Source organism: Artemia sp. Qi Xiang Cuo, chromosome 9 (assembly GCF_049724085.1).
Source record: "Artemia sp. Qi Xiang Cuo chromosome 9, ASM4972408v1, whole genome shotgun sequence".
In the NCBI taxonomy this organism is placed as follows: Eukaryota; Metazoa; Arthropoda; class Branchiopoda; order Anostraca; family Artemiidae; genus Artemia; species Artemia sp. Qi Xiang Cuo.
In genome coordinates, this window is record NC_142802.1 from 4,438,996 (window position 1) to 4,583,174 (window position 144,179).

The 144,179-nt window shown below is 35.6% G+C and overlaps 2 protein-coding genes across 2 annotated transcripts; both read left to right on the forward strand.

The window, feature by feature from the left end:
• The first annotated feature begins 5,376 nt into the window (after window positions 1-5,376).
• Window positions 5,377-52,251, forward strand: LOC148948250 (dosage compensation regulator mle-like). Its single transcript, XM_089094243.1, has 8 exons — window positions 5,377-5,565; window positions 21,380-21,591; window positions 23,240-23,410; window positions 29,788-29,998; window positions 35,935-37,137; window positions 39,031-39,349; window positions 49,356-49,642; window positions 50,694-52,251. The coding sequence occupies exons 1-8, from the start codon at window positions 5,418-5,420 to the stop codon at window positions 51,944-51,946; spliced, it is 3,804 nt and encodes a 1,267-aa protein (XP_088950369.1). The 5' UTR covers window positions 5,377-5,417; the 3' UTR covers window positions 51,947-52,251.
• Window positions 52,252-75,443: 23,192 nt separating this feature from the next.
• On the forward strand, window positions 75,444-120,791 carry LOC148948251 (dosage compensation regulator mle-like). Its single transcript, XM_089094244.1, has 8 exons — window positions 75,444-75,639; window positions 94,609-94,820; window positions 96,719-96,889; window positions 104,513-104,723; window positions 110,786-111,988; window positions 113,868-114,234; window positions 117,996-118,282; window positions 119,234-120,791. The coding sequence occupies exons 1-8, from the start codon at window positions 75,492-75,494 to the stop codon at window positions 120,484-120,486; spliced, it is 3,852 nt and encodes a 1,283-aa protein (XP_088950370.1). The 5' UTR covers window positions 75,444-75,491; the 3' UTR covers window positions 120,487-120,791.
• Window positions 120,792-144,179: the final 23,388 nt, after the last annotated feature.

Consider the following 144,179-nt stretch of genomic DNA (forward strand, 5'->3'; position numbering starts at 1 on the left):
TTGAGGAGGACACTCCCCCACAACCCTCAGGGCAAGGGTTTTAAGTTATGCCCTGGGGGCATAAAGGGTTTTTATAGAAGGCGTTAACGTAGAAGCTTCAAAACAGGCTCATTCGATTGGAAATTAAAGGGCTAGTGCCCTTTAATTAAAGGGCTAATGGTCGAAAGTGATTGGAGGGCAACTAGACCCTCTCCCACGGCCATCATTCCCCCTAACACATCGAATAAAACTTTTGAGATAGCCAATTTGTGCAGTTTAGTTGATTTCCAGATAGAAAATATGTTTTTGAGAAGGTCACTCCCCCACAACCCTCAGGGCAAGAGTTTTAAGTTATGCCCTGGCGGCATATAAGGTATTTATAGAAGGCGGTGTCGTAGAAACTTCAAAACAGGCACATTCAACTGGAAATTCGAAGGGCTAGTGCCCTTTTAAATAGTCGAAAGTGATTGGAGGGCAACTAGCCCCCCCACACGCCCATCATTCCCCCAAACACATCCAATCAAAATTTTGAGATAGCCATTTTGTTCAGAGTAGTTGATTTCCAGATAAAAAATATGTTTTTGAGGAGGACAATCCCCCACAACCCTCAGGGCAAGGGTTTTAAGTTATGCCCTGGGGACATATAAGGTTTTTATAGAAGACGGTGTTGTAGAAACTTCAAAAAAGGCTCATTCGATTGGAAATTCCGAAGGCTAGTGCCCTTTGTAATAGTCAAAAGTGATTTGAGGGCAACTAACCCCCCTCTCACGCCCACCTTTTCCCCAAATACATCCAATCAAAATTTTATGACAGCCATTCTATTAAACGTAGTTTTAATAAAACTAGTTCTGGAAATTAGGTCTTTGAGGATTACAACTCCTCCACAGCCCTCTGGGCAAGGGCCGAAATTTAAGAAGTCTCCAAATCCTTCATGTTATTTCTAATGGACGAGAGTGTTGTCTAAACTTTACTGTGGGCTTATCTGTTTGGAAACTCAAAATCCTGTTCACATTTTAATAGTCAAAAGGGGTTAAAGTGCTATTTGCCCTTCTCCCTTCTTCACGCCCTAAATGCATCAGATAAAAATTTTTAGATAGACATTTTGTTAAAATAGTTCAAAGTTCTGATAACAAAAAACTCCGGTGTCGACACAGCCCACCAAGGCCCAGGGGTAGGCGTTGTAAGTTATGCCCTGGGGCATAACTTATTAACGGGGGCTTATAACTTACGGGAAGGGTTTTTGTATGGGAACAACTCATAGGAAACCTATTATAATTATCCAAATTATAAGGTTAAAATACATACTCTGTGATAGATGCAAAATTGCTTTGTCACACAAATTCCTATTAAGGTCAATTCCAAACAGTCGTGATCCCTTTGTGTCAGCAATTGAAATGGTCTAAACCCCCTTATTGGAGCTATTTTTTCAATCCATTCATTGTTGTCAATCGCTGTCCACAAGTTATGCAAGCTGTCTATTGTTCATATATAAGGTTTTTATCAAAGAGGTAATCGTATAGACTTTGAAAAAAGCCTCATTCGATTTCAATAGAAAGTTCTAGATCTGTTTTTTAAAGTCAAGAATAATCGGACAGTAAGCACCCCCTCCACTGCTATATAAACTTGAGACTTTTTGCAAATCAAAAACAAACAAAAATTAATTAAAAAACTTTCCAAAAAACAAGTGTTTCAAAGAAAAGTTAAGGACATTTTAAACTTAAGCTGAGGAAATACAGATACCTGTTAAAATTCAAACTCAAAACGAGCAGAAATTACTATTAAAGAATACATGAACCCCAAAACGAACAGAAATTAAATAAACAATCATAGCAAAAAACATACAACAAGTAATATGAAAATCAAGCTTAAAACGAAAACAAATATTTTGCTATTAAAGTATAAATGAAACTTAAAACAAACAGAAATTAAATAAACAATCAATGCGAACAACCATACAATATATATTAATGTAAATGAATAAATAAATCTTAAAACGAGTGAAACTTAAATTGAATATGCAAATCAAGTTTGAATCGAATAAAAATAACTACAAACAAGAGTTTGGGTATCGTCTCACTGCAGAAGCCTAAGACCTACTGCGTCATTGGCGCTTTACTGAAAACGAATTATATTACAAATATTTTATTTTGTACTTAATATTGAAAATAAATATTAAAATTACAGTAAAATTTTGAACCGATGAGCTTTTTAGAAATTAATATCATTATGCATCAAATATTCAGTTTAATTTATTAGTTCTTTTCAAGATTGGTCAATACAAATATAGTTTCACTACAAGCAAAATTTGGATACTGCCCCCTTCTTTAACTGTAAAAACCTAAAGCCCTCTGAGTCATTAGTGCTTCACTGAAAACGAATTACTCCTTTATTTCAAATTTATTATTTTCCAGTTCTTACAGCATTGAAAATGAAAATAAAAATTACAGTGAAAAAAAATCTTGAACTGATGGATCTTTCAACAATTAATATCATTATATATCTAATATTCAATTTGGTTTTGTTTATACTTTCCAAGACTGTTGAAGACTCATATAGTTTTGCCATTTTTTTTAACTTTGCCATTTTTGTAACTAATCGTGTTAGTTTGTTATGAAAAAATTCTATGGCTTCTAGGCATTTCTATTTGAGTGGAAAACTGCACCACAAACTTTGTGGAACATGCATTTTCTTGCATGAAACACCAAAATATAATAAAATGTCAAGTTTCGGAGTGTTCCACCCCTCGCAAGCAAGTGCCATTGGTAATTTTTGAGTCCGCATGGTCAATTTCGGGGGTGGAGGGTAGGCTAATTCTCGTAGCAGCCCCATTCCGTCGTGGTATGTTTCACATTTTCAACACCTGGCGTCCGGATTATCATATAATCTACCAAGCATACAACTACCCCAAATCAGTATCAATAAATAAATGAAACCCAAAACGAACCAAAATTAAAATAAATATTATAGTCAAACCCAAAACGAGCGGAAATTAATGTGAGTAGGGTTTAAAACCCCTATGCTTTCTAAAAGCCAGAATATAATTTGTACTTTACTTAAAAAAAATTCAAATGAGTTTACTGAAAAAAAAATGTGCATTGTCAATTTAATATACATATTCTGATATTTATTCCCTAAGATATAAATTAATTTTTTATTTATTAAAGGTACACAAGTGGAAACATTTCAAAGAATTGTTTTCAGTAAAGCGCCAATGACGCAGTAGGTTTTAGGCTTCTGTAGTGAGATGATACCCAAACTCTTGTTTGTAGTTATATTTATTTGATTCAAACTGGATTTGCATATTCAATTTAAGTTTCACTCGTTTTAAGATTTATTTATTCATTTAAATTAGTATATATTGTATGGTTGTTCGCATTGATTGTTTATTTAATTTCTGTTCGTTTTAAGTTTCATTTATACTTTAATAGCAAAATATTTGTTTTCGATTTTCATATTACTTGTTGTATGTTTTTTGCTATGATTGTTTATTTAATTTCTGTTCGTTTTGGGGTTCATTTATTCTTTAATAGTAATTTCTGCTCGTTTTGAGTTTGAATTTTAACAGGTATTTGTATCTCCTGAGCTTAGCTTTAAAATGGCCTTTATTTTTCTTTAAAAAACTTATTTTTCGGAAAATTTTTTTAATTAATCATCAGTAATAAGCTTTTTCCAGTTGACTTTGGGAAGTTTTTCAGAGACTATTTTGTAGTTAACATACTTTTGTTGCTTAGAGGAATGTTGAATTGTAGGCAGACATAACTCTGAAATAATTACAACATGGTCACTGTCACCAACAGGTGTGGTTATAACATTCTTAATAAGAAGGTCAGGGTTACTGAGTAAACCAGATCAAGAATGTTGGAGACTTGACCTTCCCTGAAACGAGTTGGTTGTGAAATTGTTTGACAGAGGGAATTATCAGAGAGGGCAGACAAAAAAGGAGAATCTCTATTACAAAAACCAGATCCATCAATCCATTGGATTTCAGGAAGGTTAAAATCCACCATAAGGACAAGATCATAGCTGGCAAAATTGGGTATCATATGAGACAACATGGCAGCCAAATTTGATCCCGAATCCATAAGACATGGAGCACTGGGGCTTCTATAAACAACACCCACTACAATTGAAGTTCTTTGATTGTGTAGTTTAATCCAAACAGACTCAATTTCATCAGTATTCAGAGAATTGAATTGAATGAGACTAACATTTAGTCCATCTCTTATATAAAGGCACACTCCTTGGTGGCAGAGTGGGGAATTCAGATTAGAAAATAGTTGGTAATCATCAATTTTGATTTCATCAGGAGGTAAGACTGACAAGGTATTTTTTGGTGAAACTTCCGTAGTTGCAGCAACATCCACTCCTTTAGATTTCATACGAAAAGAGAGTTCAGAAAGCTTATTAGGGAGGCTATCAACATTGGAGCTAAGGAATCTCATCCCCTGAGAGGTGAGAATCAGCGAGGATGCAGGAACTAAAGGACTGGTAAGGCCATTGGATACAGCACTATGAAATGACAAGGAAGAAACATCAGTTAAACAAGTTGTTGTTGAAGAAACAAGAGAAGTGTCAGCATCAGAAAGGAAACTATTGTTATTGTGTTCACTACTAGACCATTGAGAGACAGAATTAGGTGATGCAGGTCAATAAACATTTAAACAATTATTAGAGTTAGAAGGAGGCGCGTACATTAGCGGGACATTGGAGCGGCATCGAGTGATATGTTTAGTCTATTAGTAAGTCAATAATAGGAACTGCAAAATATTTACCGAATGATGTACAACAAAACTGTTTTCAGCTTCATAACTTTACTCAATCCCAATTTATGATGTTTCAAAGACTTGCAAATACATTTCCTAGATTCATAAAAAAAAATGTTGATATGGCTTAAAATTCTACTCAAATAACAGAAATTGGATTTTCAGAACTAAAACCAGAGAAAAAGAAAGTGATAACTGAAAACTAAGGTAAAGGTCTTGGGTAAGGTAAAGTTTTATCAAAATTTCAACAGGTATAGATTTTTCAAGTAGGCAACTTTCTAAGACTTAGAAATTAGAACAGGGTTAATATAGAAGCTTGGTAATACCTTCCCTGAGCATGGTTTTTGTCCTGGATTCATTACGGAAAGTTTCATTTTCCTAACAGAACCCCTCTCCAAGACAGCGAAAAATAGCCAAACTAGAATCTTAACCGTAAAGAATATTTTTTTATTTAGTTCTGAAAAGCTGACATATCTTTCACTCCTTGTCTGAGCAACTCCCCCTTTGATAATCATTTCATCAAAACTGCATATCTCTTATGCTAAAGTCGCGATTAGTTGCGTTCTGTTGACAGTAAAAAGTAAAATATTGATGTGAACATACCATTTGAATCCATAGAAGAAAGGAAGCAGTTGCAGCATATTATCATAGATTGGATTAGCCTTATTGATCAAAATGGGAGATGCTAAAGATTTTCTTATTAAACTATGCCAGAAACAGAAATGGAACTTGCCAGAATTTGATTTTCGACCTACTGGACCCAAGCATCGTTTAAGGTTTCTGTGTGAGCTTAGGGTGTCTGACTTCCCTTATGTTGGTGCAGGTTAGTGGAATGAATTACATAGGCTAGCTCCATTTGTGTGGAATTTATCTTTGCTTTCAAATTAGATGTCATGAGTAAAGTAATATTATGAGTCCTGTGATGGTGCAGGGGGTTTGACATTAGCTTAATAGGCTAATACAGTGCTCAAGGATTAAATGTTAATATAGTCTAGCCTAACAACACACTGCATGGTCATTGCAGAGATCTTGTTTGTCAAGAAGTATTATTAATCTGGTTACTTAATTGGGCTTTGATTGCATGTTAACCTAACCAAAATACCAACTAAATATTTAATTAAAATATAGCTAGGCCTAGGTCTACAATGTAGTGTTCCACCAAGCCAAAGCTAATTGTCTAGTATAAAGATTGTGAAAACCAGTTAGCCTATTGGTCTTTTATAACACAGAAGTACCCATAATTAGTTTTAAGGGAGAGACAACAGGAGGGTTGAGGCAAAAATTGATTTAGGGTAAGACACCCAGTAGTCGGCCACCTGCCTATTCTTGGACATAATCTTTTATACTATTTTAATCACTATTTGCAATGAGCTGTTTGTATGTCCAAGTTTAGGCAGAATTGTCACTTGTTAGTAAATTCAAAAATAGGAGGTGCTGTACAAGTGAAACTATTTGAATTAGTAACCTACTTGTTCAGAAATTCTTCAGAAATTTTTTGATAAAAAAATTAAGTTTCTAGGTGGTATAATACAGTAATTAGAGTATTTTAAATGTCAAAAAGTTTTCAAAGTGATTAAAGTGTCCGACTACTGGGTGTCTTACCCTATAATCCTCTGGGCCATATCCAAGACTTTTGTTTAGGAGGGGGGCACAAAAGCTCTTAGAAACCCATCAAAATGTTTTTTAACTAAAGGGATGACCTAGACTGTTAATAAAACTGATGAAACTCTAGATGGTGTGGTATTATCTTTGTTAAGCCTAGGAAAATTAGAATCATTAAAAGCTAAAAGTGATGATAAAAAGAAATGTTCAACAGGTCCTTAGCTGCAGGGCAACTCAAAAACACCTATAGAGAGTACCTTGTTCTACTAATTTACTATAGGCTATTTTACCAATTTTACTTACCAAGTTTTTTTTTATAATTTTACAACACTACCCAAAGGTGATTGCTAAAAGTGGAAGAGAACAGATAGAATAGACTGTGTCAGTAGAAAGAGGCAAAATGCCAAAACAGTATACTTTGTATCTGCAATGGCTATCCACTCTTAGACTAGGCCTATTGGAAAAAACTAGTTTATAAGCTTATATAAAATGGTACTATCCAATCTCCTTATAATTCAAAATATTTTTGCCATCTAGTTGGAAATTTTTGCCCATCCCTACAGAAGAAATCTATATTTGCCAACTAGTTGACAAGAAACATTTCCCTGGCAAAACTTTTATGTTCCAATAAGTTGACTAATAAAGAAACATTGTCCCAGAAAACAATTCATTTTCCAACTTTTTGACTAATAACTTATCCCCAGCAATACTTATTTATGCCAACTGGAAACAAACACTGCCCCAGAAAGCAATTTATTTTCCAACTAGTTGACTAACAACTTCTCCCCAACAACACTTGAATTTGCCAACTAGCTGGAAACAAACATTGCCCCAGAAAACAATTCATTTTCCAAATACTTGACTAGCACCTTCTCCCCAACAAAACTTTATTTTTTCAATAGGCTTTCACCCTGGCCTATTTATTATAGGCTTGGCTACTGTGAGTGCACACATCTCTAAGAATAGAAGGGTAAATTGGTCAAATTTCCAAATATGGTAAAATTTCAGTTTAGCAGCACTTCTCAAAAAAACATGGTAGGCTAATAAAATAAAAATAACAATTTTCTTATTTCATGCTCTTTTTCACTATATTAGTTGTTATCCTGGCAACAAAGCAACCCTTCCTCCCTGATGATCCCATCAATATATACAAAACTAAAAGAAAATTGCAAAAAGTGGATGACACTTTACTAGATATTTTCCATAGAAATTGCCTACAGATTGTTCTGGATACCCAGATGACTGACCATATTTTAGACAGTAGGCTGTACAAAATATGTGGTTCAATCCTGCTTTCTAGGGCTATAATGAAAGAAAGGTTTAGATGGCTAGGGCAGTGCAGATGAAGGATGACAGATTGCCAAAGGTTTTCTTTTTTGGCCAACTGTCTAGGGCTAAAAGGAAAGCAAGTTGTCTTTGTTTGGGGGAGAGGATGTCATAAAGAAATATTTAAAGGAAATGGGAACTTCCTGGGGGGGGGGAGAAGTTACTAGTTCAAAAAATGAATTGTTTTCTAGGGCAATGTTTCTTTCTAGCTAGTTGGCAAAATTAAGTTTTGCTGGGGAGAAGTTATTAGTCGACTAGTTAGAAACTAAAGGAAAGTTTTGCTGGGGCAACATTTATTGTCAACTAGTTGGTAAATTTAAGTGTTGCTGGGTAGAAGTTGTTAGTCAACTAGTTGGAAAAATTAAGTTTTGCTAGGGTGAAGCTATAAGTCAACTAGTTAGCTAATTAATTGTTTTCTGGGGCAATGTTTGTTTCCAGCTAGTTGGCAAAATCAACTGTTATTGGGTAGAAGTTATTAGTCAACTAGTTGGAAAAATAAAGTCTTGATGGGGAGAAGTTACTAGTCAACTAGTTAGAAAATGAATTATTTTCTGGGGCAATGTTTGTTTCACATGAATTGAAAATCAAGTATTTTGCAGTAGGCATCAAGACAGAGCTAATTGTAGAAAAAGCCAAAACAGATAGTCTGAGTGATTGAGAGGGAAATCTGAGTTAAGCCCTTTTTAGGATTATATAAAAAATGATGTTAGAAAGAGATTGGATACCAACATTCTATATAAGCTTATAAAGTAATTTTTTCCAATTGTCAAAGGGTAGAATCCCCTTTTTCAATAGGCTTTCACCCTGGCCTATTTATTATAGGCTGGGATACTTGAAACTGTTAGTACACACATCTGTAAGAATCATGGGGACCCATAAGCTGATTTCCAGGGGAGGGCAAACATCATTTAATTGGCACTTTTAATGATATATAATAGAAATCTCTGAACAAAAATATAAGAATAAGGCAGCATCATTCAGCCAGGGGATAGGGCAGGTGCCCCCCTTATGGATGCCCATGCTAAGAATAGAAGGGTAAATTAGTCAAATTTCCAAATAATGGTGAAATTTCCGTTTAGCAGCACTTCTCAAAAAACATGGTGGGCTAATAAAATAAAAATAACAATGTTCTTATTTCATGCTCTTTTTCAATATATTAGTTGTTATTCTGACAACAAAGCAACCCTCCCTCCCTGATGATCCCATCAGTATATACAAACCTAAATGAAAATTCCAAAAAGTGGATGACAATTTGCTAGATGTTTTCCATAGAAATTGCCTACAGATTGTTCTGGGTACCCTGCTGACTGACCATATTTCAAACAGTAGGTTGTACAAAAAATATGGTTCAATCCTGCTTTCTAGGTCTATAATAAAAGAAAGGTTGAGCTGGCTAGGGCACATTCTGCAGATGAAGGATGACAAATTGCCAAAAATTTGCCTTTTTGGCCAACTGTCTAGGGCTAAAAGGAAAGCAGTTTGTCAGAAAGAATAATTTAAAGGAAATGGGAACTTCCTGCAAGGGGAGAAGTTACTAGTTAGAAAATAAATTCTTTTCTGGGGCAATGTTTGTTTACAGCTACTTGGCAAAATTAAGTTTAGATGGGTAGAAGTTACTAGTCAACTAGCTGGAAAAATCAAGTTTTTTTTCTGTGGAGAAGTTATTAGTCAACTAGTTGGAAAAGGAAAGTTTTGCTGGGGCAACATTTATTGTCAACTAGTTGGCAAATATAGATTTCTCCTATACAGATGGGCCAAATTTTCCAACTAGATGACTAAAATGTTTTTAATTATAGGGAGATTAGATAGTACCATTCTATATAAGCTTATAAAGTAATTTTTCCCAATAGTGAAAGGGTGGAGTCCCATCTGCAACTGGTTAATTACTCAATTCCAGAGAGCTCCACTGGTCAAAGATCCAGAGAGAATTAGGATAGACTGCTAGGATGCATTGACTTAAGCCTAATCAAGGGGATAGATAATCTCAGACAATTCCCTTTATTCTATGGAACAATTTTTAAAGGAAGTCAAACCCAGCAAAAAATACCCTGTTTTACTCTTGCTCAACAGTCATAAAAGTTTTATTTCAGTAGAATTAGCTTCCTTGTGCAAAGATAATGACATCCACCCTCTAACCTTTCTCTCTCATAGTCCCAACTGCTTGATGTTTCAGTGTATACACCATTGAACAGGGATTTGTTTAAGTATTTACCTTAATTTGCATTGAAGCAAAATAAGGCCCATGCTGGACCTGCTCTGTCACTGTGATATGCCATTTTGAATGTCACTGTCATTTTAATTTCTGCCATTTAGAATGTCACTGTGATATGGGCCTATTGCTGTTGCATTAGTTGGCAGCTAAGAGGGACAGACTGTCCCACTTGTATTTCCATGGCTTGTTGTTCCATTCTTTGTCAAATCTTGACTTGAAGGAGGAACTAGTGAGTGCAGTCATAGTTTCCTCTTGAAGGTTGTTCTAGTCATTGGAAATATGCTCAGTAAAAAGTTCTGGCATATTCTGGTCTTCACTCTTTGCTTTGGTAACTTCTGCAAGTGTCCTGTAGTGCTTTGTTGACCTGTATGTTTGGTGAGGAGGGTGTTGTTTGGCTCACTATTATATTTGTAGGGCAGCATCATATCATATCTTTGATGTTTGAAAACCAGTGTTGGTAGTTTTAGGTGCTCCAGTCTCTTATCATATGGCATATTTTGCAGACCCATGATGCATTTTGTGGCATGTCTTTGAACTCCTTCAGTTATTCTGGTGTCATGGTTGTAGGAGAGGGAGGTCAGCCATGTTCCAAAGTCCAAAAACATCCTAACAATACCCTTATAAGTCTCAGGAAGACAATATGGGAGCAGCTGATGCTAGTGCATTTCAGCAGGCCTAGACTTGAGTTAGCTTTTGACACCACTTGTTGCCAATGTCTGTAGAACTTCAGTTGCTCATCAAAAAGTATCCCCAAGTCTTGTTCATCATGACTGGTTTGTAGCTGAATATCAGACTGCAAATTCTGGTCACACGTAGTATTCTGGTGGTGAGGATTATTATTGCCAAAATGGAGGACACTGCATTTATTGATGTTGAACTCAAGCAGCCATTCACTGGTCCACTTCAGGATTCTCTGGAGATCTGATTGCAGGCTTTGTTGAATGGCTGATCCAAAAAGTTTGGAGTCATCAGTGTAAAGCATGATGTTATTTGTGGCTTCCTTTGTCATATCATTTATCTAAATGAGGAAGAGGGTGGGACCTAGGATGGTACCCTGAGGAACTCCACTGACAATGTCACATGGTTTGGAGAGTACTTTATCACCATTATTGGTGAAAAGTTGGACCTGCTGCTCTTGGTCTGTCAGGAAGTTTATCACACATTCTACTACATTAGTGTGGATGACAACTGCCAATAATTTGGCCCTAAGGCTTCTGTGGGGCACCTTGTTGAATGCTTTGGCAAGTTTAATGGGTACTCCCCTCTCCAAAAGGTCAGTGATGATATTGTAAGTTTCAATTAAGCTGGTCTCCACTGACTTTCCTGGAAGGAATCTGTGCTGGTCTGGTGATAGTATACTATTGGACAGAAGATGTGTTGGAATTTTGGTGTTCACAATGCATTCCAGGGTTTTTGCTACAGTTGAGGTTAAGCTGATTGGCTGATAATTCTTTGCATTTGTTTTATCACCTTTCTTGCATATTGGTGTCAATCAATCAATCATTTTATTAATACTAAATTCAAATATAAACGTCAGGGAAAATTATTTAGACCAATAACCTTGGCTTGTTATTGGCCTTACAACATAACAAAGTACTAAAAGAAACATAAATAATATTCTAAATCAAACAATTTATACTAAATAAAGATTAAAGAGAATAAACCCTACCATATAGAATAAAAAAAAAATATATAAGGGAAAAACACAAAAAGGAGAAACACTAGAAAAAGAGAAAACAGGGAAAATAAACAAAGGAGAGAGAAATGAGAAATTACTAAACTGGAAAGACACAACAAATAACTGCCTTTGCAGACAGAAATAACGGGACATCTGGTGGGATTGAATTCCATAACTGAATTGATTTATAAACAGCAGACCTCAGGGCTGCTGTAGATGAACGTTTGGGCAAAATAAGTCTACAAGAAGAACTATGTAAAAAATTAGAGTACCTACCTGAGCCTCTCCGTGAAAAAAATTTCTGCAGAGGCAGTGGAAGTGTACCTAGAAAAGCAGAATGCACTAAATAAAGATTGCTTTTTCCCACAATACAATCCAGTGGAGCTATTCGAGTATCATTATAAAGATATGAGGAAGGATAAAGCCAAGGGAGAAGAAAAGTAGCCTTCACTGCCCTATTTTGGGTTCTTTGAAGTGAGCAGAGAAGAGATTTATTAGTATTACCCCAGACAGAGCAGCAATAAGAAAGGTAAGGAAAAATAAAAGCATAATAAAGAGAAAGCATAACATCTGGGGGAAGAAATGAGCTAACCCGGTGCAACATTGAAGACTGGCAGAAGATGAGGGAACGGGTGTGAGTTATATGAGGTTTAAAAGAGAGAAAACAGTCAAGATACACACCAAGAAATTTCATCATAGCATCTTGCGGTATAACATCATTCCCATTAGTCAGGATGATTGGCTCCCTTACGTCTCTCATACGATAAGGAATCCTGAAGTGTACAATGGCACTTTTTTGGCTGTTGAGTCATACCATTTGACCAGCACCAATCTTTTACTTTATCAAGAAGACCTTGAGCTAGGGAAGTGGCAGATGGCAAGTCCACTGCAGCAATGAAAAAGTTTCTGTCATCAGCAAAAAGAATAGGGTGCACAAGGGGATGAAGACCATCAACAAGATCATTAATGAAAATTAAAAAAAAAAGTGGTCGAAGCACAGAGCCCTGTGGGACACTCTTCAATATAGGCAAAGTAGTGGAAGAATTACCATTAACTGAAACATACTGAGACCTTCCCTACAGATAAGACCTTAACCATTCTAGTAGGACTCCATGTACTCAAAATAAAGATAGTATAGACGAAAGAACAGAGTGGTCGACTATATCAAAGGCATTTGAAAAGTCAAGAAATAAACCCAAAACACAAAAACCCTTGTCCAAATTAACACGCTCAAACTCTGTTGCATCTGAAAGTGCATTCAAGGTAGAGAGAGTTGGACAGAAACCATACTGATGGTTAGTTATGAGAGAATTTTCTGCAGTTGTATTAGTACTAAATACAAATGAAGAGAGTCTATGATACACTACTTTCTCAACAACTTTAGAGATGACAGGAAGACGAGAAATAGGTCTATAGTTTGAAATTAGAGATGAATCACCTTTTTTATGTAAAGGTAAAACATAAACAACTTTAAATAAATGAGCGAAACACCAGAAGAAAGAAAGAGGCTAGTCATGTGTAAGATGGGCTTAGAAACAAACTGACCAATTTTTTTAAGAACATTATTACTCATACCAAAACCATCAACTGAACGGCTACATGGAAGCTTGGAAGTAATACTATAAATTTCAATATCACTGCATGGGGAAAGGAAAAATGACTTCTGCTATGGGAAAACTACTTACTCTACTCTTGGGTTGAATGGGAACTGAAGGAAGAGTGGTGAAATACGAATTGAAGGCGTTTGCTGAAGAATTTTTATCCACAATAGATCCATCAGCATTCCTGTAATGACAGGGGGGGGACTGTTTGAGTTTCTTGCAAGAAGTAGCTTCATTAACTACATTCCAAACCTTTTGCAAGTTCCCCTTACACTCATCAATTTGACGCAAAAAATAGAGCTTTTTGGCTGCACGTACTGAAGTCGTAAGTACATTTTTATAATGTTTATACTTCAAAAGATCATTCCGTGTTTTACTTTTACATGCAACATTGATCAGAGACACCTTCATATGTTTAGCACTGATTAGACCTTTATACATCCATGGGCGTTTGGGCATAGAAGTTCTTGGTTTCTTCCTCAGAGGAAAATGCTTATCCAACAGAGCTCCCATACAACACACAAATAAACTTGTTGCACAATCAACATCATTAGCTTCAAGAACACTAGACCAATCATTACTCTGAAGACTAATAATTAAATTAGAAATTTCTTTATTGGTAAAAGTTTTAAAAGAAGATTCCCCTTGCTCATTCACAGCAATCTCAGTTTTAGGCACAAAAAGTGATAGATAAATAGGCAAGTGATCAGACAGATCAGTGAAAACAAGACCAGAAGTAAACTTCAATTTTGGAGAATGAGAAATGAAAATATTATCTATCAAAGTGGCAGAATCTCTTGTAGGATCAACACGAGAAGGAAAAAAAATGAAGGAAGTAGCCCAGAAGAAGAAAGCACATCAAAGAGATGGTCACATTCATCACTAGATCCGACATTTAACATATTACAATTAAAATCTCCCAAAACACGAATACGTTTTTTAGAGAAATTCCCAACACCAGAAAGCTGATCAAGCAGATCACAGAACAGATGTTTTTGAAAAGGAGGGGGCTTATAAAACAAACAAACAGTATCACATGCAGACTGGCTTTTCAGATCAATGACAAGAGAATAAACAGTCCTACTATGAAACACTACTGAAGTAAACAAGGATTCAAGGTCATACCGTCTACTAAATATAATATCAGATTTTATAAATAAAGAAATGCCCCCTGAGCACTTTGTTACCATTCTAGGGACATGAATAGCAATATAATCATGCATATTATACGCTGTTGAATTTTCACTATCAAAAAACCATGTTTCTGTTAGACCAATTACATCAAAAGGGCAAGAATTATCAGACCACAAATATGATTTCAGACTATCCCACTTATCTTGTATCCCATGTACATTCAAACAAAATACATTAAAGCAACTATTTAAAGAGAGAGAAGGCATGATTTTATCACAAAAATCAATAGTAGTGTGATAATTGCAACTAGAATTAACCATAGATTCAAGAAGAGGGTCAAGTGTGTGGGCCTCTTGTTTGCCTACTTGGTTGCTCAAAGATAATTGATTTAAGAATAGAAGAATTCAAAAGAAAAGAAAAATCAGCCAGATTTACCACACATAACAAATGCACACAATATCTTCACAAATTAACAAGATATCAAACAAACAGGCTGAAATAGCAGAGGGTAAATTGAAAATAAAAAGGTGAGACTTATCGGCAACAATGAAAAGAAAGAAAAAAAAAAGAAAAAAAACCCTGCAAGACAAAGAACAATAACAAGCTACAAAGCTAAAAAAAAATAAAAAATAACAAACAATTACAAGGACAAAGGCAAAAACAAAATAATGAAAAAGGGAAAACAATAAAAAGCAACCAGAGGAAAGAGTTATCAACCGTTTATGGAATTTAATTATAAGAATAATTTAAAACAAAATAAATGCAAGCATAAGTAAAACAATTATATCATAAAGAGGTAAAAAAAAAACAACAACAAAATAACAGAGCTAAAAGGGGAAAAATGGTTTATTTCAGTCCTGGGAGGGGATTGGAGGGGCTGTAGTTGACTGATGGAGAACATCAAATTGAGATGCCTCTTTAACAGTGATCACTTTACCATCAGAAAGCTTGGTAAGTATTTCTCCTCCACTACACCATGTAGACCTCTTCCCACGCTTTGATTTAGCATAATTAAGTAGCTGAAGTCTAAGCTTTGTAAGTGACTTAGAAATAAAGACACAACTACCTTGCATACTTTCCTTTTCTCTAAGAATAAGCTGCTGTATTCTTAGACTACAAAATTGTACAACAAGTGGGCGAGATTTTATACCTGAGCCTTGTTACAGAAACTATGTCATTCTTAGTCAGAGGAATACCAGGAAACCTAGTACTGCAAAATGCAAGAAATTTGCTTTCAGAAGCTTTTGGATAAGGGTCTTCTTTGAAACCAAATAGGATCAGCTGATTTGAAATTTTCATTTGGTCAAACTGATCACTCAGACGATCCACATTGAATTGAAATGGTTTCAGAGATTTTTGCAGCTCTGATAAACCTGAGTCAAGCAAATGAAGAGATGATTCAAGCTTTGACATCCTCAAATCATATTGTTTTAGTTACTTTTCAACAAGCACATCAAAATCCATTTTAAGACTATTGTACTCCTCTTGTTTAATAGGTTACATGTTGTTAGCATCAAAAGCAGCAGGCATATAACTAGAGCCAAATTTTTTAACAGAGGCCTCAACCAAAGAATCAACCTAATTAGAAAGTGCCTCACTGACAACTTCTGCCATAGTAGATTTAAGCTTTTGGTCATTAAGTGAATCTGCAATTAGCTTCTGCTTGTTCTTAAGGGTGTTAATGTGTGAGGTGAGCATTGTAATCTGCTCATTAATAGATTCAGATCCACTGTACTGGATGGATCTGATCTCATCTCTCTGTGACTAGATGGTCTACAGCTCTTTTTTGAGTTGTCACCCATGATGTAGGCGAAAATTAACTTCAAACTAGGCTAATCAAGCTACAAGCTAACAGCAAAAGGCAAGGGATCTTCTGGCTGGCACAAAAAATTATAAAAAGGTTCTAATAACAGCAAAGCAGAGGTGTAGGCACCAGGCAGAAATATAAAAAGACTGTACCTGGGAGGTCCCCAATTGCACCCCTGGGGTTGGGGCTGCTAGGCTTGCCTGCCTTTTCCACTGGACTGGTAGGCAGGCTAAACCAGTTCTTCAGATAAATTCAAATTTAACGAGAAAATTTCAACTTGGATTTTGACTTATATTTTCCAGTCTGAAGGCACAGTCTTTGAGTCAAAGGACTTCTGAAATATTTGACAATTGGGTAGAGTTAAACCCTGGTCAGCAAATTTCAATGCATGAAATAGGTAAGTTTTGCAACCATCCCTCTCTGGAAAAACTGAATCCTCAAAACATCACAGTTTGTTATGAGAAAGCACAAATTTGGCCTTTAAATCAGAATGTTTTTGCCAAAGGGATTTTCTGCTAGCTGAAGGGACAAACTACCCTAAATCAACTGAACAGAATGTACCAGATCATTCTAATATGGATGATCCTCACTCTGGATCAGTTTGTGCTTCATCTTCTGTCTTGATGGATCAACAGTGGTCAATAAGAAACTTGCCTATGGCCCCAACTCCTGAAAGCATCAGATTATATCTGAAGGCAATTACAAGCAAATTGATGCAAAAAATGCAGGAAAGGCAAAAGTAGAATTTTGATGGGAACACCAGAAGAAATAACATTAGAAGCAGAGACTGAGCTAAGACTCATTAAGAAGATGTCAAAGGTTTCATTCAGTGCTGATGAAACTAGAGATACCATTTGAGATATAGATATGCAGCTAAAAAACAAGTCAGATGATGAGTCTACATGGTGAGAATATCAGTGACACAAAGAATTTGCCTTGTGGGAATGGTGTGCTTCTAAGGATTGTGGTGAGGAAGAAGCCAAACTACTTTGTACTGTGTTGATGAATTTGAAGAAATGAGATGAAGAGTAGCAAAAATAAACTACCTGCACAAGTCTGGAAGGAAGTTCATCTTCCCTGAATGTTGAGATTGTACAGAAACTGACTTTCAAGACATTATTATGAAGCCTCCTGCACAGGTTTCAATAGGAGGAACTGGGTGAATAGCCAAGGTCTTGTATTTGGCCCAATTTCCATAAAATAAATTAAATGTTATAGTGAACTTATGGTACTGTCTAAATTAAATATTAAAATTATCTTAATCATTATTTCAGGTATTAATTAATGAATGGCTGGAAATGTCCCATGTAGGTCTTAAGTCACTCCATGGTTGGGGCATCTTTGGGTTCTTAAGAGGTCATACGTTTTGGGTCTCACCAAGATACAACTCTATGGAAGTCATTAAAAAGTAATCATCAAGAAAAGTGAACAATTAAGCTATCTATATCTGCAAAAGCAAGTTTTCATCTTTAGAAAAATGCCTTGTAGGGGGTCAATGACCTCAATATGTGCAGTTTTGTCCCCCTCTCCTTATAGCTAGGATGAAAGTAAATATGTCACTAAATAAATGTCTATTTTACTCTTTTTCATAGGCCAATTTAATAATTGGTTCTAGGAGAAATTGGCTTTTTGAGCCCATAATTGGGTCCTGAAAGGTAAGACAGTCCATAGCCTAGTAACCATAGGTTTGAAAATATGTTTCTAAATAAATTGTCATTTGTAGCTGATTCAGGATTGTAATTATTATTTTCCTTAGTCTTTATGGTAAAATGTTATTTTGAAAACAAATTTTTGGGAGCAACCTGGCTCAATAGTAACCGAAACTCTAAAAAAAAAGAATTTTGATACCAATAGATACATTTAAAAAATCAGATTTTAATGCTGATTTCAAATATATAAGTTTCATTAAGTTTAGTCTTACCCATCAAAACTTACGCGCCTGAGAAAATTTGCCTTATTTTTGAAAAAAGGGGGAAACACCCATTGAAAGTCGGAACCTTAATGAAAATCATACCATCAGATTCAGAGTATCAGAAAACCCTATTGTAGAGGTTTCAAGCTTATACCCACAAAAATGTGGAATTTTGTATTTTTTGCCAGAAGAAAGATCATGTATGCATGTTTATTTTTTTTATTTTTTCAGGGGTGATGGTATTGACCCAGCAGTCCTAGAATATCATGGGAGGGCTCATTCAAATGGAAATTAAGTGACAAAAAAAAAAAGGGAGGGCATTTAGGCCTCCTCCCACGCTCATTTTTTCCCAAAGTTGCCTGATCAAAATTTTGGGATAGTCATTTTGTTCAGCATGGTTGAAAATGCAATAACTAGGTCTTTGAGGATGACTTAATCCCCCCACAATCTCCAGGGGTGACAGTATTGGTTATTGGGAAGTATAGACATTTCCTGGGGGAATTTTTCCTGGTAGTGAGGGGGGGGGGGTGGAGTGGGGGTTATGTGGGAGGATCTGTCCATGGAAAAAGTCTTCATGGGGGAAGGGACATTGCTATGAAGGGTGCTGGATTTCCCAGCATTATTTAAAAAAACAAATGGAAATTAAATTAAAAAAAACAAAAAAACAAATATTCAACTGAAAACTTTCAACATCAAAACTTAAAACAAACAGAAACTATTACATATATGATTGGGTATACCCCCTAGTCAATACCTTGCTCTTTATGCTAAAGTTTTTTTAGTAGTTGCACAAGAGTTTTTTATTCTAATTAACAGCCTTTGTGATTAAGGGGTCATTCTTAAAGAATTGGAAAAAATTCGAACTTTAGTGTAAATTGCAAGGTACTGACTAGGGGGGCAAATCCCCCTAATAGACGTAATAAAAAATAAAAAAATGTTTGTTTTTGTTTTTCAAATGAACATTTTTTTTGTTTTTCTCTTTTTTTCCATTGAGAAAGGCTCCCAGACGTGGGGCCGAAATATTCGGAGTGTTTTTCGATTAAGTGTTTATTTTGTTGTTAATGATTCACTGCTTTAATAAAATTTAAACCCGTTTTTCTTGCTTGATTTTTTGTAAATGGAAAATCAGTGTGGTCTAAGAAATTATTTATCCTTAGCAAGAAGGGTACAGAATACAACTGTTTAATTTGAAATTCAAAGTAAATATTAAACTTTCCCTGGTGTTTTTTTTTTTTTTTTTAGAGCAAATAATAAGTTATCTCACATGTCCAGCAGCAGCTGAATTTACCTTTAAAAGAGGTTCTGGATTGTAGTTATAAATCCTAACTAGCTACAATCCAAGAACTAGTGATGTTTCTAATATAGAGAATCGCTCTTCAAAATCTGATTTTTATTTTCTTTTTTTTCAGGTGCTTTGTTTGTGCTGGCATTGAAAGATAAAATGTGTTTTTGGTAAGTCCCTTTACTGTTTGTGCTACTTTGCCTGGCAGAAAAGGGACTTACAAAATTGTTTTGATGTTTTTAATAGCAAAGCTTTGCTAATTGAAACATCATGTAAACCTCAGAGATAAAACTGAAACAAAAGAAGATGACTGTTTTAGGTTATATTGCCAAATTAAAATAAATCTTTCTATTGCTTTTTGAAGAAATTCCATTTGCAGGAGCTTGTTTAAAAAAATGCAGGTATTGGACACTTCATTTCTCTAAATGAAGTTACTGATAGGCTATGGAGTACCCTCTCCCCCTCACTGCACTCCCTGTCTCCATATTAACCTGAAAAATCTCCCATGACAGCCTTTAAAATACATTTTAATACATCAGGTTTGTATTATGTTTTGAATCCCCCCCCCCCATCCTAGATAGTTTCAAAGCATCTTTAAAAAATTAAATGGAAAAAGCCATGTTTGACATGGAAAGAAAAGAAGAAAAGAAAATGTCCATAGAACTCTTGCAGTTTACTGTCTATTGCCATTTTAATGCAAGTAATAACCATTAAAATTGATTTAAGAACATAAAAGATGAAAAAAACAACAACAAATTAAAGAAAATGTTTGGATTTGAAGTGTAATTATTTATTGTATGATGTACAGGGCTAACATGTTTTGAGGTTGCTGGTGTTACATGGTTATTTTGGTTTTATTAAATAAAAACTGTTGGATTTTTTTTATCATAGAAGACTGTTTCTTCCCTTGAAAAAACTATGTGTCATAATTCCACAGTTCTTATTTAAATTGGTGAACAAAAATTCTCTGTATAAAACTAAAAACTTTATTCTTGGTGTTCTAGAAAAAAATTGTAAAAGAAGTGTTAGAATCACAATAGATTTGCATAAAAATATACAGCATTCCAAGGTCATACTCCCATGTGGTTTTGTGTTTTAGTTTCTAACATAAGCAAGTGGCATTATCACAGTCTCAGATTTTAATGTTGATCTTTACTATAGTTTAAAAATAATCGTCTGGTTGCCATTGAGGATAATTCTATTTGTCCTGTGCGTAGGTGATCTGAGCTGTTTTATCAATACCAGTATATGTCTTCAAGATTACAAGGTACTGCATTGGATGCTATATATTTGGTATTCTCAGATGGTTTATCTTATTAAGACTTAATTAAAAACAAAAAGAGTTCCACTTCGTTGACCAGGTTATAAATTATGTTCATTATGACTAAGAAATGGGAAAATAATTAATATAGTTTAACAATTTAATTTATGTAATCAAAATTTTATGTGCTAAAATAAACTCCTTACTTTGGATATAGTATTTTATTGTATTCCTTTTATTGGGCCTATGCTTTTACTTGTCATGTATTTATTTATTATGCAATACGTTTTGGCTTATTTATATATTATGTAATTTGAGAAAAGATGGGAAAAAAATAAAACTAACAATAGTGACTAGAACAATCAATTTAATTGGGATAGCTATATTAGTAGTTGTAGTTTTAATAATAACTTATTATAAAAAAAAAACTAGAAACAAGATCATTCGGTAGTATACCAAAACGTTGCTTGCAAGGGTGGGCTACTCACAAAAAAAAAAAAAAAAAAAAAAAAAAAAAAAAAAAATATATATATATATATATATTTTATAAGAAGTATGAGGGTGAAACCGTGTACTGGAAAATACTTGCATAAATATTTCATACAGAATAAAACTACACAATGTCAAGTTCAATAATAAACTATTTCAGCTAAAAAAAGAATATAAATGATAATAGAAGAACTTGCTTTCCACTTCAGACAAAACGTTCTTAGTAACAAGAAAGGATTTAAGTGGCTCCAGTACTAGAAAGTAATAATAATTAGTTTGTTTTTAATCCAGTAACAGTTTAAAGATTTACTAATGTAACTTGATACATTTTAGGAAATTCTACTAGTAAGAAAGATGCTCAGGCTAATGCCTGTCAAGATTTTATCAATTATTTGGTTCGTCAGGGAAAAGTAGATCCTAAAGACTTGCCTGAAGGAACAGCAGCTCCTGATGCTGTCCCAGCTCCTGGATCTCAGCCTTCAGGACAGCCAGTGACTGATCTTGGACTCAGTCGACCTATGTTTCGAGAGGGATTTGGACCACAGGTATTGTTATTTTTATTTCTTTCTGCTGTTTGTTAAATATTTTACAGATAATCAAAGGTGCTGGCTGTTAAAATCCGTACCTGATGATCAGAAGAATCTTTTGAGAAGAAGGGCCAAAGAAAGAAGAGCGATTTTTTATTTTAGTTTTCTTACAATTGTAATAAACATAAATTAGAAACATTTTGTACTTTAATAAAAATTGGTCCCTGTTAGATGGCTGTTCCCCCTCCCCCTTCAAAAAATTGAAAGTTTTCTATATTGTTGGTTAAAGTGAATCTTTTTTCCTTAAAGAAGCGAGATTTGTTAATTCGTCTTTATCTTGATATGATGGGTGAACTTTTGCTCTTTCTTATTGTAGGATTTTGATAACGTGTTATCGTTTGATAACATAATAACGTTTGATAACGTGTTTACAAAGGAAGTATTCAGTTAGGTAAAATCTCCTCTAAACTGACAAATATGATGATATATGTACTATTAAATTATAAAAGAAATCGCTGTTCAGGTTGAACTAGTTTTCCGGCAAGAACACAAATTTTGCACTAATGAAAACAATGTCTCATAGCAGTAACTAGTTAGCCCTCCTTCTTAAAAATATACAGCCTATTCCTTGTGAAAAGTGCAGTAGTTAAAGGATTTTTCTTTTCAAAAAGGGAGATATTTTTGGGATCTAAAACTTTGATATTGTAAAGAAAATCCTTGTGTATGTGGGTATGTTGTTCTTGATCTGACAATTTCAAAGGAAAACAAATCTTATGAAACGATCTTTATCTAAATTTAGTGAAGACACTAAAAAAGTCACAGTTTTTTGCCAAAATACAGCATTAAGTATAGGTTTGACTTTGAACCTCTCTTAAACTTTCCCACAAAATATATGCAATTTTGTTACATAGAGCCTTAGGAGTATATTGTCACCATTACTTTAGTTTACAGATAAACATTCAGTTATTTATGAACTCATGAAAATAATCATATATGGAAAATATATGCTTAATACATTGAGAAAAGTTCATTTTTGTTATTATTGCAATTTATCAGATGCATTTCCAGAGAACAATTTAAAATTGTTCAGAAAACAATTTTAAACTTCTCAGGGGAAAATATACTTTTAGTGTCTTCGTTCTTGGACTTCAAAATTTAGGAGACCTGGTCATCAAAATTGTATTTTATGTGGAATATTAGGTTTAAACAATGTCCAAATTAGGGGGGGGGGGCGGCTGTCCCCAAATGACAGATCTATGTGTGACGTCAAAACCAATAACAAATTCACACACGCCTTGACGGGATGGGGAGGGTAAAAACCTAAGTGGGAAAACGGCTTGGTTACAGTCTATCAGCTTTATTATTGTTTGATTTATGCTTCTCATGTAGATATAAGCATGAACTTTTAAATGAGCCAGTAGATATCTCTCCATGAATTTGCAGTTACCTGCTAGCCCCAACAGAAAAAAAAGAAAAAAAGGAGACGTAGCGCTGCTACTCATAGCAAAAACTGGGGTTCTCTGTTAATGCTGATGGCACCTCATATAGGCACCCTTTCTGGACGAAGATAATGTTTCTGAAGTGGTATAAGAACTTTATAAGTAAATATTACCAGCACTTAAGATGCACTCATATATTGTCAATGATGTTTTTCGTTTTTCTATAGCAAATGGGAGAGGCATATCAGCCCTATGGTAGACCTGTTCAGGATGTTTCTATCTATATTGAACAGAACAAGAAACAGATGGCAGAAGCTGAGGACTTAGACGTCAATGCTGCTATTCATGGTAATTGGACAATTGAAAATGCCAAGTCCAAACTGCATCAGTTTATGCAGGTAAAAGATCTAATAAATCGTTGTTTTTTTTCTTGTTTTTTTTTTCAATCCGCTGGTGTGTTCATAAGAGATGTTTCTCATTATTACCTTTTTATGTAAGATTAATTTAAAAAACTCCTCAAAATAAGTTTTTTAAAGTAAAATAAAGAGCTCCAGTCAGCTAAAAATGGGCAGAAATAAAGTCATATAACTTCCAAGCAAAAAGCTAGCTCAAATCACCACCAATAAATAAATAAAACTCAATTGAACAGAAATTACAATAAATAATGGTCAAACTCAAAACGAGCGGAAATGACATGAGTAGGGCTGACACCCCCTCCCCCACGCCTTATCAAGACCAGAACATAATTAGCACTTTACTAAAAAAAATAAATGATCATGGATTAACAGTTTAATATACATATACTGATATTTATTCCTTAAAGTTTTAATAATTTTTTATTTATTAAAGTAAAAAAGTGAAAACATTTTAAATATATTTGTTTTGAAACATGCATATCTTTCTTAATAACATACTATATGTAAACAGCAAACGAATTTTTTAACTTCAGACCTGGGAGTATATCAGTTCTGGGAGTATAGTTACGTCCCCAAAGTTATAATTACAGGATCTTTCAACAATACTGAAGAAAGTAGATGTCTCAAAATTTTGATTAGATGTTTGTTTTGGGAAATGATGGTTGTGGGAGGGGCGGGGGGCTGGTTGCCCTCAATTCACTCTTGACTCTTAAAAAGAGCAATATAACTTCCAATTTTAAATCAAATGAGCCCTATCCAAAGTTTAGACAACCACCCATTCCATAAAAACAATATATGCCCTCGGCGCATAACTTAAAACCCTTGCTCCCAAGTTCAGAGGAGCTATTTCAACCCTAGAGGCCTTTTTATACGGTATTTAGACTATTTTGAACAAAATGGCTATCTCAAAATTTCCATCGGATGCATTTGGGGAAAAGGAGATATTGGGTGACTCTTAAAAAGGAGTCTTAAAACTCTTAAAATGTTGACCTTTAAAACGGACACGAGGACTGCTGATTTCCAATTGAATGTGCCACATTCGAAGTTTATACGACCATCCTTTCCATAAAAACCTTAAATGTTGGCAATGGGCAACTAATATACTTATAGCCTTTGCTCTGGGAGCCGTAAGTGGGGGGTGGGGGGGGGGCGGGGGGGTGTCATCCTCAAAGACATAATTTCCGGACCTTTCAATTATGTTAAACAAAATCCTCAAAGACATAATTTCCGGACCTTTCAATTATGTTAAACAAAATGGCTATTTCGAAATTTTGATTGGATGTGTTGGGGAAACGGTGAGCGTGGAAGGGGGGCTATTTGTCCTCCAATCACTTTCGACTATTAAAAGGGCAGTAGAACTTCCAAAATCCAATCCAATGAGTCCCCTCCGAAGTTTATGCGACCACCCCTTCCATAAAAACCTTATAACCCCTGAGGTATAACTTACGACTCTCGTCCTGAGGGCTTCGGGGGGGGGGGTAAACCTTCAAAGACATAATTACTGTACCTTTCAACTACGCTGAACAAAATATTTATTTCAAAATTTTGATTCGATGTATTTGCAGAATTGAAGGGCGTGGGGGGGGGGGGGGCTGGTTGCCGTCTTATCACTTTCGTTTAATATAAAGAGTAATAGAGCTTGGAATGTCCAATCGAATGAGCACCTTTCAAAGTTTTTACGACAAACCCTTCTATACGTAGTGCCCTGGTCCAAAAAAAAAAATAACACATTGTGCCCACATCGCTATTTACCTAGGCAGCGGTATTGCACTGCCTATGATCTTTGGACTACTTTTTGAACAACTGGCCATCTCAAAATTTATATCAGATACATTTCAAGAAAATACGACGGGTGGGGCAGGGGTAGCTGCCCTCTGATCACTTTGACTCTTAAAACGAGCACTAGAACTTCTGATTACCAATTTAAAGAGCCCCCTCCGATGTTTATATGACGACTCTGGATTTGGACTACTTTTTGAACAACTGGCCATCTCAAAATTTCTATCAGCTGGATTTCAAGAAAATAGGACGGGTTGGGGAGGGGTAGCTGTCCTCCGATCACTTTGACTCTTAAAACGAGCACTAGAACTTCTGATTACCAATCCAATGAGCCCCCTCCGATGTTTATATGACGACCCTCTCTATAAGAGCCTTATACGCTCTCCAGCTATAACTTACAACCCTTGCTCTGAGAACTGTGGGGGGGGGGTCGTCATCCTCAAAGACATAATTTCCGGTCTTTTAAACTACACTGAACAAAATGGTTATCTCAAAATGTTGATTGAATGTGTTTTTGGAAATAATGGGCCTGGAAAATACATTGTGCCCACATTGCTCTTTACTTAGGTACGTAGAGAGTGATGTGAGCACGCTTGCATGGGGTAGCTGCCCTCCGATCACTTTGACTCTTAAAATGGACACTAGAACTTGTGATTAAAAATCCAATGAGCCCCTTCCGATGTTTTTACGACCACCCTTTCTATAATTGCCTGATATGCCCCAGAGCATACTTTACAACCCTTGCCCTGAGGGCTGTGTGTAGGGGGAGGTCGTCATCCTCAAAGACTGGATTTTCGGACCTTTAATCTACGCTAAACAAAATGTCTATCTCAATTACTTTTTTGTTTGGATATGTTTGGGGAAATGATGGGAGTGGGAAGGGGCTGTCCTTCAGTCACTTTGGCACATTAAAAAGGGAACTAGCCCTTTCAATTTCTAATCGACAGAGTTATTTTTGAAGTTTCTGTGACAACTCCTTCTATACGAATTTCCCTTGTCTAAAATTCACATCTGACCTATGATTCATATAGGTAAGACTTTAGCGGGGGGGTGGGGGGGGGGGGTCCAAATAGAAAATGTTAAGCTTTTTTGGCATAAAGTCACATTTATTTATTTTTAGGGGTCCCTGTGTTTAAGAATTTTTTGGGGAAACTTTTGAACAGCAATAAAAATGTTCTCAGAATTTCTGTCGATCAGTTCATGCTTTATATCTTTCAGAATCCTCCTTTGAAAAATGTTGGTTTTAAAACTCTTTCAGAGTTTTTGTGAAAATTTTTCCATTGACAAATAAACGTGGCTACCTAATTATTTTCTCTTTTTTTGTTCTGAAATATTTTTTTCCTTGTGGTTTCGATTTCATTTTTTTTGTAGAAAATAGTAAGGGTTTAACCATCGTGGTTTTGCGGTAAGATTTAAAGAACAGTAGGATTGATAGATGTAATATAGTATTTTGGATAGCTGTGCCTGAGGCCAAGGAGGATGAGTTTTATTTGTCATTGTGACAGCCGTCATTCAAACAGCAAACATTGTGAGAGCTAAAGCGGGATTTATAATCTGTCTGAAGTAGTTCTGCCAAACTTTTGTTTTTCTGAGCCATAGTTCTGCAAGTGGAAATGCTCCTTTGGTCTAAGAATTCTTAAGATGTGGGAAGAATCCCTGGCTCTGTTCCCAAAATATTTTCTTTGAATAGAAAAAATGAATTTTCAAAACAAGTTATTTCTATTGCTGCCATCGACTTTTGCCAGTCATTTCTATTTGCCATTTAGTTAAGTTTGCTACTTTGTTCTCTGTGTTTGGGGTCACAGAAAAATAATGTATAAAATCCAAATAGGTTTTTATCCTTTCTTACAATGTTAAAAAAGGGTTGGGTTGGGTATCCAGGTGACTGCATGGTAGGTTATAGAAGCCTGAACAACTGAGGATAGAAGATCACAAGCACCAAATTGATTGGTACCATAAAACTATTACAGTTGAACGCCTTTATTAATTACGTTTTATCTGTGTTCAGGACTAAGATGGATGAATGGCATCATATGTGCCTCCTGAACTTCGATATTGAACTTCAATATCTCATTGCCAAATAAATGGGAAACTTCCCTTTGCTCCCTTCTTAGTGATAATATTGGAAAACCGGTCTGCTTCAAGCAAATCGAATTGAGACAAAAAGAAAATACATTTCCATTTTAACGTTTATCAATGCTTCTTGAGCTGGTGAACGTGTGCTGCATGCTTTTTATTTCGTACAAAAAAGCTGTTCATGATGTTTAATATTGTGAGAATTTCGAGGAGCTGACGATTTTGTTTTCTGTGGTATGCACTGAAAAAATTTAGGATTTTTATTGTTGCCAGAAAAAGAAAAAAAAACTACCTAATTCGTTTTGAAACTTTGAGGTAAAAAGTGTGCCCCTGAACCTCTGTAACCGAATGCCCCTCCGTGACCCCGTCTTGCGCCTCCTACTTCAAAAAGGTAGCCATACTGTACTTATTTTTAACCAGTATCATGCAGATTTTCATTTCGTGAGATTGAAGAGACTAAAGTGAGCCAGTACGCTGTTAAACACCCCGCCTTCTGACCTGCCTGACCTTTTGTTTTATAGGTACAAAAAAGACATGTTGCACCTTGATTGAACCAAAATTGTACAGCAAATTTAATCTGTATGATTGCAGGATCAAAGTTTGTCTCTGGCTCCTTGCCTCTCTGACCTTCATTTTTTTTTGCCGAAAGGTAGGCGTATTGCATCTTATTTGAACCTGGGCTATACAGTGATTTTCAACTTGCATAATTCGAGAACCAAAATGGGTAATTCGTCCTGTTCAGAACCACCCCCCCCCCTCACCCCTCCTACCTTTAATTTCTATGTGGAAAAGCAATTGCGTCGTATCTCGTTTAAATCAAAAAACTGTAATGATCATTATCAATATGTGTGATTTCCGACATAAAATGTGCCTCTAGTCCCTTGGGTGTCCGTTCTCTTCTCACTGCCAGGGTTTTAGCAAAAAAGTAAGCATGTTTTTCCCTATTTGAAGTGGAATCATGCAAGAATTTTTATCTGTAAGATCGGAGGCACACGTTTAGTCCTTGGTACCTGAAAGACTGTGCCCCTTCATAAATCTCTCAGTAAAAAGGTAGGCAAAGTAAAAAGGTATGAAAGTTAAATCTATGTCGCTCCGATACAGTTAGGGTAGAAAAATTTGTCTTCATGCATGTGGTTACGCAACGATTATAGATAATAATGCTATTCAATCGTTTAGTTGTGGTTATTATTAAAGTGTTTTTGTGGTAATCATTTGTTTATAGATGTAAGCTGAGATTCCACTATGCAAGTATAGAAGGATGGCTTCTTATGGTACGCCGGCCAAATATCAAATTGTTTTACTATGAATAGTCCGGGATACAATTTATAGGTCTTGTATTTTGGGGCAAAGTAATAAAGCATTAGGTTGTATATATGATCAGGAGCGTACCGAGGTTCATTTCATTAGGGGGGAGGGGTCTTCGCAAATTTTACCGACTCGCTGCCTGATTTATGCCGAATTTTCTGCAGAAATCAAGAATTTCGCTAAATTTCAGCCGATTTTGAAAAATTTCGGGCGAAATTTTAGCCTTCGGCGAAAATTTGACCGCACGCCAAAAAGTTGGGGGGGGGCTCCCCCCTCGGGATGCCCCTGTACATGGTTATATGATGACAAAAACTAACAGACTTGCTTGTTAAAAAAAAAAAAAAAAAAAAAAAAAAAAAGCTGCATTATTGTCAGGAAATAGAAATAAGGTATATTTTATTAAAAAGGCGGTGAATGTTGCGACTGAATTAAAGGAAATTGATTTGATGACGGACTGCCTTACGATAGAAAAAAATGCCTTAAAGACATTCTATAATACCTGAGGATGTGAAAGCAGTATTTTTTTTGTATTTTTTTTTTTACCCCCATGATGCAGTATAATTTATAATGTTTAATAGTTGTGATAGTTGGTATTTGGTGCTGAATTATTGATCTACTGATTCGGGGATTATTGTTTGTTCATTTCAATATTTATTGTGGATCCTCCTTCGCCCTGTATCTGTCCATCCCTTTTGTGCATATTCCTTTTTTGATTCATAATTTCTAAAATCGCTGTAGTCTACTATGTGTTTCATACAAAATTAAGGATGTGATGATTTTGCAGAAGATTGTAGAAGTTATACGATTTCATGGAATAGTGGGTTCGGAGCCCCATCTCTGTGTTGGGTACATGCCTGAATACAGCAATTACAGCAATCTATTAGGTCTAAACATATAGAACTTCCTTATAAAAGGGTAGAGACCAGATTCTCTAAAATTCGGTTGAGAAGACTCTTGAAAACATGACCATGATATTGGAATTTAAATTTTTCGCGTAACTTCCGGTTAAAAACGAAATTTTGCTGGATTTGACCTCCATTCTCCCTTATCTATTTCTAATGTATATTTTATAATGTTCAAAAAGCTCTATCTCTGTGTCCATTGATAATAAATTTGCTCAAATTGGTCCATTCTGTCCGGTTCCTGGAATACTTAATCCTTGCGAAAGACTGTCCTAAAACAAAACTATTGTTTTCTAGGAAAACCGAATAACCGCGGAATATCGCTACAGTTCAGTTGGGCCTGATAACAGTCGAAGCTTTATTGCAGAAATGGGTTTTTATGTAACTAAGCTTAGTCGTCAAATAACGGCGAGAGAAGCAGGCTCCAACAAAATGGCGGCTTCAAAAAGCTGTGCTCTTTCCCTCGTTAGGCAACTTTTTCACTTCAACGTTATTCCAGCCTTTGCAGGTGAGCCATTTAAATCTATTCAAATTAATCACTTTGCAAGCTGCAAGCAGTCTTTGCTGGAAATGTATTACAGATATTACTTTAGGTTGGGTATAGACTTAGTGGTTAGCCTCTTAAATACATTCAAGACTACACTGGCTACACATGGCAATAAATAACCGAGGAAACCTGGGCAATATCATCCAGTGGATGGAAAAAAAGCTAAAAGGACAAAAAAAGATATTTCGGCTAGGACATCGGCCAAGCCGTCTTCAGTGCTAAAAAAAAAAGACTGAAGGGGGTCCTTCGGCAAAGACTTCCTTGGCCAGGTCCTTGCCGAAATATCTGCTATTGTCCTTTTTGCTTTTGTCTATGCACTAGCTGATATTGCCCTCGTTTATTCGGTTATCATAATGTGCAGAAAAGTTGTAATTAACGGATATTCCGGGTGCTTCCACTTTCAACCACGTTTTCCCATTTTTCACATTTTTATGTATAAATAAATGATTTTTTTAAGTGAATTTTCCATTGGCTTACTCTTTTCTTTCCGCCAATTGTTGCCATTATCTTGCTTGTTCGCTGTGAAATCAATCTGCAGAAAAGAGTTAGCCTATGGAAAATTTATTTTTCTACGAAAAAAAAGCGGGAATAGGTAATGAATGTGGAAGGGCCTGGAATATCTGTTGACTACAATTCTTCTACACATTATGAAGTAATAATTGTCTTATTAACATATTTCCTTCTGAAGAGGCCAACCTTTTAAATAATTCCTTTGGTTGTTACTTCCTTCCATTTATTTCTTGTTGTTCATGTATTTGGTCTTCAGTACAATCCAAAGGAAGTTCAATCCACCCTAAGGGAGGGGGGCTAAGTGTTGTTGGGCGGTGAAAATGAACGGTGCCCATTTTCATTTTATATTCTTTTTTTTTAGCACACATTATTGAAACCATATATGAACTGAAAAATAAAGTTGATAGATGGAGTGCTATTCTACTTTGGTAAAAAATCCTTAAAATTGAAGTTTGTGGCAACGAAAAAGGTATAAAGAAGGACCTTTCCGCAAAAACAAAAAATCTCAAAAGAAAAATAATATTTGGAACAATATATATACTAAAAGATTTTAGTTTTTATAGTCGTCAAGTTTAATAGTCACCATATAAGAAGTCGTCAAGTTTAAAGCTACCTGTCACAGTTTATTAGTAATTTATACAATTTATTAGTAAAAAAAATTGCATAATAAGAGGCATATTGACGCAGTAGGCTTTAGACTTTTGTAGGCGTTAAGGGTTTGTTCATTTTAAGTTTTACTTGAATATTCAGTTGTTGTTTTTTTTCTCGTTTTAGGATTTGTTTATTCATTTATTTAAGCAACTGTTACCTGTATGTTTCTTATGATTGTTTATTTAATTTCTGTTCGTTTTGGATTTCATTTTTTAATATTAGTTTCTGGTCATTTTGAGTTTAAATCATTATAGGAATATCTGAAAACGGTTGACCTAATAGGGGAATATGCTTCAAAAAATCAAAAGCTTTTTTTTTTGGCCGAGAAAGTGATGGTGACTACTTTTTGGGATAGCCATGGAGCTGTAGAGTCGACTATCTCCAAACTGGAAAAAACATTAAAGGACCGTATTATGCATTACTACTTGACAAGTTAAAAGGCCGAAATTGTGGAAAAATGGCCACATTTGAAGAAAAAGATGTACCCTGTTTCACCTAGGCAAAGCGCCGTCTCAGTTCACCTTCCTTTCTCACCAAATCATCAAACCTTCCTTACAAGCACCAAGTGACTTCTTTTTGTTGTCTAGTCTAAAAATATCCCATTGGAAGACAGATATTTTCGTCCAATGAGAAGGTTATAACCTTCGTAAGCAATTGTTTTAGAGATGCGCCGAATGCTATTTGGAAGGGTTAAACCTTCGTAAACAATTGTTTTGGAGAGAAGAACGGCGAGTGCTATTTGGAAGGGCTAAATCAAAGCCCTACATCATAGGCCCAAGTCTTTGTGAGCAATTGCTTTGGAGATAAGCCCGTCGATTGCTATTTGGAAGGGCTAAATCAAAGCCCTAAATCAAAGGGCTAAACCTTCGTAAGCAATTGTTTTAGAGAGAAGCACGCCGAGTGTTATTTTAAGGGCGCAAATCAACAGAATTGTGTAGACTTACAAGGAGACTTTGTGGTAAAAAAATGCTTTTTAGTTTTGACCAGAAACTTTTCAGACCACTCTTACATAAAGTAAAATAGCAATAATATTGCATTTCAAAGCTTTTACTATAAACCGTTTATCTTGTAGAACTACCGGCTACAGAAAATTGCATAGTTGTGGCACTAGCGATTATGTCAAAGTTTGGTATAGTTTTTTCTGAAGGAGGGTGCCTAAAACCTCAAAAAAGGTCATTTTTAGCCCCATATTTTCAGAATTTTCATGAGAGGTAGTTAAAATGAAGAAGGGGAGGGAATTTTAACCGCTAATATTCTTTAATTTGGAGGAATATATTTTGACTAAGCATCCAATATAGGTTTTGATCCTTTCTCTCGAAGCATAACTTTCTAAGAGTTAAGTTTAGTGTAAAAAGCGGACGGTTAAGGGAGTATTAGGCCCCTTGTATTTGTAAGAACCCTGAATAAGACACTAAAATGACATATTCCACATCGTGGTTGCAGCTGCAATGTAGTAAAGGATCGGATAACAGTCCTGGAATTTACAGCAGGCGAACTTTACTTCTTTAAAAATGTTTTTAAACGCAAATATCTTTTCTCCTTTTTTTAACACAGTTTCTCGGTAAATCCCTAGAGATTGATAAATCCTTTGGGTAGATTAAATAAAAAACAAGTTTTTTTTAACTGAAAGTAAGGAACGACGTTAAAACTTAAAACGAACAGAAATTATTCCGTATATGAAAGGGGCTGCCCCCTCCTCAGCGACCGCTCTTTACGCTAAAGTTTTTTATTGTTTAAAAAAAATTAAGTTGTGAGAAAGTCAAACTTTAGCGTAGAGAACGAGGCGTTGAGGAGGGGACAGCCCCTTTCATATATGGAATAATTTCTGTTCGTTTTAAGTTTTAACGTCGTTCCTTACTTTCAGTTAAAAAAACTTGTTTTTTTTATTTAATTTTTGAACGTCTTTGAATTAATGTAGATTTTAATATTCGCACACCTTAAATTAATTCAATACAACAAAACTTGCATATTAATTTTACTTTTATTTGGTTAAATGGCTTTCTCGAAACTTGTTTAATTTTATTTACGAACGTTTTGATTAGTAATAAATATACGTAACTTACGAATTAAATTACGTAGCGAACTTCTGTATTCATAGATTTTTAATACGTATATTAGGGGGTTCGCCCCGTAGTCAATACCTTGCTCTTTAAGCTAAAGTCTGACTTTTGTTCCAATTCTTTAAAAATGACCCCTTAATCCCAAATGCCGTTAATTAGAATAAATAGCTCTTATGAAAGTACTTAAAAATCTTTGTCTTAAAGAGCGAGGTATTGACTAGGGGTTGAACCCAATCAAATACCTAATATTTTCTGTTTGTTTAAAGTTTTGATGTTGCTCCTTACTTTCAGTTGAAAAACTTTTTTAAATTTAATTTCTGATCTTTTTCTTTAATAATGCTGGGAAATCCGGCGCCCCCTTCATCGCAATGTCCCTTCCCCCATGAAAACTTCCTTCATGGACAGATCCTCCCATATAACCCCCGGCCCCCCCCCCCACCTAACAGAAAAAATCCGCCTGAAAACGTCTGTATACTTCCCAATAACCATAACTGTATGTTAACATTCGGTAAATTTCATAACTTTCAGCCCTCCCCCCGGGGACTTCGGGGGATTAAGTCATCCTAAAAGACAGTTATCATATTTTCGACCATGCTGAACAAAATGGCTATCTCAAAATTTTGATCGGCTGACTTTGGGAAAAAAATGAGCGTGGGAGGGGGCCTAGTTGCCCTCCATTTTTTTGGTCGCTTGAAAAGGGCACTAGAACTTTTAATTTCCGTTCCAATGAGCCCTCCCACGATATTCTAGGACCACTGGGTCGATACGATCACCCCTGAAAAAAAAAAAAAAACACATCCGTGATCTTTCTTCTGGCAAAAAATGCAAAATTCCACATTTTTGTAGATAGGTGCTCGAAACTTCTACAGTAGGGTTCTCTTATATGCTGAATATGATGGTGTGGTTTTCATTAAAGTTCTATAACTTTTAGGGAGTCTTTCCCCCCTTTTTCGAAAATCAGCCTAATTTTCTCAGGCGCGTAACTTTTGATGGGTAGGACTAAACTTGATGTAACTCATATATTATAAATTAGCATGAAAATCTAATTCTTTTGATGTTTCTATTGGTATCAAAATATCGTTTTTTAGAGTTTCGGTTACTATAGAGCCGGATCGCTCCTTACTTACAGTTCATTACCACGAACTGTTTGAAAGAGCGAGGCGTTGAGGAGGGGACAGCCCCTTTCATATGCGGAATACTTTCTGTTCGTTTTAAGTTTTAATGTCGCTCGCTCCTTACTTTCAGTTAAAAAAAACTTGTTTTTTTTAGTTAATTTCTGAACGTTTTTGAATTAATGCAGCTTTGATTTTGGCTCACCGTACATGAATAATTAAAACGAAATTCGCATGTTAATTTTCCTTTTTTTGGCTAATTGGCTTTCTCGAAATTTTGTTCAGACGTAACTTACGTAACGAATTTCTATGTTCGTATGTTTTTAATATGTATATTAGGAAGTTCGCTCTCTACTCAATACCTCGCTCTTTACGATAAAGTTCGAATATTGTCTGAATGACAAATCCCTCATTCAAAAAGGCCGTTTAATTAGAATAGATAACTCTTTTTAAAGTACTAAGAAAAAACTTTAGCTTAAAGAGCGAGGTATTGACTAGGGGGACACCCCCTTATATACGTAATAATTTCTGTTCGTTTTAAGTTTTAATGTTGCTTCTTACTTTCAGTTGAAAAAAAACTTGTTTTTTAATTTAATTTATGATCGTTTTTTAAATAATGCTGGGAAATCTTCATAGAAATGTTCCTTCCCCCAAGGAAATATCCTCCATGGAAAGATCCTCCCCCGTAACGCCTACTCTGATCCCGACCCCCACTAGAAAAAACTTTTTCCTGAACGCGTCCGGATACTTGAAATTAAACAACACTACAGACGGGCAATGGACAAAGCTTTTAACTTGCAACTCTTTGTTCAAGAACTGTGGGGGAACCGGCTACTATCAGGGGCATAATTCTTAGATGATCGGTCATGTTGAAACAAATAGACATCTCAGAATTTTGACTGGGCGACTTCGGGAAAAAAATGAGCGCGGGAGGGGGCCTAGTTGCCCTCCCATATTTTTGGTCACTTAAAAAGGGAACTAGAACTTCTAATTTCCGTTCGAATGAGACCTCTCACGGTATTCTAGGACTACTGGACGTATAAGATCACCCCTGGAAAAAAAAAAACAATCAAATAAACACGCATCCGTGATCTTTCTTCTGGTAAAAAAATACAAAATTCCACATTTTTGCAGATAGGAGCTTGAAACCTTTACACTAGAGTTTTCTGTTACGCTGAATGTGACGGTGTGGTTTTCATTAAGGTTCTATGACTTTTAGGGGTTGTTTCCCCCTTTTTTCAAAAATATGGCAAATGTTCTCAGACGCGTAACTTTTGATGGGTAAGTCTAAACTTGATGAAACTTATATATTTGGAATCAGCATAAAAATTTGATTCTTCTGATGTATCTATTGGTATCAAAATTTTAGAGTTTCTTTAGAGTTTCGGTTACTATTGAGCCGGGTCGCTCCCTACTTACAGTTCGTTACGACGAACTGTTTGAAATTAGGCGTACAACATCTATCGTTTATGAGTACATGCCATGACATCAGTTTGGTGAAGTGGCTCCACTGAGAATTTTGAACTAATAAAACATATGTCTAACCTTTTTTTTTACATTTTAGGCAGTCTGAAAAAAGACCGTTCAGCAGAAAATGTTGTCACGTATCCTGTAAAGCTTAAGCCAACCGTTGAAGAGGCACTGGACAAGTGTATTAATGAATTGGACATCCAGTATAACCAGCCTGACGGCACAGATGTCACTACCAATCTATTACCAGAAGAAGTTGAAGAAATAAATGAAGACGTTCAAGAAACGAAAGGTGGGGTTGTACCTTGGGCTCCGCCCATGGTCAACTGGAATCCATGGACAGGCTGTAATATTGACGAAGGACCATTGGCCACTGCAACTTTAGAGCAAATTAGTGACGATCTATATAGCAAGCAAAGAGAATCTTTACAGAATGATAAGGGATTACAAGATGTGATAACTGAAAGAAATAAGTTGCCTGTATTTTCTTTCAAGTCTGAGATATTGAGTGCGATTCATGAAAGCTCAGTTATAGTCGTTCGCGGTGCAACTGGCTCTGGAAAAACGACGCAAATTTGTCAATATATACTTGATGATTATGTTGGCACCAATCAAGGTGCTTTCTGTAACATTGTAGTAACACAGCCACGACGCATTTCAGCAGTTTCCGTGGCAGATCGTGTAGCCTGTGAGAGGAATGAAGACCTTGGCGTTAGTGTTGGCTACTCTGTCCGTTTTGAATCCATATTGCCAAGGCCATATGGTGGTATTATGTTCTGCACTGTAGGTGTGCTGCTTAGAAAATTGGAGTCTGGCATTCGCGGTGTTTCACACGTTATTGTTGATGAAATTCATGAACGTGATCTAAACACTGATTTCATCATGGTTGTCCTACGTGACATGGTTCACACCTATCCAGATATGAGAATAATACTCATGTCTGCGACAATTGATACGTCAATTTTTTCCAAGTATTTTGGTGACTGTCCAGTGATTGAAATTCCTGGTCGTACTTTCCCTATTGATACTTTGTTCCTCGAAGATTGTGTTCAGCTCACCAAATTTGTACCTTTGGTTGACCCAAAGAAGAAGCGAAAGGACAAAGATGATGAGGAGGGAGCAGAGGTGGAATCAGACGCTAATTTAAATTTGAAAGTAAATCCATCTTATGGACCTGAAGTTACTATGGCCATGTCGAAAATACCTGAACGGGAAGTTCCATTTGATTTAGTTGAAAGTATTTTGGTGCACATCAAAGAAAGAGAAAGCGAAGGAGCTGTTCTCGTATTTTTGCCTGGTAATGTTCTTTCTAATTTACTTTTCCTTTTTTCTTCCTCACTTAAGAAACATCTTAACTTAGGATCATTTCGTCATTTTACTTAAGGACTTTTGATCAAAAAAGCACCGTTTGTTTCCCTCTTTTTATGTTTAGGTAAAGAGTATGCGTAACTTATAAATGTGGGAAATGGTGCCGAACAAAACTATCAACGCCATTTAGCGTATAGCGACAATTTTTTTAGTGTAATAATTAGTGTTATTAGTATTACATTGAGTGTAATTAGTATTAGTATTATTTAATAAGTAATTGGTATAATTAGGGTGGTAATAAGTGTCTGATCGCAGTTCTTAACAGAAAACTTGAAAAAATGCCAAGTGTCACCAGATGCTAGATGGCGTTGACATTTTTTTTTCTGTCGACTCAAGAAGTAGTTTTTATTTATAAGTTACCCATGCTCTTTGTGTCCGAGTTCTTACTATAATCAGATAAGGGGGGTTTCTAGCATCAACTTTGTTATTATTTTAATTATAGCTATTATTCCTTAATTTCGTACGCCAAGTCTTATTTCTGACGCTGTTCTAAAGGGGATGTAATGATAAACGATTTTTTTTATCAAACGCCTTACACGGTCATGGTGATCAGCAGGAGTTCTTGTCATAATAAAATATAAAGCACTAAACATATAAAATCACAGCCATAGCTATCGTCATACAAATTGATACGTTGATTGAAAATATCACAGAGTCAAACTAAAACCTACGACATTGAAATATCCAACTGTTAAAGAAAAAAAAAAACTTTAAAAAACAAAACAAATAAAAAGAATAATGAACTAAAGCAATTAAATATGTACAATTATTGACGAGTTAGTCCAGTATTAAAAGTCTTGACGAACGAGGAAACAGAACTGCATGCGTAACGCATATGTCGCGCTGGTACCGGCTGAATATTTGATACCGGTTGTGCTACTTATCACAGGAACCGTTGGCGCGAAGGGAGATGCTCATGATGGAGGATTTCACGAAGCCGCACATTTTTCAAAATACCGACACCAAATTTAAAACACAATATGTGACCTGTAATTGGGGTATTGACGGAGATATTTCGGCGATTGCTAATCTACTCTATAGGCACAGTTATTTTTCACAATAAATAACCAGGTTCACTCTTGTCTAGTGTTGGCATATTGAATGAAAATTTATCTGTTTTTTTTTATAGTAAATTGTTTTAATGGCTATCTTGCAAAATTGGACAGATAAGGATTGTTTCTGAAATTGGTCTACTAAAGCCAAAGGTGTAATTGAATACTGAACTTGTAGGCCACACTAATTTGTAATATTGAAACTTTTTCGTTTAGTATAACTGTTATTATGAACCATAAATTATAGCAGATACCTACTTATTTCTCTCTCTATCTCCCTCTCTTTCCCTCTATATCTCTCTCTCCCTTTCCTTCTCTCTATTTCTCCTCTCTCTTTCCTTCTCTCCATTTCTCCTCTTCCCTCTTTTCTTCTCTCTATTTCTCCTCCCTCTCTCTTTCCTTCTCCCTATTTCTCCTCTCTCTTTCCTTCTCTATTTCTCTTTCCTTCTCTCCATTTCTCCTCTCTCTCTCTCTTTCCTTATCTATTTCTCCTCTCTCTTTCCTTCTCTCTATTTCTCCTCTCCCTCTCTTTCCTTCTCTCTATTCCTCCTCTCTCTTTCCTTCCCTATTTATCCTCTCAATCTCTTTCCTTCTCTTTATGTCTCCTCTTTCTATTTCCTTCTCTCTGTCTCTCCTCTCTCTCTTTTCCTTTTCTCTCTCTGTCTCTTTCCTTCTCTCTCTCTCTTTGTCTCTATCCCTCCCTCTCTCTCTCGCTCTCTCTCTCTTTTTTGTCTAACTTCAACAGAGTTGAAATTCACTCCTTTTTGAAGGTTGGAATCTCATATCTATGCTTATGCGGCGCTTAATGGAAAACCCACGCTTTAACTCAAGAGACTTTCTCATCCTTCCGCTTCACTCTATGCTTCCAAGGGAAGACCAGAGAAGAGTGTTCCAACCTGCTCCACCTGGTTGCACAAAGGTCATTTTATCAACAAATATTGCTGAAACATCCGTTACCATCAATGACGTTGTCTATGTTATTGTTGTCTATGCCACAGTTTGGGCATCGAGAAGTAATTTGGAGCAGAGGAAAGGACGTGCAGGCCGTGTGCGACCAGGAAAATGCTATTTCCTATGTAGTCGGTCAAGGTATGTTCTTCTTCTATTTAACAGCAGGCGGGCTTTTCAGTATAACTATTTAGCCCTTTTCCTTTTGCTTCACTCTGTGGGCTACAGAGCTACTGGCTTGATTGCCTCATATTTATTAGATATATTCACATATCTTTCAGCAGATCTTTCGACTCTAGGAGTTCAAATATAAGATGATAGATGTCGATTTCTATGCTCTGTGTGCAGGTACAGTTGGCTAGGCTCTTGGCTGATAGTGGGATTTTGTGGTGTTTGATGTATTTTAACAGTTTATAAAGCAATGTATGTTGTTCATACGTCATCATATTAAATTAAATTAGGCAATTGTCAATTGTTTCATTATTCATATTACAATGCCTGCAAAGAGGTTACAGGTGAATTGAACCACTTGAATTAGAAAGCTTATATGAGAATGCAAGGAAATTTAGTCCATTTGTTCCAGAACGAATTCTATGATAAATTTTAGAAAGATACTTATTGGGAAAGGGGGAAAGGATAGGATTAATCTTATTAAAATTAATATCTGATAGCCTCCATCGGTAAATATCTCTAATTGGGATTGGTCTCCCACTTGGCTGGTCAATATTTATAGCATTTTTTGCTATTTCATCAACCTGATGATTACCACTTATGCCAGAGTGGCTAGGAATGTACTGAAAGTAAGTTTTTATGCCACTTGAAGCAAGATTATCAATAATACTGAGACAATGATAAGTGTCAATGTCCAACTTATATTGAGGAGCTGAGGCCAGCAACTCAAGGCTTGATAAAGAGTCGGAATAGATGATAATATTATTCGAATTTTCAATCAAAGGTTGGTTTTGCTTAAGGTGTTCTAATGCCATGATTATGCCATTTAACTCAGCAGACATTATAGATAAATTATTAAATAATCTCTCTCCCAATGCAATTTTCAGGTGAGGAAGGAAAACACCACTTGCAACTTTCTCATCCATTTTTGACCCATCAACAAATATTTGGAAGTGATTTTTATAGGTAATTGTATTAAATTCTGCAAATTTTTTCTTGACAAAAGCAATGGGGTTTGAATATTTATTCCATTTTGAAAATTCAGTATTTGTTATGGGAATTGACCAATTCCATGGAGGGAATTGGGGGAAAGTAGGTGCACTAGATTTTGCAGGTACAGGGAACTTTTGTTGAACATTTGCATACTCATCTGCAATACCTCTATGCATAGCTGGATTTCTTAACCAATTATGTAATGTGTGTGAGATATTTGATTCAATTTTTGTAAGATGTTTTGTCAAGAGAAATCTACTTTTCTCCCTTATTGTTGTTAATCCACTCTCCAAAAGCAGAAACTTGGTGCGTGTGGGTTTCCTAAGACAAAATATGAGACTTATAATATCATTTTGTGTTGTTTCAATTTTTTGCATCTGGGTCTTTGCACATGCACCATAGACAATGAGCCCATAGTCAATATGGGGTATAGCCAAAATAGGGCAGTGAAGGCTACTTTTCTTCTTCCTCGTTTTTACCCTTCCTCTGATCTTTATAATGATACTGGAATAGCTCCGCTGGATCGTATTGTGGGTAAAAGTTACCTTTATTTAGCACATTCTGCTTTTCTAGGTAGACTCCCACCATCTCTGCAGCAGTTTTTCTTTCTGTCAGGCTCAGGTGGGTACTCTTCTTTTTTACGTAGCTCTTATCGCAGGTTCATTTTACCTAAGCGTTCATCGACAGCAGGTCAGAGGTCTCCTGTTTATCAATCTATTTTACTATGGAACTCCATCCCTCCTGATGTCCCTCTATCTCTTTCTGCAAAGGCACTTTCTCGCTGGGTATTTCCAGTATATTATTTTCCCCCTTTTTTCTTCATATTTTGCATTCTATCCACATTTATGTCTTTTTTTTTTTTTTTTTCATTCAATATATTTAAAATAATTATCCAATTTTCTACTATTATTTATCCTATTTTAATAAATGTATATTATCTAATTTTTTTTTTTTTTTTTTTTTTCCTAGTGGTTTATAATATTGTGTTATTTTTTTTTTTTGCCCTGTACAAGCTTAGCTTCTTGGGGGTGTTTAAATTTTAAGTTTGTAATTGTTTTGTTTTTTTTTTAGTATTAATAAATTGATTGATTGATTGATTGATTGATGTGTGATTTATAAAACTGGAGTAAGGTTTTCTCCTTACAACCCCAGGGTGTGGAAAGAAGTCTTTTTAGTATATTTGCTTTTCTATAGCATTTTTTATTGTGTTTGAAATGTGGAGGTGGAAATTAAGTTTTTGGTCAAGCATGAGACCTAGGTAATTAATATTATTATCTTCTGGAATAGTTGTTTTATTTAGAGTTAGTTTTGCATTAACATGGTTTCGCTTCCGGTGAAATTGGATTATTTTTTACTTGGTGGGTGCAATGGGTAAATCTGAATGTTGAGAGAATTTTTCAAACTGGAAAAGTGACTTTTGCAGATTTGACTGTGCTATCTGAAAGGTGTTGCCAGATGACCATAGCACCAGATCATCAGCATATTGTAGATTCGTGTGGGCTAGGTTCATGTCCCAGAGATATAGGGCAAAAAGGAGGCAACTGAGGACTGCTCCCTGAGGTAGGCCTTTGGAAATTGTCTTTTGGGGTGAAGAGGCTGAACCAACACAAACAATGAAACTTCGCACTTCTATGAAGGATTTAATAAAGGATACTAGCTTAGGAGGTACTCCAAGGTTTGCAAGTTTATTTAAAAGGATTTGGTGGTTCACATTGTCATAAGCTCCTTCAAAATCTAGGAAAGCTGCCACTAGGATATTATTTTTTGAGAAAGATTCATTTATTGCATTTGTTAGCAAAATAAAAGCATCTGTTGAGGAGTGGTATTTCCTGAATCCAGTTTGAGTGTGTGGGATCATGTTATTTTTCTCAACAAACCAGAGGAGTCTGTGATAAATCATTTTCTCCATTATTTTCCCCATCACAGGTGTAATCATTATGGGCCTATAAGACTCAGGGTTATCTTTTGGTTTATTTTTCTTTAGGATTGGTAGGAGGGACGAACATTTCCATATACTGGGGAACCTAGAAGATGCCCAAGCGTGATTATAACAATTTAGTAGTTCTTGTTTGTATGAAGGTGTGAGATTCTTTATCCATGTAGGGTGTATATTGTCATAGCTACTGCTAGTTTTGGACCTAATATGATGTATTGCATTATTCAATTCCTGGATTAAAAATGGATTAGTTATGTACTCGCATCCTGGGGGTGGTAGGTAACTAGGGTTCATAAGAATTGTGGACAGTTTGCTTTGATTATTTGATGTTAGCTTATTAACAAAAAGAGTTGCAAATAGGTTAGCCTTTCCATTATCATTGTCATAATGGGTATTATTATGTATAAGCTCATACAGGAGTGGGTTGGGAGAAGTCTTTTTCCCACATATGTGGCTTATGAGTTTATGTATAATTGGCTCATTTGTTTCTCTGGAGAGATTATTTGCAAAATTATTCCAGTATTTATATTTAGCATCTATTACTTCCTTTTTAGATTAGATTCTGCTTGTAATTTTTTTAAATATGTAGTAGGTGTTGTTTTTTTTATGAATTCTGTCCTAGCTGCCTTTTTTATCCTCCATTTATTTAGGCACTCATTTGTCCACCATGCTTTAGGAATTTGTTTAGTGAATGTTTTCTTAGGTGTTGTCCTGGGGATAGCATGATTAGCTGTATTTATTAGTAAAGATGTCAACGCTTCAGCATGTGTGTCAACTGTTGTGTTAGAAATGCATGAACTTTGGGTGAAACTTGTAATTTCATCATTTAGCTTATTTTGGAAAATAGACCAATTTGCTTTAGTGTTGATATATTTGGATGTATGAGATAAAGTTTCAGCAGGTTCATTTAGGGAGCAAACTATAGCAAAGTGGTCTGTACATAGAGTATCAATTTTATTTATGTAAATTTTGTTCAAAAAATTTAAAGACACAATTTGTAGGTCAATTGTGGAGAAATTGCCAGTTTTGGGGTTGAAATAAGTATTCAGGTTTGGAGGGGTAGCAACAACTAATTCATTATTATTTGAAGTCATATGCTCAATAAATTTACCAGCTTTATTTGCAGGTTTATTCCCCCACAAAAGGCTGTGGGCATTGAAATCACCACAAATAATGATATTTTTTAACATATTAGAATTATTTATATAATTAAAGAAATCCTTGGCATCTGTAGTTTGGCCATTAGGGCTATAAAAGCTTATTATGTAGGTTTTTAAATTATTCAGCCAAACACTTATACAAATTACATCAACATCATTTTCAAAATCTGGAAAATTGATGCCACAAAATTTTATATTATTATTAACTAATAAATCTACAACACCTCATATTCTCTCTTACTATCTATACTTTCTCAGGATCGTATATCCAAGAGACTTAATTTGTTGATTTTGGGTTAAATGAGTTTCCTGGAGGCAAGCAATATTAATTGAATTATTATTCATAAATGATATTAGTTCATTTAGCTTGTTTTCTGTGAGTGATCTTACATTCCATTGGAGTATTGATAAATGTTTTGTTGTTGATTTATTCTTCATATGACTGTGTATCAATGTTCAGCTTTGTTAAAAGTAAAGAAAGATCTTTTTTTGCTTGAATGAGCATATCATCTGGGATGTAGATTTTTGCCAATTCTGCAATAATTTTTGTTTTCTGTAGTGGATGTATGTTCACGGCCTGAACTGCATTACAGTTTAGAATGAATAAGCATATGTTTGGGGATTGCATTTTTGGTAGTGCATCCTGTTTGTTGGTTAAGGGATTGATTCCTGGTAGTGTTTCTGGTTTGTTTCTTCTTGGGAGGGAGGGCCAGGCTGGCCTCATCTCACCGGACACGTAGGCTTGTTGGCGTGGTGATTCCTTCTGCTAGGGATTTGCGCTAGGGGGCTTAGAAGATGGTGTTTTATAAGGGGTGCTTGATGCAGTGGGGGCATTTGACTTGGGGGTTTTGGTTGGTTTCATTACAGGCTTTATTTGGTATTGTTGGGCAGCATTTGCTTCCATTGCTGCAAAGGGGTATGGGATGGCCTTCTCTGTTGATATTTGGAGTGTTAGAGCTCTTTTCTTGTATGCAGGGCCATATGATTTATTTGTAGATTCATGTGGGCCTTTGCAATTGATGCATGTAGGCTGAGTGTTGTTGCAAGTTGTCAGCTCTTTAGGATGGAAAGATTTACAATTACTACACTCTTGGAGAATTTCATTGCATTTGTTTGTTGTGTGTCCCAGTTTCAAACACTTCTGACACTGAATAGGCTTAGGTTTGTATTCCTTGTGTGGTTTGATTTGCCCAAATAGGAATAATTTTTCTGGGATATCAATTTTATCCTTCAGTGTGAATAAGAAGGATCTACTAGTTTTTAGGCCATTAGAGTTGGGTTTTCCAAGTTGGGTAACATACTCAACTGGGATTGTGTTTTCAGCCCTATCTGAAAGGCCTTCTTTTAACTCCTGAGTAGATATCTCTGGGGGAACATTATAAACTACTATTTTTGTTGGTGATTGTTTAGGGTTCCAATTAGATGCAATAATTGGGTTATTCAGAAGGGATTTAAGGTTAATTATTGTATCTGCTGATTTCTGATCTTCTACAGCTATTAGCAGAGATCCATCACGGTTAATGTTAAGAGAGAACATTGATTTTAGCAATTTAAAAATTGCAACTCTTATTGCAGTGATCATTTTTATTTCACAGGGGGTAGTGGGAGTAATTTTAAGGTAAATTCCTAAGTTTTTGGAGGGAGGATCTTGGGCAGGGAGAGGGGAAATGCTTTTAATTGGGGAGATTTTTTTCCTTTTTTTAGAACTTCTAGAGAGGACCTCTTGAAACCCATTATCATCTATGGTTACATTAGCCCCTACACTTACCATTGTCCTATTCTCCGATTTGGAGCTATCATTAGAACTTTGAGATAGGGTGCTTGACCAGCCAGGATGGGTATCTTTCACTATGACACTTTCACTGGAATTTGATTTGGGATCTGGGGGGACTTTTTTTTTTGGAGGACTTCTAATCATTGCCTATTGGAAAAAGCTTTAAACACAGAAATAAAACTAAAACAAGAAGGGAAAATAGATGATATCAAACCGTCTGCACTATACTATGGGGGAGGATAAACACCACAGTATAGCCCTGAGGATGTCTTGAGCAGAATTGGTGTGGTACAACTGCTGATTAGAATAGATAATAATCACAAGAAAATATATTTCGATTTTCTTAAAAGGTTGCTGCTGCTGAAAAAGTATGTTTGTCTTCTTCCTTATATTTCTTCTTCTTCCTTCTTAAGGTTGAACAGGTGCAATGTAAACTTAAAAAATAGTAGTTCAAATTTTCAAATACTAGATAGACTGCTTTTGCCAATCTTTTTTTTCTTTTTATCTGTTATTTTCGAATTTTCCCCATTGTTTTATTATTTAATACCTGTAATATAAATATACTAGCTTAAAAATAGTCTTGTAGATTCAATGTGTTCTAGAGAATCATCCAGCCAAGTGGCTCGTATTTAAGTCTTCATCAAGGACTAGGATATCAAGGACTTCATCAAGTTCTCTTGACCTGCTTGATAATATATTTTTTCTGTTTATTAGTCGTTTTTCTATAAGTTCGGCTAAATACCCATGCTGAGTCAGATTTTCATGATGAATCAATTGGCGAAGTAAATGTGTCTATTCAGTCAAATAAGTTCATTATGGAACACTGCTAGCATTTCTAAAGGGTTCCGGCATTTTTTAGCCTACATGTTTTCCTTCTTTTCGGTTCACCTTTTTTCTTCCTTTTTTTGCAATATTTTTAAACGATTGTCCAAAATAGGTTTTCAATCTCCTAGGTAATTTGTGAATAATTTCTGAGACCACGCTGGCTAAGCCTGGCAAAATGAAAGAACTTTGTAATAAAGAAAAACAAAACTCTGTCAATTTCAGGCATTGAAAAAAGAAGAATAGTATGCACATATTGCAGTCGAGACCTCCGCTCAACCGTCCTCAGTAAAATAAAATGAAATGATAATGAATAAAATATGCACATAAAAGTCTTTAGGACAAAATAAAACAAATCAAGCCTTAATAACAAGAAATCAAGAAACATGTACCCAAAAAAGTCGTCCTTAATAGATACCAAAGAAACTTATCTGAACCCCATTTATAATGAATTTGTCAATTCTGATTTTATATAACTTTTACTCATACATTTTTATTTCGCAAAAGTTGTTTGATAACAACATAGGGGAGAGCAGGGTTGACCAGGTCGCAATTTCTTGAAACGGCATTTCTTCTAAACCACATGTTTTCTATAGTTTAGGCTTCAGCATAAAATGCGTTTCTGTTTGACTTTCTTCAAAACATTTTTCTGATTGTTCTCATTAAAAGGGAAGAAAGATTTTTTGTTTTTTCAAATTGTCAAACAGCAGGATTGGGTGGTTCTAGCACTGGTGCGATTACTATGCTGAATCATTAGATTTCTGATATTTTATTTCAAATATGCACAAAATTATAAAAAAAAAAAAAAAAAAAAAAAAAATGTGACTTCAGCTATATAAAATTAACATAAAAGTATTAAAATGAAAACCTATTGACCATAGCCAGTACAATTTGTGATTATGGCAGACTAATCCTCGGCCGGCTCTTTCTCTGCCTTCCGAGTTTTTTTAACGAAGAAGTATAAAAACAACGTCGTCTGTCTTATCCAGAATCTCTGGATACACGAATTTGTGTCCGTTGTTGCTCATGAAGGAAATCCCTTAATCACCTTGATTGACACTTTCTATGTGAGCAATTTAAACAATTTCTACACTACCCTTGCCAAACACAAACTTCACAAGAATAAAATGAATCGCAGCCACATAATTGGGATATAAGGACTCGATTGGGATCGTCCTTATTGTGGGTTTGTTGCTCTTAAACGGCAACAGTAGACACTCAGGGGAAAGGTCGAACATGTTCAGGAGTGACTCTGGGTCTTTCGTCGGTCTGAGGCCCCTCAGAATCCAAGGGGCTTGGGTTCTCAGGCACTATGACTACCATTCTCTCTCTTGCTGTTGCTGAGGGAAAAAAATCCTGATCCGAGAAAATATCCCTGTTAAAAGAGGAAATTTCTGTTGAACAAAATGTCGGCTAGGCTAATTTTTTCCAGGAAAAGCTGCGAAGTCAGGAAAATAGATGATATCAAACCGTCTGCACTATACTATGGGGGAGGATAAACACCACAGTATAGCCCTGAGGATGTCTTGAGCAGAATTGGTGTGGTACAACTGCTGATTAGAATAGATAATAATCACAAGAAAATATATTTCGATTTTCTTAAAAGGTTGCTGCTGCTGAAAAAGTATGTTTGTCTTCTTCCTTATATTTGTACTTTTGTACTGCCACTTAATATTAAAAAAAAATTCGTTGCCCAGGATTGGTATTCAGCCATTCATTTCTGTCGAAGTGCACACTTTAAAGGGACTAAGACTGCTATTCCCAAGGTTTGTAGCTCATGTGAGCAATGAAGAGAGAATTACTCTTGCAGTAGCTAATAGTCTGTGGATTGAAATTGCTCCCTTTTGAAATCAGAAGTGGAAGAATAGGACACGTTTTGTCTGGCTTCCTATGTTTAATAGAATGATTAACAGATTCAAGGAGAGTTCTAGTATTGAACCATCCGCTTCCTTTCGCTAGACTTAGCACTCCTAGTGACAACCGCCTTGCATACGCATACTTCACATACTAGCTTTTTTATTTGACTTAGTGGTTTCTGATAGTTAATAACGAAACTTCACAAACATTATTCAGTTGGCCAAAAAAGAAAGCAGATTTTTACTTTGATGTCTTGTATATCATTATCTATATAATGTCATAGCATTATGCTAAATTCCTTGGAAAGATAATGGTTCACTCTTTTACTAGGCTTCAAATAAGAAAAGGCCGAGGGTTTTTGGCCTCAGAGTAAGGAATCATGGATGCAGTTGTAGTTGCAGTCTATTTTTAGGTAGTAGAAAATACTTATTATCAACGATTCATTTGTGCATCTTATACCCTAAATACCGACCTTTTAGAGACCAGGTCGGCTTAGGCAGATATGATAAACGCCCGAGCCAGCTCCTGACCGCCATATCCGGTCCAACCCCATGTGTCTGCTTGCAACGTCGAAGTAATTAGAAAAATCAAATAGGCGACACTGTATTGTCTGCTATAAAATCTTCATGTGTGAGCCGCTTTGGTAAATATACAAAAATCCATGACTGATAAAGGGACAAGGTGACCAAACTCTTTGATTATTTTTTTTTTATCAAATATAATAATAAATTCATCTCAAATGCACCCCCCCCCCTCCTACCTGATGATTTCATATATAGCCCAAGAAATGTGCCAAAACTAAACTTTCAAAAACTAATTTTTTGAAAAATACGAAACATGGCTGTGTGTCTGGCGTGATAATAGGATAATAGATAGTGTACCTATCGTGATTTCTGAGAATTTTTGCTAAGCCACTACGTGTTCATACTAGAATGTCCAGATCAACCCCGTATCCAGGGGTCAACCCTGCTCTGCCCTACCTTGTAAGCCAGTGGCGTTCCAAAAAGCCTCGCATAAAGTCATTTCTCATATTTGAATAACCGTTTAAGGTCTGATGCTTTTATTCAGGTGCCCTTTCGCTGTTGCTTTTAGGGGGTCTCTTCGAATTTAGTGGTGTTGTTGTGTTGTTTTTTTTTAAGGTTGGTTCTGTTTTTGTTTTGTCCTTGGGATTTTTATTTGTGTTTTTTACTCACTCTCTCCCTTTTGTACTGAAGACGGTTGAGTGGAGGTCACGATCGAGAATATTTGCTTACTATTGTTCTTTTTTTCTCTAGCTGGAATTATCTTCGTTTTTCCTTCGTTAGGAAGTTATTCAATTTTTTCCTAAGAAATTTATTGCACGGATTCGTGTATCGCACTAGTGGGGTGATGTGCCTACAAGTTCATAATTAAACATTCAGTGTCGAGATGTTTAATAAATTTTTCTGGTTTCAGGTACGAAGCCTTAGAGCCCCATTTGACCCCAGAGATTTTCAGAACTCCCCTTCATGAGATTGCACTGTCAATTAAACTACTTCGACTCGGCAAAATATCCCTGTTTCTGAGTAAAGCAATGGAACCGCCCCCAATTGATGCTGTTATTGAAGCAGAGGCCACTTTGCGGGATTTAAAGTGTCTCACGAGAAACGAAAGCTTGACTCCTCTGGGAAAGATATTGGCCAAGCTTCCTATTGAGCCCAGATTGGGGAAAATGCTTGTTTTAAGCTCCTTATTCAACGCAGGTGAGTCAGGTTAATATAAGTTATAAAATATCAAACGGTTCGTGGTAACGAATTGTAGTAAGGAGCGACGCGGCTCAGTAATAACCGAAACTCCTAAAAAAACTGAATTTTGATACCAATATATATATATCAAAAGAATTGGCCTGTTATGCTGATTCCAAAACATATATGTTTCATTAATTTTAGTGTTACCCATCAAAGGCTACGAGCCTGAGACAAATTGTTTGATTTTTGAAAAAGAGGAGAAACACCCCCTAAAATTCAAAGATTCTTAACGAAAATTACACCATCAGATTCAGCGTATCAGAGAACTCTTCTGTAGAGGTGTCAAGCTCCTATCTGCAAAACTGGGGAATCTTTTTTTTTTTTTTGCCAGAAGAATGTTCCCAGATGCGTGTTTATTACAAAGCAACGGTTTGTGGGGGGGGGGGGGGCATAAACAAAAAATAACGGAGTGCAAACAAAACCCCAAGCGTTTATTAAAATATAACAAATAGAATAGGCTATGGGCCATTCCTTGTTGTTAATATAAAATTAAGCCATTCCAAATGTATTCGATCATGCCTCGGATATGCCTAACCTGTCTAGTACCCTTAAACACTGAGTAGTACCTTTGGAGTCCAAGAGACTCCAGAGAGAGAGAGGATCTTCACACTGTACATATTGGTTCGATGTTTTCTTTTTACTCTCTTCTACAAAGACGAATTATAAATCAGGACTTTCAATCACAAAGAGCAGAGATAAGATGACACATCCTTATCTGTATTCGGACATTATATGTAAATACCTTGCATTTTTTCGAGTGTCCAAAGTTTGGAATCTCTGTCTCTGTCTCTTTTTATCTCTCTCTCTCTCTCTCTCTCTCTCTCTCTCTCTCTCTCTCTCAATATCTCTCTCTCTCTCTCTCTCTCTCTCTTTCTCTCTCTCTCTCTCTCTCTCTCTCTCTCTCTCTCTCTCTCTCTCTCTCTCTCTCTCTCTTTCTCTTTTCTTTTTCTCTCCCCGGTTCCCTGATTTTTTTAGATTTTTATAATTTGTTGTTTTCTTTTCCTAGGGGATGCAATTGCAACAATAGCAGCCACTGATTCAACTTCTGTCGAAGTCTTCCTGACATCTGTGGATCAGAAAAGGCTATCAGGGCGACAGAGAAGATTTGCTGGTGACAAGAACTCTGATCATCTTGCTCTACTTAATGCATACCACTCATGGGAAGAAGTTCGCGAGACCAAAGAGTATTTCCTTGAGCAATATTGTGAGAGAGAAATGCTTTCAAATCCAACACTGACCGTTATCTCAGAAGCAAAGCGCCAGCTTAAAGATCTGATGATACAATTCGGATTTCCTGAAATAAGCTTTGTTCCTCAAACATATTCATATTTTGGTCCAGATTCCGAACTAGATGTAGTGACCTCACTCATTGCATTTGGTCATTATCCTAATGTTTGTTATCATAAAGAAAAACGGAAGGTTTTAACTACTGAATCCAAGGTGGCTTTGGTACATAAATCATCGGTAAATTGTAGTATCTTTGAATTGAAATTTCCGTCACCGTTTTTCGTTTTCGGTGAAAAGATTCGCACAAAGGCTGTATCTTGTAAACAAATGACTATGGTTGCTCCTTTGCAGTTACTCCTTTTTGCATCGAAGAAAATTGAATATATTGACGGTAAAGTGCGTCTGGATAATTGGATCAATCTTGAAATGGATGCTTTGGTTGCTGGAAAAATTGTTGCTCTGCGTCCTCGTATCGAGAAGCTAATCTTGCTTGTATCTCAAGATCCTGAATATGCTAACGCTTTGTCAGAACAGGATAAACATCTCGTTAAAACTGTCAAAATGCTATGCGAGTTTGATGCGGGTAGAGAAGGCATGGAAGACGCCAGTTCAACAACTGGAAGACGAGAATCATATCGAGGTGGCATGAATAATCGAAGGGGTGTGAAACGACCATATGACGATATGGGTATGAACAGCCCTGGTGGATATAACGGCCAAGGTAGAGGTTTTGCCCCCCGTCAAAATTTTGACAGGGACGATTTCAGTTCACAGCCGAAGCGGGGTGGCGGTTTCGGATTTCAGTCCTCTTTTTCAGGAACTGAAAGGAGTTCATGGCGAGGAGGAAGTGGCTTTGGACGAGGTCAGAATTCTGATTTTACCTCTATTGGACAATCCTATGCATCCAATAGAATGAACCAAAGCTATAATATGGGGAATTCAAGGGGCTCTGATATGTTCCAGTCTCGGGGACCTTGGCAAGCAAGAGGTTCTAGAGGTAGTTATGGGGGCTTTGGATTGGGAGGTCAGTAGCTTCTTTTTAATAGGCTTATCAGTGATGTTTCAACTGTAGAAAGCCCATTTTCTCTTGCTCTATTCTCTAGACAGCTCCATATAATCATTTATCTGAAATAAATTGCATTATTTACAAGATTAAATCCCATTTTTTCCTTCTTATTTGAATTTAATTGTTCATAATGGGATATCTGAGAAGAGATAACAAAATCTTTCAATCTGGTCCTCATTCAGGTTTTAGAATATCTTTATCTAGGACTACCATCATGTTTGCTATAAACTTTTGTTTCTCTTTGTTGGGATTAAATCTATTCCAACACTTATTTAGCCTTCTGTCTAGTTTTAGTTGGGTTCTTGTGTCTGTAAGGGCCCAAATTTACAAAAAATTAGGGAGGAGGGGGAGGGGCAAATTGAAGTTTCTAAATCTAGGAGGGGAGCTCATGAAGAAAACAAAGCAGTTTTCAATGAAGTATATTTTAGAAATTAATTTTTTTTAAATCTAAGAGAGAGGGCAATTGTTCCCCTCTCACTGATCAACCCAATCAAAACACCCAATGCGCATGTAGGTTCTCAAAAGGACAAAGAAGATTTATCCTATTAGGCATAAGCCTATTTAACGGGAGACAACCTATTTAAGCCTCATTTATAATGAACTAATTCACTTCCTTACAGTTCTTTTCCCTTTGTATTAAGAAAAACTTTCTGAAACAGAATCTCTTCAAAGAAAAGTAAAGAACCATATGGAACTTAAGACCAGCAGAAACAAAGTCCTATAATTCAGCAATTCAAACCCAAAACGACCAAAAAGTACAATTAAAAGATCAATAAAATCCAAAACGAACAGAAGTTAAAATACGCTATCATATCGAACACAATGATAAAAGATACTGATATGTGAATAAATTAATCTTAAAACGAGTAAAAATTAAATTGAATATTCAATTCAAACTTAAAACGGACAAACATTACTTCAAACAGGTGTTTAGCTGCTGCCCCTTTCCCCCTCCTCTAACCGTAAAAGTTCTAAAGCATATTGTGTCATTTGTGTTTTACGGAAAATTATTTGTATTTTGAACATTGTGCTTTGTTTTCCAAAACATCGACGACACGTAAAAAAATATCCCTACAGTAATCAATATAACTATAAAGGACTAATGAAAATAAACGGAATATTTATGATATTAATGCCTGGAAATGCAGATATTCAATCTTATTTAACTTTTGTTATTTTAATTTAAGAAAAATATAGATATAAAAAAATATAAACAGTATAACTTGTTTTCAGTAAAAACACAAATGCTGTGATAGCCTTATTGAATTATAATTATTGAATTATAGGACTTGGCTTAAGAATTAAAATATTTGATTCTAATTTCTAGTGCCTTTTTATATATTTCAACATCCCCTTCAACTTTTTACAGGAAGAGGGAGGGGGCAGTAGCTATCCGCTTAAAGAAAGTTATGTCCTTTTTAAGTTTGACTTGCATATTGAATTTAATTTTTACTTGTTTTAAAATTTATGCATTCATCTATATCAATATCTGTTATATTTATGTTTTATATGATCATTTGTTTTAATTTGTGTTTGTTTTGGATTTAATTGATTATCCAATTGTATTTTCTGGTTGTTTTGAGTGTGAATTATTGAATTATAGGACTTGGCTTAAGAATTAAAATATTTGATTCTAATTTCTAGTGCCTTTTTATATATTTCAACATCCCCTTCAACTTTTCCTGAAAGTTTCAACTAAATCCCTTAAACTGTTCCTGATAGTGAATATACGCCCTTTTGAAAACCGGGAAGCACTGATTAAGTTCAATATTTTCCTCAACATTGTCCGAAAGTTTCAACTTAATATTCTTCACTATTCCCCAGATATTACAGACGTACCGTTTTGACAACCTCGATGCATATTGTGTCTTAATTTTGTTTCATATCCCTCTTAGTAATTTTTGAAAGTTTCAACCTAATACATGTAGCCATTCTGAGATTAATATAGATACACCCAGATGTGGAATTTTGAGCATGTCCTGAAACTTTCAACTTAATACCTACAGCCGTTACTCAAATATTGCTGATGCGCCCTTTTGAGAATCAGTATGCATATAGTGTGTTTTGATTTTGTTCAAAATTCCCTGGAAGTAGTCACTAGTAGATGAAGTAGCAGTCGAAAGTAGTCATAGTACTAGTAGTGGCTCTGAAAGTTTCAAGCCGTTTCTAAGATATTGTAGATTCTTGGCATGGAAGCAAATCAATCAATCATCTAATAAATTTAAAAAAAAACTATTACAAACGCAAAGTGGTTAATAAGCCCAAGAAGTTTGGCTTTTAGTGGGCCACACAGAACAAAAATAAAAAACATACAATAGAAAAAAACTGGAACGGGACAAGGAAATTTAACAGATATGAGATTTAGAAGGAGATTTAATATATAACTGAAAATGATTTTAAAAGAAGAGAAGAGAGACATCCAAATTAGGATAGAATAGAAAAAGAGAAAAATTACTAAACTGGAAACACCCGACGAGAAACTGCCTTTGCGGAAAAAAATAGAGGGACATCAGGAGGTATGGAGCTCCATCGTAGAACTGACTCATGAACATGAGACCTCTGAGCTCCTATTGATAATCGCTTAGGTAAAATAAATCTTCGAGAAGAACTACGTAAAGAGGAAGAGTACCTACCTGAGCCTGTCCGTAAGAAAAAATGCTGTAGAGTCGGTGGAAGTGTACCTAGAAAAGCAGAATGCGCTAAATAAAGATTACCTTTAACCACAATATGATCCAGTGGAGCTATTACAAATAGTGTGGTTTGATATAGTTCAGCATTCCCTAAAGTTTTACATTGACACTGTTGGCTTTTAGACACACCTACAGTAAAACACTTCCATTTTCGCAATGATACATCCTGTATATTAACAATGAACGAATTGCTTAATTTACAACCCTTACCCAAAAGGCCATCGGGGGCTTGGTATCAGGGATGTATTTTTCTATGGGGCAGGGGGCAAAAGCCCCTCCCTGACCTCGGTGTGCCCATCCCCAGACCTCAGTTTGCCACCCCACCCTCCCCAGCTGTAATTTTGTTTCTTCCAAAATCTCGTCAAAACTGAGATAAATCTACATAATTCAAGCATCAACTGAAACAGATCAGTTTTTTTAGTACGTGTGTACGTTTATAGTACTATCAAGTACCTTTATAGTACTTTAGGTACCAATGACTGTTTTTAGTTTTTACTGCTATTTTCACTTGTTTTTGGAGATTTGGCACCAACTTTGCCCCCCCCCCCCCCTCCTAGGAATTTGACGAAATTACGCCATTGTTTGGTATTTCTGGTGGTATATTCATTATACCTTTTAACTATTCTGAACAAATATTTGTTTTCAATATTTCAATTAGTGTTGGGAAGGGGAAATCTGAATAGGGTAAGCAGGGGAGGGGCCTTCTGCCCTCTGAACACTTTTGGACATCTTCTGAAAGTTTGAGCTCAATACCCTAGCCCCTCCCTGATATATTGCCGATACACACTTTCAACAACTATTATGCAAATAGTGTATTTTGATTTTGAACAAAATACCAATTATCCCCCTCAGAAATTCTTGAAATCAATCGCTGTTAGAATTAGTAGCAGTTGTAGTAGTAGTTTCCCAGAAAGTTTCAAGTTAATAGCCCTACCCGTTCCTATGATATTGCAGATACGTCTTTTTGATAACATGGATGAAGATAGTGCCCCGATTTAGCTCAACATATATCCACCTTGACATTCCCAAAAGTTTCACCTCAATACTCTTGGCCTTTTCGGGCACACCCAGGACCAAACATTCCGCCCTTTCCCAATTATTGATTAAAAAAACTTTTTCCACGAAAAAAGTTTCCCAAAAAAGGTGAAGAACTCCATTAAACAAAAATAGTATCAAATAATCTACCAAGCATACAACTACCACAAATCAACATCAATAAATAAATGAAACCAAAAACGAACAGAAATTAAAATCAATAACAGAGTCTAACTAAACACGAGCAGAAATTAATATGAGTAGGGTACAAAACCCCTATGCTTTCTAAAAACTAGAATATAATTTGAACTTTACTGAAAAAATTCTTTCAAATGTTTTCACTTTTATAACTTTCAGAAATTAAAAATTAATTAAGATTTTAAGGAATAAATATCACCATATTATATATATATTAAACTGACAATGCACCTTCATTTGAATTTTTTTCAGTAAAGCGTAAATTATATTCTGGCTTTTAGAAAGCATAGGGGTTTTGAACCGTACTCGTATCAATTTCTGTTCGTTTTGAGTTTGACTCTGTTATTGATTTTAATTTCTGCTCGTTTGAGTTTGACTCGGTTGTTTATTGTAATTTCTGTTCGTTTTGGGTTTCATTTATTTATTGATGCTGATTTGTGGTCGTTGTATGCTTGGTAGATTATTTGATTCTATTTTTGTTCATTTTTGGCCTAATGGAATTCTTTACTCTTTTTTGAAAAACTTATTTTGTGGAATTTTTTTTTTTAAATAATCGTTGGAAAACGGCGGAAATCTATTTTGTGGAAAAAGTTTTTTTTTTTTATTAATTTCTGTTAGTTTTATGTTGACATAGTCTTTTTCTGAGAAATAGAAAATAATAGTTTGAATCTTCCCGGTTTTTCGTTAAGAATTTATAGTTTGGCCAGCTATTTGTATGCTAGAGAAACTTTCAACAATTATAAGCAACATAAACTCTTTTTAAAATCATGTCACAAATAGTAGTGTTTAATTTAGTCACATACATGCTTTAGTTGACCTGATAAATAAAAGTTTATATAAAAGTTACCATTTCCAAAAAATATATCTATGGTCTTTCACAGCCTGAATACACTTACACTCTTTTGGTTTGGTTAAATTGTAAGAGTAGAAGTAGTAATGGTAGCAGCCCTGGAAGTTTCAACTTAATACACTCAGCCGTTCTTGGTATATTGCGGAGATGTCTTATTGGAAACCAGCATACAAACAGTGTGTTTTGATTTAATTTTAAAGCAACATTTATTTTTTAAGTAAAAGGGGCAAATTACATAGCTGTGGGGTGTGGGGGGTTGACCTACCCAATAACCCTAGAGATATAGTTACTAGACCATTCAGCTATGCTGGACAAAATGGATGTCCTAAAAATGTTGATTGGAGGCGTCAGGAAAATAGTGAGACAAAAAAAAGGGATTAGTACGTCTCACCCACTGAGGACTCTCGTGAGTACGCTAGAACTTTCAACTTTTAATCTGACTAGCTCTTTCGAGATACCAGTGACATTACTGGAAGCAATGTATCTTTAACATCATTTTCCTTATGTACTATATAGTGCTTATATGCCTTTTTAATACCTGCATCCATATAGTTTTTTCTTTTAACTGAAATTCCTCCTGAACGTTCCCTAAAAGTTTCAACTTAATGCCATTAGTGTCGTTAGTTACAGTAATTGTAGAAGCAGCATTAAATGAATACACACAGTGTCTTCTGGCTAGCTCAAAATCCACATCCTATGAAGGTGAAATTTTCAGAGAATATTTATGTTGTACGGATGACAACCTGCCATACGTTTGCAGATTGTCAAAAGGACATATCAGCAATATCTTAGGAACAGTTTCATATGCGAAATAAAAACTTACAACGCTTGTTGTGGGGGATGTTGAAGTAACCAAAACGCAATATTTGCATCATATTATTGCTTCTACTCCTACAACTACCACTACTTCTACTATTAATATTACTGCTAAAGCTAAGACTAATACTATTAACTGTATTCCTACTGCTACTACTATTTTTACTGGTGTTACTACTACTATTAATAAACCTAAGGGTATTAAGGCGAAAAGTTTGGGCAATATTTTAACTGTATTGAAATAAATCGAAACACACTATGTCCATATAGGTTGTCAAAAGGACGTATCAGCAATGCTTCAGGACCGGTTGATGGTATTTAGTTAAAAATTTAATCGTGTGTTGAAGGGGATGTTGAAAAAAAGTTGCTATTTACATACTGCTACTAATGCTACTATTGATACGTATAATTGCTGAACCTTTCAACAATGCTGAAAAAATATTGATGTCTCAAAGCTTTGTTTGGTTATTTGTTATGGGAAATGATGGGCTTGAGGGGGGGGGATTGTTCTCTCAAAGCACTTTGACTTATAAAAAGGGCATTATAATTTCCAATTAAAAATAAAAGGGGATTTATGGGGATTTAATACAACCACACATTTCTTAACAACCCTATATGCTCCTATTACTTAAATGAAAGCCCTTGCTCCAGTACTCTGTGGGTTTGTGCCAACCCTGGAGGTATTATTGTATGTTCTTTGGACTATTTTAAACAGAATGGTTGGCGCACAATTTCAAGCAGATGCATTTGATCAAAAGAGGGGTAGTTGGGCGGGGGGGGGGGTGGCTACTTAACCTCCATCACTATTGACTCTTAAAAGGGAATCAGAACTTCCAATTTCAACCAAATGAGCCAACACTACAGTCTAAACAACCATGCTTCCCATAAAAATCTTAAATGTCCCAGGGGCATAACTTACAACCCTCGCCCTTGGGCTCTGGTTGTTTGTATCAACCTCAAAAGCCTTGTTATAGGATATTTGAACTATTTTGAATAAAATGACTGTCTCAAAATATCTATTGGATACATCTCAGGAAGCACGACGTGTTTGTATTTGTATGTGTGCGGTGGGGGGGGGGGTAGCTGCGCTCTGATAACTTTGACTCTTAAAAAGGGCACTAGAACTTATTATTACCAATCCAATGAGTCCCCTCCAAAGCATATACAGCCATTCTTTTTATAAGAACCTTATATGCCCCCAGGGCATAACTTACAACCCTTTCCCTGGGAGCTGTAGGGGGGGGGGAGGTGTCTTCCTCGTAGACATAATTTCTGAAACCTTGAACTACGATGAATAAAATTGATATCTTCAAATTTTGATTGGAGGTGTTTTTGACTCTTAAAAAGAGCACTATAACTTCCAATTTCAAATCGAATAAACTCCATCTGATGTTTATACGATCTCCCGTTCCATAAGAACCTCATATGCCCTCATGTAATAACTTACAACCCTATCCTCAGGGCGCTGGGAGTTGTGTCACCCCTAGAGACATTATTATATGTTCTTTGGACTATTTTGAAAAAGACCGCTATCTCATAATTTCAATCAGATGTTCTTGGTGAAAAGAGGGTTCTTCAGGGGAGGGGGGAGTAAGTGCCCTCCATCACTTTTGACGCTTAAAACGGAGCTAGAACTTCCAATTTTGAACCAAATGAGCCTCTTCTAATGTTAAAAAACCATCCCTTCCATAAAAATCTTAAATACTCCCTGGTCATAACTTACAACCCTTGTCCATAATCTCTGGGGTTTGTTTAAACCCTAAAAGCCAAGTGTCAAAGCAAATGATGAGCATGGAGGGGGGGTCTGTTTGCTTTCAAATCACTTTGACTCTTCGAAAGAGCACTATAACTTCCACTTTCATATCAAATAAACCACATCTGATGTTATACCCCCTGGGCATAGCCTACAACCCTTGCCCCTAATCTCGGGTTTTTTTTTCAACCCCAAAAACCTTTTATATGATATTTAGACTATTATGAATAGAATGGCTATCTCAAAATTTCTTTTTAGATGCATTTCGGGACAATACGACATACGACGTTTGTCTCTGAGGGGAGGATAGCTGCCCTCCGATCACTTTGACTCTTAAAAAGAGCGCTAGAGCGTCTGGTTACCAATCCAATGACCCACCTCCGAAGTTTATATGACCACGCTTTCTATAAAAACCTTATATGCCCCCAGGGCATAACTTACAACCCTTGTCCTGAGGTTTGGGGGATCTGTTATCCTGAAAGACATAATTTCCAGACCCTTCAACTACGTTGAACTAAATGGCTATCTCAAAATTTTGATTGGAAGTGTTTGGGGAAATGATGGGAGTGGGGGGGGGGGCTATTGGACCTCTGATCACTTTCGACTAAAAAAAAAAGACACTATTCTTCTCGATTTCTAATCAAATGAGTCTTTTTTGAAGTTTCTACGACAATGTTTTCTATAAAAAATCTTATATGCCCCAAGGGCATAAGTTATAACCCTACTTCTACTCAAAGACATAATTTTCAGACCTTGCAACTACTTTGAACAAAATGACCATATCAGAATGTTGATAGGAGATGTTTGAGAAAATGATGGGCGTGGGGGGAGGGTGACTCTCCCTCTGATTACTTTCGACTATTAAAAAGGGCAATAGCCCTCACAATTTTCTATCGAATGAGTCCTTTTTGTTTTTACGACAACGCTTTCTATAAAAATCTTATATGCCCCAGGGCATAACTTACAACCATAGCCCTGAGGGCTGTGTGTGTGTGGGGGGGGGGATTGTCATACTCAAAGACATAATTTTCGGACCCTTCAACTACATTCAACTAAGTGGCTATATCAAAAATTGATCGGAAGGGTTTGGGGAAATGAATGGCGTGGGGGGGGGGCCTTTAACCCTCCGATTGCTTTTGACTATTAATAAGGGCACTAGTTCTCTTAATTCCCAACTGAATCAACCCTTTTTGATGTTTCTGTGACAACGCTTTGTATAAAACCTTATATGCCCCCAGGGCATAATTTACAACCTTAAGCCTGAGGGCTGTGGGGGGCTGTCATAATCAAAGACATAATTCCCAGACCCTTCAACTACATTCAACAAAATGACTATCAAAATATTGATTGGAAGTTTTTGAGGAAATGATGGGCGTTGGGGGGCATTCGCCCTCCGATCGCTTTTGACTATTAATAAGGGCACTAGCTCCCTCAATTCCCAATTGACTGAGCCCATTTTTAAGTTTCTACGATAACGCTTTCCATAAAAAAACCTTATATGCCCCCAGGGTATAACTTTACAACCTTTGACCCGGAGGCTGTGGGGGAGGGGGTCGTCATCCTCAAAGACATAATTTCAGAACCTTTCAACTACGCTGAATAAAATGGCTGTCTCAAAATTTTGATTGGGTGTGTTTGGGGAAATGGTGGATGTGAGAGGGGGTTAGTTGTCCTCAAATCATTTCGACTTTTAAAAAGGGCGGGCACTAGCCCTTTCAATTCCCAATCGAATGAGCCCTTTTTGAAGTTTCAACAACAATGATTTCTATAAAAATCTTATATGCCCTCAGGGCATAAATTACAACCCTTGCCCTGAGGGCTCTGGGGTGGGGGTGTCGTCCTTAAAGACATGATTCCGGATCTTTCAACTACGTTGAACAAAATGGCTATCTCAAAACTTTGATTGGATGTGTTTGGGCAAATGGTGAGCATAGAAGGGATGTTAGTTGCCTTCCAATCACTTTGGGCTATTAAAAAGGGGACAAGCCCTTCCAATTTCCAATCAAATTAGTCCTTTTCGAAGTTTCTACAACAGCTCCTTCGATACGAAGTGCCCTGGTCTAAAAGAAACAAACAAACCAAAAATAAATAAATAATATATTGTGGCAACATCGTTCTTTACTTAGGCAGTGCCAATGCGCTGCCTAAGTAAATGCGCTGCCTTATCATGCGCTGCCTATGAAATCCTCCATGTAAAAAATGGACAAATTGCATCATCTACATTCCTTGCCTTAGGGACTCTTGGAGCATGGCATCCCTGGAGACATATTTGTTTGGTCTTCTGACTATTTTGAATAAAATATGTTTTTAAGTTTCTATCTTCGTTAGGGGGGGAGGGGATCTAAAAGGGTAAGATGGGGAAGAGGTTGGTTGCCGTTCGTTCCATTTTCAAAATTCGCCTCGACATGCGTTTAAAGTTTCAACTTCACACCCTAAGTTGTTCCTTAGTTATTGCTGTTCTGCCCTTTTGGCAACTCTCCATAATGTAGTTCCCCTTTTAGACAATGGGCAACTTATATGACTTACAACACTTGCCCCATGAGCGTGGGGGGCTGTCATCCTCAAAGGCATAGTTATTTGACTATTTTGAACAAGATGGTGATTCCATAGTTTTTATCGTATTGTTGTGGGGGCTGTAAGATTGTAAGTGGGGGCTGTAAGATTTGGTAGCGTGATGTTACTGAGGCATTATGGTAAGATCGGTACTAAGAATCCAGTGACAACTGATATTTATTATAAAAGGAAATAAAAGGAAAAATATTCTAATTATTTTGAATACTTCTAAACCTCTTCTAGGTCTGTTGTTTAATATTGTGTTTTTCTGCTTGTTCAATCCACGAATGTTTACCGAAAAAAGGATTAAGTTAATTCTAGGCTATCGAATACTTCTAATTGAAATAGCTACACTTGAATAATCACACAAGAACTGGGTACCAGTGTAAATAAAATTCTTTGCATCAAATTATTGTTTCTCTGAATCTAGGAATAACCTTTTTATCAGATCTCAAATTAGTTGTATAAACTAAACCAATTTTTCATGTTAATATACTGAAAAGGAAGTTAATGCTCTTTGGAACTTTGATAAACTTCAACTTTTCTAGAGAAAATTGGATCATGGGACGGAAGAGATTGAAATTCTTAATCGAGCAATTTAATTCCCCTTTATTCCCTAGCCAATATGTAAAACATCAGGACCGCCTCTATATAGTACTAGCACGGGTTGAGAAATGCAAAAGTGGCTAAAAAGAGGAATGGAGTCCCTCTTTTGTATAACGTCAGAGATTACGCCAGCGGAGGAATATTGTATTGTCCTCTAGTTCCAATCTTCTTATATCTATAAGATTTTAATAAACGCTAGGTAAGTTCCAAAGGTCACTAAGTTGGAAGGAGGAGGCAAAAAGCTCTTTAATTTATTCTTTAAGGTTAAGGGGTTTATCTTGTATTTAAACCTTAGGTTATTCACAAGTTTCAGGTTCTAAGACGAAAAAATTTTTTATTTCTATCTCAATCCTTAAAAATGCTGTATTTCATCTAGAGTGCCCAAGTCTTTATATATTCTAACTGAATCATAAACCCAAATCACCAAAATATAATAGGATGTCGTGCTTTGACTTCAACACCAGTTTATGTCTCCTATATAAGTATTAAATTTATTAACTCAACTCAGCATAAGACCTGAGTTTAGCACAGGTGACAGAAATCTCTTTGAAGCTTATTATCTTATTTCAGTGGTTCTCAAAGGAAATTTATGCAGGCTAGTAGTAGCTTTTTATCCTAGTTAAAAAGAACTTCAGTTACTCATATTCCTTGGTTCTGAGGCCAAACTACCCCGATTTGTCTCTCATCCGTAAGTTATATTCATTTTACTACTTGATCCGTTTTAGCCCCCTTCTCCTGCTCTTTTACCCAATCAACAACTTTTTGTGAAAAAGTTGTTATTTTTTCAGTATTTCAAGGCCCTGCGTGCCCTTTTTTTTATACCCAAAACTGGTCTACATTAGGTCTTCAAATATTTATTACGGGTTCAAAAGTCGTTCGATTCATGAACAAAGAAGTGTCAGTACCAGATTTACGAGTAGTTACGCAAAGTGAAGTTATTTTCAAATTCAAGCTAATTTGAAATTGTCGCTTTCTTTCTGATTTATTGAAGCAAAGAGAATTCCAAATTTATTGAAATTGAGTTACCAAATTTACACAAAAATAAAAACTCCTTACAATCTCCCCCATTTAAAATCTAAGTATAATTTTTATTTTAAAAGGAATAAACGAAAAGAAACACAAATTTACTAAGATCCATTGTAACTCAATTTCTCCTTATACTGCTTCTAAATGGAACCCCTGAGACTTTTGGTCTTGATAACCTATATATATATATATATAAATATCTTACTTTTCTGAATATCAGTCCTACTGAAAGAAATCCTATTATGTATATAAAGAGTGTAAAAATGTTATACGTCAATGTCCAACATTGACGTATAACATCTTCCCCTTTTTCTTCTTGCAAGGAAACTCGTATTTGCCTCACTTCATCCAGGCCAATGGTTGAACTAAACCTATTCTGAGAGTAATTAGAAAATAAATATTCAAATTCCTCTTCCTAATGTAGTAGAACTTATGCGAAGTTCTCAGCCAGAATCCTTATGAGCTCATGCAGATATTTTTAATCCGCGGGTTTTTTTTGTTGTTTCGCGGCATCCGAAATCAACCCCCAGCTCTTGTATTGCTAAGCACAGCTAAATCAACTCTTTGATTACTTTAAGTTTAAAATTTAGCACACCTTTAATAAAAGAAATATATATTAGTTGACCTTTAAGAACAGCTGAATTTTTTTTTCTTATTAAGGCCTTTCCAAATTTTACTCACAAATTTTTTTTTAAAGTGTAAGTTAATGATCGAAAGAGTATCTAAAGCTGTCAAGACGTTCAGTGACAATGGACGAATTGAAAAACCAAATGTAAATATATTCTACGATCAAAGAAAAAAAATATCTGTACCCGATCTCTATTTTAAAAAATTACGAGTTATAAAATTTCAAACGTTTCGAAAATTATGAACCCATTTCCTTTGTTGGAGACAGAAAAAACCCAAATTATTATTAGTTTAAGTTAGTGTGTGGCTGCATTACAAGGAGTCTCTTACTCCAAGATATTGCCTGTGAGGCCTCTTCCCTTGACATGACTGTTAACCCTTCTAAATCCGCAATAGTCTCAGTAAGTTTCCTTAAATCCCCTCCCCTTTTTCTTGCTCATATTCCTCCTGAAACCTCTGTCACATCTCTTAAACTCCTTTGTGTTACAATTTATTCTAATTTGAAATGGGATGCACATATAAATAATATCCTACGACAAGCAAACTCCTCGATTTCCCTCCTTAAACTTTTAAATAAATTCAGTTGCCCCCAATCACATTTACTACAAGTATACATTTCTTTTGTGCGTCCCATATTAGAGTACGCTTGTCCTGTGTGGCACCCTGGCCTCTCTAATGCAGCAACACGAAAAATTTAAAATGTCCAAAAGAGAGCTCTAAGAATTATTTTTAAAGAGGGTAAGATACCGTATTTGTATTTGTTAAATATTTCAAACCTAGAGACCCTCGAGAGACGAAGAATTAATTTGTGCCTCCGTTTTGGTAAGTTGGCACTTTTGAACCCCCGTACTGCGAACCTTTTCCCTGAATACCATGTACCTGATAGAAATCGTCCTCCACGAACTGTGTCCCAGCCTATCCCCACCTTATCTCCCAGTCTTTGTACTACCTTGCGGTATAAGAAATCTTTTATCCCTTTTTTTACTGATTTAATAAATAGTGGTTAATTTGAACATAAATTTTGTCTTTTCTCTTATATAATAAAAGAAACAGCTCGGTTTCCTCTATACTCTTTTTTTTTTTTGTTCCCTATCCCCTTTTTATGTTGTTTTTTAAAAATTTGTTAATGTGTATATTATTTATTTTTTTTCAGTTTTATTAGTTTTTATCTGATTAAATAGTTGACATTTTGAAGTTTTTAATATAAGTGACAAATGAATCATACAGCATTCCGATATTTGATTATTTATTTATTTTAATTTTTTTTTCATTGGTTGCCAATCTTTAAGTTGTTGTGCTTTTGTTATGATTTTCTTGCTTGTTTGTTTTTTATGGACTTCGAAATTCGAATTCGGCCCTTCAGGGCTTGTGATAGCAATTTCTAGAAATAAATATCTTATCTATGTAATTCCTATAATTCGTATCCTTTATTTAACGGATATTTTAAATCCTATCGGCAGTGCCTTTTATTTTCAACAATATTCTAAATCCTATGGACAATACGATTTAGTTTTGTCATTGTTCTTTAGATGGTGCTATTACCATATTTTGACCAATATGAAATGGCCATTATTCGCCCTAAGTTGCGATTTTCCTCCGGTATTAATTCACTGAATATAAAAAAGGTCACGAGTGAAAATATTTTCTCTAAGAGTTGGGTAACTACCACTAACATTATCTCCTCTCTAACAGAGGTCATACTTCTTTAATCATTCTTCAACCTTGCAGTACATATTTCCAAAGACACAATATTGTCTTAATTTATTGAAAGTTTTGACAGCTCCCATCTTGGCCCCCAAAAGAAGGACTTGAATGCAGGAGAAGGATGACTCCATTAACTAGTTTTTTTGATAAAATGATCTTAAATTGACTTTTTTTCTGGTCAGAATCATCTAGGGTATACAATAAGCCATTCACGGGTGCCAACTGGAGATCTCCTAACCTTTTCCTAAGAAAGATATCCTTTCTTTCCCAATTTCGAGATTTCTGGTTCTAAGCTCTACCCGAAATGTCAAATTTTGAAAATGTTACGGTATACTTCTTACTTTAGAAGCCATTTCAATAATGTGCTAGCTTTCTTTGTCTCAATTTTTAGCCTGGGAGACTCCAATCCAGGTTCATGATCATGAATACTCTGTGAGTATATGCATATGCAGCCTTTGTGCGCTGGGATAAAACCCTTTTTCGTATCCCTATGGATGCAAACCTTTTTTGCTTCCTTAAGAATTGGACGCAACCCTTTTTCCCATCCTTAAGAAGTGGATGCAACCCATTTTTTCATCCTTGAGAGGTGTCCTCTCAACCTCCCTTTGAAGTACATGACTCCCTGTCATGTCATGTCCGTGACTCTTAGTTACACTAGGTCTACACCTAACGGTTAACCTGTCTCTAGAAATTACGGAATCTGGGCCTATGCCTTCCAGTGGTTCCCTAACCAATGCCTGGCGGCCACAGTACTTTTGGCAAAAATTGCTTTTAAAATTTTCTTGGGGTTGGTTTATAGGTGCTGGAGCTAAACAATATTTTGCTTTGTGTCCTGTTTCACCACAGTGGATACAGGTTGGAGGTTTTTCACCTTCCGATTGTCTATGTGGACCCCCGCAAGTCCAGCATTTTATGCGAGAAATTTTTCTTTCAGTAAATTTATTCCTGAAATAATTGCCCCTACTTGGTCTTGACATATCTATTCTAAAATAGCTAGACTCTCCAGGGTTAAAACATTTCTTTGGGTTGTTTTTATAATTTCCTACGTTTTGATATTCTACTCTGGAGTTATCTCTTTGTTCTCAGGGGAAGTCTTGTGTCCTGAGTCAACCACCGTTGCTCCCAAAGACATGTCTGAGGAGTCCCTATACATTAAATCAATCGATTGAAATCTCTTTGCTAGCGCTAATAATTCATCTTTGTCGTCTGTTGCTTTAGTTTGTTCATGAACTTTCCTTCCAAGTGTAGGGACCATACCACTTTTAAAAATAATAACAATTATATTATCTGCCCTTATACCAGGGGATTTGTTTGCATTCTCAAGTGACTTACTGCTAATTCGGGAGTAAAATTAGTATAGCAACTCAGATGACCTTTGTTTTTAGGATAGAAGTTATTGCAGTTTTTTGCGTCTGTATTTTCATGTAAAGGGACTTCTTTTAAAAGTCTTTATAAGTGATCTAAATATCTGATTTTAGAAATGTCTAAGCTCGTCACAAATTTTTGGATTACTCCCCGTGTATAGTAAATAGCTTGATTAATCATAGCAATGTCATTTTTTCTAAGCTCCTTTGTATTTGTTTAAGGGTCGTAATCCACGAATGGATTTCAATCGGATATGTTAGTAACGAGATGGGAGGGGCCTGATCTACTAATAGATTTTGAAGCCTACTTGTGACGGTGACATCTCTATATTACCCTTCTAGAGTGTTTATTCTAGACTGTGCTTGTTGTAGTGCAATTTCTAACTCTTTGATTTTGTTTTCATTTGAACTCATGATTGTTCTATCTTTATAAACTCTTAATATGGGAAACGTTTTGAACCTTTAAATTGTTTTAAACTACTAAAATGAGTTAGTTTATAAATTGCGTAAGAATCAGCTCACTATCTCGATTTAAATTAACCCTCAAGGCTAATAGTATGATTACACTTTTAAAGATGATTAAACTATGACACTAGTATTAAAAAAGATCTAAGCAGGCCAAAAACGATACGGACACTCGAACTTGTAACAAAGAGAAAAAAAAAGGAGAAGAAAGAAAGAATTTTAGGAAAGTAAAAATGCTGTCTAAAATTCCTTTTAAGTCAAGTTATTTAAAAAAAAAATTCTTTAATGAACACCTTTTTCAAACGTTTCTGTTGCTGCTAGGCTTGACGATAATCGTCAGAAACTGAACACACACCTTCTTGGGAGGTGTTGGGCTTGCGAAGACTAAATTTAACCAAAATTTATAATTTTTATTGATCCTCCCCCCCTTAAACGAAAGTGGCACCGCACGGGAGTACCGCTGTCATCAGTTGTAAGGTTGACCCTACTTATCAGGGATAAAAATTTGGTACTTCTAGGTTTGTTTCTTAATATTGTGTAGGTCTGTTTGTTCAATCCTCGAGTTTTTACCGAAAAAAGGATTAAGTTAAAACTAGACTATTGAATACTTCTCATTGAAAGAGGTGCACTTAATAATCACACAATACTTGGGTGCGAGTGTAAATAAGATTCTTTGCTTTAAATTATTGTTTCTTTGAAACTAGGAATAACCTTTTTATCAGATCCCACATTACTTGTATAAATTTAACCAAGTTTTTAGGTTTATTTCCTGAAAAGGAAGTTAATGTTCTTTGGAACTTTGATAAACTTTAACTTTTCTAGAGAAAATTGGATCTAGGTACGGAAGAGATTGAAATTCTTAATATATTAATTTAATTCCATTTTCTATCCTAGCCAATCTGTGGAGCATCAGGTCCGCTTATGTGTAATATAAAAACTGGTTGAGAAATGCAAAAATGGTTAAAAATAGTAATATAGTTTCCCTTTCTTATAACGTCAGAAATAACGCCAGGGGAGGAATATTGTATAGTCCTCTAGTTCCAATCTTCTTATATCTATAAGATTTTAATAAACGCTAGGTAAGTTCCAAAGGTCACTAAGTTGGAAGGAGGAGGCAAAAAGCTCTTTAATTTATTCTTTAAGGTTAAGGGGTTTATCTTGTACTTAAACCTTAGGTTATTCACAAGTTCCAAGTTCTAAGACGAAACTAATTTTATTTCTATCTCAATCCTTAAAAATGCTGTATTTCATCTAGAGTGCCCAAGTCTTTATATAATCAAACCGAATTATAGACCCAAATCACCAAAATATAATGAAATGTCTAGCTTTGACTTCAGCACCAGTTTATGTCTCCTATATAAGTATGGAATTTATTAACTCAACTCAGTATAAGACCTGAGTTTAGCACAGGTGACAGAAATCTCTTTGAAGCTTATTATCTTATTTCAGTGGTTCTCAAAGGAAATTTATGCAGGCTAGTAGTAGCTTTTTATCCTAGTTAAAAAGAACTTCAGTTACTCATGTTCCTTGGTTCCGAAGCAAAACTACCCCGATTTGTCTCTCATCCGTAAGTTATATTCAATTTGCTACTTGATCCGTTTTGGCCCCCTTCTCCTGCTCATTTAGCCAATCAACAACTTTTTGTTAAAAAGTTGTTGTTTTTTTGCAGCATTGAAAGGCCTTGCGTTCTCTTTGTTTGATACCCAAAACTGGTCTAAATTAGGTCTTCAAATATTTATCACGGGTTCAAAAGTCGTTCGATTCATGAACAAAGAAGTTTCACTACATCATTTATGACTAATTACGCAAAGCGAAGTTATTTTCAAATTCAAGCTAATTTGAAATTGTCGCTTCATTTCTGATCTATTGAAGCAAAGGGAATTCCAAATTTTACTGAAATTGAGTTAACAAATTTACACAAAATTGAGGTCTCCGTACCCTCTCCCCCACTTAAAATCTTAGCATGATTTTTGTTTTAAAAGGAATAAATGAAAGGAAACAAAAATTTATTACGATCCACTGTAACTCAATTTCTTTTTATAATACTTCTAGATGAAACCCCGGAGACCTTTGGTCTCGATAACCTGTATATAAATTTATAAATTTTCTGAATATCAGTCCTACTGAAAGAAATCCTATTATGTATATAAAGAGTGTAAAAATGTTATACATGGATGTCCAATATGTTGTTACATCTTTCCCATTTTCTTCTTGCAAGGAAACTCGTATTTGCCTCACTTCATCCAGGCCAATGGTTGAACTAAACCTATTTTAAAAATAAATATTCAATTTCCTTTTCCTAATGTAGTAGAACTTATGCGAAGTTCTCAGCCAGAATCTTTATGAGCTCATGCAGATATTTTTAATCTACGGTTTTTTTGTCGTTTCGCGGCATCAGAAATCAACCCCAAGCTCTTGCGTTGCTAAGCACAGATAAATCGATTCTTAGATTACTTTAAGTTTAAAATTTAGCACACCTTTAATAAAAGGAATACACATTAATTGACCTTTACGAACTGCTTAATTTTATTTTCTTATTTAGGTCTTTTCAAACAGCACTCGCAATTATTTTTTTCAAACTAAGTGAATACTCGAAAGAGTATTTAAAGGTGCCAAAAGGTTCAGTAACAATGGACGAATTGAAAAATCAAAGGTAAATACATTCTACGATTAAAAAAAAAAAATCTGTACCCGTTCTCTATTTTAAAAAAATACGAGTTATGAAATTTCGAACCTTTCGAACATTATGAACCCATTTCCTTTGTTGGAGACAGAAAAAACCCAAATTATTACTAGTTTAAGTTAGTGTGTGGCTACATTATAAGGAGTCTCTTATATAATTCCTATAACTCTTATCCTTTATTTAATGGATATTTTAAATCCTATCGGCAGTGCCTTTTATTTTCAACAATATTCTAAATCCTATGGGCAATGCAAATTAGTTTTATCATTGTTCCTTAGATGGTGCTATTACCATATTTTTACCAATGTGAATTGGTTATTATTTGCCCTAAGTTGTGATTTCACTCTGGTATCAATTCACCGAATATCAAAGAGGTCACGAGTGAAAATATTATCTCTAAGAGTTGGGTAATTACTACTAACTTTATCTTCTCTCTAACAGACGTCACACTTCTTTACTCCTTTTTCAACCTTGCTGTACATATTTCCAAAGACACCATAATGTCTTAATTTATTTAAGGTTTTGACAGCTCCCATCTGGGCCCCCCAAAAAAGGACTTGAATGCAGGAGACGGATGACTTTTTTTGATAAAATGATCTTAAATTGACGTCTTTTTTCTGGTCAGAATCATCCAGTATATACAATAAGCCATTCACGGGAACCAAATGGAGAGCTCCTTACCTTTTCTTAAGAAAATGGGATTTCTTTTTTTTCCGAAATTTGAAATTTCCGGTTCTTAGCTCTACCCTAAATGTCAAATTTTGGTAATGTTTCGGTATACTTCTTACTTTAAAAGCCATTTCAGTAATGTGCTAGCTTTCTTTGTCTCAATTTTTAGCCTGGGAGACTCCAATCCAGGTTCATGATCATGAATACTCTGTGAGTATATGCATATGCAGCCTTTGCGCGCTGGGATACAACCCTTTTTCGTATCCCTATGGATGCAAACCTTTTTTGCTTGCTTAAAAAGTGGACGCAACCCTTTTTCGCATCCTTAAGAGGTGGACGAAACCCATTTTTGCATCTTTGAGAGGTGTCCTCTAAACCTCCCTCTGAAGTACATGACTCCCTGTCATGTCATGTTCGTGACTCTTAGTTACACTGGGTCTACTCCTAACAGTTAACCTATCTCTACAAATTACGGAATCTGGACCTGTGCCTTCCAGTGGTTCCCTAACCATTGCCCGGCGGCCGCATTACTTTCGGCAAAAATTGCCCTAAAAATTTTCTTGGGGTTGGTTTAAAGGTGCTTGTGCTAAACCATACTTTGCTTTGTGTCCTGTTTCACCCCAACGGATAGAGGTTGGAGGTTTTTCACATTCTGATTTTCTATGTGGACCCCCACAAGTCCAGCATTTTATTCGAGCGTTTTTTCTTTCACTAAATTTATTCCTGGAATAATTTCCTCTAGTTGGTCTTGACATATCTATTCTAAAATAGCTAGACTCTCCAGGGTTCAAACATTTTTTTGGTTTGTTTTTATAATTTCCTACGTTTTTAAATTCTACTCTGGAGATATTTATTTGTTCTCGAGGGGAAGTCTTGTCTCCTGAGTCAACCACCGTTGCTCCCGAGGATATGTCTAAAGAGTCCCTATACATTAAATCAATCGATTCAAATCTCTTTGCCAGCGCTAATAATTCATCTATGTCGTGTGTTTCTTTAGTTTGTTCATCAACTTTCCTTCCAATTGAAGGGAACATAACACTTTTAAAAATAATAATAGTTATTTCATCTGTCCTTATACCAGGAGAATTTTTTGCATACTCTAGTGCCTTTCTACTAATTCGGGAGTAAAATTGATGTACCAACTCAGATGGCCTTTGTTTCTCGGGTAGAAGTTTTTGCAGTTTTTGTGCGGCTGTTTTTTTACTTAAAAAGGCTTATTTTAGAAGTCTTTCTAAATGGTCTAAATCACTGATTTTAGAAATGTCTAAGCTGGTCGCAAATCTTTGGATTTCTCCCCGTGTATAGCAAATAGCTTGATTAATCATAGAAATGTCATTTTTTTCTAAACTCCTTTGTATTTGTTTAAGGATCGTAATCCACGAATGGATATCATTCTGATATCCTAGTAACGAGATGGGAGGGGCCTGATCTAATAATAGATTTTGAAGCCTACTTGTGACGGTGGCACAAGTTTGAACTCATGATGGTTCTATCTTTATAAACTCTTAATCTGGGAAACTTTTTGAACCTTTAAATTGTTTTAAACTACTAAAATGAGTTAGTTTATAAATTGCGTAAGAATCAGCTCAATATCTCGATTTAAATTAACCCTCAAGGCTAATAGTATGATTACACTTTTAAAGATGATTAAACTATGACACTAGTATTAAAAAAGATCTAAGCAGGCCAAAAACGATACGGACACTAGAACTTGTAACAAAGAGAAAAAAAGGAGAAGAAATAAAGAATTTTAGGAAGGTAAAAATGTTGTATAAACTTCCTTTTGAGTCAAGTTATTTAAAAAAAAAATTGTCTCTAATGAACACCTTTTTCAAACGTTTCTGCCGCTGCTCAGCTTGACGATAATCGTCAGAAACTGAACACACACCTTCTTGGAAGGAGCCGAGGACTAAATTTAACCAATAATTTTTATTGATCCTCTCCCCCCCCTTCAACGAAAGTGGCACCGCACGTGAGTACCGCTGTCATCAGGTGTAAGGTTGACCCTACTTCTCAGGGATAAAAATTTGGTACTTCTAGGTCTGTTGTTTAATATTGTGTGGGTCTGCTTGTTCAATCCACGAATGTTTACCGAAAAAGGGATTAAGTTAAAACTAGGCTATCGAATACTTCTAATTGAAAAAGCTGCACTTGAATAATCAGACAAGACTTGGGTACCAGTGTAATTAAAATTCTTTGCATCAAATTATTGTTTCTCGGAAACTAGGAATAACCTTTTTATCAGATCCCAAATTATTTGTATAAATTTAAACAATTTTTTAGGTTTATATCCTGAAAAGGAAGTTAATGTTCTTTGGAACTTTGATAAACCTCAACTTTTCTAGAGAAAATTGGATCAAGGGACGGAAGAGATTGAAATTCTTAATCGAGCAATTTAAATCCTCTTTATTCCCTAGCCAATATGTAAAACATCAGGGCCACCTATATGTAGTACTAGCACTGGTTGAGAAATGCAAAAGTGGCTAAAAAGAGGAATAAAGTCCCTCTTTCTTATAACGTCAGAAAAAACGCCAGGGGAGGACTATTGTATAGTCCTCTAGTTCCAATCTTCTTATATCTATAAGATTTTAATAAGCACTAGGTAAGTTCCAAAGGTCACTAAGCTGGAAGGGGGAGGCAAAAAGCTCTTTAATTTATTCTTTAAGGTTAAGGGGTTTATCTTGTTCTTAAACCTTAGGTTATTCACAAGTTTCAGTTTCTAAGACGAAACTTATTTTATTTCTATCTCAATCCTTAAAAATGCTGTATTTCATCTAGAGTGCCCAAGTCTTTATATAATCATACCGAATTATAAACCCAAATCACCGAAATATAATAAAATGTCTAGCTTTGACTTCAGCACCAGTTTATGTCTCCTGTATAAGTATTGAATTTATTAACTCAACTTAGCATAAGACCTGAGTTTAGCACAGGCGACAGAAATCTTACTCATACTCAGAAATCTTACTCAAATCTTACTCAGAAAACTTACTCATATTCTTTCGTTCCGAGGCAAAACTACCCCGATTTGTCTCTCATCCGTAAGTTATATTCATTTTGCTACTTGATCCGTTTTAGCCCCCTTCTCCTGCTCTTTTAGCCAATCAACAACTTTTTGTTAAAAAGTTGTTTTTTTTTCCAGTATTTCAATGCCTTGCTTTCTCTTTCTTTGATTCCCAAAACTGGTCTAAATTAGGTCTTCAAATATTTATCACGGGTTCAAAAGTCGTTCGATTCATGAACAAAGAAGTGTCACTACATGATTTATGACTAGTTACGCAAAGTGAAGTTATTTTCAAAATCAAGCTAATTTGAAATTGTTGCTTTATTTCTGATCTGTTGAAGCAAAGGGAATTCCAAATTTTTAAACTGTTTTCAGTTTCACGACTTTGCTCAATCCTAAATTTTGAGGTTTCAAAGATCTGCAAATACATATCCTAAATTAAAAAAAAACTATTGATATGGCTTAAAATTTTACTCAAATAACAGGAATTGGATTTTCAGAACTAAAACCAGAGAAAAAGAAAGTGATAATTAAAAACTAAGGTAAAATGTTGTCTTGTCAAAATTTCAACAGGTATAGACTTATCAAGTACGCAACTTTCTAAGACTTAGAAATTAGAACAGGGTTAACATAGAAGCTTGGTTATACCTTCTCTGAGCATGTTTTTTGTCCTGGATTCATTACTGAAAGTTTCATTTTCCTAAAGAGGCGTTCACAAGCGTGTCTAGCTAGAATCCCATGTCTAGACACGTGTCTAGCCAGAATCCAATGTCTAGGCAACGACCATTCACAAGTAAAATTGGGCGCTTAGCTAGACACGCTAGACAAGGCGCTTGGCTAGACATTGAGTTCTAGCCTCTAGAACTCAATGTCTAGGATTTTCGATTACAGCCAATCAGAATGTGTCAAGATCCACTATTTTCATCATTTTTATTTACATTTGTAAAATGAAATTTAATTTTTATTTTCTCATTAATTATTTTTTTCATTTTAGGCAAATATACAACACCAAATACATAATAATGAAGTACACTAAGGCAATTGTTTTGCTTATCTCATCCATTAGCTTGTGACAGTAAAAATAAGGATTATAATATTTGAAAGTTTTGTCGGCTTAAGCTCTGTTGATTCGCAAAAAATGACAATTTGAAACTAAATTTATAGTTAACTTAACCTAACCCCTCTCCAAGACAGCAAAAAGTAGCTAAACTAGAATCTTAACAAAAAAGCATGTTTTTTTTATTTAATTAATTAAAAGCTGACATATCTTTCACTCCTTGTCTGAGTAACTCCCCGTTTGATAATCATTTCATCAAAACTGCATATCTTTTATGCTAAAGTCGCGTTTAGTTTCATTCTGTTGACAGTAAAGAGTAAAATATTGATGTGAACATACCCTTTGAATCCGCAGAAGAAAGGAAGAAGTTGCAGCATATTATCATAGATTGGATTAGCCCTATTGATCAAAATGGGAGATACTAAAGATTTTCTTATTAAAGTATGCCAGAAACAGAAATGGAACGTGCCAGAATTTGATTTTCGACCTACTGGACCCAAGCATCGTTTAAGGTTTCTGTGTGAGCTTAGGGTGTCTGACTTCCCTTATGTTGGTGCAGGTTAGTGCAATGAATTACATAGGCTAGCTCCATTTGTATGGAATTTATCTTTGCTTTCATATTAGATGTCATAAGTAAAGGGCAAATATTTACCAAATCATATTATTGAGTAACAACTAAAGTGAATATAGCCTACCATTTGATGCCTTCTTTTTTATGCTGATTACGAATATAACAATTGGAAATTTCTATTGGAAATTGGATCATTTCTATTGGAAATGAATTTTAGCCCCCCCCCCCATATATATGTCAATTCAGGATATACATTTGCACACATGGGGGGGAGGGTTTGGTTAGGGGGGCTGAAATTCATTTCCGATAGAAATCATGGTAAAATTCAACTTTAGTTACTTTTGGCTATCTTGGAAAAGGGTTGGGTTAGGAAAATGAAACTTTCAGGGATAGATGTACATGCTAAGGTATGTCCCAGGAAGGGTAGCATGCAGGTGGCAAGTGTAGATAAGCCATTTAAACTTTATTAATTAGGGAAAGGATTTGACAAGAGATAGACCAGTAAAAATAACCAAATCGTTTTTAGAGGACAAATTATATCATGGGAAGATGTTTTTGAAATCCCCCTTCCACCCAAACTCAAAATTTTCTAAAATTCTACTTTAGAAGCTTTTAAAATATTTCTAAAGCACTAAAAGATATAGTGCTAAAAACATCAGAATCGACTTCAGAGGACACTTTATATCATGGGAAGAAGTTTTTGAAATCCCCCTTCCCCCCAAACTCAAAATTTTCCAAAATTCTACTTCAGAAGCTTTTTTTTAATATTTGTAAAGAGCTAAAATATAGAGCAATACAAACATCAGAATTGACTTTAGAGGACAATTTATTTCATGGGAAGATGTTTTTGAAATCCCCCTTTGCCCCAAACTCAAAATTTTTCAAAATTCTACTTTAGAAGCTTTTTTAAATATTTGTAAAGTTCTAAGACATAGAGAGCTACAAATATCAGAATTGACTTTAGCGTACAATTTATGTCATGGGAATATGTTTTTGAAATCCCCCTTCCCCCCCAACTCAAAATTTTACTTAAGAAGCTTTTTTAAATATTTCTAAAGCACTAAGACATAGAGCGCTACAAACATTAGAATCAACTTTAGAGGACAAATCATGTTATGGGAAGATGTTCTTGAAATCCCCCTTCCCCCCAAAGTCAAAATTTTCCAAAATTCTACTATAGAAGCTTTTTAAATATTTCTAAAGCACTAATAGATAGAGCGCTACAAATATCAGAATCGACTTCAGAGGACAAATTTTATTATGAGAAGATGTTTTTGAAATCCCCCTATCCCCCCAAACTCAAAATTTTACTTTAGAAGCTTTTTTAAATATTTCTAAAGTGCTAAGACATAGAGTGCTACAAATATCAGAATTGCATTTAGAGAACAAATTATGTTATGGGAAGATGTTTTTGAAATCCCCCTTTCCCCCAAACTCAAAATATTCCAAAATTCTAATTCAGAAGATTTTTTAAATATTTGTAAAGCGCTAAGATATAGAGTACGAAAAACATCATCCTCGAAATTAGGGGACAATTATGGAAATTGAAGAGTTTCTTGTAATCCGATTGCCACACACAATCAAGAATTTACCGAATTCAAGTCAATTAGGTTTTTAAAATATTTTTAAAGAGATAAGACATAAGAGCGCTACAAACATCAGAATTAACTTTAGAGGACAATTTATGTCATGGGAATATGTTTTTGAAATCCCCCTTCCCCCCAAACTCAAAATTTTCCAAAATTCTACTTCAGAAGCTTTTTTAAGTATTTTTAAAGCTCTAAGACATAGAGCGTCACAAATATCAGAATCTACTTTAGAGGACAATTTATGACATGGCTCGATTTTTTTGAAATCCCTATTCCCCCGAAATTAAAAATTTACCACATTATCCTTCATAAGCTTTTTTAAGTATTTGTAAAGTGCTAAGACATAAGAGCGCCACAAATATCAGAATCTACTTTAGAGGACAATTTAAGTCATGGGAAGATGTTTTTGAAATCCCCCTTCCCCCCAAACTCAAAATTTTACAATATTTTACTTTGGAAGCTTTTTTAACTATTTCTAAAGCGCTAAGACATAGAGCATTACAAACATCAGAATCAACTTTAGAGGACAAATTATGTTATGGGAAGATATTTTTTTATGTCATGGGAAGATGTTTTTTAAATACCCATTACCCATTGAAATTTTGACAAAACAACATTTTACCTTAATTTTCAGTTATCAGTTTCTTTTTCTCTGGCTTTAGTTCTGAAAACACAATTTCAGTTATTTGAGCAGAATTTTAATCCATATCAAATGTTTTATTTCCAAAATTTAGGAAATGTATTTGTATATATTTAAAACCTTATAAGTTGGGATTGAGCAAAGTTTTGAAGATGAAAAGAATTTTTTTGTAATTCATTTAAACAATAGATCTATTTTGCAAGGTTCCATTGCTATAACTCACATTTTTAAAGGTCATTCAAAGTTTTTGAAATCCCCCTTACCATTCATCCCATTCCCCCTTCATACTCTAAAATCTGGTTGATAATTTGAAATTTGAAAAGCCTTATTTTCCACAGGGGTATTTTTTGGGGGGGAGGGGTGATTTTCCGTGAGGATATTTCTTGCGGGGGGGGATTTTCTGGCAGGTATTCGCCAAGAACCAAAAATTTGATGGTATGAGCTTTATTAAAATCTTTTGACTTTTAGTGGTTGTTTCCCCCTTTTACAAAACTCAGACAAATTTTTTAGAAAGGTACATTATCAACCATATTTTAGAGCATGATTCCGGTGCAACACATTGCAACGAAATGGTCAGCTTAGATTAGTATAAGCAGGGGCACCGCAAGCATGTTTCTGACCATTGCCCCGTCCTCCCCCTGCTATCAAATCCCCTTACAGCTAACCTTTCCACCCTCGAAAGAAAATTTTTATATAAGTTCCAGCATTTTTTACATATTTTAAATTGTGGATGTAAAAAAGAAAAGCAAAATTTTTCAACATCATAGGATCAAGCTATTTGAATATGTTTTATGTGGTTACTCAACTCAAAATGTTAAGGTGTTTCCAAAAAAAATAATCAAAACAAATATAGATTATTTGGTACTTGTGCATTATAAATAACCCACCACTATAGACTGTACAAGGAAACCAGACAAACGGGTATTTGTTAGACAAATGGATTGCTAAGCATGATTTCTTATTGCGTTTACAATATTTAAACTGTTGTTTTTTTGGGTTTAGGGAGGGAAAAAGGTACCTGGGTTAGGTTATGTATTTAATATAATTCTATGCTTTACCACCCATCCCCCAATGTGCAAATATATATAGCCCAAAGTTGCTTCTAAACTATTATATTTTCATCCTATTTTATTTCATTAGCAGTAACCAAACTTAACTTCTTTCATGTATAGTGGTGGGTTATTTATAATGCACAAGTACTGATTATTCAATAGTTAAATATGTACTTCTGCCCCCTCTCCCCCTCCCTATTTACACTTCAATAACGTCTCGTAGCTTCAAGAATGAAGATTGCTACACTAAACTATTTGGAAAAAAACATTTGAATTACTTTAAGAACAAATGGGGTTAGATACCATAAATTGCCAAATTTTCTGTTACAATGTTTTAAAAATGCATTAGCAAAAAAATGCAAAAAAAGCATTAGGCAGAAACCCTAATGCTTCCGGGTCGGCACTGATGTTTGTTAAAAAAAAACTAAATGAAAGATTACATTTACTTTATACCAGGATGTTTTTTTTTTTGTTTTTTTTTTTTAGTTAACAACATTTCCAGATACCTCGCTATTCTTCTGTAATTTTTTAGTGGCACTATTACCTAGAAATAATTATTTTCTGACTTCAAACTGTCCAAATACTTTACCCCCTGGGGAAAATACCGCCCCCCACCCATGGAAAAGAAGGCTAGAATTTTAAGAAATTTTGAGATTGGGGCGCATTTTGAGATTTAAAAAGCTTCTAAAAGTAAAATTTTGGAAAATTTTGAGTTTGGGGGGAAGGGGGATTTCAAAAAACATCTTCCCATAATATAATTTGTCCTCTGAATTCAATTCTGATATTTGTAGCGCTCTATCTATTAGTGCTTTAGAAATATTTTAAAGCTTCTAAAGTAGAATTTGGGAAAATTTTCAGTTTGGGGGGAAGGGGGATTTCAAGAACATCTTCCCATAACATCATTTGTCCTCTAAAGTTGATTCTGATGTTTGTAGCGCTCTATGTCTTAGCGCTTTAGAAATATTTAAATAAGCTTCTAAAGTAAAATTTTGAGTTTGGGGGGAAGGGGGATTTCAAAAACATCTTCCAATAATATAATTTGTCCTCTGAAGTTGATTCATGATGTTTGTAGTGCTCTATGTCTTAGTGCTTTAGAAATATTTAAAAAAGCTTCTAAAGTAAAATTTTGAGTTTGGGGGGAAGGGGATTTCAAGAACATCTTCCCATAACATAATTTTTCCTCTAAAGTTGATTCTGATGTTTGTATCGCTCTATGTATTAGTTCTTTAGAAATATTTAAAAAGCTTCTAAAGTAGAATTTTGGAAAATTTTGAGTTTGGGGGAAGGGGGATTTCAAAAACATCTACCCGTTACATACATTGTCCTCTAAAGTTAATTCTAATGTTTGTAGCGCTCTATGTATTAGCACTTTACAAATATGTAAAAAAGCTTCTGAATTAGAATTTTTGAATATTTTGAGTTTGGGGGGAAGGGGGATTTCAAAAACATATTCCCATAACATAAATTATCCTCTACAGTTGATTCAGATGTTTGTAGCGCTCTATGTCTTAGTGATTTAAACATATTTAAAAAAGCTTCTTAAGTAGAATTCTGGAAAATTTTCAGTTTGTAGGGAAGGGGGATTTCAAAAACATCTTCCCATGCCATAAATTGTCCTCTAAAGTTGATTCTGATGTTTGTAGTACTCTATGTCTTAGCGCTTTACAAATATTTAAAAAAGCTTCTGAAGTAGAATTTTGGAAAATTTTAAGTTTGGGGGGAAGGGAGATATCAAAAACATCTTCCCCTGACATAAATTGTCCTCTACAGTCGAGTCTGATATTTTTAGCGCTCGATGTCTTATCGCTTTAGAAATACTTAAAAAAGCTTCTAAAGTAATATTTTGGAAAATTTTGTGCTTGGGGGATAGGGGGATTTCGAGAAAATCTTCCCACAATATAATTGTCCTATGAAGTCGATTCTTATATTTGTAGTGCTCTATCTCTTATTGCTTTAGAAATATTTTAAAAGCTTCTAAAGTAGAATTTTGGAAAATTTTGAGTTTGGAGGGAAGGGAGATTTCAAGAACATCTTCCCATAACATAATTTGTCCTATAAAGTTGATTCTGATGTTTGTAGCACTCTATGTGTTAGCGCTTTAGAAATGTTTAAAAAAGCTTCTACAGTAAAATTTTGGAAAATTTTGAGTTTGGGGGAAGGGGGATTTCAAAAACATTTTCCCATGTCATAATTTGTCCTCTGAAGTCGATTCTGATATTTGTAGCGCTCTATGTCTTAGCGCTTTACAAATATTTAAAAAAGCTTCTAAAGTAAAATTTTGGAAAATTTTGAGGTTGGTGGGAAGGGGGATTTCAAAAACATCTTCCCATACTATAATTTGTCCTCTGAAGTAGATTCTGATATTTGTAGTGCTCTATCTATTAGTGCTTTAGAAATATTTTAAAGCTTCTAAAGTAGAATTTGGGAAAATTTTCAGTTTGGGGGGAAGGGGGATTTTAAGAACATCTTCCCATAACATAATTTGTCCTCTAAAGTTGATTCTGATGTTTGTAGCGCTCTGTGTCTTAGCGCTTTAGAAATAATTAAATAATCTTCTAAAGTAAAATTTTGAGTTTGGGGGGAAGGGGGATTTCAAAAACATCTTCCAACAACATAATTTGTCCTCTGAAGTTGAGTCTGATGTTTGTAGCGCTCTATGTCTTAGTGCTTTAGAAATATTTAAAAAAGCTTCTAAAGTAAAATTTTGGAAAATTTTGAGTTTGGGGGGAAGGGGGATTTCAAAAACATCTTCCCTTAACATGAATTGTCCTCTAAAGTTGATTCTGATCTTTGTAGTGCTCTATGTCTTAGCGCTTTAGAAATATTTAAATAACTTCTAAAGTAAAATTTTGAGTTTGGGGGGAAGGGGGATTTCAAAAACATCTTCCAACAACATAATTTGTCCTCTGAAGTTGAGTCCGATGTTTGTAGCGCTCTATGTCTTATTGCTTTAGAAATATTTAAATAAGATTCTAAATTAAAATTTTGTAAATTTTTTAGTTTGGGGGGAAGGGGGATTTAAAAAACATTCCCATAACATAAATTGTCCTCAAAGTTGATTCTGATATTTTTAGCGCTCTTATGTCTTAGCGATTTAAAAATATTTAAAAAAGCTTCTGAAGTAGAATTTGGGAAAATTTTGAGTTTGGGGGGAAGGGGGATTTCAAAAACATCTTGCCATGACATAAATTGTCCTCTCAAGTCGATTATGATGTTTGTAGCTCTCTATGTCTTAGAGCTTTACAAATACTTAAAAAAGCTTCTAATTTAGAATTTTGGAAAATTTTGAGTTTTGGGGGAAGGGGGATTTCAAAAACATCTTCCCATGACATAATTTGTCCTCTATAGTCGAGTCTGATATTTATAGCGCTCTATGTCTTATCACTTTAGAAATATTTAAAAAAGCTTCTAAAGTAAAATTTTGGAAAATTTTGAGTTTGGGGGGATAGGGGGATTTCAAAAACATCTTCCCATAATATAATTTGTCCTCTAAAGTCGATTCTGATATTTGTAGCGCTCCATCTATTAGTGATTTATAAATATTTTAAAAGCTTCTAAAGTAGAATTTTGGAAATTTTTGAGTTTGGGGGGAGAGGGTATTTCAAGAACATCTTCCCATAACATAATTTGTCCTATAAAGGTGATTCTGATGTTTGTAACGCTCTATGTCTTAGCACTTTAGAAATATTTAAAAAAGCTTCATAAGTAGAATTTTGGAAAATTTTGAGTTTGGTGGAAGGGGGATTTCTAAAACATATTCCCATGACAAATTGTCCTGTTTAGTCGATTCTGATATTTGTAGCGCTCTTTGTCTTAGCGCTTTAGAAATATTTAAAAAAGCTTCTAAAGTAGAATTTTAGAAAATTTTGAGTTTGGGGGGAAGGGGGATTTCAAAAACATCTTTCCATAATATAATTTGTCCTCTGAAGTCGTTTCTGATATTTGTAGTGCTCTATCTATTAGTGCTTTAGAAATATTTAAAAGCTTCTAAAGTAGAATTTGGGAAAATTTTGAGTTTGGGGGGAAGGGGGATTTTAATAACATCTTCCCCTAAAATAAATTGTCCTCTAAAGTTGATTCTGATGTTTTTAATGCTCTGTGTCTTAGCTCTTTTGAAATATTTAAAAAATCTTATAAAGTAAAATTTTGAGTTTGGGGGGAAGGGGGATTTCAAAAACATCTTCAAATAACATAATTTGTCCTCTGAAGTTTATTTTGATGTTTGTAGCTCTCTATGTCTTAGCGCTTTAGAAATATTTAAAAAAGCTTCTAAAGTAAAATTTTGGAAAATTTTGAGTTTTGGGGGATTTTAAGAACATTTGCCCATACCATAATTTGTCCTCTAAAGTTGATTCTGATGTTTGTAACGCTCTATGTCTTAGAGCTTTATAAATATTTAAAAAAGCTTCTAAAGTAAAATTTTGGAAAATTTTGAGTGTGGGGGGAAGGGGGATTTCAAAAACATATTCCCATGACATAAATTGTCCTCTAAAGTCGATTCTGATGTTTGTAGCGCTCTTTGTCTTAGCACTTTATAAATATTAAAAAAAGCTTCAAAAGTAGAATTTTAGAAAATTTTGAGTTTGGGGGAAGGGGTTTTCAAAAACATCTTCCCATGACATAAATTGTCCTCTAAAGTCAAATCTGATGTTTGTAGTGCTTTATGTCTTAGCACTCTACAAATATTTAAAAAAGTAAAAATAAAACTAAAAATTTTGAGTTTGGGTGGAAGGGGGATTTCAGAAACATCTTCCCATAATATAATTTGTTCTCTGAAGTCGATTCTGATATTTGTAGCGCTCTATCTATTAGTGCTTTAGAAATATTTAAAAAGCTTCTAAAGTAGAATTTTGGAAAATTTTGAGTTTGGGGCAAAGGGGGATTTCAAAAACATCTTCCCATAATATAATTTGTCCTCTGAAGTTGATTCTGATATTTTTAGCGCCCCATCTATTAGTGATTTAGAAATATTTAAAAAGCTTCTAAAGTAGATTTTTGGAAAATTTTGAGTTTGGGGGGAAGGGGGATTTCAAGAACATCTTCCCATAACATAATTTGTCCTCTAAAGTTGATTCTGATGTTTGTAGCACTCTATGTGTTAGCGCTTTAGAAATATTTAAAACAGCTTCAAAAGTAAAATTTTGAGTTTGGGGGAAGGGGGATTTCAAAAACATTTTCCCATGTCATAAATTGTCCTCTAAAGTCGATTCTGATATTTGTAGCGCTCTATGTCTTAGCGCTTTACAAATATTTAAAAAAGCTTCTAAAGTAGAATTTTGGAAAATTTTGAGTTTGGGGGGAAGAAGGATTTCAAAAACATCTTCCCATAATATAATTTGTCCTCTGAAGCCGATTCTGATCTTTGTAGCACTCTATCTACTAGTGCTTTAGAAATATTTAAAAAAAGTTCCTATAGTAGAATTTTGGAAAATTTTGAGTTTGGGGGAAGGGGGATTTCAAAAACATCTTCCCATAACATAATTTGTCCTCTAAAGTTGATTCTAATATTTGTAGCGCTCTATGCCTTAGCGCTTTACAAATATTTAAAAAAGCCTCTTAAATAGAATTTTGAGTTTGGGGCAAACGGGGATTTCAAAAACATCTTCCCATGACATAAATTGTCCTCTAAAGTCGATTCTGATGTTTGTAGCACTCTATGTCTAAGCGCTTTACAAAAATTTAAAAAAGCTTCTGAAGTAGAATTTTTGAAAATTTTGAGTTTGGGGAGAAGGGGGATTTCAAAAACCTCTTCCAGTGATATAACGTGTCCTCTGAAGTCGATTCTGATGTTTTTAGCACTCTATCTTATAGTGCTTTAGAAATATTTTAAAAGCTTCTAAAGTAAGAATTTTAGAAAATTTTGAGTTTGGGTCAAAAACATCTTCACATGATATAATTTATCCTTTAAAAACGATTTGGTTATTTTTACTGGTCTATCTCTTATCAAATCCTTTCCCTAAATAGTAAAGTTTAAATGGCTTATCTACACTTGCCACCTGCATGCTACCCTTAAGGGGTTATGATAAACAAAGTTGTGACATCACAGACCCGCTTTCATTATACCATAACCAAAGTCAGCATGGGTAGAAAATTAAATGGCTTATAATGGAAATAGGATTTTGGAATACATTTTAATGAACAAGGTTAAAAGCTAAAGTTGTGTAAGGTAAGCAGTGATTTATAATTATGATAGTAATATAGGATGAAATATGAGTTAAAACAACTAGTAATGTGCAGAAATTTAACATTATAGAGAGGGGGGGATGAGGGGGGGGAGGTACTTCAAAATACCGTCCCTGGATATACCTTAGCATGTACATCCATCCCTGCAAGTTTCATTTTCGTACCCAACCCCTTTCCAAGATACTCAAAAGTAACTAAAGTAGAATTTTACCAAAAAGGTATTGAATGGTGTATTCACTTTATTCTTAACTCAATAATATAATTTGGTAAATATTTACCAAGTAAAGTAATGTTATGAGTCCTGTGATGGTGCAGGGGGTTTGACATTAGCTTAATAGGCTAATACAGTGCTCAAGGATTAAATGTTAATATAGCCTAGCCTAACAACACACTGCATGGTCATTGCAGAGATCTTATTTGTCAAGAAGTATTGTTAATCTGGTTACTTAATTGGGTTTTAATTGAATGTTAACCTAACCAAAATACCAACTAAATATTTAATTAAAATATAGCTAGGCCTAGGCCTACAATGTAGTGTTCCACCAAGCTAAAGCTAATTGTCTAGTATAAAGATTGTGAAAACCAGTTATTGGTCTTAAGTGTATACCATATAACACAGAAGTACCCATAATTAGGTCTAAGGGAGAGACAACAGGAGGGTAGGGGCAAAAATTGATATATAATCCTCTGGGCCATATCCAAGACTTTTGTTTAGGAGGGGGGCACAAAAAGCTCTTAGAAAACTCTTCTTCCCTTTGCAGAAACATATTCTCTAAGGCTTGAAGTAATTTTTTTTTCTTTATTCCTTTATTCATTTTGTTTTATCTATTTATTCTGCTTTACTTTATATAGTTTTTTTTTCTTTTCTCCTCTCTTATTATGTTGAATGAGATTTGAACCCTGTTGTTTAATAATATTATTAATGGTTTGGAATTTAAATAAATTAAAGGCCATTTTCAGTTTGGATAAAATTAAGTCAAAGGTTATTGTGTAGCAGTTGTTTGTTCTTTTGTTGTTTTTTTTGTTTGATTTTTCTCGCATTGTGTTTATATTTTTGAGATATTGTTGTATTTTTTTTCCTTCCCTGATTTTTTTTGTGTGGATTTCGTGATCGATATGAGGTCCTCTACAAGCTTTGCTTCTTGGGACCTCTAGCACTTAAGTGTATTTATGTATTTATTGTAGTATTTAATAAATTGAATTGAATAAATTGAATTGAAACCTATCAAAATGTTTTTTTAACTAAAGGGATGAACTAGACTGTTAATAAAACTGATAAAACTCTAGATGGTGTGGTATTATCTTTGTTAAGCCCAGGAAAATTATAATCATTAAAAGCTAAAAGTGAAGATAAAAAGAAATGTTCAACAGGTCCTTAGCTGCAGGGCAACTCAAAAACACCAATAGAGAGTACCTTGTTTTAATAATTTACCATAGGCTATTTTACCAATTTTACTTGCCAAGTTCTTTTTTAATAATTTTACAACACTACCCTAAGGTGATTGCTAAAAGTGGAAGAGAACAAATAGAATTGACTGTGTCAATAGAAAGAGGCAAAAATGCCAAAACAGTATGCTTTGTATCTGCAATGGATATCCACTCTTAGACTATTAGAAAAAATTAGTTTATAAGCTTATATAAAATGGTACTATCCAATCTCTTAATAATTAAAAATATTTTTGCCATCTAGTTGGAAATTTTTGACCATCCCTATAGGAGAAATCTATATTTGCCAACTAGTTAACACAAAAAATTTCCCCAGCAAAACTTTTATTTTCCAACCAGTTGACTAATAACTTTTCTCCAGCAACACTTAATTTTACCAACTAGCTGGAAAGAAACATTGTCCCATTAAACAATTCATTTTCCAACTTTCTGACTAATAACTTATCCCCAGCAATACTTATTTTTGCTAACTGGAAACAAACATTGCCCCAGAAAACAATTTATTTTCCAACTATTTGACTAATAACTTCTCCCCAGCAACACTTAAATTTGCCAACTAGCTGGAAACAAACATTGCCCCAGAAAACAATTCATTTTCCAAATACTTGACTAGTACCTTCTCCCCAACAAAACTTAATTTTACAATAGGCTTTCACCCTGCCCTATTTATTATAGGCTGGGCTACTTGAAACTGTGAGTGCACACATCTCTAAGAATAGAAGGGTAAATTAGTCAAATTTCCAAATATGGTAAAACTTCAGTTTAGCAGCACTTCTCAAAAAACATGGTAGGCTAATAAAAAAAAAATGACAATTTTCTTATTTCATGCTCTTTTAGTGACTATATTAGTTGTTATCCTGACAACAAAGCAACCCTTTTTCCCTGATGATCCCATCAATATATACAAAACTAAAAGAAAATTGCGAAAAGTTGATGACAATTTGCTAGATGTTTTCCATAGAAATTGCCTACAGATTGTTCTGGGTACCCGGATGACTGACCATATTCCAACTGTAGGCTGTACAAAAAATGTGGTTAAATCCTGCTTTCTAAGGCTACAATGAAAGAAAGGTTTAGATGGCTAGGGCAGTGCGGATGAAGGATGACAAATTGCCAAAGATTTGCCTTTTTGGCCAACTGTCTAGGGCTAAAAGGAAAGCAGTTTGCCCTTGTCTGGGGTGAGAGGACGTCATAAAGAAAATTTAAAGAAAATGGGAACTACCTGCAAGGCGAGAAGTTACTAGTTGGAAAATAAATTCTTTTCTGGGGCAATGTTTGTTTGCAGCTACTTGGCAAAATCAAGTTTTGCCGGGGCAACATTTATTGTCAACTAGTTGGCAAATATGGATGTCTCCTATATAGATGGGCCAAATTTTCCAACTAGATGACTAAAATGTTTCTAATTATAGGGAGATTGGATAGTACCATTCTATATAAGCTTATAAAGTATTTTTTCCCAATAGTGAAAGGGTGGAGTCCCATCTGCAACTGGTTAATTACTCAATTCCAGAGAGCTCCACTGGTCAAAGATCCAGAGAGAATTAGGATAGACTGCTAGGATGCATTGACTTAAGCCTAATCAAGGGGATAGATAATCTCAGACAATTCCCTTTATTCTATGGAACAATTTCTATGGGAAGTCAAACTTTGTAAAGGAATTTCAGTAGAATTAGCTTCCTTGTGCAAAGATAATGACATTCACCCTTTAACCTTTCTCTCTCATAGTCTCCAACTTCTTGATGTTTCAGTGTATACACCATTGAACAGGGATCTGTTTAAGAATTTACCTTAATTTGCATTTTGGAGCAAAATAAGGTCCATGCTGGATCTGTTCTGTTCTGCATCAATGATGTTAATTTAGAATGTCACTGTGATATGGGCCTAGTGATTTTGCATTCGTTGGCAGCTAAGAGGGACAGACTGTCCCACTTGTATTTCCATGGCTTGTTGTTCCATTCTTTGTCAAGTCTTGACTTGAAGGAGGAATTAGTCGGTGCAGTCATGGTTTCATCTTGAAGGTTGTTCTAGTTGTTGAAAATATGCTCAGCAAAAAAAGTTCTGGCACATTCTGGTCTTGACTCTTTGCTTTGGTAGCTTCTGCAAGTGTCCTGTAGTGTTATGTTGACCTGTATGTTTGGTGAGGAGGGTGTTGTTTGGTTCACTATTATATTTGTAAGACAGCATCATATCATATCTGTGATGTCTTAAGACCAGTGTTGGTAGTTTTAGGTGCTCCAGTCTCTTATCATATGGCATATTTTGCAGACCCATGATGCATTTTGTGGCATATCTTCGAACTCCTTCAGTTATTCTGGTCTCATGGTTGTAGGAGAGGGAGGTCAGCCATGTTCCAAAGTCCAAAAACATTCTAACAATACCCTTATAAGTCTCAGGAAGACAATATGGGAGCAGCTGATGCTAGTGCATTTCAGCAGGCCTAGACTTGAGTTAGCTTTTGACACAACTTGTTGCCAATGCCTATAGAACTTCAGTTGCTCATCAACAAGTACCCCCAAGTCTTGATCATCATGACTGGTTTGTAGCTGAATATCAGACTGCAAATTCTGGTCACACATATTATTCTGGTGGTGAGGATTATTATTGCCAAAATGGAGGACACTGCATTTATTGATGTTGAACTCAAGCAGCCATTCACTGGTCCACTTCAGGATTCTCTGGAGATCTGATTGCAGGCTTTGTTGAATGGCTGATCCAAAAAGTTTGGAGTCATCAGTGTAAAGCATGATGTTATTTGTGGCTTCCTTTGTCATATCATTTATCTAAATGAGGAAGAGGGCAGGACCTAGGATGTTACCCTGAGGAACTCCAGACAATGTCGCATGGTTTGGAGAGTATTTTATCACCAGTATTGGTGAAAAGTTGGACCTGCTGCTCTTGGTCTGTCAGGAAGTTCATCACACATTCTACTACATCAGTGTGGATGGCAACTGCCAATAATTTGGCCCTAAGGGATCTGTGGGGCACCTTGTTGAATGCTTTGGCAAGGTCAATGAGTACTCCCCTCTCCAAAAGGTCAGTGATGATATTGTAAGTTTCAAGTAAGCTGGTCTCCACTGACTTTCCTGGAAGGAATCTGTGCTGGTCTGGTGATAGTATACTATTGGACAGAAGATGTGCTGGAATTTTGGTGTTCACAATGCATTCCAGGGTTTTTGCTACTGCTGAGGTTAAGCTGATTGGCTGATAATTCTTTGCATTTGTCTTATCACCTTTCTTGAATATTGGTGTAATATGAGAGTTTTTTTCAATCTGAAGGCACAGTCTTTGAGTCAAAGGACTTCGGAAATATTTGACAATTGGGTAGAGTTAAACCCTGGTCAGCAAATTTCAGTGCATGAAATAGCTAAGTTTTGCAGCCATCCCTCTCTGGAAAAACTGAATCCTCAAAACATCACAGTTTGTTATTTGTAGGCACAAGTTTGGCCTTTGAATCAGAATGTTTTTGCCAAAGTTGATTTTCTGCCAGCTGAAGGGACAAACTACCCTGACTCAACTGAACAGAATGCGCCAGATCCTTCTAATATGGATGATCCTCACTCTGGATCAGTTTGTGCTTCATCTCCTGTCTTGATGGATCAACAGTGATCAACAACAAACTTGCCTATGGTCCCAACTCCTGAAAGCATCAAAATTATATCTGAAGGCAAATACAAGCAAATTGATGCAAAAACTGCAGGAAAGGCAAAAGTAGAATTTTGATGGGAACACCAGAAGAAATAACATTAGAAGCAGAAACTGAGCTAAGACTCATTAAGAAGATGTCAAAAGTTTCATTCAATGCTGTAAAACTAAAGATACCATTTGAGATATAGATATGCAGCTAAAAAATATGTCAGATGATGAGTCTACATGGTGAGAATATCAGTGACACAAAGAATTTGCCTTGTGGAAATGGTGTGCTTCTAAGGATTGTGGCAAGGAAGAAGCCAAACTACCTTGTACTATTTTGATGAATTTGAAGAAATGAGATGAAGAGTAGCAAAAATAAACTACCTGCACAAGTCTGGAAGGAAGTTCATCTTCCCTGAATGTTGAGATTGTACAGAAACTGACTTTCAAGACATTATTATGAAGCTTCCTGCACAGGTTTCAATAGGAGGAACTGGGTGAACAGCCAAGGTCTTGTATTTGGCCCAATTTCCATAAAATAAATTAAATGTTATAGTGAACTTATGGTACTGACTAAATTAAATATTAAAATTATCTTAATCATTATTACAGGTATTAATTAATGAATGGCTGGAAATGTCCCATGTAGGTCTTAAGTCACTCCATGGTTGGGGCATCTTTGGGTTCTGAAGAGGTCATACATTTTGGTTCTCACCAAGAAACGACTCTATGGAAGTCATTAAAAAGTAATCATCAAGAAAATTTAACAATTAAGCTATCTATATCTGCAAATGGAAGTTTTCATCTTTAGAAAAATGCCTTGTAGGGGTCAAAAACCTGAATACGTGCAGTTTTGCCCCCCTCTCCTTATAGCTTGGATGAAAGTAAATATGTCGCTAAATAAATGTCTATTTTACTCTTTTTCATAGGTTAATTTAAAAATTGGTTCTAGGGGAAATTGCCTTTTTGAGCCCATAATTGGGCCCTGAAAGGTAAAACAGTCCATAGCCTAGTAAACATAGGTTTGAAAATATGTTTCTAAATAAATTGTCATTTGTAGCTGATTCAGGATTGTGATTATTATTTTCCTTAGTCTTTATGGTAAAATTTTATTTTGAAAACAAATTTTTGGGAGCAACCTGGCTCAATAGTAACCAAAACTCTAAAAAAGGGAATTTTGATACCAATAGATACATTAAAAAAAATCTGATTTTAATGCTGATTTCAAATATATTAATTTCATCAAGTTCAGTGTTACGCATCAAAAGTTACGCTCCTGAGAAAATTTACCTTATTTTCGAAAAAAGTCAGAACCTTAATAAAAATCATACCATAAGATTCAGAGTATCAGAGAACCCTACTGTAGAGGTTTCAAGCTTATACCTGCAAAAATGTGGAATTTTGTATTTTTTGCCAGAAGATAGATCATGGAGGTATGTTTATTTTATTTTTTTCAGGGGTGATTGTATTGACCCAGCAGTCCTAGAATATCATGGGAGGGCTCATTCAAATGGAAATTAAGTGACCAAAAAAATGGAGGGCGACTCCTCCCGCGCTCATTTTTTCCCAAAGTTGCCTGATCAGAATTTTGGGATAGTCATTTTGTTCAGCATGGTTGAAAAATACAATAACTATGTCTTTGAGGATGACTTAATCCCCCCACAATCCCCAGGGGATGGGCTGCAAGTTATGCACTTTGCCCAGTGTTTATATATAGTATTGGTTACTGGGAAGTATACAGACGTTTTCAGGAGGAATTTTTCCTGGTAGTGGGGGGGGGGGGGGGTGGAGCGGGGTTATGTGGGAGGATCTGTCCATGGAAAAGTCTTCATGGGGAAGGGACATTGCTATGAAGGGTGCTGGATTTCCCAGCATTATTGAAAAAAAAACGATCAGATATTAAATTAAAAAAACAAAAAAACAAACATGTATTCAACTGAAAACTTTCAACATCAAAACTTAAAACAAACAGAAACTATTATATATGTGATTGGGTATACCCCCTAGTCAATACCTTACTCTTTATGCCAAATTTTTTTTAGTAGTTTCATAAGAGTTTTTTATTCTGATTAACGGCCTTTGTGATTAGGGGGTCATTCTTAAAGAAATTGTTTATTTTTTTGTTATTTATTCACTGCTTTAATAAAATTAAAACCCGTTTTTTTTTTTGCTTAATTTTTAGTAAATGGAAAATCAGTGTGGTCTAAGAAATTATTTATCCTTAGCAAGAAGGGGACATCATACAACTGTTTAATTTGAAATTCAAAGTAAATATTAAACTTTCCCTGGTGTTGTTTTTTTTTTGTTTTTTGTTTTTTTTTTAGAGCAAATAATAAGTTATCTCACATCTCTAGCAGCAGCTGAATTTATCTTTAAAAGAGGTTCTGGATTGTAGTTATAAATCCTAACTCTAGCTACAATCCAACAACTAGTGATGTTTCTAATATAGAGAATTTTTCTTCAAAATCTGATTTTTATTTTCTTTTTTTCAGGTGCTTTGTTTGTGCTGGCATTGAAAGATAAAATGTGTTTTTGGTAAGTCCCTTTACTGTTTGTGCTACTTTGCCTGGCAGAAAAGGGACTTACAAAATTGTTTTGATGTTTTTAATAGCAAAGCTTTGCTAATTGAAACATCATGTGAACCTCAGAGATAAAACTGAAACTAAAGAAGATGACTGTTTTAGGTTATATTGCCAAAATAAAACAATTTTTTTTATTCGTTTTTGAAGAAATTCCCTTTGCAGGAGCTTGTTAAAAAAAAATGCAGATATTTGACACTTCATTTCTCTAAATGAAGGTACTAATAGGCTATGGAGTACCCTCTCCCCCTCACTGCACTCCCTGTCTCCATATTAACCTGAAGAATCTCCCATGGTAGCCTTTAAAATACACTTTAATTCATCAGGTTTGTATTATGCTTTGAATCCCCCCCACCCCCTAGGTGGTTTCAAAGCATCTTTAAAAATTAAATGGAAAAAGCCATGATTGACATAGAAAGAAAAGAAGAAAAGAAAATGTCCATAGAACTCTTGCAGTTTACTGTCTATTGCCGTTTTAATGCAAGTAATGAACATCAAAATTGATTTAATAATATAAAAGATGAAAAAATGAACAACAAATTAAGGAAAATGTTTGGATTTGAAGTGGAATTATTTATTGTATATTGTACAGGGCTAACATGTTTTGAGGTTGCTGGTGTTACATTGTTATTTTGGTTTTATTAAATAAAAGCTGTTGGATTTTTTTTTTTTATCATAAAAGACTGTTCCTTCCCTTGAAAAAGTATGTGTCATAATTTCACAGTTCTTATTTAAATTGTTGAACAAAAATTCCCTGTATAAAACTGAAAACTTTATTTTTGCTGTTCTAAAAAAAAAATGTAAAAGAAGTGTTAGAATCACAATAGATTTGCATAAAAATATACAACATTCCAAGGTCATACTCCCATGTGGTTTTGCGTTTTGGTTACTAAAAATAGCAAGTGGCATTATCACAGTCTCAGATTTTAATATTGATCTTTACTATTGTTTAAAAATAATCGTCTGATTGCCATTGAGGATAACTCTATTTGTCCTGTGTGTAGGTGATCTGAACTTTTTTTCAATACCTGTATATGTCTTCAAGATTACAAGGCACTGCATTGGATGCTATATATTTGTATTCTCAGATGGTTTATCTTATTAAAACTTAGTTAAAAACAAAAAGAGTTCCAATTCGTTGACCAGGTCTTAAATAATGTTCATTATGACTAAAAAATGGGAAATAATTAATATAGTTTAACAATTTAATTTATGTAATCAAAATTTTATGTGCTAAAATAAACTCCTTACTTTGGATATAGTATTTTATTGTATTCCTTTTATTAGGCCTATGCTTTTACTTGTCATATATTCATTTATTATGCAATAATTTTTGGCTTATTTCTATATTATGTAATTAGAGAAAATATGGGGAAAAAATAAAACTAACAATAGTGACTAGAACAATCAATTTAATTGGGATAGCTATATTAGTAGTTATAGTTTTAATAATAACTTATTATCAAAAAACTAGAAACAAGTTCATTTGGTAGCATACCAAAACGTTGCTTGCAAGGGTGGGCTACTCACAAAAAAAAAGAAGAAAACAACCAATATATTCTATAAGAAATACGAGGGTGAAACCGTGCACTGGAAAATACTTGCATAAATATTTCATACACAATAAAACTACACAATGTTATGTTCAATAATAAACCATTTCAGCTAAAAAAAAAATACAAATGATAATAGAAGAACTTGCTTTTCACTTCAGACAAAACGTTCTTAGTAACAAGAAAGGAATTAAGTGGCTCCAGTGCTAGAAAGTAATAATAATTAGTTTGTTTTTAATCCAGTAACAGTTTAAAGATTCACTAATGTAACTTGATACATTTTAGGAAATTCTACTAGTAAGAAAGATGCTCAGGCTAATGCCTGTCAAGATTTTATCAATTATTTGGTTCGTCAGGGAAAAGTAGATCCTAAAGACTTGCCTGAAGGAACAGCAGCTCCTGATGCTGTCGCAGCTCCTGGATCTCAGCCTTCGGGACAGCCAGTGACTGATCTTGGACTCAGTCGACCTATGTTTCGAGAGGGATTTGGACCACAGGTATTGTTTATTTTTATTTCTTTCTGCTGCTTGTTAAATATTGTACAGATAATCAAAGGTGCTGGCTGTTAAAATCCGTACCTGATGATCAGAAGAATCTTTTGAGAAGAAGGGCCAAAGAAAGAGGAGCGATTTTTTATTTTGCTTACGATTGTAATAAACATAAATTAGGAACATTTTGTTCTTTAATAAAATCGGTCCCTGTTAGACGCCTGTTCCCCCTCCCCCTTCAAAAAATTTGATAAGTATTCCATATTGTTAGTTAAAGTGAATCTTTTTTTTCCTTAAAGAAGCGAGATTTGTTAATTCGTCTTTATCTTGATATGATGGGTGAACTTTTGCTCTTTCTTATTGTAGGATTTTGATAACCTGTTATCGTTTGCTAACATAATAACGTTTGATAACGTGTTTACAAAGGAAGTATTCTGTTAGATAAAATCTTGTCTAAACTGACAAATATGATGATATATGTACTATTAAATTATAAAAGAAATTGCTGTTCAGGTGGAACTAGTTTTCCAGCAAGAACACAAATTTTGTACTACTGAAAAAATATCTCATAGCAGTAACTAGTTAACCAACCTTCTTAAAAATATTCAGCCTATTCCTTATGAAAAGCGCAGTAGTTAAAGGATTTTTCTTTTCAAAAAGGGAGATATTTTTGGGATCTAAAACTTTGATATTGTAAAGGAAATCCTTGTGTATGTGGGTATGTTGTTCTTGATCTGACGATTTCAAATGAAAAAAAATCTTATGAAAAGATCTTTATCTAACTTTAGTGAAAACACTAAAAAAGTCACGGGTTTTTGCCATTATACAGCATTAAGTATAGGTTTGACTTTGAACCTCTCTTAAACTTTCCCACAAAATATATGCAATTTTGTTACATAGAGCCTTAGGAGTATATTGGCACCGTTACTTTACAGATAAACATTTAGTTATTCATGAACTCATGAAAATTATCCTATATGGAATATATATGCTTAATATACATTAAGAAAAGTTTATTTTTGTTATTATTGCAATTTATCAGATGCAGTTCAACAAACAATTTTGAACTTCTTAGAAGAAAATATACTTTAAGTGCCTTTGTTCTTGGACTTCAAAATTTAGGAGACCTGGTCATCAAAATTGTATTTTTATGTGGAATATTAGGTTTAAACAATGTCCAAATTAGGGGGGGGCGGCTGTCCCCCAATGACAGATCTATGTGTGACGTCAAAACCAATAACAAATTCACACACGCCTTGACGGGGTGAGGAGGGTAGAACCCTAATTGGGAAAACTACTTTGGTACAGTATATTAGCTTTATCATTGTTTGATTTATGCTTCTCATGTAGATATAAGCATGAACCTTTATATGAACCAATAGATATCTCTCCATGAATTTGCAGTTACCTGCTAGCCCTAACAGAAAAAAAAGAAAGAAAGAAGACGCAGCGCTGCTAGTCATGGCGAAAACTGGGTTTCCCTGTTTATGCTGATGGCACCTGATATAGGCACCCTTTCTGGACGAAGGTAATGTTTCTGAAGTGGTATAAGAACTTTATAAGTAAATATTTCCAGCACTCAATTCTCCTCCTTCAAAAGTTGAAACAGGTTAGTTTACCCTTAGAGTAAATTCTTACTGGCAGTATTGAAATATTTAGGAAATTTGAGTTTTTGATGAAGATGATTGGGAGACGTTGCCTGTGACTTGGCTTGGAACATGTTAATTTAGTCCATATTTGGTCAAATATGAAAAAAAATTCCATATTTTAGGGATTTGAATCATGTTTAACTGGAATTTACAGACTGAAAAGTTACAATTGTGGCTGTTAGTTCTAGGTTGAAAGAAAGTTATACTTGTCTACGATGCACTTATATATTGTCAATGATGTTTTTCGTTTTTTTATAGCAAATGGGAGAGGCATATCAGCCCTATGGTAGACCTGTTCAGGACGTTTCTATCTATATTGAACAGAACAAAAAACAGATGGCAGAAGCTGAGGACTTAGACGTCAATGCTGCTATTCATGGTAATTGGACAATTGAAAATGCCAAGTCCAAACTGCATCAGTTTATGCAGGTAAAAGATCTAATAAATCGTTGTTTTTTTTCTGTTTTTTTTTTTTTTTTTTTAATACGCTATTGTGTTCATAAGAGATGTTTCTCATTATTAACTTTTTATGTAAGATTAATTTAAAAACTCCTCAAAATAAGTTTTTTAGAGAAAAATAAAGAGCTCCAGTCAGCTAAAAATGAGCAGGAATAAAGTCAAATAACTTCTAAGCGTAAAGCTAGCTCAAATCAACACCAATAAATAAATAAAACTCAAATGTACAAGAATTATAATAAATAACTAAGTCAAACTCAAAAAGAGCAAAAATAACATGAGTAGGGCTGACAATCTCCCACGTCTTATCAAGAACAGAACATAATTAGCACTTTACTAAAAAAAAAAAAAAAAAAAAAAAATGATCATGGATTAACAGTTTAATATGTATATACTGATATTTATTCCTTAAAGTTTTAATCATTTTTTATTTATTAAAGTAAAAAAAGTGAAAACATTTTAAATATATTTTGTTTTGACACATGCATATCTTTCAAAGAATGTGAAACATGCATATCTTGTCATCCTCAAAGACATAATTTCCGGACCTTTCAATTATGTTGAACAAAATGGTTATTTCAAAATTTTGATTGGATGTGTTGGGGAAACGGTGGGTGTGGAAGGGGGGCTATTTGCCCTCCAATCACTTTCGACTATTAAAAGGGCAGTAGAACTTCCAAAATCCAAGCCAATGAGCCCCCTCCGGAGTTTATGCGACCACCCCTTCCATAAAAACCTTACATACCCCTGAGGTATAACTTAAAACTCTCGTCCTGAGGGCTTCGGGGGGGGGGGGGGTAAATCTTCAAAGAAATAATTACTGGACCTTTCAACTACGCTGAACAAAATATTTATTTCAAAATTTTGATTTGATGTATTTGAAGAATTGAAGGGTGTGGGGGGGGGGGGTGGGGGTGGTGCTGTTTGCCGTCTTATCACTTTCGTTTAATAGAAAGGGTAATAGAGCTTGGAATTTCCAATCGAATGCGCCCCTTTCAAAGTTTCTACGACAAACCCTTCTATACGTCTAAAAAAAATAACACATTGTGCCCACATCGCTATTTACCTAGGCAGCGGAATTGCGCTGCCTATGATCTTTAGACTACTTTTTGAACAACTGGCCATCTCGAAATTTCTATCAAATGCATTTCAAGAAAATACGACGGGTGGGGGAGCGGTAGCTGCCCTCTGATCACTTTGACTCTTAAAACGAGCACTAGAACTTCTGATTACCAATCCAATAAGCCCCCTCCGATGTTTATATGACGACCCTGGATTTGGACTACTTTTTGAACAACTGGCCGTCTCAAAATTTCTATCAGATGGATTTCAAGAAAATACGACGGGCGGGGGAGGGGTAGCTGCCCTCCGATCACTTTGACTCTTAAAACGAGCACTAGAACCTCTGATTACCAATCCAATGAGCCCCCTCCTATGTTTATATGACGACCCTTTCTATAAGAGCCTTATACGCTCTCCGGTCATAACTTACAACCCTTGCTCTGAGAACTGTGGGGGGGGGGGGGTCATCATCCTCAAAGACATAATTTCCGGTCTTTTAAACTACGCTGAACAGAATGGCTATCTCAAAATGTTGATTGAATGTGTTTGTGGAAATGATGGGCGTGGAAAATACATTGTGCCCACATTGCTCTTTACTTAGATACGTAGAGTGATGTGAGCGCATGGGGTAGCTGCCCACCGATCACTTTGACTCTTAAAATCGACACTAGAACTTCTGATTGAAAATCCAATGAGCCCCTTCCGATGTCTTTATGACCACCCTTTCTATAAGTGCCTTATATGCCCCAGGGCATACTTTACAACCCTTGCCCTGAGGGTTGTGTGTAGGGGGAGGTCGTCATCCTCAAAGACTGGATTTCCGGACCTTTAATCTACGCTAAACAAAATGTCTATCTCAATAACTTTTTTGTTTGGATGCGTTGGGGAAATGATGGGAGTGGGAAGGGGCTGTCCTTCAGTCACTTTGGCACATTAAAAAGGGAACTAGCCCTTTCAATTTCTAATCCAGAGAGTTCTTTTTGAAGTTTCTGTGACAATTCCTTCTCTGCGAATTTCCCTTGTCTAAGATTCACGGTACGCTGAGGAACTCCACTGACAATGTCATATGGTTTGGAGAGTACTCTATCACCATTATTGGTGAAAAGTTGGACCTGCTGCTCTTGGTCTGTCAGGAAGTTCATCACACATTCTACTACATTACATTGACAAATAAACGTGGCTACCTAATTATTTTCTCTTTTTTTGTTCTGAAGTATTTTTTTCCTTGTGGTTTCGATTTCAGTTTTTTTCTAGAAAGTAGTAAGGGTTTAACTATCCTGGTTTTTCGGTAAGATTTAAAGAACAGTAGGATTGATGGATGTAATATAGTATTTTGGATAGCTGTGCCTGAGGCCAAGGAGAATGAGTTTTATTTGTCATTGTGACAGCCGTCATTCAGACAGCAAACATTGTGAGAGCTAAAGCGGGATTTATAATCTGTCTGAAGTAGTTCTGCCAATTTTTTTTTTTCTGAGCCAAGGTTCTGCAAGTGGAAATGCTCCTTTCGTCTAAGAATTCTTAAGATGTGGGACGAATCCCTGGCTCTGTTCCCAAAATATTTTCTTTGAATAGAAAAAATGAATTTCCAAAAAAAATTATTTCTATTGCTGCCATCGACTTTTGCCAGTCATTTCTATTTGCCATTTAGTTAAGTTTGTTATTTTGTTCTCTGTGTTTGGGGTCACAGAAAAATAACGCATAAAATCCAGATAGGTTTTTATCCTTGCTATACACTGACCTGGGCTATACAATGATTTACAATTTGCATAACTCGAGAACCAATATGGGTCATTCGTCCTAGTCAGCCCCCCCTCACCCCTCCTACCTTCAATTTGTATGTGGAAAAGCAAGTGTGTCGTATCTCGTTTAAATTAAAAAACTGTAATGATCATTATCAATATGTGTGATTTGTGACACAGTGTGCCTCTAGTTCCTTGGGTCTCCGTTCCCTTCTCACTGCCAGGTTTTTAGCGAAGAAGTAAGCATGTTTTTCCCTATTTGAAGTGGAATCATGCAAGAATGTTTATCTTTAAGATCGGAGGCACAAGTTTAGTCCTTGGCACCTTAAAGACTGTGCCCCTTCATAAATCTCTCAGTAAAAGGTAGGCAAAGTAGAAGGGTATGAAAGATAAATCTCTGTCGCTCCGATACATTTTAGGGTAGAAAAATTTATCTTCGTGCTTGTAGTTACGCAACGATTATAGATAATAATGCTATTCAGTCGTATAGTTGTGGTTATTAATAAAGTGTTTGTGTGGTAATCATTTATTTATAGATGTAACCTGAAATTCCACTATACAAGTATAGAAGGATGGCTTCTTATGATCAGGGTTGCCAACTTTTTTGTCAATGAATATGTCCCTTGAGCATCCAAAAATGTGTCCTTTTCAGCTAAATTATGTCCATATTTTGTCTATAATGTCCATAATATGTCCATCTTGAAATCTCAGAAACTAGTTTTTTTACGACTGGTAAACCTCTTTTAAAGTGATCAGTTAACATCGAATATAATGAAAACGAAAAAGGTCCATTTACTTTATCCATAAAAAATGAACTAGTGTGAAAGCACAAAAGTCATAAAAACATGTAAACAGTAAAAAACTAATTGTCGGAGCTTAAGGCTCATGTTCCTACGAGAGTTCAGCTTTACAGGTATGGTCGGCATGAGGGTTAGCATTTTCACTTCTTTTGGTAGCTTTTTGCCAATCACAGTATTTCTTGCGCATGTCATAAGGTACAATCGAGGAGTCAAGAGACGCTGCGGAGTGCTAGGTAAGCTGGGTTGCCCTTCAATCAGGGAGGTGACATCCCCAAAGGTATAATTACAGAAACTTTGAAAAATGCTGAACAAAATAGATGTCTACAAATTCTGATTGAATGCTTGTTTTCGGAACTGATAGGCGCGGGAGGGGGGGCTCAAATCACTTTTGACTCTTATAAAGGGCACTAAACTTCAATCAAATGAGCCCCATCGGAAATTTATACGACTACCCATCCCATAAAACTTTATATGCCCCTGGGGCATAACTTACAACCGTTGTCCCAGGGCTCTTAGAGGTTGTGTAAACGCTTAGGGCAGTATTATATGTTCTTTGGACCATTTTTAACGAAATTTCTTTCTCTGTTGGATGCACCAAGATTTCTGTTGGATGCACCTAGGGAAAATAATACGTGTGTGGAGGGGGGTGGCTCCATCCTTTTCCACAAAAGGATGGAGGGGGCGGCTCCATCCCTCTCCACCAAGGGTGGAGGGGGGGGCTTACTCCAAGGGTGGGATGACCCTTGTGTTTCAAGAATCGTTCTTTAAAAAATGGTAGACAAAAGGTCGAACATTAGCGTAGAGAGGGGGTTATTGAGGAGGGAGTAGCCCCCGTCATATACGGAATAATTTCTGTACGTTTTAAGTTTTAATGTCGCTCCTTACTTTCGGTAGAAAAAAATAGTTTTTGTATTTATTTCTGATCGTTTTTCAGATAATCCCAGGAAATCCACTTTCTGTAGAAAATTTCCCCACGAAAAATTCCTCTATATAAAATTCCTCCATGTAAAATTCTTCCGCCGGGAAATTACCCCCGGACAATTCCATCCTTGCTGCGAATCCTCCCCAGAAATTTTTTTGCTTACGATTCTGCCTGAAAAATACTCCTTACCATACTTTTATTTGAAGAAAGACTTGTATTCATTTAGTTTCTGATCCTTTTTAAGGTCATTGGGGAATATCCCTGTTTGGAAAACTACCCCCCCTGGAAAGTTTATCCCCCAGAAATTTTCCATGGAGAATTTCTCCTGGTGATAATTTCCCCATATAAATTTATCCCGTGGAAAATCCCCCCCCCCCGAAAGATCCCAAGAGAATTCCAACTCCGCTGAAAACTTCCCCCTGAGAGTTCCATCAGAATGTCTATACATGTACAATGGGATCAACAACGAGAAAAAAGACAAATAACAAACATTCTGTATACAAATTCTGGTAAATTCTCCCCATGTAAAATTTCCCCTGAAAAGATCCCCCCCCCCCGAAACTTCCATCCCAATGGGAAATTCGCCCCATAGAAAATCCATCCCCAAAAGATCTCCTTCCTCCCTTGGAAAATGTCGGTATACTTCCTTATAACAAATACTATATGTAAACAACAGGCAAATTTCATAACTTGTGGTCCTTCCTCTGACGTTTCTGAGGAGCCATGTCTTCTCCAAAGACATATTTATTGTACCTTTTAGCAATACTGAATAAAATGGCTATCTCAAAATTTTAATCAGAGGCTTCCAGGAAGAAAGAGCACGGGACATAGGCTAGTGTTCCTCCAAAGCTTTTATTACTTAAAAAGGACACTAGATCTTTTAATTTTGGTTTGAACGAGCCCTCTTGCGATATTCTAGTACCATTGGTTCGATATGATCACCCCTGGAAAAACCAGCAACAACAAATAAACACGAATCCGTGATGCTTCTTCTGGCAAACACTATAAAATTTCATTTTTATAGATAAGAGCTTGGAACCTCTACAGTGGGGTTCTCTGATATGCTGAATCTGATGGCGTGATTTCCATGAAAATTCTCTGACTTTTATAGGGTGTTTTTTACCTTTTTTAAAAATTTGGCAGATTTTCTCAGGCCCACTAATGGATAACGTTCTACTTAAAAAATATTATATATTTGGAATCAGCACAATACAATAATCTTTTGGTGCATCTATCGATAAAAAAATTGATTCCAGATCATCAAGAATCTATTTTTTTTTTCTTCTGCTAACTTTTCATTTTCAGTTAGTAATACTTGATAAATAGATGTTTTTGCCTGACCTTTGGAAGCCGGAAGCGATTGTTAACTAAAAAGGTGCCTGCTTGCCTATTGTTTTGACTGTAACGTAAAAGCAAGGATAAATAAAATCGTTTATAGATTAAATAATACAAACTTGTAAATAATTTCAAGAGTATTTGCAGATTGTTGTCTGCAGGAAAAAGCAAGCAAATCCGAAAAATAATAACGTTTGCAAAAAAAATAAAGTTTGTAAAAAATTAGTAGAAAATAAGTAGTTAAGTAAGTTTGGTGCTAGACAAGTAGTTTTATTACTGATTTGGTGAAAAATGACATTGTTTTTTTTTATAAAAAACATGTATCCAGCGGGGAAATATTCTATTTTACGTCATAAATTTGCAAAATATGTCCCTTTTATGTCGCAAATTTCTAAAATATGTCCCTTTTTTGTCCTATTATGTCATTATGTCCTGGTACACAGGAATATGTCATTTGGACATAAAATATGTCCAGTTGGCAACCCTGCTTATGATACGCCGGCCAAGTATCAAATTGATTTACTATCAATTGTCCAGGAGACAATTCATAAGTCTTGTATTTTGAGGCAAAGTAATAAAGCATTAGGTTGTATATATGATCAGGAGCTTCCCGAGGCTCATTTCGTTGGGGGGGAGGGATCTTCGCAAATTTTACCAAATCGCTACCTGATTTATGCCGAACTTTCTGCAGAAATCAAGAATTTTGCTAAATTTCGGCCGGTTTTGCAAAATTTCGGCCGAAATTTTTGCCGTCGGCGAAACTTTTACCGCATGCCAAAAAAATTGGGGAGGGGACTCCCCCCCCCCCTTGGGACGCCCTTGTATTTGATTATATGATGATAAAAACTAAAAGGCTTGCTTGTTAATAAAAAAAAAAAAAAAAAAAAACGAAAAGCAACTAACTGCGTGTCAGGAAATAGAAATAAAGTATATTTTATAAAAAACGCAGTGAATTTTGAGACTGACTTAAAGGAACTTGACTTGATGAAGGTCTGCCTTGCGACAGAAAAAAAATGCTTTAAAGAAATTCTATAATACCTGAGGATGTAAAAGCAGTATTTTTTTGTAATTTTTTTTTTACCGCCATGATGCAGTATAATTTATAATTTTTAATAGTTGTGATAGTTGGTATTTGGCGCTGAATTATTTATCCGCTGATTCGAGGATTATTGTTTGCCCCTTTCAATCTTTGTTGTGGATCCTCCTTCTTCCTATATCTGTCCATCCCTTTTGTGCATATTCCTTCTTTGATTAATAATTTCTAAAACTGATGTAGCCTACTATCTATTTCATACAAAATTAAGGATGTGATGATTTTGCTGAAGATTGTAGAAGTTGTACGATTTCGTGGAATAGTGGGCCTGGAGCCCCATCCCTGTGTTGGGTACATGCCTGAATACATCTTATCTGTTAGGTTTAAGCACATAGAACTTCCTTATAAAAGAGTAGAGACCAGATTCTCTAAAATTCGGTTCTTATAGAAAACTCTTGAAAACATGACCATGATATCATAATTTAAAATTTTTGCGTAACTCCAGGTTAAAAACGAAATTTTTCAGAATTTGGCCTCTATTCCCTTATCTGTTTCTAAAGTATAATTTATAATGTTCAAAAAGCTCTATCTCTGTATCCATTGATAATTAACTTGCTCAAATTGGTCCATTCTGTTTGGTTCCTCGAATACTTAGGCCCTAATCCTTACGTATGACTGTCCTAAAACAAAACTATTGTTTTCTAGGAAAACCGAATAACTGCTGAATATCGCTACAGTTCAGTTGGGCCTGATAACAGTCGAAGCTTTATTGCAGAAATGGGTTTTTATGTAACTAAGCTTAGTCGTCAAATAACGGCGAGAGAAGCAGGCTCCAACAAAATGGCGGCTTCAAAAAGCTGTGCTCTTTCCCTCGTTAGGCAACTTTTTCACTTCAACGTTATTCCAGCTTTTGCAGGTGAGTCATTTAAATCTATTCAAATGAATCTCTTTGCAAGCGGCAAGCAGTCTTTGTTGGAAATGTATTACAGATATTACTTTAGGGTGGGTATAAACTTAGTGGTTAGCCTCTTAAATACATTCAAGACCAATCTGACTACACATGGCAATAAATAACCGAGGAAACTTGGGCAATATCAACCAGTGGACGGAAAAGAAGCAAAAAGGACAACAAAAGATATTTCGGCTAGGACATCGGCCAGGCCGTCTTCAGTGCTAAAAAAAAACCGAAGGTGGTCCTTCGGCAAAGACTTCCTTGGCGGAGGTCCTTGCCGAAATATCTGCTATTGTCCTTTCCGCTTTTGTCTATACACTAGCTAAAGTGAATTTTCCTTTGGCTTACTCTTTTCTTTCCGCCAATTGTTGCCATTATCTTGCTTGTTTGCTGTGAAATCAATCTACAGAAGAGAGTTAGCCTATGGAAAATTCATTTATCTATGAATAAAAGCGGGAATAGGCAATGAATGTGGAAGAGCCTGGAATATCTGTTGACTACAATTCTTCTACACATTATGAAGTAATAATTGTCTTATTTAACATATTTCCTTCTGAAGAGGCCAACCTTTGAAATAATTCCTTTGGTTGTTACTTCCTTCCATTTATTCCTTTTTGTTCATGTATTTGGTCTTTAGTACAATCCAAAGGAAGTTCAATCCAGCCTAAGGGAGGGGGGTTAAGTTTTGTTAGGCGGTGAAAATGAACGGTGCCCATTTTCATTTTTTATTCTTTTTTTAGCACACGTTATTGAAACCATCTATGAACTTGAAAATAAAGTTAATAGATGAAGTGTTATTCTACTTTGGTAAAAAATCCTTAAAATTGAAGTTTGTGGCAACGAAAAGGGTATAAAGAAGGACCTTTCCACAAAAAAAAAAAACTAAAAATCTAAAAAGAAAAAGAATCTTTGGAACAATATATGTACCAAAAGATTTTAGTTTTTATAGTCGTCAAGTTTAATAGTTATCATATAAAAGTCGTCAAGTTTAAAGCTACCCGTCACAATTTATTAGTAATTAATAAATTATTAATTAATTATTAATTATTTAATATAATTTATAATTATTTAATATATTAAATAATATAATTATTAAATAATATAATATATTAAATAATATATATTATTTAATATAATAAATAATATAATTATTTAATATAATTAATAATTATTAACTATTAATTAATTAAAAATAATTATTAATTAAATTAATTAATAACTAATAAATTTATACAATTTATTAGTAAAAAAATTTGCATTATGAGAGGCATAATGACGCAGTAGGCTTTAGACTTTTGTAGGCGTTAAGGGTTTGTTCGTTTTAAGTTTTACTTGAATATTCAGTTTATTTTTTACTCGTTTTAGGATTTGTTTATTCATTTATGTAAGTAACTGTTACCTGTATGTTTCTTATGATTGTTTATTTAATTTCTTTTCGTTTTGGGTTTCATCCTTTAACATTATTTAATATTTATTCTTTAATATTAGTTTCTGGTCATTTTGAGTTTAAATCATTATAGGAATATCTGAAAACGGTTGACGTAATAGGGGAATATGTTTCAAAAAAGCAAAAGCTATTTTTTTTTTTTTTGGTCGAGAAAGTGATGGTGACTACTTTTTGGGATAGCCATGGAGCTGTAGAGTCGACTATCTCCAAACTGGAAGAACCATTAAAGGACCGTACAATGCATAACTACTTGACAAGTTAAAATGCCAAAATTGGTGAAACCTGGCCACATTTGAAGAAAAAGAAATACCCTGTTTCACCTAGGCAAAGCGCCGTCTCAGTTCACCTTCCTTCCTCACCAAATCATCAAACCTTCCTTACAAGCCCCAAGTGACTTCTTTTTGTTGTCTAGTCTAAAAATATCCCATTGGAAGACAGATATTTTCGTCCAATGAGAAGGTCATCACCTTCGTAAGCAATTGTTTTATAGAGATGCGCGCCGAATGCTATTTGGAAGGGTTAAACCTTCGTAAGCAATTGTTTTGGAGAAGCACGGCGAGTGCTATTTGGAAGGGCTAAATCAAAGCCCTAAATCAGATCTAAGTCTTTGTGAGCAATTGCTTTGGAGAGAAGCCCGTAGAGTGCTATTTGGAAGGGCTAAATCAAAGGGCTAAACCTTCGTAAGCAATTGTTTTAGAGAGAAGCACGCCGAGTGCTATTTTGAAGGGCGCAAATCAACAGAATTGTGTAGACTTACAAGGAGACTTTGTAGTAAAAAAAAATGCTTTGTAGTATAGGCCAGAAACTTTTCAGACCACCCTTACATAAAGTAAAATAGCAATAATATTGCATTGCAAAGCTTTTACTATAAACCGTTTATCTTGTAGAACTACCGGCTACAGAAAATTGCATAGTTGTGGCACTAGCGATTATGTCAAAGTTTGGTATAGTTTTTTCTGAAGGAGGGTGCCTAAAACCTCAAAAAAGGTCATTTTTAGCCCCATATTTTCAGAATTTTCATGAGAGGTAGTTAAAATGAAGAAGGGGAGGGAATTTTAACCGCTAATATTCTTTAATTTGGAGGAATATATTTTGACTAAGCATCCAATATAGGTTTTGATCCTTTCTCTCGAAGCATAACTTTCTAAGAGTTAAGTTTAGTGTAAAAAGCGGACGGTTAAGGGAGTATTAGGCCCCTTGTATTTGTAAGAACCCTGAATAAGACACTAAAATGACATATTCCACATCGTGGTTGCAGCTGCAATGTAGTAAAGGATCGGATAACAGTCCTGGAATTTACAGCAGGTGAACTTTACTTCTTTAAAAATGTTTTTAAACGCAAATATCTTTTCTCCTTTTTTTAACACAGTTTCTCGGTAAATCCCTAGAGATTGATAAATCCTTTGGGTAGATTAAATAAAAAACAAGTTTTTTTTAACTGAAAGTAAGGAACGACGTTAAAACTTAAAACGAACAGAAATTATTCCGTATATGAAAGGGGCTGCCCCCTCCTCAGCGACCGCTCTTTACGCTAAAGTTTTTTATTGTTTAAAAAAAATTAAGTTGTGAGAAAGTCAAACTTTAGCGTAGAGAACGAGGCGTTGAGGAGGGGACAGCCCCTTTCATATATGGAATAATTTCTGTTCGTTTTAAGTTTTAATGTCGTTCCTTACTTTCAGTTAAAAAAAAACTTGTTTTTTTTATTTAATTTTTGAACGTTTTTGAACTAATGCAGGTTTTAATATTGGCTCACCGTAAATTAATAATTAAAACAAAATTTTCATATTAATTTTACTTTTATTTGGTTAAATGGCTTTCTCGAAACTTGTTTAATTTTATTTACGAACGTTTTGATTAGTAATAAATATACGTAACTTACGAATTAACTTACGTAGCGAACTTCTGTATTCATAGATTTTTAATACGTATATTAGGGGGTTCGCCCCGTAGTCAATACCTTGCTCTTTAAGCTTAAGTCTGAATTTTGTTCCAATTCTTTAAAAATGACCCTTAATCACAAAGGCCGTTAATTAGAATAAATAGCTCTTATGAAAGTACTAAAAAATCTTTGGCTTAAAGAGCAAGGTATTGACTAGGGGGTGAACCCAATCAAATACGTATTATTTTCTGTTCGTTTTAAGTTTTGATGTTGCTCCTTACTTTCAGTTGAAAAACTTTTTTTAATTTAATTTCTGATCTTTTTCTTTAATAATGACGGGAAATCCGGCGCCCCCTTCATAGCAATGACCCTTCCCCCATGAAAACTTCCTTCAGGGAAAGATCCTCCCATATAACCCCCGACCCCCCCCCACCTAACAGAAAAAATCCGCCTGAAAACGTCTGTATACTTCCCAATAACCATAACTGTATGTTAACATTCGGTAAATTTCATAACTTTCAGCCCTCCCCCCGGGGACTTCGGGGGATTAAGTCATCCTAAAAGACAGTTATCATATTTTCGACCATGCTGAAAAAAATGGCTATCTAAAAATTTTGATCGGGTGACTTTTGGAAAAAAATGAGCGTGGGAGGGGGCCTAGTTGCCCTCCATTTTTTTGGTCGCTTAAAAAGGGCACTAGAACTTTTAATTTCCGTTCCAGTGAGCCCTCCCACGATATTCTAGGACCACTGGGTCGGTGCGATCAACCCTGGGAAAAAACAACAACAAAAACAATTAAACACACATCCGTGATCTTTCTTCTGATAAAAAATGCAAAATTCCACATTTTTGTAGATAGGTGCTTGAAACCTCTACAGTGGGTTCTCTGATATACTGAATCTGATAGTGTGATTGTCATTAAAGTTCTATAACTTTTAGGGGGTCTTTCCCCCTTTTTTCGAAAATCAGCCAAATTTTCTCAGGCGCGTAACTTCTGGTGGGTAAGACTAACTTGATGAAACTTATATATTTGAAATCAGCATTAAAATCTGATTCTTTTGATGTTTCTATTGGTATCAAAATTCCGTTTTTTAGAGTTTCTGTTACCATTGAGCCGGGTCGCTCCTTACTTACAGTTCGTTACCACGAACTGTTTGAAAGAGCGAGGCGTTGAGGAGGGGACAGCCCCTTTGATATGCGGAATACTTTCTGTTCGTTTTAAGTTTTAATGTCGCTCGCTCCTTACTTCCAGTTAAAAAAAACTTGTTTTTTTTTAAGTTAATTTATGAACGTTTTTGAACGCCGATTTTGGCTATTTGGCTCCCTATTTTGGCTCACCGTACATGAATAATTAAAACGAAATTCGCATGTTAATTTTCCTTTTTTTGGCTAATTTGCTTTCTCGAAATTTTGTTCTGACGTAGCCTAACTTACGTAACGAATTTCTATATTCGTATGTTTTACTACGTATATTAGGGAGTTCGCTCCCTAGTCCAGATCTTACTCTTTATGCTCAAGGTCAAGTTTTGTTCCAGTCACAAACCTCTGGATCACAAAGGGCGTTTAATTAAAATAGATAGCTCTTTTGAAAGTACTAAAAAAAACTTTAGCGTAAAGAGTGAGGTATTAACTAGGGGGGAACCCCCTCATATACGTAGTAATTTCTGTTCGTTTTAAGTTTTAATGTTGCTCCTTACTTACAGTTGAAAAAAACTTATTTTTTTATTTAATTTCTGATCGTTTTTTAAATAATGCTGGGAAATCTAGCGCCCCCTTCATAGAAATGTCCCTTCCCCCAATGAAATATCCTCCATGGGAAGATCCTCCCCCGTAACCCCTACTCTGACCCCGACCCCCACTAGAAAAAAATTCCTCCTGAAAACGCCTGTATGCTTCCCAGTAACCAATATTATATGTAAACAATGGGCAAAGTTTATAACTTGCAGCCCTTCCCCCGGGAGCTGTGGGGGATTTAGTCATCCTCAAAGACATATTAATGATATTTTTGACTGTTCTGAACAAAATGGCTATCCCAAAATTTTGATTGGGTGACTTTGGGAAAAAAATGAGCGTGGGAGGGGGCCAAGTTGCACTCCAATTTCTTTGGTCACTTAAAAAGGGGACTATAACTTTTATTTTCCGTTCGAATGAGCCCTCTCACGATATTCTAGGACTACTGGATCGATGCGATCACACCTGGGGAAAAAAACAAACAAATAAACACGCATCTGTGATCTTTCTTCTGGAAAAAAATACAAAATTTCACTTTTTTGCGGGTAGGATTGTGAAACCTCTACAGTAGCGTTTTCTAATACGCTAAGTCCTGTACTGAGATTTTCATTGGAGTTTTATAACTTTTAGGGGTTGTTTTCTCTTTTTTTCAAACATAAGGCAAATTTTCTCAGGCGCGTAACTTTTTATGGATAAGACTAAACTTGATGAAACTTATATATTTGGAATCAGCATAAAAATTTGATTCTTCTGATGTATCTATTGGTATCAAAATCCGTTTTTTAGAGTTTCAGTTACTATTGAGCCGGGTCGCTCCCTACTTACAGTTCGTTACGACGAACTGTTTGAAATTAGGCGTACAACATCTATCGTTTATGAGTACATGCCATGACATCAGTTTGTTGAAGTGGCTCCACTGAGAATTTTGAACTAATAAAACATATGTCTAACCTTTTTTTTACATTTTAGGCACTCTGAAAAAAGACCGTTCAGCAGAAAATGTTGTCACGTATCCTGTAAAGCTTAAGCCAACCGTTGAAGAGGCACTGGACAAGTGTATTAATGAATTGGACATCCAGTATAACCAGCCTGACGGCACAGATGTCACTACCAATCTATTACCAGAAGAAGTTGAAGAAATAAATGAAGACGTTCAAGAAACGAAAGGTGGGGTTGTACCTTGGGCTCCGCCCATGGTCAACTGGAATCCATGGACAGGCTGTAATATTGACGAAGGACCATTGGCCACTGCAACTTTAGAGCAAATTAGTGACGATCTATATAGCAAGCAAAGAGAATCTTTACAGAATGATAAGGGATTACAAGATATGATAACTGAAAGAAATAAGTTGCCTGTATTTTCTTTCAAGTCTGAGATATTGAGTGCGATTCATGAAAGCTCAGTTATAGTCGTTCGCGGTGCAACTGGCTCTGGAAAAACGACGCAAATTTGTCAATATATACTTGATGATTATGTTGGCACCAATCAAGGTGCTTTCTGTAACATTGTAGTAACACAGCCACGGCGCATTTCAGCAGTTTCCGTGGCAGATCGTGTAGCCTGTGAGAGGAATGAAGACCTTGGCGTTAGTGTTGGCTACTCTGTCCGTTTTGAATCCATATTGCCAAGGCCATATGGTGGTATTATGTTCTGCACTGTAGGTGTGCTGCTTAGAAAATTGGAGTCTGGCATTCGCGGTGTTTCACACGTTATTGTTGATGAAATTCATGAACGTGATCTAAACACTGATTTCATCATGGTTGTCCTACGTGACATGGTTCACACCTATCCAGATATGAGAATAATACTCATGTCTGCGACAATTGATACGTCAATTTTTTCCAAGTATTTTGGTGACTGTCCAGTGATTGAAATTCCTGGTCGTACTTTCCCTATTGATACTTTGTTCCTCGAAGATTGTGTTCAGCTCACCAAATTTGTACCTTTGGTTGACCCAAAGAAGAAGCGAAAGGACAAAGATGATGAGGAGGGAGCAGAGGTGGAATCAGACTCTAATTTAAATTTGAAAGTAAATCCATCTTATGGACCTGAAGTTACTATGGCCATGTCGAAAATACCTGAACGGGAAGTTCCATTTGATTTAGTTGAAAGTATTTTGGTGCACATCAAAGAAAGAGAAAGCGAAGGAGCTGTTCTCGTATTTTTGCCTGGTAATGTTCTTTCTATTTTACTTTTCCTTTTTTCTTCCTCACTTAAGAAACATCTTAACTTAGGATCATTTCGTCATTTTACTTAAGGACTTTTAATCAAAAAAGCACCGTTTGTTTCCCTCTTTTTATGTCTAGGTAAAGAGTATGCGTAACTTATAAATGTGGGAAATGGTGCCGAACAAAACTATCAACGCCATTTAGCGTATGGCGACAATTTTTTTTAGTGTAATAATTAGTGTTATTAGTATTACATTGAGTGTAATTAGTAATAGTATTATTTAATAAGTAATTGGTATAATTAGGGTGGTAATAAGTGTCTGATCGCAGTTCTTAACAGAAAATTTGAAAAAATGCCAAGTGTCACCAGATGCTAGATGGCGTTGACATTTTTTTTTTTACTTCGACTCAAGAACTAGTTTTTATTTATAAGTTACCCATGCTCTTTGTGTCCGAGTTCTTACTATAATCAGATAAGGGGGGTTTCTAGCATCAACTTTGTTATTATTTTAATTATAGCTATTATTCCTTAATTTCGTACGCCAAGTCTTATTTCTGACGCTGTTCTAAAGGGGATGTAATGATAAACGATTTTTTTTTTTTATCAAACGCCTTACATGGTCATGGTGATCAGCAGCAGTTCTTGTCATAATAAAATATAAAGCACTAAACATATAAAAGTCACAGCCATAGCTATCGTCATACAAATTGATACGTTGATTCAAAATATCACAGAGTCAAACTAAAACCTACGACATTGAAATATCCAACTGTTAAAGAAAAAAAAAAACTTTAAAAAACAAAACAAATAAAAAGAATAATGAACTAAAGCAATTAAATATGTACAATTATTGACGAGTTAGTCCAGTATTAAAAGTCTTGACGAACGAGGAAACAGAACTGCATGCGTAACGCATATGTCGCGCTGGTACCGGCTGAATATTTGATACCGGTTGTGCTACTTATCACAGGACCCGTTGGCGCAAAGGGAGATGCTCATGATGGAGGATTTCACGAAGCCGCACATTTTTCAAAATACCGACACCAAATTTAAAACACAATATGTGACCTGTAATTGGGGTATTGACAGAGATATTTCAGCGATTGCTAATCTACTCTATAGGCACAGTTATTTTTCACAATAAATAACCAGGTTCACTCTTGTCTAGTGTTGGCATATTGAATGAAAATTTATCTGTTTTTTTTTATAGTAAATTGTTTTAATGGCTATCTTGCAAAATTGGACAGATAAGGATTGTTTCTGAAATTGGTCTACTATAGCCAAAGGTGTAATTGAATACTGAACTTGTAGGCCACACTAATTTGTAATATTGAAACTTTTTCGTTTAGCATAACTGTTATTATGAACCATAAATTTTAGCAGATTCCTACTTATTTCTCTCTCTCTACCTTTCCTTCTCTCTATTTCTCCGCTCTCTTTCCTTCTCTCCCTTTCTCCGCTTCCCTCTTTTCTTGTCTCTATTTCTCCTCCCTCTCTCTTTCCTTCTCCCTATTTCTCCTCTCTCTATCCTTCTATATTTCTCTCTTTCTCTTTCCTTCTCTTCATTTCTCGCCTCTCTCTCTTTTCTTATCTATTTCTCCTCTCTTTCCTTCTCTCTATTTCTCCTCTCCCTCTCTTTCCTTATCTCTATTCCTCCTCTCCTTCCCTATTTATCCTCTCAATCTCTTTCCTTCTCTTTATTTCTGCTCTTTCTATTTCCTTCTCTGTCTCTCCTCTCTCTTTTTCCTTTTCTCTCTCTGTCTCTCTTTCTCTTTCCTTCTCTCTTTCTCTCTATCTCTCCCTCTCTCGCTCTCTTTCTCCGTTCTCTCTCTCTCTTTTTTGTCTAATTTCAACAGAGTTGAAATTCACTCCTTTTTGAAGGTTGGAATCTCATATCTATGCTTATGCGGCGCTTAATGGAAAACCCACGCTTTAACTCAAGAGACTTTCTCATCCTTCCGCTTCACTCTATGCTTCCAAGGGAAGACCAGAGAAGAGTGTTCCAACCTGCTCCACCTGGTTGCACAAAGGTCATTTTATCAACAAATATTGCTGAAACATCCGTTACCATCAATGACGTTGTCTATGTTATTGACACTTGCCGGTTGAAGATGAAGCTATATACTTCTCATAACAATATGACTAATTATGCCACAGTTTGGGCATCGAGAAGTAATTTGGAGCAGAGGAAAGGACGTGCAGGCCGTGTGCGACCAGGAAAATGCTATTTCCTATGTAGTCGGTCAAGGTATGTTTGTCTTCTTCCTTATATTTCTTCTTCTTCCTTCTTAAGGTTGAACAGGTGCAATGTCAACTTAAAAAATAGTAGTTCAAATTTTCAAATACTAGATAGACTGCTTTTGCCAATCTTTTTTTTCTTTTTATCTGTTATTTTCGAATTTTCCCCATTGTTTTATTATTTAATACCTGTAATATAAATATACTAGCTTAAAAATAGTCTTGTAGATTCAATGTGTTCTAGAGAATTTGCCAGCCAAGTGGCTCGTATTTAAGTCTTCATCAAGGACTAGGATATCAAGGACTTCATCAAGTTCTCTTGACCTGCTTAATAATATATTTTTTCTGTTTATTAGTCGTTTTTCTATAAGTTCGGCTAAATACCCATGCTGAGTCAGATTTTCATGATGAATCAATTGGCGAAGTAAATATGTCTATTCAGTCAAATAAGTTCATTATGGAACACTGCTAGCATTTCTAAAGGGTTCCGGCATTTTTGTAGCCTACATGTTTTCCTTCTTTTCGGCTCACCTTTTTTCTTCCTTTTTTTGCAATATTTTTAAACGATTGTCCAAAATAGGTTTTCAATCTCCAAGGTAATTTGTGAATAATTTCTGAGACCACGCTGGCTAAGCCTGGCAAAATGAAAGAACTTTGTAATAAAGAAAAACAAAACTCTGTCAATTTCAGGCATTGAAAAAAGAAGAATAGTATGCACATATTGCAGTCGAGACCTCCGCTCAACCGTCCTCAGTAAAATAAAATGAAATGATAATGAATAAAATATGCACATAAAAGTCTTTAGGACAAAATAAAACAAATCAAGCCTTAATAACAAGAAATCAAGAAACATGTACCCAAAAAAGTCGTCCTTAATAGATACCAAAGAAACTTATCTGAACCCCATTTATAATGAATTTGTCAATTCTGATTTTTCATATAACTTTTATTGATAAATATTTGTTTCGCGAATGTTGTCTGATAACAACATAGGGGTGAGCAGGGTTGACCAGGTCGCAATTTCTTGAAACGGCATTTCTTCTAAACCACATGTTTTCTATAGTTTAGGCTTCAGCATAAAATGCGTTTCTGTTTGACTTCCTTCAAAACATTTTTCTGATTGTTCCCATTAAAAGGGAAGAAAGATTTTTTGTTTTTTCAAATTGTCAAAAAACAGCAGGATTGGGTGGTTCTAGCAATGGTGGTTCGATTACTATGCTGAATCATTAGATTTCTGACATTTTATTTCAAATATGCACAAAATTATAAAAAAAATAAAAAATGTGACTTCAGCTATATAAAATTAACATAAAAGTATTAAAATGAAAACCTATTGACCATAGCCAGTACACTTTGTGATTATGGCAGACTAATCCTCGGCCTGATCTTTCTGTGCCTTCAGAGTTTTTTTTAACGAAGAAGTTTCAAATCAACGTCGTCTGCCTTATCAAGAATATCTGGACGATGTACGAATTTCTGTCCGTTTTTGCTCATGAAGGAAATCCCTAAATCACCTTGATTGACACTTTCTATGTGAGCAATTTAAACAATTTCTACACTACCCTTGCCAAGCACAAACTTCACAAGAATAAAATCAATCGCAGCCACATAATTAGGATATAAGGACTCGATTGGGATCGATGTCTTCCACGTCACCGCGATGAGGCGACTCGACGCAAAACGTTGTTGAGGTCGAGAAACTCACTATCGCTCTTTTCAACAATTTCCTTCGATTGTCCATTTTTCTTTTTCGTTGTCTTCTTTACTTTTGGTTTTCTCGCTTGCTCTGTTTCCTCTTTTTCAGGTGTGTCAGTAACTATCCGAGTGCCGTCCTTACTGTGGGTTTGTTGCTCTTAAGCGGTAACAGTAGACACTCAGGGGAAATGTCGAACATGTTCAGTAGTGACTCTGGGTCTTTCTTCGGTCTGAGGCCCCTCAGAATCCAAGGGGCTTGGGTTCTCAGGCACCATGACTACCATTCTCTCTCTTGCTGTTGCTGAGGGAAAAAAATCCTGATCCAAGAAAATATCCCTGTTAAAAGAGGAAATTTGTGTTGAACAAAATGTCAGCTAGGCTAATTTTTTCCAGGAAAAACTGCGAAGTAAGCGCTGCCACTTAATATTAAAAAAAATTCTTTGCCCAGGATTGGTATTCAGCCATTAATTTCTGTCGAAGTGCACACTTTAAAGGGCCTACGACTGCTATTCCCAAGGTTTGTAGCTCATTTGAGCAATAAAGAGGGAACTTGAAGAGTGTCATTGAATTACCCTTGCAGTAGCTAATAGTCTGTGGATTGAAATTGCTCCCTTTTGAAACCAGAAGTGGAAGAATAGGACACTTTTTGTCTGGCTTCCTATGTTTAATAGAATGCTTAACAGATTCAAGGAGGGTTCTAGTGTCGGCACATCCGCTTCCTTTTGCAAGACCCCTAGCACTCCTAGTGCTAGCACTCCTAGTGACCACCGCCTTGCATACGCATACTTCACATACTAGCTTTGTATTTGACTTAGTAGTTTCTTATAGTTAATAAAGAAACTTCGCAAACATTATTCAGTTGGCCAAAAAAGAAAGCAGATTTTTACTTTGATGTCTTGTATATCATTATCTATATAATGTCATAGCATTATGGCTAAATTCCTTGGAAAGATAATGGTTCACTCTTTTACTAGGCCTCAAATAAGAAAAAGCCGAGGGTTTTTGGCCTCATAGTTAGGAATCATGGATGCAGCTGTAGTTGCAGTCTATTTTTACGTAGTAGAAAATACTTATTATCAAGGATTCATTCGTGCATCTTATACCCTAAATACCGACCTTTTAGAGACGAGGTTGGCTTAGGCAGATACGATAAATGCACGAGCCAGCTCCTGACCGTCATATCCGGTCCAACCCCATGTGTCTGCTTGCAACGTCAAAGTAATTAGAAAAATCAAATAGGCTGCACTGTATTGTCTGCTATAAAAATCTCCATGTGTGAGCCACTTTGGTAAACATGCAAAAATCCATAACTGACAAAGGGACAAGGTGAACAAACTGTTTGATTCCTTTTTTATCAAATATAATAATACGTTCATTTCAAATGCACCCCCCCACCCCCTATTACCTGATGATTTCATATATAGCCCAAGAAATATGCCAAAACTAAACTTTAAAAAACTAATTTTTTGAAAAATACGAAACATGGCTGTGTGTTTGGCGTGATAATAGGGTAATAGATAGTGCACCTGTCGTGATTTCTGAGAATTTTTGCTAAGCCACTACGTGTTCATACTAATGTCCAGATCACCCCCGTATCCAGGGGTCAACCCTGCTCTGCCCTACCTTGTAAGCCAGTAGCGTTCCAAAAAGCCTTGCATAAAATCATTTCTCATATTTGAATAACCGTTTACGGTCTGATGCTTTTATTCAGGTGCCCTTTCGCTGTTGCTTTTAGGGGGTCTCTTCTAATTTAGTGGGGTTTTTGTGTTGTTTTTTTAAGGTTGGTTCTGTTTGTATTTTGTCCTTAGGATTATTATTTTTTATTTTTTACTCACTCTCTGCCTTTTGTACTGAAGACGGTTGAACGGAGGTCTTGATCGAGAATATTTGCTTACTGTTGTTCTTTTTTTCTCTAGCTGGAATTATCCTCGTTTTTCCTTCGTTAGGAAGTTATTCAATTTTTTCCTAAGAAATTTATTGCACGGATTCGTGTATTGCACTAGTGGGGTGATGTGCCTACAAGTTAATAATTAAACATTCAGTGTCGAGATGTTTAATAAGTTTTTCTGGTTTCAGGTACGAAGCTTTAGAGCCCCATTTGACCCCAGAGATATTCAGAACTCCCCTTCACGAGATTGCACTGTCAATTAAACTACTTCGACTCGGCAAAATATCCCTGTTTCTGAGTAAAGCAATGGAACCGCCCCCAATTGATGCTGTTATTGAAGCAGAGGCCACTTTGCGGGATTTAAAGTGTCTCACGAGAAACGAAAGCTTGACTCCTCTGGGAAAGATATTGGCCAAGCTTCCTATTGAGCCCAGATTGGGGAAAATGCTTGTTTTAAGCTCCTTATTCAACGCAGGTGAGTCAGGTTAATCAGAGTAATACAATATCAAACAGTTCGTGGTGATGAACTGTAAGTAAGGAGCGACGCGGCTCAGTAGTAACCGAAACTCTTAAAAATAGGTATTTTGATACCAATAGATAAATCAGAAGAATTGGCCTATTATGCTGATTCCACATATTTAAGTTTCATTAAGTTTAGTATTACCCATCAAAGATTACGAGCCTGAGACAAATCGCCTGTTTTTCGAACCCCTTAAAATCCAAATGAAATTACACCATCAGATTCAGCGTATCAGAGAACCCCTACTGTAGAGGTTTCAAGCTCCTATCTACAAAAATGAGGATTTTTTTTTGCTAGAGGAATGATCTCGGATGCGTGTTTATTATAAAGCAACGGTTTATGGGGGGGGAGGGGGAGGTAAGCTTAAAAAAAAATAACTGAATAAGCATAAAAAAAAATAATAGCGAAGTGTGAACAAAACCCCAAGCGTTTATTAAATTATAAAAAATAGAATAGGCTGTGGGCCATTCGATGTTGTTAATATAAACTGAAGCCATTCCAACTGTATTCGATCATGCCTCGGATATGCCTAAACTGTCTAGTACCCTAAAACACTGAGTGGTGCCCTTGGAGTCCACAGAGAGAGAGAGAGAGAGAATCTTCACGCTATACATGTTGGTTCGATGTTTTCTTTTTACTCTTTTCTACAAAGACGAATCATAAAGCAGGACTTTCAATCACAAAGAGCAGAGATAAGAAGACACAACTTTATGTGTGTCCGGAAATTGTATGTAAATCACTTGCATTTTTTCGAGGGTCCAAAGTTTTAAATATCTCTCTCTCTCTTTTTCTCTCTGTCTCTCTGTCTTTCTCTCTCTCTCTCTCTCTCTCTCTCTCTCTTTCTTTTTCTCTCCCCAGTTCCGCGTTTTTTTTAGATTTTTATAATTTGTTGTTTTCTTTTCCTAGGGGATGCAATTGCAACAATAGCAGCCACTGATTCAACTTCTGTCGAAGTCTTCCTGACATCTGTGGATCAGAAAAGGCTATCAGGGCGACAGAGAAGATTTGCTGGTGACAAGAACTCTGATCATCTTGCTCTACTTAATGCATACCACTCATGGGAAGAAGTTCGCGAGACCAAAGAGTATTTCCTTGAAGAATATTGTGAGAGAGAAATGCTTTCAAATCCAACACTGACCGTTATCTCAGAAGCAAAGCGTCAGCTTAAAGATCTGATGATACAATTCGGATTTCCTGAAATAAGCTTTGTTCCTCAAACATATTCATATTTTGGTCCAGATTCCGAACTAGATGTAGTGACTTCTCTTATTGCATTTGGTCATTATCCTAACGTTTGTTATCATAAAGAAAAACGGAAGGTTTTAACTACTGAATCCAAGCTGGCTTTGGTACATAAATCATCGGTAAATTGTAGTATCTTTGAATTGAAATTTCCGTCACCGTTTTTCGTTTTCGGTGAAAAGATTCGCACAAAGGCTGTATCTTGTAAACAAATGACTATGGTTGCTCCTTTGCAGTTACTCCTTTTTGCATCAAAGAAAATTGAATATGTTGACGGTAAAGTGCGTCTGGATAATTGGATCAATCTTGAGATGGATCCTTTGGTTGCTGGAAAAATTGTTGCTCTGCGTCCTCGTATCGAGAAGCTAATCTTGCTTGTATCTCAAGATCCTGAATATGCTAACGCTTTGTCAGAACAGGATAAACATCTCGTTAAAACTGTCAAAATGCTATGTGAGTTTGATGCGGGTAGAGAAGGCATGGAAGACGCCAGTTCAACAACTGGAAGGCGAGAATCATATCGAGGCGGCATGAACAATCGAAGGGGTGTGAAACGACCATATGACGATATGGGTATGAATAGCCCTGGTGGATATAACGGCCAAGGTAGAGGTTTTGCCCCCCGTCAAAATTTTGACAGGGACGATTTCAGTTCACAGCCGAAGCGGGGTGGCGGTTTCGGATTTCAGTCCTCTTTTTCAGGAACTGAAAGGAGTTCATGGCGAGGAGGAAGTGGCTTTGTGCGAGGTCAGAATTCTGATTTTACCTCTATTGGACAATCCTATGCATCCAATAGAATGAACCAAAGCTATAATATGGGGAATTCAAGGGGCTCTAATATGTTCCAGCCGAGGGGACCTTGGCAAGCAAGAGGTTCTAGAGGTAGTTATGGGGGCTTTGGATTGGGAGGTCAGTAGCTTCTTTTTAATAGGCTTATCAGTGATCTGTCAACTGTAGAATGCCCATTTTCTCTTGCTCTATTCTCTAGACAGCTCCATATAATCATTTATCTGAAATAAATTGCTTTATTTACAAGATTAAATCCCATTTTTTCCTTCTTATTTGAATTTAATTGTTCATTATGGGCTATCCGAGAACAGATAAAAAAATCTTTCAATCTGGTCGTCATTCAGGTTATAGAATTTCTTTATCTATGACTACAATCATGTTTGGTATAAATGTTTGTTTCTCTTTGTTGTGATTAAATCTATTCCAACACTTATTTAGCCCTTTTTAGCCCTTTATTTTTTTATTTAGCCCTTTATTCCAACACTATTTAGTCATGTTTTCAGTTGTGTTCTTGTGTGTGTAAGGGCGCAAATTTGCAAAAAATTAGGGAGGAGGATGGGACGGGGGAGGGGCAAATTGAAGTTTTTAAATCTGGGGAGGGGTGCTCATGAATAAAACCGAAAAGTTTTCAATGAAGTATATTTTAAAAATGTATTTTTTAAAGTCTAAGAGAGAGGGCAATTGTTCCCCTCTCCCTGATCAACCCAATCAAAACACCCTATGCGCATGCAGGTTGTCAAAAGGACATTGAAGCATTATCTTAGGAACGGCTTAGAATACTGGGTCTAAAGTTTCAGAGAAAATTGAGGGAGATGTTGAACTGAACAAAAAGTACTCTATGTATATTACCACTATTGCTATTTCTATTCAACCACAGTTGTTTCGCTATTAATCCGACTTTATGAATTATTAAAAAGTTGGCTTTAGGCATAGCCTCTTAACTGGTGTGTGTTGTTTGAAAAATAATTTTAAAAAAACATTCCGAGACCACACTGGCTAATCATAACGAAACGAAAAAAGCCGTAAAGAAGAGAGAAATGAACATAATACAAGGCAGTGAAAAACGTTGATTACAATGCAAATATTTCGATCAAAACCTCCGCCTACCATCCTCGGTGCACAATATAAAAAATAAAAAAATACTGATAAAAGTTCAAAGATAATATAAAAAACCAACCCTTAAAACAAACACAAATACTAAAACATGAAGACTCTCAAAGTAGCGGTGACTGAATAAAAATAGTAACTGAATAAAATTCCGAATCAAACTGAATCAAAGGGTAACTGAATAAAAATACAATACTGAATGGCAATTTAATTTTCAGTTTATGTACAGCATTTTAAAGGCCAATCGCTTCCCAGGTAAAGTATTATCACTGATTCAGTTAGGTTGCAAAATATGATTTTGTTGATTTATATTAAAACAATCAGAATTAATTAGTTCATTATAAATGGGGCTCAAATTGGTTTCTCCGGTGTCTATTGAGAGCTACACGTTCACCGAAAGGTAGCCCTGAATAGAGACACGGGAGAAACCTATTTAAGCGTCATTTATAATCAAATAGTTAATTCTCACTGCTTTACGGTTTTTTTCTCGTTTGTATTAAGAAAAACTTTCTGAAACAATCTCTTCAAAGGAAAGTAAAGAGCCATATGAAACTTAAGACCAGCAGAAACAAAGTCCTATAATTCAGCAATTCAAACTCAAAACTACCAAAAATTACTATTAAAAATCAATAAAATCCAGAACGACCAAAAATTAAAATATACTATCTAATCGAACACAATGAAAACATATACTGATATAGGTGAAGAAATAAATCTTAAAACGAGTGAAAATTAAATTAAAAGCCAAACTTAAAATGGACAAAAATTACTTCAAACAGGTGTTTAGCTGCTGCCTCTTTCCCCTCCTCTAACCGTAAAAATTCTAAAGCATTTTGCGTCATTTGAGTTTTACGGAAAATTATTTGTATTTTGAACATTGTGTTTTGTTTTCCAAAACATTGACGACAAATAAAAAATAAATCCCTATAGTAATCAATATAACCATAAAGGACTAATGAAAATAAACGGAATATTCATGATATTAATGCCTGGAAACACAGATATTCAATCTTTTTTACTTTTATTTTTTTAATTTTAGAAAATTATAGATATAAAAAAATATATGTAGTATAACTTGTTTTCAGTAAAAACACAAATGATGTGATAGGCTTTAGAAATTTTACAGGAAAAGGGAGGTGATAGTAGCTGTCTGCTTGAAGTAATTTTTGTTCGTTTTAAATTTGACTTGTATATTCAATTTAATTTTTACTCGTTTTAAGATTTATTTTTTCATTTATATCAGTATCTGTTGTCTTAATGTTTTATATGATCATTTATTTTAATTTCTCTTTGTTTGGATTTCATTGATTCTCTAATTGTGATTTCTGGTTGTTTTGAGTTTGAATTATTGAATTATAGGACTTTACATGGGTGTAGGTAGCATCTTGTGTAGGGGGGGGGGCAGCCGCTTCTGTGATGGAGGGGGAGGGATCTTACTAATACTTCCCGAGGTCCTTTGATTATAGGTCTTTAGAAACTAGTCATTCTATATTTCACTAAAACTCGGCCTTTAACATTTTCCATGTTCAAATTTTCCTGCAACAGTATAACATAAGAGACCCACTATCCTACTTCCAATTCCCAGAAAACATAAACACCACAAAAGCGATTTGACACAAATCATATTATGGTTAGATAACAGCTTCTTCTAAGAATTCAACTCAAAAGTTTACAGTTGGGCAAAATTAAATATTAAAATTGGTAAAGGGGAGACCGGCCCACGTTTAGCCAAAGCAAACAGTTTCAATACACAAACCTATGGGGCTTCTGGTGGATTATAAACGCTCTGACAGATTGCAGTGTGTTTTTTATAAGAGTCTGACCTTAATTAATACTTTTACCAAAAATTTCAGATTGGATCAGGTTTTATGGTGATTAACTCTCGAATTTTGTTCAATTTTGTCTGAAAGCCTACACCTAATTTACGAATACTAGAAAACTCGCGTTGTAAACTCACATTGTATTCTCCTATTATTTGCCTGTTTTTGACAGCTTCCAAGACGTGCCTTCTTCACCAGTTTGCTGTTAGTATTTTTTCATCCTGTGGGATAGTGAACTCCCATGTTCGGCCACAATACCCAGGGTAAATTCGGCATGCCGTACCAAGGTGTCCAAAAGTGGGCTATGCTTGTAAAAGCTGTGTAAACAGCATATTTAAAGGTTGAAGGCAAGCTTAATACCCAAAACTGTGTTATTTCTGGCTTTGTTTAATCCTGTCTGAACAGTAGGTGAACTTAAGTTCTTTTTTTTTCTGTTAAATTTCATTCAAGATAAAATGATTAAAAGTAAAACAGAAGAGAAAAGAAAGAAAGGTGGCTGTGATCCAGAAGAAAATAAAATAGCAGTTTTTTCTGTCTTATTCTACAAGAAGTCAGTTGGATTCTCTGGAAATGCCATGGGTGTTCCTTGAGAAACGCTGCAAGACTATATAAAAAAAAGTTGAGAAGCTTAATATCCCTCTAAAAACTCTGGACCTGAAATTCCTTACACCCTGTTACAACCCATGATAAATAATTACAGAGGAATAAGAAAAAAGACAAAAACCTTACCCGAAAACGATAACTGATTTGCTTTCGAATGTATTCCCCTAGAAGCAGGTAAATTTGCATACACTTATGCGTATATTAAGAGTACAAAAGTACCAGATAACGGGACTGCAAAGGCAGTGGAGTAATTACGGGTAAATATTGGTACCGTTGTTTTATGGATTGACTTAAAACTATATAAGTAAGAACGCCAATAAGTACAAGCCTATGACGGACAACTGTTTTTAACTGTCACAGTGTAGGAGCTTTCTTTGACAACCCGCATTGATGCCTATATAAACACATTTTCAGACCACAAGACATTGGAAGTTTTGACGAATCAGGTCTGAAAAAATCCACCAGCCTCGTAAAATCATTGAACAGCGAGGTCAGAAGTAATTTGAGAAGGTCACGTCAGCAGAAAGAGGTCAGTTGACCACGATTTGTGCTGGTGTTAATGTGTTGGGAACACAGTCCCTCCTCTACTTATTTCCCCACAAAGACAGTGTCTGAAACTTTTACTCAGGGGAGCTTTACCAGGAACCATGATGATCAGCTCAGAAAATACTTCTGGCTGGATGTCTGCCTTTCATTCTTTGCTTTACTCGCAGAATTTTATCTATCAAGTTAAACCCAAAAAAATCAACAGGAAAAAAATATGAAAAACATAGAAGTGCTCACTGAAACCCTTGTGAAATAATGCATTACTGCTAGGATAAAAGATGTGTCTGCTAAAAAACCTTAGTCCTGGAACAGAAGAAAGTCAGACAATTGAAAAGGCTAAAAAGCAAAAGGCGTGTCTCTCGCAACACGAGTTACAGTTAGAGTGACGATTCTGACGTAGATGACCCTGTATGCAACAACTCTTCAGACCCCAGCATAAACATTGAAGACAAGCCCTACCAGCAACTTCTAATTTGACACTGAGAAAGTCAAGGCTGGTGATTACATTCTGATTGAGCTGAAGAGCAAGAAAGGGAATTCTGTTCACAATGTTATCATAATCAAAAGTAGCAACTGAAGAACTTAAGGTCCTCTTTTGGAAGAAGACTGGAGCAAGAGACTTTGCGCTAACTGACGAGATGAATAGTGTCTTAAAGACAGAAGTTGAAATAAAACTGCCACCACTGAAAGGTAGAACACCAAGATTAGCGGAGCGGCTGACTTTTGGTGTTGATCAGTCAATGTATACTTTGAAATTAATACTCTTCATTTTTTTTAAACCTTAATGAAATTCATTTTGTAGTTTTTTATGCTGACCATATTCTTTCTTAATTTTATAGCCGAAAAACAAGCTTTAACGTTCCTCTGGTCACTTTTCTTTTTCTTTTGTCCGGTGGCCAAACATAAGGCAGAGACGACAGAACCAGTACCGGGATGGCCCAGGTTTGGCACTCTTGACCTCTTGGATAGAGAAGCATCCAGGAGGAAAAATGACGGCGTATTTCTAATTGTCTTTTTCAAGGATGGTATTGAATGAGTTACTTTTGCTTTGACAAGCTCAGCAACTTCTTATCGCTTGAATCAATTCATGGAGAATTAAACAAGTCAAAATCAGCCGATCGTGGGCCAGTCTCCTATATACATATCGGACCGAAAATTAATATTGAAGATCGAAACGTAAATGTTGATATCCCAAACGATATTCGGAAATTTCTGTTTATTTCCAGCTTTTTTAACCATCTACCAGGTAACATCCAACAAAAAATTCCAACATACGAAAAGTTCTCGCTAATATCTATCGTAAATTTGAAGTTCTAGGGGGGGGCAGCTGCCCCCCCTTCCCTACGCCCATGGGACTTTATTTCTGCTGATCTTAAGCTTGATACGGCTCTTTACTTTTCTTTGACGAGCTTCTTTTTCGGAAAGTTTGTTATTGGTTAGTATTATGAATACTTCTCCAGTTTTCAAGATTTTGGCTTAGGAATTAAAACATTTGACTGATTTATTAGTGCCTTTTATTTATTTCAACATCTTTTTCAACTTTTTTTGAAAGTTTCAACTAAATGCCATAAACTGTTCCTGATAGTGATTATACGCCTTTTTGACAACCGGGATGCACTGATTAAGTTCAGTATTCCCCACAACATTGTCCAGAAGTTTCAACTTAATACCCTTCACTATTACTGAGATATTACAGACGTATCGTTTTGACAACCTCGATGCATATTGTGTCTTTTGATTTTGTTTCATATCCCCCTTAGAAAAAACTCTCCTTGAAAGTTTCAACTTAATACATGTAGCCATTCTGAGATCAATATAGATACACCCAGATATGGAATTTTGAGCATGCCCTGAAACTTTCAACTTAATACCTACAGCCGTTACTCAAATATTGCTGATGCGCCCTTTTGACAATCAGTATGCATATAGTGTGTTTTGATTTTGTTCAAAATTCCCTGGAAGTAGTCACTAGTAGATGAAGTAGCAGTAGCAAGCAGTCGAAAGTAGTCATAGTACTAGTAGTGGCTCTGAAAGTTTCAAGCCGTTTCTAAGATATTGTAGATTCTTGGCATGGAAGCAAATCAATCAATCATCTAATAAATTTAAAAAAAAACTATTACAAACGCAAAGTGGTTAATAAGCCCAAGAAGTTTGGATTTTAGTGGGCCACACAGAACAAAAATAAAAAACATACAATAGAAAAAAACTAGAACGGGACAAGGAAATTTAACAGATAGGAGATTTATAAGGATATTTAATATATAACTGAAAATGATCTTAAAAGAAGAGAAGAGAGACATCCAAATTAGGATAGAATTAAAAAAGAGAAAAATTACTGGACTGGAAAGACCCGACGAGAAACTGCCTTTGCAGAAAGAGATAGAGGGACATTAGGATGGATGGAGTTCCATCGTAGAATTGATTGATAAACAGGAGGCCTCTGAGCTGCAGTTGATGATCATTTAGGTAAAATAAATCTGCGAGAAGAAGAGACCTACCTGAACCTTTCTGTGTGAAAAACTGCTGCAGAGACGGTGGAAGTGTACCTAGAAAAGCAGAATATGCCGAACAAAGATTACTTTTACCCACACTACGATCCAGCGGAGCTATTCCAAATATTATGGTTCGATATAGTTCAGGATCCCCTAGGGTTTGACATTGACACTATTAGCTTTTTAGACACATCTACGGTAAAATACTTCCATTTTCGCAATGATACAACCTGCATGTTAACAATGAGAAAATTGCTTAATTTACAACCCTTACCCAGAAGGCCACCAGGGGCGTATTTTGCTATAGGACAGGGGGACAAAAGCCCCTCCCAGACCTTGGTTTACCCATCCCCAGACCTCAGTTTGCCCCCCCCCCCAGCTGAAATTTAGTTTTTTTCTAAAATCTTGTCAAAACTAAGATAAACCTACATAATTCAAGCATCAACAGAAACAGATCGGTTTTTTTAGTACGTATGTACCTTTATAGTACTATCAAGTACCTTTAGAGTAGGCCTACTTTAGGTACCAAATGGCTTTTTTTAGTTTTTACGGCTATTTTCACTTGATTTTGGAAAATTGGCTTCAACTTTGCCCCCCCCCCCCAGGGTTTTGACGAAATTACGCCATTGTTTGGCATTTCTGGAGGCATATTCAGTATACCTTTTAACTATTCTGAACAAATATTTGTTTTCAATGTTTCAATCAGTGCTGGGAAGGGGGAATCTGGATAGGGTAAGCAGGGGAGGGGATTTCTGCCCTCTGATCACTTTTAGACATCCTCTGAAAGTTTGAGCTCAATACCCAAGCCCACCCCTGATATATTGCTGATTTATCCTTTCGACAACCATTATGACAAATAGTGCATTTTGATTTTGTTCAAAATACCTCTCGAAACTTCCAAAAAAAAGTCAAGAATATTGTGTCTTGACTTTACACATAGTATGTTTTGATTTTGTTCAGTATCCCCCTCAGAAATTCTTGAAATTAATCGCTGTTAGAATTAGTAGCAGTTGTAGTAGTAGTTTTCCCAGAAAGTTTCAAGTCAATAGCCCTATCCATTCCTAAGATATTGCTGATACGTGTTTTGATAACTTGGATGAAGATAGTGCCCCGATTTAGCTCAACATATATCCACCTTGACATTCCCAAAAGTTTCACCTCAATACTCTTAGCCTTTTCGGGCACACCCAGAACCAAACATTCCGCCCACCAAAAATGAACAAAGATAGAATCAAATAGTCTACCAAGCATATACGTACCACAAATCAGCATCAATAAATAAATGAAACCCAAAACGAACAGAAATTAAAACCAATAACAGAGTCAAGCTCAAAACGAGCAGAAATTAATATGAGTAGGGTTCAAAAACCCTGTGCTTTCTAAAAGCTAGAATATAATTTGAACTTTACTGAAAAAAAATCTTTTCAATGTTTTCACTTTTATAACTAAGAAATCAAAAATTAATTAAGATTTTAAAGAATAAATATCAACATATGTATATTAAACTAACAATGCATTTGAATTTTTTTCAGTCAAGTGTAAATTATATTCTGACTTTTAGAAAGCATAGGGGTTTTGAACCCTACTCATATCAGTTTCTGTTCGTTTTGAGTTTCATTTATTTATTGATGCTGATTTGTGGTAGTTGTATGCTTGGTAGATTATTTGATTCTATTTTTGGTTTAATGGAGTTCTTTATTTTTTTTTGAAAAACTTATTTTGTAGAACAAGTTTTTTTAATCAATCGTTGGAAAAAGGCGGAAATCTATTTTGTGGAAAAGGTTTTTTTTAATTAATTTCTGTTCGTTTTATATTGACATAGTTTTTTCCAGGAAAAAAGAAAATTATAATTTGAATCTTTCCGGTTTTTCTTTCAGAATTTATAGTTTGGCCTGCTATTTGTATGCTGGAGAAACTTTTTCAGCAATTTTTACTCCAATCATTTTGACTCTTAAAAGCGTACTATAACTTCCAATTTAAAATCAAATGAGACCCATCTGAATTTAATACGACCACCCATTCCATAAAAACCTTATATGCCCCCAGGGCATAACTCAAAGCCCTTCTCCCAGGGCTCTGGGGGGTCGTGCCAACCCTGGAGTTCTTTGTACTATTTTAAACAAAATGGTCTTTGCACAATTTCAATCAGATGCATTTGGTGAAAAGAGGGGTAGTTGGGCGGGGGAGGGATACTTAACCTCCATCATTATTAACTTAAAAGGGAACTAGAACTTCCTTAAAAAGGAACTAGAACTTCTAATTTCATCCAAATGAGCCACCTCTAAAGTTTATACAACCATCTCTTCCAAAGAATCTTAACTGCCCCAGGGGCATAACTTACAACCCTTGCTCTTACGCTCTGGTGGTTTGTATAAACCTCAAAAATCTTGCTATATGATATTTGGACTATTTTGAATAAAATGACTGTCTCAAAATATCTACTGGATACATCTTAGGAAAACACAACGTGTTTGTGTGTGTGTGTGTGGGTGGGGGGGGGGAGTTATGCCCCCCAGGGCATAATTTACAGCCATTTCCCTGAGAGCTGTAGGCAGGGGGGGGGGGGGTGGGAGTTGTCTTCCTAACAGACATAATTTCCGAAATCATCAACTATGATGAATAAAATTGATATCTTCAAATTTTGATTGGAGGTGTTAAAACAAATAATGAGCGTAGAGGGGGGAATCGTATACACTCTCTGATGTGTATACGATTGCCCATTCCATAAAAACCTTATATGCCCTCATGGAATAACTTAGAACCCTATCCTCAGGGCACTGGGGGTTGTGTCACCCCTAGAGACATTATTATATGTTCTTTGGACTATTTTGAAAAAAATCGCTATCTCATAATTTCAACGAGATGTATTTGGTGAAAAGAGGGGTTGTCAGGGAGCGGGGGGAGGTAAATGCCTTCCATCACTTTTGACGCTTAAAAAGGAACTAGAACTTCCAATTTTCAACCAAATGAGCCTCGTCTAAAGTTAAACAACCATCCCTTCCATAAAAACCTTAAATATTCCGTAGGCATAACTTACAACCCTTGTCCCTAATCTCTGGGGTTTGTTTCAACCCCAAAAGCCAAAGCCAAGTTTTAAGGCAAATGATGAGCGTGGAGGGGAGGGGAGGACCGTTTGCTCTCAAATCACTTTCACTCTTAAAAAGAGCACTATAACTTCCAATTTCAAATCAAATAAAACACATCTGATGTCATACCCCCTGGGCATGACTTACACCCTTGCCCCCAATCTCTGGGGTTTGTTTCTACCCCAAAAGCCATGTTATATGATATTTAGACTATTTTGAATAGAATGGCTATCTCAAAATGTCTTTTTAGATACATTTCGGGACAATACGACGTGTGTCTGTGGGGGGAGGATAGCTGCCCTCCGATCACCTTGACTCTTAAAAAGAGCACTATAGCGACTGATTACCAATCCTATGAGCCCCGTTTGAAGTTTATATGACCACGCTTTCTATAAAAACCTTATATGCCCCTAGGGCATAACTTACAACCCTTGCCCTGAGGGCTGGGGGGATTTGTTCTCCTCAAAGACATAATTTTCAGACCTTGCAACTACTCTGAACAAAATAGTCATGTCAAAATGTTGAAAGGAAGTGTTTGGGAAAAAGATGGGCTTGAGGGGGGACATCCGCCCTCCGATCGGTTTTGACTATTAATAAGGGCACTAGCCCTTTCAATTCGCAATCGCCCTTTAAGCCCCCTTAATTAGCCCTTTATGAAGTTTCCACGACAATACTTTATAAAAAACCTTATATGCCCCCAGGGCATAACTTATAACCCTTGCCCTGAGAGTTGTGGGGGGTTTGTCATCCTCAAAGACTTAATTTCCAGAACTTTCAACTACTTTGAAGAAAACGGCTATATCAAAATGTTGGTTGGATGTTTTTGGGGAAACGGTGGAAGTGAGAGTGGGGTTAGTTGTCCTCCAATCACTTTCGTTTATTAAAAAGGGCACAAGCCCTTTCAATTTCCAATCAAATGAGCCCTTTTTGAAGTTTTTATGACAACGCTTTCTATATAAACCTTATATGCCCCCAGGGCATAACTTACAACCCTTGCCCTGAGGACTGTGGGGGGTTTGTCATCCTTAAAGACATAATTCCGGATATTTCAACTACGTTGAACAAAATGGATATCTCAAAATTTTGATTGGATGTTTTCGGGGAAATGGTGAGCGTGGAAGGGGTTTTAGTTGCCTTACAATCACTTTCGGCTATTAAAAAGGGCACAAGCCCTTCCAATTTCCAATCATATCAGTCCTTTTCGAAGTTTCTGCAACAACTCCTTCGATACGAAAATAAATAAATAATATATTGTTGCAACATCTTTCTTTACTTAGGCCTATGATAAATCATCCATGTAAAAAATGAACAAATTGTATCATCTACATTCCTTGCCTTAGGGACTCTTGGATAATGGCATCCCTGGAGACCTAATTGTTTGATCTTCTAACTATTTTTAATAAAATATGTTTTTGAAGTTTCTATCTTTGTTAGGGGGGGACCTAAAAGGGCAAGATGGGGAAGAGGCCGGTCTTCGTTCGATCCATTTTCAACATTCCCCTCGACATACGTTTAAAGTTTCAACTTCATACCCTAAGTCGTTCCTTAGTTATTGCTGTTCTGCCCTTTTGGCAACTCTCCTGAATATAATGCCCCTTTTAGACAATGGGCAACTTATATGACTTATAACACTTGTCTCATGAGCGTGGCCGGGAGGGATGTCATCCCCAAAGGCATAGTTGTTTGACTATTTTGGACAAGATGGTCATTCCATAGTTTTTATTGGATTTCTGTGGGGGCACTGCAGCTAAAAAGGGCAAGGAGGGAGCTGGTTGCCCTACACTCACTTCAACATACCCTGAAAGTTTCAACTTAATACTCTCAGCTGTTCCTTAGATATTGCTGATACGCCCTTTTTATAACCAGCATGCATTTAGTGTGTTTCGATTATATTAGGTATGCCTTTCAACAGCAGTAGGGGTATGTCTTCCCCATAAGCATTGTATTTTGGCCTTTAGCCTATTTTGAACAATATGGCTATTTCAAAATTTTGATCGAATATTTTTGAGGCAACGCAGCTAGAAAGGGCATGGGAGGAAGGTAGGCAGCCATCCAATCAGTTTTCCATACGCTCCTCAACCTGTTTTTAAAGTTTCAATTTAATGCCATCACCTGTTCTTAAGATGTTGCTGATCCTCCTTTTTGATAAACTGGATGCACATATTGCCGTTGGAATTAGTTTAACATGCCTCCCAACATTCTCCGAAGATTCGCCTTAATACCTTTAGCCTTTTCGGATGCACCCAAAATCAAACATTTCCTCTTTTCCTAACGGTAATTTCTGCATGTAAACAATGGGAAATTCCATAATTCACAATCCTTGCCTCGGGGCTATGAGGGGCATGGCACCCCTGAAGCCATAGGCATTAGAACTTTGACCTCTAGATGAAATGAAAACTTCAAAATTTTGATCAGTGTGGAGCATATGGGGCACCTAAAAGAGTAGGGAGGGGGACTGGTTACCCTTGAATCCATCTTCAACGTCACAAGTTTCACTTCAAAGTTTCAAGTTAATAGCCTTACCCATTCCTAAGGTATAACAGATACGCCTTTTTGATAAGTTGGATGCAAATAGGGTCCTGATTTAGCTCAACACATATCCACCTCGACATTCCCAAAATTTTCGCCTCAATACTCTTAGCATTTTCGGACACACCAAGAGTTAAACATTCCACCCTTTCCCAATAATAAGCCTTCCATGTAAAAAATGGACAAATTGCATCATCTACATTCCATGCCTTAGGGACTCTTGGAGCATGGCATCCCTGGAGACATAAGTGTTCAACCTTCTGACTATTTTAAATAAAATTGGTTAACATTTCTATCTGTGTTAAGGGGGGCGTCTAAAAGGGCAAGAGGGGGAAAGGCTGGTGGCCATTCAATCCCTTTTCAAAACTCCCCTCAACATGCATTCAAAGTTTCAAGTTCATACCCAAATCCGTTCCTTAGATATTGCTGTTCACCCTTTTTGGCAACACTCCTTGATATAGTGTTTTATAATCTTTCTTGGCATTCCCCTAAACATTATCTAACATTTCTGCCTTAATACCTTTGCCTTTTGGGTGACACAGTATCAAACATATCCCCTTTTCCCAATAAATAACCTTAAATACGAATAATGGACAACTTATATAACCTACAACGCTTGCCCCAGGGGCTTGGGGGGGCTGTCTTCCCAGAAGGTATAGTTATTTGACTTTTTGGCTATTTTGAACAAAATGGCTATTCCAAAATTTCGATCAGATTTCTGTGGGGACATGACACTACAGCTAAAAAGGGGAAGGAGGGAGCTGGTTGCCCTATAATTACTTCAACACACCCTGAAAGTTTCAACTTAATATCCTCAACTGTTCCTTAGATATTGCTGATATGCCCTTTTGATAACCAGCATGCACATGGTGTGTTTTGATTGTATTAGACATCCCCTTCAACAGCAATGTCATCCCCATAGCCAAAGTTATTTGGCCTTTAGACTATTTTGAACAAGATGGCTATTTTAAATTTTGATTGAATATTTTTTAGGGGAGGCTGGCTGGCAGACCTCCGACCAATTTTCCATATCTCCCCTCAACCTGTCCTTGAAGTTTCAGCTTAATACTTTAACCCATTCTTCAAATGTTGCAGATACTCCTTTTCGATAAATGTAATGTACATATTGCTGTTTGAATTAGTTTAACATACTTCCCAATATTCTCCAAAGTTTCACCTTAATACCATTAGCCTTTTCAGATGCATCCAGAATCGAACATTTCTTCTTTTCCTAATGGTAATTCCTGCATGTAAACAAGGGGGCAAATTGCATTATTTTAATCCTTGTTCTGGGGCAGTGAGGGGCATGGCATCCTTAGAGCCATGGCTATTACACCTTTTAGATTCTTTGGATGAAATGATACCTTCAAAACTTTAATCAGTCTTGAGCAGATAGGACACCCAAATATGGCAAGGAGGGGGACTGGTTACCCTTGAATCCCTCTTCAACATCACCTCGCCGTCGCGGGGTGTTCGCAAAGTCGTCTTTTTATTTCATTGGGGAATCGGTCGCGTCGAGATTAAACTGAAATGAATAGTAAATAATGGTTACATTTCCATTGTGTACAAACTCGCCAATACGCAACGAACTAGCAGAGGTTCCCAAGTAAGTTTCTCTGTTTTCTTATTATGTTTGTCCGTAAAGTTTCTTCAGGCTTGGCTTCTTAACTGCCAACCTATCCGTGAATTTCGTATAAGTTTAAAAAACTATCAGAAGGCCTTGAAAAACTGGTCGAAAACACAGGAACTTCATCAGCTCAAATTCCAAATGATCGGCAGAACTCCGGGAATTCCAAGAGTTCACCTAGGTTATCGAGCAGACACTACTGTCAGTTTTGGCTTCCGCATGACTTTTGATAGAAAATGCTGTTGTGAAGATTCTGGAAGAGTTGTCAGCCATTCTTTTATTCTTCACAAATTAACTGTGTAGTGCGAATCTCACCTTTCTGAAAGATGTTCAGCTGACCTATCGAAGCATTGAGAAAATCTTTGTAAAGGATAATGGCATGAACAGGGTAGCTGATATTTTCAGCCTAAACCTTGTGCCTGACAACTATATTTAAAGTAAGCTTCTTTATTTGGGGCCAAAAATCATCAAGCAACTGATCTACATTAAGAACACCTACTTAAATGCAGCCCATAGAGAAATTGCTGATAAGTTCAGAAGAAAGATGAAGTAATTCAAGGACTGTTGCCTCTTCTATATGAGTGAATTATGCAAGTGAATCAAAGAGAGATTGGGAGCAAAAGACAAAGCTTTGATGCTGCTAAAAGTAGCAAGCCTAGAACTGGCTCTAAACGAAAAGGTAATGAGTCTAGCTACTCAACTTGCCAAATTTGAAAATCTATTGGATAAAACAGACCAAAATTGAAGAAAATATGTTTAATTGACTCAAAGTACTCTGTTTCATTGAAATATAAGTATTTCTTAAAGCACAAGTTGGAGAAAATAGTGTGCCCAATCTGTTCAGGTGAGCAATTAAGACGGTAAAAGACAGAGCTGGATGAGCTTCATTTGAAAATTTGTCTGAATATATTCTTAATCTCATACTCTTCTGTTGGGACTGAAATGCAGTTTTGCGCCCATAAAAATATCAAGACCAAGCTGCGATAGACCTTGAACAGTAATAGTGGTGGCAGTTTTGTTTCTAAAGCCAATGGTTTGCAACTGCAGCTCTTCTGGGAGGGAAGTAGCAGAACATTATGTACAAGTGGGGACATTGGAAAAGTGACGAATATATATATTTTTGATATATTTATTTTTACCTTTAACAACAATTCAATGATTCACCCAAAACCAAACGGCTGAGGTGGGATGAATCAGGTTAAAAAACACATACATATAACATCTTTTAAATTCACTGTAATAAGAAAGAAAGAAAAAAAAAGCGAGAAAAGAAAGAAGAAAAAATAATAATACTATAGGGGCAGCAACTACATACCATATCCATGCTGTGGAGTCACACTAACCAACCAACAACAAATTACATTTTAATTTCAGTTAAAATCTCCTCCAAAACAAATAAAACTAAAATTCATGCTTGCTTAATAATTTTTCTTTCAATTTGCCTCTGTAATCACTACAATTTTCTATCTTCTTCATATCATTATCCAAATTACTCCATAATTTTATACCCTTTATAATAAAAGAAAATGTGGACCTGGCAGACACTATAAGGGGAGTATAATAATCATTCTTGCCCTTGGTATAGTATTTTGGTTATGTATATTCCATCGGCTATAAAACCAACCGTAAAAACTCTCCAGCAGCTGGTTCACATTGTACCTATACATAAACACTAATATATAAAATGATGAAGACCTACACCGGCACCGGCAATATCCTAAAATCTCTATAAACTTCTCAAACCGATTCTCTTTCTGATTTTTCAAATAATACTCTAATAGACTTGTTTTGAATAATTCGCACAGCATTGTCAATTGAACAAAATGTACCGAAGTATACAGAAGAACAATACAAAATATAAGGATGGATTAACGAAAAATAGAGAAGCATAAGTATATTAGTTGGAAACATATATTTAAGTTTACGAATTATCCCCAAATTACGCGATAAAATCCGAGATGAAGCTTCAATATTGGATCAGAAACTGAGAGTATCATCTATAATAATTCCAAGATACTTTACTGCCTTTTGACGAGCAATCATACCATCTTCATATGTTATATGCTGTATCCATGGATAATAATTCGATGTCCTCGAAAATATGAGAAAAGTGCACTTAGTGGGGTTCACCTTGATCTGATTTACTCTGAGCCATCTTGAATCTTCAGTTAGTGATTCTCTTACAATCTCTAGGAGCCACCTCTCTGACTTTGCTATCACCACTAAAGAAGTATCATCAGCAAATAAAGGCACTGTAGCCGCACTGTCCTTTTCGAGAATCTCACTTATTCGTGTTTTCAGTTTACTTATGGACTGCGGAAGATCGTTCACAAAAATTAAAAATAATAAGGGTCCAAGTACCGAACCCTGTGGAACTCCACACTCAATACAATTTTCATCAGAACCCATATTAAGATTTGAACATAATGTTTTCTACAAAATAATAAAGAACGTAAAAACGAAAGAGCTGGAAATAACGGAAGAACGCAAAAACCCCTAATTCCATAAGATTTCACACTTCATTAAAAGACTATCATGACTGGCCGTATCAAAAGCCTTTACAATATCTAAAAATACAGTTACCACTTTATATCCATTATCTAGCGCCATATTAATATTGCTAGTCAAATATATGTTTGCTTGCTCAATAGTGCGATCTTGACAGAATCCAAATTATGTAAGAGTAAATATTCTCTGGTCTTCCAGGTACTTATAAATTCTAACAGAAAAGCATTTTTCTAGTATCCTAGACATTATGGGTAAAATTGAAATTGGTCTACAATTTTCAACATCATCAGTATACCCTCCTTTATGTATTGGTGTAATTTTTGCTGATTTAAAAAAACTCTGAAAAACACTCCCTCTTTTAGACACTGATTAATTAATGCAACAAAAGTTGGACCAATGACTTTCGAAAATCTTTTTATTGCTCTAAGTGAAACAATATCAGGGCCAGCAGCCGAACCTTTCATACCATAAACAATTTTTCAATCCTCAGATTCCTGAACTGGGAATAGATTTAAAGAGATTTCCAACTCCTTAGGAAGATAATTTTGAAAAGCCTGGTCGCCTGGTTTGCTTATAATCGACTCTTTCACTCTCCTTCCAACTGTTGAAAAATGGTTAGCAAATTCTTCAGAAATTTCCTCTGGATTTGTAATTGGTTCCATCCTTGTAGAATATATCCTGGGGATTCCTCCAGGTGATTGTCTTAAAGTGCTTCTTATCATATTCCATGTTTTTGACAGACTTCCGGGTGTTTTTTCTAATTCTACTTAAAATAATCTTGTCTAGTCCTTCGCAGGAGTCTGTTTAGTGCATTACGATAAACTTATAAATTTGCTCATTTATATCACATGGATGACGTACCATTTTCTCATACAATTAATTCTTCTTGTTTATCGATCTCAATAAACTCAGAGTAATCCAAGGCTTCTTTGAAGTTTTTCTTTTATTTCCTTAATATTCTTAGAGAATTTTTCCAGGGATTGCTGAATTATTTGGTAAAAGACTTTAAACGTAGAGTTGATATCTGCAGACTAAAAACTCTGTATTCCAATCCTTATTGGCTAGCTCATTTTTATATTGCAGAAGCACATCTTTATTGAGTACCATCCTCAGCTTGAGACTGCTCATCTTTGCGCACTTTTCATTATCAACATAAAATCAACATAAAACTCGGACTACCAGACATAAAATTCGAAAACATGCTATCCAGACATTTTGACGACGTCCTCGTAACACGAGTACTAATGTTAATAGCAGGGATATAACCAAATGAAATCATCAAGTTTAAAAATCGGCCTGTTATTTGATCCACTATCGAATAGATCAATGTTAAAATCTTCCATTAAAAAAATAGGACTTCGATGTGGGAGCTTTTCCAGTTATTCTTCAAGCAATTTATAAAACACAATAAGGATTGCCTAAGGATTGAGACATTTCTAGAGAAGAAAGGATTTTTCTTTAAGAACCAATTTGGTTTCAGAAAGAAACATTCTACAGAGCATGCAGTTCAGTTTCTTACAACGTTGGTTAATGATGGCCTTGATAAACATCTTAAAGTCATAACTGTGTTTTTAGATATTTTAAAACTGTTCGATTCTGTGGACCATGAAATTCTATTGCGTAAATTAGATAATGCCGGTATAAGAGGAAGAGCTTTGAATCTTAAAGAGCGTTGAAGTCTTACCTAAGTGATAGAAAATTATATTTGAATGATGGAAAACAAGCTACACTTAAATATGATGTCGAGTCTGGAGTCCCACAGGGATCTCCCCTTGGTCCATTATTATTTGCTATATATATTAATGATCTATGTGGAGTTTTATCTAATATTGTTGATTGAGTAAACAGTGGAGACCCAAATATGATCCCTGTAAAAGCGTTAGTTTTATTTGCAGATGATACTAATTTAACGGTATGCGCGAGAACTGAAAAAGAGTTGATCCTAGGAGTCGAACATGATATAAGTTTCATTGAAAAGTGGACTAGGTTGAATAAGCAGAAAATAAATTTTAAGAAGTGTAATTTTGTGTTGTCTGCTCGTTCTAAAATGTGTTATCCTTGGGTAGATAAGTTGAGGTGTGGAACTTCATTTATTAATAGAGTGCACTCGACTAGGTATTTAGGCATTATTGTAGATGAGACGCTTAGTTTTTCAGATCATATAAAATGTATAACATCTAAAATTGCCCGTAATGTTGGAATTATTAGGAAATTGAAGCACATTTGTCCGAATATTGTCCTTAGACTTTTGTTTCACTTGTCCATTGTTACCTTTTATATTGTTGTTCGGTATGGTCTTCAAATTTTCAATCCCATCTAGAGCTTTGCAGAATTCTGCCATTAGGATTTTAGCAAATTATAGACCCAGAGATTCAGTGAGAAATGTGTATTTGAAACTGAATATTCTTTCTCTTGCAGGTATATTCCTCTTTTAACGATCTATGCTAAAGTTTGATATTATTAATAACCTTACCTTAGAATGTTTTAATGGCATGTTTATAACTGGTGTGGATCTTCACAATTATAATACAAGAAATGCAGATGCATTTTGGCAGCCACAGTGTGAAACAACCCGGTCGCCGTTCTCTGCTCGGCATGTCTTGCCGAGCTCCTGGAGTCATTTACCAATTGGGGTTGTGCGTGAATATGACCGAAGTAGTTTCCGGAGAAAATTGAGGGATTCTTGTAATAATATTTATCAATTTGTTTGATTTTTTTTTTTTTTTTTTTTTTTTTTTTTTTTTTTTTTAGTAGTACCATAATAAAATTTTTGGTTGTGTTTTTTTGTTAGCCCGCCGGTGGGGGACATTGTTTTGTTTTTGTTTATTTATATTGAATTATGTGTTGGAAGTTGGAGTTGGCCTAACGAACCGAAAGGTTGATTGGCGTTTGTTTTTTATAAATTATGTGTAAATAAAATTATACTCTTGAAAAAAAAAAAAAAAAATGAGACACCATGACGGTGGCCTATATGCAATCAGAACATTACCGCAACGTCAAGACAGCTCTAACTGCAAAATAAAAGAATCAAAAACCATTTCTTTATAAATTAAAACATCCTCTTAGACACTTACCCGGATGTTGGAATTTGACCCCGGCGCCGCGCCGATGAGGGAAGACCGCCGGTGGCGGGGCCAAAACAGCGCGCCGTCGCCGCGCCGCCGGTAAGTTGTCGTCGGCGCCCCCCCGGTAAGATGTCGGTGGCGCGCCGCGGGTAAGATGTCGGTGGCGCGCCGCCGGCGCGATCAATGTTGACCATAAACATTAATGTTTTCATCAGTCTTTCTCAAGTCACTGCTTAAATTTACAACAGATTCGAGCCTTTTCATGGTTCAAAAGTTCACAAGTCGCTGGCTGGAAACTGGTCTTCTTCGTTATTCATCAAGAGAAGCAGAAACCTGGTAAAAACGAAATGGCTGTGGCGTTTAAGAACCCTTGCATAATACGAGTAGTGGATGCATCTATTAGCTATGTATTCTTAACATAATTAATTATAAAAATTAGTGGTTTCTTTTCATCGTGTAATACTGTGAACACAACTTCAACGTCCGCGTCCCAAAATTTGTCCTTTACCCAAGTGAAAACTTTGAATAAAACTTGACCTTAGAAGCTTGACTTTTTCCTAATACCTCTTGCCTGCATCTGCTCCGTCTCATTCGTAACACTTGAAATTTGTGACTTTGATATTGATTGTTTTTTTTTTGCTCTTTTGGATTCCTTAAAAGCCTTCTTGTATTCAAAACGGGTTTTTAACAATAATTTAAAAAAAATGCATTTTAAAGTTTTTTTTGGCTTCTTTATAGAATATATGTTATGTAGGCTAAGGCTGAACGGCTGCTTTTTTATTGCTTCTCGCTGCTCTTTTGGATATTATTCATTTTTCTTTTTGGAATTCATTCCAAATTATAAACTCATAAATACCTAATATCAGTCAAATTATAAACTACATCTAAAAGGAGTAAATTTATCAAAGTGAAAAATACATGATGAACACTTCACATGAGGACACTTCAATTACAATGAAACAAAAAACACTTAATGGTTTATTCGGTATGAAGAAGAATGAATTGTCAGCTATTATCTTAGGTAAAAAATGAAAAGCTTATCCGTTTTAAATGTAATTAAATGAAATAATATGCAGACTGAAGTAGCTCCAGGAAGATGTTAAGATGTTCTTCCTAGTTCGTCACTTTTAATCCAAGCAAAATGTTAGGACACTTAGTATCAGTTATTGAGTGTAAGCTTTGATTTCCAAATACTTACAAAAATTACCAAATTTAAGAAAGTCGCAACAATAAGTCAACTGTGGTCAAAATACTCAAAGACTCCTCTTTGATCCCCACCCAGGTTCAAAGCTTCTGCTATGGTCATATCCATGGAAATCTCCAGAGAGTTTCTTTTTAAAATAGCTTTCAAGCGTAGTTAGGGGTATTTAGCCTTTTTTGCTTTTCTTCAAAGCTTTGAAAAAAGCCTTATAATATTCCAAATGTTACATTTGTTATATTTGTGCATATTTTTGGTAATCATTTGTGGGGTGATCGAATTTTTTAAACCACTGTAGATGCGCAAGAACGTTGCAACATCTAGTACCCTGAGGTCATAAGACTGTCAAAGACTCCTCCTTGAACCTCCCATATTGAAAGGTTTTATTATGACCTGGCCTTTTAATGTAACTTGGGCACAGGACCAAGGGCGCCATTGTCACTCGAGCGCAACGTTAGGTAGGGATGTCGATATCACTTTCGTCACACCAATTCGTTTTAGTGTGAATCTGCCTGGTACTTATGAATGAATGTTTTCAGAGTAAACCCGTTTCATCAATAAGAAAACAAACGGGTTGGACGCACATGACCCTTTCCCTTGGGACGATAAAACTATACAAGTGCTGTATCAAGTTATAACTCACGAAAATCTTGTTAATTTGTCAACTTTTTGGCATCCCTGCTTCCAATAAAAAAAAATAAGGTACTATCACTTAAATATAATAACTCCCTATGTCCCCCCTCTGGATAACATCTTGATAGGATGCCGTCTCTGCTTTAAGTTAAAAAAAATTAACTTTTTGGTATCCCTGCTTTCAATAAAAAAATTTCGAGATATTATCATTTAAATGTAATACCTACCTACCCCCCCCCCTCCTCTGGATACCACCTTGATAGGATACCGTCTCAGCTTTACATTAGAAAAATAATTTACTTAATAATTAACTAGGTCACTATATGGTTCAAACAAACACGCAAAACACCGTCAAACAGCTTAGCGTTCCTTGAAAAAAAATTGAGGGTATGAGTAAAGGGGTACAAAGACAACAATAAAAATGTCGAAATTATTCAGATATACCTCAAATTATTGGAAAACTGAGCCATTCGCCGTGGCATTCAATAAGATCCAAAGAATCTAATTAAAAGGGAGCACACACAAAATCCAAATTAGGCCAGTAGCCTATGAGAAATTACAAAATACCCAAGACAATGAACAAGTCCCAATGGGGGGCCCTGGGTCTATCAAAATATTTCAATGGTTTCCCAGGGAATTTGATATCATTTTCTTCCGTCTCCACTTTAGGTGAAAAAAATAATTTTCTTTTTGGCATACCTGCTTTCAATAAAAAAAAATGAGATATGATCATTTAAAAATGATAGACCCCTATCCCCCCCTATAGGCAATAATTTACAATTTGTTTATGAACCATATTTTGGGGGTAACTTCCGTTTCAATCTTTAATTCCCAACCTTGTACATAGCTTAGTCTATAGCTAAATTTTGTCTCAATAGAAGGGTTTTTTTCTTGGGGGGGGGGGGGGGGGGTAAAAATGTTTCATAAAGAATATTGTATATTCTATCAAGCGTTCAACAATTGAGTATTAAACATCAAGAAAATCTTATCTAAAAGCAGCAAAAGGAATACAAAATTCTGCAAACTTACAATTTAGCTGTAGAAACAATCTATCGACTGTCAATTTCAAAATCCAACTGAAGGCTGAAGCTGTATAGTAGTGAATGCGTTCTATAACTCTATTCAACTTGAAAATAAAATTCTTGACTACGAATGATGTAAGAAATAACGATTCCATTCGAAATGATTTAAACTCGTTTAATAAAAACGATACTTTTTTGTCAGCATATGAAGAACTGTGTATATTGCAATATTTGCAATTGCATATTGCATATGTCTCGTTTTTATGTAAAGTAACAGAAGAGATGAAAATTAACGAACAAAAGAGTAGTGAAGAATTATGGTATGCAAAGTAATATTTGGCAGGGAAAGTCACTTGTGATAAATTGCTAGGGGTGGCACCGTAATTTTTGGGGATTCGGGGAACTAAATCTTTTTTCGGGGTGACGCATAGATTTTTGGGGAAATACCCAAAAATTCAGGGATAGTGGAAGTCCTGCTTGATTTCTAATCAGAAAAATCGAAATAGTAAACCACACGAGAAGGAAAAGCTCCAACTTTGCGGTTGACGCAATAAATAATTGCCGCAAAATTAATTTAAAGTCGAGTGGTGTGCCTGTGGCATGCCGGCGGCGTTGCGACACTTCGGTGGTGGTCGACCGGGCCTCTTATCGGCGGCGTTCGGTCGATCCGCCGGCGCGGTGCCGGGGTCTAGTTGGAATGTATATACGCTGCCAGTCCCCCGTGTCAGTGTTGTTGACGATTTTTCGTGTAAGGATTATAGCCTGAAATATGTAAAAGTTCTGAATTATGGTCATTTAATCAAGTTTCAGGCAGTACTATTGCCTGAAAAATAGATAAATTGGAAATTTCATTTATGAATTCAATACTTGACAATTCAAATGGAACACATTAAATCAATTCGATACTTCACTACATGTCATCTGCGTTTGTTTTACAAATAAATATTTAGAATCATCACACTCCAATCTATGATAACCACCAGACTCACCACTTCCATCCAAAATTTTATTTTACCTGCTTCCAAAATTTACCTTATTATTCTCCAATTCCAACACATTAATTTGGCCCGGAGGAGATACCGATCTGTCATCCAACATTAAAGTCAAACAGACTAACTTGAGTGCGACTACATAGGGGATACATTTCAATATATTGTAATTGTAAATTTATTACATGTTGGCCAATAATGATAAGAACACCAATAATACTAATGAGATAAAAAAATAACAACAGCAGAAAAAGAAAAAAGAAATAGAAACTCAAAATTATATTTAATTTATAATTAATATTATAATTCTTTTAATGCTTTATTATTTTGTTGTACGGCCCATAACAAGCCAAGCTTCTTGGGGCGATTAACTTATTAACGTTTGTAATAGTGTTTAGTATTAATAAAATGATTGAAAATAAAAAGATACAACATAACAAAAAAAACTCATAGAAAATAAAAAGGAAGAAACCTCATACAAAATAAAAAAGACAGGATAATGCACTCAAAGAAAAATATAATTAGCTTTCTCCACTTTGGGGACAACTATGGAACAAGTTTGAAAAGAAAAGAAAATGTCCTCATTCCAAGTTGAC

Bases quoted from the DNA above. Each gene is read 5' to 3' on its own strand.
- LOC148948251 (XM_089094244.1), top strand. From the start codon at position 75,492: ATGGGAGATACTAAAGATTTTCTTATTAAAGTATGCCAGAAACAGAAA. The intron at 94,821-96,718 runs GTATTGTTTATT...GTTTTTTTATAG, and splicing joins GAGAGGGATTTGGACCACAG to CAAATGGGAGAGGCATATCA. The intron at 104,724-110,785 runs GTGAGTCATTTA...TTTACATTTTAG, and splicing joins CGTTATTCCAGCTTTTGCAG to GCACTCTGAAAAAAGACCGT.
- LOC148948250 (XM_089094243.1), top strand. From the start codon at position 5,418: ATGGGAGATGCTAAAGATTTTCTTATTAAACTATGCCAGAAACAGAAA. The intron at 5,566-21,379 runs GTTAGTGGAATG...GATACATTTTAG, and splicing joins CTTCCCTTATGTTGGTGCAG to GAAATTCTACTAGTAAGAAA. The intron at 29,999-35,934 runs GTGAGCCATTTA...TTTACATTTTAG, and splicing joins CGTTATTCCAGCCTTTGCAG to GCAGTCTGAAAAAAGACCGT.